The sequence below is a fragment of the Ovis canadensis genome, chromosome 3, assembly GCF_042477335.2.
Source record: "Ovis canadensis isolate MfBH-ARS-UI-01 breed Bighorn chromosome 3, ARS-UI_OviCan_v2, whole genome shotgun sequence".
Classification (NCBI taxonomy): Eukaryota; Metazoa; Chordata; class Mammalia; order Artiodactyla; family Bovidae; genus Ovis; species Ovis canadensis.
In genome coordinates, this window is record NC_091247.1 from 224,090,952 (window position 1) to 224,223,311 (window position 132,360).

The window sequence follows — 132,360 nt, forward strand, 5'->3', positions numbered from 1 at the left end:
TGGCTGTGCTGGGGCCTTAGTTGTGACATGTGAGATCTTTGCTGTGGCATGCAGAATCTGTAGTTGTGGCATCTGGGAATCAAGTTCCCCAACTGGGAATTGAACCTAGGCCTCCTGCATTGAGAGCTTGGAGGCTCAGCCGCTGCACCAGGGGAGTCTCACTTGGCGGTTTAATTTCCTGGCATTCCTCACCAAGCTGCTTGTTTCCTTGTGCCCGTGTGCAAACTTCTGTCAAGTAGACCCTTAGATGTGGAACTTGGGCTCACAGGCTGTGTGCTTTCAGCTTTCTCAGTATCTGCCAGATTACTCTGAAGTGGCCTTCTTTAGCTTGACATCCTTCCAGCAATGTGTAAAACGTGCCAGATTCATTTCTTTCCTGGTGTCACCTCTCAATCATATTCGCCAGCCTGGTCTATAATGGTGTTACTTATAGTTTTACTTCGCATTTCCTTCAACTTGGATGCATGTTCTCAGCACGAATCCTTGTTATCTGTGTTGCAGTGTCTTTTTGTACTCTCACCTTGTCTGTTACCTTGTACGGCATTTCTGGTCACTTGTTTTTCACTTTATTTTTTGAAATTTATTTGGCTGTGTCCAGTCTTAATTGCGGCGCATGGGCCCTAGGGTGCAGCCTCAGTAATTGCAGCCTGTGGACTTAGTTGCTCTGCGGCACGTGCTTAGTTCCCTGACCAAGGATCAAACCCACGTCCCCTGCATTGGCAGGCAGATTCTTACCCACTGTACCGCCAGGGAAGTCCCCTCACTTTTAATTTTGATGAAGGCAAATTTCCTTATGGTTTGTGCTTTTTGTGTGTCAAAAATGCTCTCCAGTGTTTAATTTTACCCTTAAAAAAAGACTATGGCTGTTAGGCAGATGGAGTTGGACCACTTTGAAGATTGGTGCATGAAGGCAGCCTGTGCCTCCACCCCGTCCTGACCCCCACCCTCCCCAGGCTAACTCCCATCCTGAAAGCTGGGTTTGTCACACACACATTTATGCTGGCTTTGCCCTGGTGGCTCAGACGGTAAAGCGTCCGTCTACAATGCAGGAGACCCGAGTTCGAGCCCTGGGTTGGGAAGATCCCCTGGAGAAGGAAATGGCAATCCACTCCGGTACTATTGCCTGGAAAAATCCCATGGACAGAGAAGCCTGGTAGGCTACAGTCTGTGGGGTCGAAAAGAGTCGGACACGACTGAGCAACTACACTTCACTTCACTTGGAACCCAGGGTGCCGGGCTGAGATTTCCTTCATTTGAGGCTGCTGTTGATTCATTTGTGGGGGTAACGGTTTGCTTCGAGCCCACACCACGCTCTCACTGTTGTGAGACGTGGCCTTTGCTCCTGGCCCACTTTCCTGACGTGCCTGTGAGCCATTTCTAGGTTCCTGCTGTCGGAACAATGCTGCTCTGGGCGCCCTTGACCACACTGCCTGGGGCTTCCAGATGGAATCCATGGTTTGCAGCTGGTGGGGGGTCACAGCCTGCCCCAGCAGAGGCATCTGTGATCTCGCAAACCCCAATTCAGGGTGTTCAGGGACCTGGAGCCTGTGTAATCCTAGGATTGGCTGTCGTTCTCAAACGTGGGCATTTGAGTCTGGGGAGGAGATTCCGAAGTCTGCGCTCAGTAGGCAGAGGAGAAGGCCCTGGCCCTTTCCTGCATCTGGAGTTGCTCTGAAGGATGGGGCAAGGGTGGGCATCCTTCACAGTGTGTAGGCGAGAAGCCGGGCACTTGTCAGCCACTAAGAGGTGAATTAGATGACATGTGTGCTCCTGCCTGAGCTGTAGCTCGACCCGCATCAGCCTGGGAGGAAGGGCCAGCTCCAGGTGGCCTGGAGGGAGGAACGCCCAGGCCAGAGAGCCCCGGCAGGCTCCTGGAGGGCTCTGGGCTGCAGTTTCTCCATCTCTCACGGATCACCTGTGAGAGGTCCTGCTTGGAGGTCAAGACTCAGCTCTTAAACCCGTAACTCGCGACGTCTTCTCTGACCTCACTGCCCACCATCCCCACACTGGGTATCCTGCACCAGACTGGAGCTCCCCAGAGGCTGTGTGCGCCGCCCAGGAGCTTAAAACGGCCAGACCCCCACTGACCTCCTGCCTGACACCCGGGATGGGGCGGGGGGAGGGCGAGGCCTGGGCATCGCTCTGCCACCCAGCCAAGGAGGATGTTGCCTGAGTGGTCCATGGCCAGTAAAGACACAGCACCCCCTAAGCAACCTGAGGGAGCTCTTCACTGGGGCTCGCTCTAGGGTGGTAAGGAGAGGGGTAGGCTGTTGACACACCACTGCGGCAACGAGAGGACCACCCCAGGGGTAGTGCCCTCCACTCTGGGCCACTTCCCATGCAGGCCCAGGGGCTCCTGCCTCGGCCGCCAGCAGGGACTGTGGCCACATCTGGACTGTGTTCCACTCAGCCAGGTCCGTAAATGGAATAATGAAAGAGCTGGTGGCGCCCAGGTTAGGTAAGGCGGGACGTGGGGCTAGGCAGGTGAACCAGGGCCCAACTCACCTGCCTAGAGCAGGGCCCTCCCACCCTCCCCGAACTCCAGGAGTGGCTGCCCCTCCTGGGTACCACCCACCCAGCTGTGCGAGGCGGGCAGGCAGGCCCACAGCAGAGGGAGGGGGCTACGAGGCTGCCCCCCCGTGATGATACAGACTGGCCTGGGAGCTCTTGGGCAAGGCGGACCGCCCCTTACAGACCTAGATGCGGCAGGGGTTGGGGGGGGGGGCGCATCACCATGGCCCCGTAAGGCAGGACCCCAGGAACCAAGGCCTGAGAACAGCCCGCTTTAGGGGAAATGCTTCTCAGTGTTCACTGCTGCCACACTTTATTTGTGAAGCCCTGGGCACAGCCCAGACACACACAGAGCACATGGGGAAAGCACGGAGTGCTGCAGGGCCCCTTCAGCCCGGCCCAGCCCCAACCTGGCCCCGGCGCCAGGCCCGCAGGCCCCAGCAGGCCCTGTCCCTGCCTGCGCTGCTGGAGAACAGGTGTGGGCCTGCCCAGACCCCCACCTCTCCGCCGGGGCTCCTAGGCCGCGCCCAGACACTTCAGCGGCCCGCACGCGGCGCAGAGCCAGCACTGCCCAGGCGAGTCCAGCTCCCAGACCCTCGTGCGTGCCCCCGGCTTCCCTTCCCACCCACGCAGTGTGGCTGGACCCCCACACCCAGTCTTGCCCTCTGCCAGCCCCACCCCGTGGCCCCAGAGCGGTCCCGGCCCCGCAGGCTGAGGGGCCGCACAGAGCAGGGTGGATGGGAGGGCAGGGTGGCCAGAGGAGCCAGGCCTGGCGACAGGAAGCAGAGCAGCCCTGAGCGAGCAGCCCCAGGCAGGACAGGACACACCTGGGCAGCAGCGCCCCAGGCCTGGTGCGGCCCGCACCGGGGGCAAGGAAGGCAGGCTGGGGGACAGCCGCTGGGGCCTGGCGCCTGCGCAGAGAGCAGAGCGTCCTCAGACGCGGCAGCTTTAATGGCACAGCAACCTGCAGCCCTGGCGCCTGGAGGCCATCAGCTCCGCTCCAGCGGGAACAGGGCGAATCCGGCAAGGAGACATGAGAAACTCATACCCCGACCAGAAGCACACGCCTGCACGTATGCCACACCGACACACACACTCGGGGGACACGACACGCGAGACAAAGCCCGTCCCTGCCGCTGGCCACAGTCCTTCAGCTGAGTCCCTTCCCGAGTCATGGTCCAGGCGAGGGGCGGGCAAGGCCAGCTGGGCATCTAGACCTTGTACAGCGTCTGCAGGAGATTGTGACGGGCGAAGGAGCAGGATTCCAGGGCGCCGTTGGGCCTGCGGGGAGAGAAGGATCAGCGGGCAGGCCCCTTTGGACCCAGGAAGCTCTGGCTGCGCGGCGCCAGCTTCCCAGCTGTGACGCTACCCAGAACACACACCATACTCGGGTTTTCTAACTTTCACGATGACTCTGCAATGGGGACGTCAGCTCCTGCCTTTACAGGTAGGGGTAGGGGAGGCACCCGAGGCCACACAGCCCCGAGCTGGGAACCTGGCCTCCTCTCCGCCAGACAGGCTCTCCCGGGCTTCTCCAGTGGGCACAGGGCCAGGGAGCCTCCCTCAGCCACTGGTCCCTGTGAGCGACTGGACCATGGGAGTCCCAGCTGGGCCCCTGAGAGCCACAGGTAACCAGCGAGATCATCAGTTTACTGCCGAGAAAGAAACTAGTGAGGTGCTCAGGGGGACAGGGAACCTGGGGAGCAGCCAGGACCGAAAGCCACGGACGCCTTGCCTGGTGCAGGCTGGGCCTGGACCCCAGAGCCCTGGGCTGGAGCTGAGGGAAGGGAGCACACATGACCCCCACAGTCACCTGTCAGGCCCGAGCCCCCCTCTTCTGATGTGGATACGTTGAGGCCTGCACTGGAGGGCAGGCAACAAGCCAGGAGGAGGCAGTCTGTCACTGACCAGCGGGCGAGGGTGTCTTCTAGGGGTTCGGGGTCCATGCCCAGCCCAAGGGCCAGAACAGAGGCAACAGTCCCAACCAAGGCCTGGAAGGACACGGGCAGCCGGGGGTGGCGGCTGGGGACACTCTGGACAGCCTGCGGCAGCGGCTCCTGCAGCGGGGACAGGTGCGGGGAGCGCACACCTTGGGCTGGTGGGGGGCCGGCTGTGGTCCGCATGAGACCACGCCTGGGGCTCGGAGTTGCCCTGGGCTTCGGCAGAGGAGCAGCTGCAGCGCAAGGGGAGGTCTGGGGTGAGGCAGGGGGTAGAGGGGCGGTTTGTGGTGGCAGGGGCAGGCAGACATAGCGAGGGCGTCAGGCCAGACCACGGAGGTAGCCGAGATGCCAAGCGGCAGGGGCCAAGGCACCAACTGGGTCCTGGGGGCTGGTGGGTGCTCCTCGCCCCACCCACGCAGGCCACCCCACATACTCCCTCACAAGCTCTAAGCGCCCGACTGATGCCGGGGGCCCACTGATGTCACGTGTCCCCTAAGGCGGGGGCCCCTCCTTTCTCCTTGGACCCTCCCACGTTCCCCCAAGGTCCTGGCTTCACCAGAAGTGTGGTGGTCAGAGCCTCGGAGACAGCCTCACCCATGCCTCAGTTTGGCAGATGGGGAGACTGAGGCCTGGGGAAGCAGGGGCTCGGCTACGGGCCACACGGGGCCTCAGTGAGGGCAGGGACAGACCTCCCACCCCACCATACCCCTGCTGGGCCCTGAGGTCTGGAGGCTACTTGTTCCTCGACTGTGACCAGCACCCTACCAGGCCCAGGACCTCCAGGACAAGGCCCCCTTGGCCTGGGCTGCTGAGGGAACAGACACAGGACTGCTCCCCGGATGCTGCCGGGCACGGAGCCCGGGTTGGCAGCAAGACGTGGGCAGAGCCCCTCTGACCCGGTGTTCACTGCCTTGTCTGCAAGACGGGGCCACTACCGTGTTCCCACTCTCAGGGAAGATACTGTGCCTGAGCCGTGTCCTCAGCTGGCCAGGTCTAGTGAGATTCAAACACAGATGCCGAGAGCCTGGGAGGCCTGCGTGGCCAGGCCGGGGACATGGACACTGGCCGCGAGGGCCGGCGGGGGCACACTCACTTGGTCATGAACGCCAGCAGCAGGGGGGCGAGGGCCTTGGGGAAGTAGTCCTGCTGCACCACGTGGGTCAGCGCCATCAGGGGGCCGTACAGGTTGGCGACGGCCTTGATCTTGTCTTCACTCTGCGAGACAGATGCACAGCAGAAGGCTGGGTGCGTGTCAAGGTCACCTGGGGCACGCCAGGTCTCCCCGACCCAGCCCCTGCTGAGAGAGCCCCACGGCCAAGGTCAAGCTGAATCCCACATCCCATCACAAAGGCCGAGCCTGCTTAAGCAGACCCAGGCCTGGGGACTGGCCGAGCGGCCCCAGCAGGACTCGAGGTGCCGGATGTTAGGCTGCAACCCCCCCGCCTGGGCCACGTTCCTTCTGGCGCACCTTGAGCAGCCCCATGTGGATAAGCAGCCGGGTGAGGAACGCATTGGAGTTGAAGGCAGACGAGCTGAAGGCCTTCTTCATCAAAGCATCTGCAAGGCAGAAGCAGTCGAAAGGACTCAGGTCATGTGGCCCCCGGGCACAGAGGCTGGCCCTGCCTCCTGTCACGTCAGGAGGTGGACGTGGGGTGGGCATGGCCGCAGCAGCCGGAGGGCGGGCACAGCCAGCACCAGGGGAAGGGCTCAGCCCCCTCCCGCCCCCACAGGGACGCCTGGGCCTGGCCTGGCCTCAGGTGGAACGCGTGTGGGCAGAGATGAGGTGAGGCAGGTCACCCTGGGGCGGTTTCAGCTGGTCTCTGGAGGTGGGGGGTTGGGGAATGGATGGCGGAGCAGGAGGAGGTGTGGCCAAGGCCCTGCAGGGACCCCATGAGCCTCTGCTTCTGTGCTGGGAAACACAGAATTCTGGCAACTTGTCCCCACAAATGCCCCAGGAGGGGCGGGGCTGGGCCCTCAGGGAGCAGACACAAGAGACCCCTGCCTGGCCCCTCCCAGCCTCCCCTCCCCCAGCCCACCAAGCGTCACCCAGTTCTCCAATCGCTTCCAGCCTGTCCTCCCCTCCCTGCCTGGCCCAACCTGGCAGCTCAAACACTGGCAAGGTGGAAGGTGAGAGGTGCTGTGAGGAAAGGAACTGAGAGGCTGGGGTGGCAAGCGAGGGTCTCAACAGAACCAGAGACCCTCGGAAGCCTGGGGAAGGCCTGGGGACCTGCGGGTGGAGGGGACGGTGTGTGCAGCAGCTCGGAGGCGGGCACAGGGTTCAGCTCTCATCACCCCTCCTTGGAGAGGTCTGACCTTCCTGCAGAGGGCGCCACCTGGCCCGAGTTCTCACCGTATAGAACTGTATGGCTTTGGGAAGGGCCTCAGGCTCCCCATCTGCAAAAAACAGAGAGGCGAGCACCCGGCCCGAACTACGGCGAGAACCCGACGGAGAACAGATGGGAGGGCAGCGCTCTGAGCCAAGCCTGGGGCAGCGAAGAGGCCGCAGCTGTCCGGGCCGCCCCGCACGCACCTACTGCGTCCTGCACAGCCGTCCGCACCGAGGCTTCGTCCTTGAACACGGAGGACACTTTCAGGAAGGCAGAGACCACCTTCTCCGGGTCAGACGTGTCAGTCTGAGGACACAGGAGACAACGGCTGGTCACCAGGGACCTTGGCAGACGCGGGCACCTGCCTATGGCTAGAGGAGGCCTTGGCAGGACACGGGCCTTTGCTCGGCAGGGACGCGCTGTCCCCCCAGAGCCGGCAAGGGCCCGGCCACCACAGGTGTGCAGCACCCACGGAGAGTGTACACGCTAAAAACCACTGTCTCCAGGGACCCCCTCTTGCAGTCTAACCCAACGAAATAATCCAGCATGCAAACGATGTTCATACGAAAGGAAACCTGCCTCAGCTTAACCGACAACAGAGGAAAAGCGGAAATACTGGCAATCCACAGAAACTGTGGATGGTTTAAGTGCTACATCTGTTCACTGACATAAAGGGCGTGAGAAGAGTCGTACTGACACAGAAAACAATGAATGGTGTTCAGTGAGAGTCTGGCCGCATGAAGGTCTGCATCACATAAATCTCATTTACCATGGGGGAAAAACAGATTACAGGAAAAAAAATGACAGAAGAACATAAGAGGCAATAAAAAGCCAAAATATCCAGCCAACTCTGCGAGTGGCCCCTTTTATTTCTTCTAGACACACCTCAGAGATACTGTGGGCTTGGTTCCAGACCACAGCAATAAAGCAGATACTGCAGTAAAGCCAGTCACGTGAACTTTGGGTCTCCCTGTGTGTTCATCTATGAAGTGTGCAGTAGCATCACGTCTAAAAAAGCACGTACATTAACTCAAAAACACGTTCTTACTAGAATATGCTGTTATCTGAGCCTTCAGAAAGTCATGATCTTTTGTCAGTGGAAGGTATGAAACACTGTGAGAAATACCAAAATGGGACAGAGACACCGAGCGAGCAAACGCGGCTGCAACCACAGCATCAACAGACTTGCTCACCACAGCTGCCACGGACTTCCATTTGTGTAAAAAAAACACAAACATGCAGCCTCAGCTTTCTCATCTGTCAAATGACAGTAGAAGGGTCTACATTCCGAGGTGCCAAGAAGGTTGAATAAAATCATGTCAAGTGCTCAGAACGGGGGGGCAGACAGGCACTGTGCGCTGCTGAGCTCAGGGGGCTCGGTAATCATCTCAGCAAGAACGAGTCACACCCCAACAACGAACAAGTGAGTAGCCTGGGACCTGCTCGGGGGCCCGGGGCAGGAGAGCCGTTCTAGAAGCAGCTGGTCCTACCGGACGTGCAGAGGGAAGCCTAACCGTGTGCTCCCATGACAGTCCTGCGAAAATTCCCAAACCCCAGTTATCCCTGAGACGCCCCAGGCCTACCCTTCCTCGCGGCCCAAATTGTGTCCACAGCGTGCGCAGACCTGTGCCAGCGCTGGTCACGCTCATTACACGAGTGTGCATTAGATATGGCACTTGGCAGCCCCGCCCCCGCCCAAACCCCGAGCTGCGCCGGAACCTCTGCTCTGGCAGCTCTAGCAGCCGAGGCTCGAGCGGGCTGGCTTCAGTGGTGCTATTACCTGCTGGGCTATCAGCACGGAGCTCTTGGGCCCGAGGCGCAGCAGCTTCTCCGGGGAGGGGAAGGCCAGGAAGGTGGAGACGTCTGCGGGAGGCGGGGAGGACAGGACAGGAGCTGGTTCCTGGGGGGCAGGCAGCACAGGTGGCTCTGGAGAGGTCCACGTCCAGACTCTTCGCCCCGAAGGATGCCCCTCACTCGGGCCGCTCAAGGCTCAGAGTCCAGAATTTCCCCCAATTCCCCAAGGGTGAGGGGCCTGCAGAGGCTGCCCCTGGTCAGCTCTTCACACAGGAGCCTCTGGGGTGTGGGCAAGCACTTCCTTCAGACTCCAAGAGCCTGGTGCGGCCAAGGGGATCCTTGGGATGACATGAGATACTGCAGAAATGACTCCAGGGCTCAAGGGGCCCCGCCAGGAGCTACTGTCTTAGCTGGGATGACCATTGCCGGCGGGCACCAGAGGTGCCTGGCCATCACAATGGACAGTAGGCCACACTCAACATAGCACGGCCCTCTGTGCCCAGCCCAAAGTCCCCTAGAAGCTTTACCTGGGAAGCTGAGAGAACAGACATGCCTCCTGGCCGGGAAAGGGACACCAAGTATCCAAGCTGGGTCACAACCCGGCCACCATCTCCAGAATGGGGACCATCCCTAGTGGTCACCAAGATGGGGAGGAAAACGAATTTCCATTTTTGCCTGTTTTTTACCTTACTCTTTTAGAAACACTTATATGCCTCCAGCACAACTGAAAACCCAGGTATGACTTTACAGTTGGCCTCTGTGTCTGAGGTTCTACACCCACAGATTCAACCAACGGCAGATCACAGAGCCGTGCTGCAGTTCAGTTACTGCAGACATCCACACAGAAGTGGGCTCGTGCAGGGCACACCCATGCTGTTCAGCAGTCTACTGCACGCCACGCAGCAGCACCGTACGTGTGGATAACTTATAAATGAACAGACACGTCCGTACTGGGGTTAAGGACAGACAAATGCAGCTGCACTGGGGTGATTTCCTCTTTTCCACATGGAAGCGCACAGGCAGAACGAGTCTGCAGTCCTGTGACCAAGACACCCCCACCCCCACCTCCCGGGGGAGCGGTCTCAGGACCCCAGGGCCCGGGCGGGGCTCTGGCCTGCAGGACTCACCCCGCTGCTCGGGCCCTGGCCCTTCCTTGAAGGCGTGTTCGACTCCTCGCCCTGCTCTTCCTGCTGTGGCTCCTCTTCCTCCTCCTCCTCATCCTCCTCCTCCTCCTCTTCTCCTTCCTCCTCCTCCTCCTCCTCCTCCTCCTCGTCATCCTCATCCTCGTCATCCTCACCCTCATCATCACTGCAAAGGGAGGTCTGGCTGAAGCAGACCCCTCCCTGCCCAGTGGCCCACGTTGGCCCCAAGAACCCACAGACCCCAGCCGGGCAGGAGCTGGGCAGGGAGGGCCGGGGAGCAGCTGTCCCAGACTGGGGACCTGAGAGTCACCTGGAGGCCCATCCCACAGGGACACCTGCACTGCATCTTGTCCTTGTCCCAAAGAACCCGCAGTCTCACGGGGGAGACGGAGGACAGGAAGCACTCTGTCACAGCTGGGGCCCAGGGCCAGGTGGGAACACTGCCCAGGCTGAGATGCCCAGGACGGTGCCACCCATGTCTTGCTGACCATGGAAACTATGGTCAAGGCGGAGCGAGGGGGCCGCCCTGCCTCTGATGAAGCCTGTTCCACTTCGCCCGGACTGGGGGGCCCCTCGTGGCCTAGGGCTTCTAGATCACTCGATTATCACTGTCTCATGCCTTGGTCCCTCGCCCACGGCAACAAGGCCTCATGAGTCAGAAACCTTGACTGTCTCGCTGTCGAGCCCCTAATGCCCAGCACGGTGCCCGGCACACCACAGGGACTCCCCCCATGTTTTCTGAATGAATAAAGGGAGGAACCAAGAGTCCGGGGCCCCTCAGGGCCCACCCTTCCTGGCCTAGGTCCTGCAGCAGCGCGGGGCCTGGTCCTGGTGGGATGCGACGGAGGGCCTGGCACAGGAATGATGCCGTCTAGAGATCAGAGAGGCAGGCGGAGGCGGGTGCTGACTGCCGAGCCAGCTCCCGTCCAGACGGAGGAGGCAGCCCCCCGCCCCTCGAACCCAGAAGACCCCCGCTCCTGCATCAACCTCTGCCTTCTCCAGTCGACCTCCAAGCCTGGTCTCAGGAACAACCTGGGCCCATCCCACGGCCACTGCACCCCACATCACTGCTGCCCCGCGCAGCATCACCTCAGATCGAAGCACGTCCCTTGAGAGGCCTCCCCGACCCTCCTGCTCAATAAGGTGACTACTCTCAGCCTCTCTATGTCCCTGTGATATTTACACGCGATCACTCAATTATCATTGTCTCATTCCTTGATCCCTCGCCCACGGCAACAAGGCCTCAAGAGTCAGAAACCTTGACTGTCTCGCTGTCGATCCCCTAATGCCCAGCACGGTGCCTGGCACACCACAGGGACTCCACCCATGTTTTCTGAATGAATAAAGGGAGGAACGAAGAGTCCGGGGCCCCAGACCCCCCACCTGAGGGACGCCAGCACCGCGGCCATGTTGAAGCCTTCCAGCACTTCCTGCAGCTGCTCACAGCCTTCTTCTCCCAGCATGTTGCCTGCTCGCGGGGAGGGGCCGGGGGTCAGCACGGGGTGGGGCCCACCGAGCAGGCTGGGGCCGAGGCCACCCCCCTCCTACCATTGAGGTCCAGTTTCTCCAGTTCCGTCTTGTCTGCCACGGCCTCAGCAACGGACAGAGCAGCCTCTCTCTTGATCTCACCGAATGACAAGTTCAGCTCCTAAAAGATAAGGGGAAGGGGTAGAGGCAGGCAGACACAGGAGCCAGGAGACAGGGGGACCAGGAGACACGGGGGTCAGGAGCCTCCACTTCCCCAGGTGAGGGTTTGAGGCAGACTCTGTCCGGCCAGATAGAACATCGCCACAACAAAAGGAATGCTATTCACCCAACGACTCCCACTAAACCGAAACGACCCGAGTCACTCTTCTCTTTGAAAAGTCAGAAACCCTACCTCGGAGGGGTGAAGAGACTTGCAGAGCCACCGGGGGAGGAGGAGGGGGAAGGGCCGGGCTATGAAGCCAGGCCCACCTGCCTTGACAGGCCTGAACCCTGCTCCCCGCACAGCTGTCACCCTGAGCACAGGGGAGCCTGGACCCCGGAGGGAGGAGGCAGGGGGTCGGACAGCACCTTCAGCTTCGGCAGGCCCCCGCGGATGGCATCTGCGATGGCGACGGCGCCCTTGGAACGCACCAGGCAGTCCCCGAAGTTGATCACCTCCACCTGCCGCAAGGTCTTCAGCGTCTGGAGGAGGAGGTGGGGGCCCAGGGTGAGGCCCTCGAGCCGGCGTCACACCCCATCGCAGCCTGTCGCTCTGCACCCAGTCCAGCTGCCTCATCAGCTCTTCCCGTGTCCCCCGGGAGGCCTCCCGGCCTCTGGCTAAGCCCCCTCCAGGGCTCCCTATCGCTCACGGGAAGTCTCAAGGAGTCAGCAAGGCCCCCTCCACCGCCAGCCCTCAGACACACCTTGACCCCTGGCCTGTCACACCAGGCCTAATGGAGCAAGGGTCACTCCCGTCTCTGGCCTGCCCACGGGCTGCTGACCCCTTTGCCCAAAACACCCCTCCTGCCCTCCCTATCCATACAAAGTTCACTTGTCCTGGAGAACTTGGCCACAAGGTGGCCTCTTTCAGGAAGCCTGCCCTGCGTCTGGCTGGAACTCCCTGTGTGCTCCCCAACACTTGTGAGCGTCTTTAAGATCCCACAGCAGGCCTGCCAGACTCCTTTGGGGTCGTGCAGGCCTCTGAGGTTGACGGGAGCAGCGGCGTTCCCACCCAGTGGCCCCGACGCCTAGCAGCCACTGCTCGCGGCTGAGTGGCTCCTTCCTTCCCTCCTCGCCCTTGGGGCTCCTTGAAGGCAGAGTCTCGGACTCATCTCTGTGTGGCCTGCACTTGGCCTGCACTAGACAGGGGCTCAATAAACAGCTGAGGAAAGAATAGACAAGAAGCAGCCTCTATGTGGCCTCTGAGAACAAAATCAGCACCAACAGCTGCGGCCGCATGGAGGCCGCTCAGGATGGGGCAGCGCAGACACACAGAGCTGCCCCCAGAGCCCAGGCCCCCTGGTGACAGTTGCCCCGTCCAGGACATGCGCATGTGGCCGAAGCCACAGGATACACATGAGGTGGGCGGGCCGGGGGGAGAGCAGCCATCGGCCGACGGGTGCACAGAAAAGACAGCCACCAGTCCTGGTTCCCGTGGCCCACTTCGGCCCTGCTGCACCTCTCTCACCTTGGCCATGGCCACGGCGCCCTTCTCGGTGAAGGTGTTGTCGTTCAGGTTGATGACTCGCAGCAAGGGGTTGATGGCGAAGGCTTGGGCCAGGGCAGTGACGCCGGGGTGGTTGATGCCGTTCTGGGGCATGTGGACCTCCTCCAGAGTCCCGATGATCTGCCGGGGGCAGGAAGGAGAGCAGTGGGCCCCGAGGTGTGGGGCGGGGCCAGGGGATACCCCGCGGGCAAGAGGGCAGTACCACCCACCAGGCATGGGAGGGGCTTGTCTGTCGGGGAACAACCACACCTGATCCTCTCGTCTCACGAGGGAGACCTACCTGGGATTAGGACCATCACCAGACAGATGACTGAGATCAGAGGGGCTAAGTCACTGGCCCAGGGCCACAGCTCTGAGCACTGGCGTCTCTGTCTGGCACCTCTGCACTGCAGGGACCCTGGGCTCTGGCCTGCAGTCAGCCCAGGCCCTGCTCTGTATAATGCAGAGCCGCTTGGCCTTTCTTCATGGGGATCCTGCTGCCTTATTTACAGAGTACGAGTGGCAGCCCACGTTCTGCATCCTTTTCTGGGAGTGAGGGGGCTTCCTGAACCTAGCGAACCCCCTCATTCCAGTCTTCCCTACCTCCTTTTCTCTGCCTGGAACACTCTGTCTCCTCCTTTTGCTGGCATTTTCTTGACAGGCTGATCCTCATGTGTTCAACAGCTCTCATTTTGGATGCCTCCTCCCCCAGGAAGAGTTCCTGGATTACCCTACCCCAACCCCCACCCCCAGCACAACCCAGCACTCTTCCTCTCTGCCCCCAGAGTGCCTCATCCTTGCCCTCTCACAGTGTTCATCCCTCTGAAGTGTCAAAGCCACCTTTCTGTCTGCATCCCAACGGCCCCCAAGATCTCAAGGAGAGGCCCACGACCCAGTCTCCAACACCACCCTGGAGGGGCTGAGGACAGGCCTGGCCTAACTCTGTACCCAGGCACCTTGTCGGCTCTGGGTGCCCAGCACAGCATGGGGATTCACAAATGAACACAGGCAGCCCAACTGAGGCACATTCCAAGTCAGGGCTCTTAATATTTTCTGTGCCACGGACCATCGGGCAACCTGGTAAAGCCCCAGGGCTCCCCTTCTGGATGTTTTTAAATTTTAAGCTAACTTATACAGACTAACAAATCAATTCAACTGGAAGACAAGTATCAAAACATTTAGAAAACTGCCTAAATGTCTGCTGTAGTCATACACATACCTCTTAATAAGACCTTGGTGTACCATTAACCTTAATGTATGAGAAACAAATAACTCTGTCTATCCACAACTGCTATCATTTGACATGAAGATACCTGTGATTTCTCCTGGTAACAAAGCCACAAGAATTTCTGAAGCTGAAGTTTACTGTCCACATTCACCATGGAAGGTAAATGCTGCATTTTATTAGCTCTGGTAGTGAAACAATCATGCAATATCCCCCTGGCCGCGTTCAAAGCCTTCCTGAGCTCTATTCACAGACCAGTGGGGTCCCACAGCGTGCATGCTTGGTCATGTCCAACTCTATGCAACACCACGGACCATAGCCCACCAGGCTCCTCTGTCCGTGGGATTTTCCAGGCAAGAATATTGGCGCGGGTTGCCATTTCCTACTCGAGGGGATCTTCCTGACCCAGGGATCGAACCCAGTCTCCTGTGTCTCCTGCATTAGAAGGCAGACTCTCTACCACTGAGCCGCCGGGGAAGTCCACGGAGCTGACCTAGACGCCCTGCCCTGAAGGACGCCTGAGAGCGCCCGCTCCAGCTGCTGCTCCTGCCCTCCTCCCGGGCTCATGGGCCAGCTTCACGGGCTCCATCCCAGCACCCTCCTCACTGGAGCCAGAGACTGCGACCCCACAGGCCGGGGCCAGCACTCAGGCTGCTCTGGCACTGCCGCTCGTTCCCCAGCCTGGCAGGTCACAAACAGCACTGATGACTCACCCCAGAAGGCGGATCACGCCACCTTTCAGACCTGAGTGATGAGGATCCTGTCCCGAGAGGGTGAGCTAGCAGCCTCGGAGGGGGAGGCGAGCCGCCCGAGGTCTCTTGGCCAAGTTCTAGCGTCCGCCGGCCATGCTCAGCCTGCCCCAGGGCAGGGAGGGCAGAAACCACTCACCCCGAAAGCTTCTGCCAAGGCGGTGGCTCCGTCATTCTCCAGACGGTTTCTGCCGGCCACGAAGACCTTCAGTGCCAGCGGCTTGCCTTGGGCACTGGACTTCCGATGGCACTCGGTCAGAGCTGCTGCCAGGATCTGGGGAAGGCAGGAGGCCCTGGTTTCCAACGTGCCGCACCAGCCACATCCCGGGTGGATGCGGGACGACAAACGGCCCAGCAGCAAGCCCCTCAGCTGGGCCCAGCAATTTGCAGGAACACGGGCTGTGACATCCACCTCTGTGTCCGCCTGTCCCGTCAGCCTGTGGGGCTTAGCCCCATGGTAGGGACGGGGAGAGGGAGACATCAACACCGAGTCATGTGGGCAAGGGGCTTCATGGTCGGCCCACTTTAGCGCCACGACCCTCTGTCAGGTGGGCACCATAACTCCCACACTCTGGCTGAAGGAACTTCGGCTCAGAAAGAGACAGAAACTTTCCCGCAGATACCACACAAGCAGCACACCCTGGACGGAACCCGAACCTTCTGGCATCTCCTCCACGCTCCGCAAGGCCTCAGGGGAGCCAGCCAAGAGGGCAGGGCTCACCCCACCATGACCCAGCTGACACCCGCCCAGGCTCCGACCAGCCATGCAGCGGGGGCTCAGCTGCTGGGAGTAAAAACCTAAAACCGGGTTTGCCCTGACCCTGGGGTGGTGCCAGGAGGCGGCCTCTATCTAGTGACACCAACAGAGCGAGAGGTCACAAATACCAGTCGGCTGGTGGGTTGGAAGTGGAGAGACCGCAGTATAGAGAATAGAAATGGCTCTCGGGCAGCGCAGCAGCAGAGACGCTCACACACACCTGCCAGGCCCTGAGCGCTCCCGGCCAAGATGCTTTCACACCTCATTCAACCTCAAAACCAGCCGGGAGACAGAAGGTATTAGCCTTGCTCTACAATGAGGCACGGGGTCAGTGTGGCTGCACACAGCTCTACTCTGGGGCACATACAGGACCCGGGACACCGCCAGCTTGACCCCGCGACGGCGGGGGTCGGGCGTGTGCTCAGGTCAGAGCCCGGCGACTCTTGCTACAGGCCAGCCTGAGGGATCTGCAGAGGCGGCTCTACTCCGGGTGGGGCTGGACTGGTCTCCTGTGGTGAGGCAAACACTGTTGCCTTAACACACAGCTTACTGCCCCTAGACCAGAGGCGTGCGGGCTGAGACGGTCCAGCATGAGCTGCCCACCCTCCCGTGGGGCAGGAGGCGATAGGCCATGTGCAGGGCAGGCCACCTCAAGCACACACAGGCGTCTCCAGCTGCTCTGACTGGCCACGGGGATGCTGGTTCAAATCCCACATCTGGCCCATGCTAGCTACATCATCTGAGGCACTCAACCCAAGAGCTCTAAGCTCAAGTGCCGTTACCTGAAAAGGCAGGGACAGTGTCACCCACCTCTCAGTAAGCGGGGAGAATTATGGTGGCACACCTTCAAAGAGAAGACGTCCCTGTTTGCTGTCAGTTCCTAAGTCCTGGCCCCCTGTTCTTTTTGGTCAGACGGTGAGGGAAGGAGAATGGGAATGCAGACCGGCACTTGGCCCTTCTAGAAGCTGGGCCAGAAGCAGCCAGAATGGGCCAAGAAGAGAATAATCAAGACTGGCCTCCCCGGCCCATCTGCCCTGGCCAGCCTCGTTGCTGGCAGGACAGGGGAGGCACCCTGGGCAAGGCTCTGACCAGGGACAGAGGTGAGCTGTGCCCGGACCTCCCTGAGTGGCCCCTCGCTCTGGGTCCCTCCGCCACTGCACACGCCAGGCCTCACGTGGCTCTGGCAGCTGTTCCGAGGGCACAGCTGGTCTGGTGATGCCCAAACCCTGTGCTCTGCAGAGCCAGCAGGTTGGAGCACGTCTGCAGTACTGCCTGTGGGTTGCCAAGGCAACACAGAACTGAGGATGGTTGCTTGGCAACCCCACCCTCACAGATCCATCTCCTCTCCCCACTGGCCATAGGCTGCTGCCTTTGAGGCCTCTGTCCTTTGAAGAGAAAAACAAGAGGCGAACCATCCCAGACGGTGGGTGGCCAAGGGCACATACTCCAGGCGGATGCAGACGTAGCAGGGGACCAGGCAGGGAGGAAGGCGGAAGACACAGGGATGTGGGGGAGGGAGTGGCCGCACCCACCTTGCCACCACCGATGCCCATGCCGCAGTTGTTGAGCTTGAGTTCGTGCAGCGTGAAGCAGGCGGAGCTCTTGAGCAGGGCCTCGAAGCCTCGCACACCGTCAGGCCCGAAGGCGTTGTCACTCAGGTCCAGCTCCACCAGCTGGGCCCCGGCCGTGATGAGTCCCTCCCCGAGAGAGATCTGGGCACAGAAGAGCTCGTGTTAGTTTCACAGACAGGGACCAGGTGCTACTTCTGTGCCAGGCCCTTCCTGCCCTCGGGGGGCATCTGGCAGGTGGGGACCTGGCAGAGACACAGACCGTTTCAGTACAGAGCTGACCATGTTACATCGGACTGAAAACCCTGCGGTCATTCGGGAAAGCTTCCTGCAGGAGGCCACATCTGAGCTCAGTCTGGATGAGCAGCAGCCAATCACGGAATATGAGGAAGTTCCAGCCAGCAGTAAACCCAGGAGCAGAGGGACACAGCACGAAGCAGCAAGCTGTGTGTCTGGGGACAAGCCTCGACGAGAGGTGGGGGTCAACTTAGGCAGGCGCCAGGCCAAGAACTGTGAACTGGGGCCTGAGCGCAGTGGGCTTGGAGGCACGTGAAGGGTACAGAAGACAGGGCCCCAGACCTGGGGAGGGCAGACGGACAGGCGGAGGGAGGCTGGAGGCTGAGTCCCACCCGGGGTGTGAGACAGGGATCCAGGCAACAGGAGCGGCTGCGGGGGCCAGTGTGATGACAGGTGGTAGAGGGGAAACTGAGACTCGGCAGGGTTCTCACAGAGGGAGGGGGGACCTGCAGAGACGGGTTCACTGGACAGGGAGGGGAGGAAGAACCACCAATGCCCCAGGGTTTCCAGTGGTGACTGAGCACCCGGGGTGGGTGCCCCTTTCCCTGCCTCAGCTCAGGACCAGATGTGGCCAGAAGGCACTGAGCTCTCCCGGAACCTGCCAGGCTGGGACACCAAAGTTCCCCAGGACAAGCGGGTGGGGCGAGGTGGCTCTGCCAGGGCTGGGCATGGAGGGGGCAGGGGTTCAAGGTGGCAGGCATGGGGAATACACTGCCCTTGATCCAGCGATGGACAGGGCAGCTGAGGCAGTTTCCACGGCCCCCAACCCCAGATCGACAACGAAGGGCCATTCTCTGGCTCCCCCATTACCCCGCTGAAGAAAGCCCAGCCCCAGTGATCGGGCTGCAACTGACCTCAGCCCTTAGGCAGTCAGAGGCTCAAGCCCTCCCTCTACACCACTCCACCCTTCCTGCATTTCACGCCATTCCCTGACCCCAAATTCGTATTCCTGTTTCTGAGACTTGCTCTCACCGTAAGTTTAATATGGAAATCATGCCTTCTGCAGAACTTGAGAAGATTAAAGGCTAAAATGTAGGTAAGACAACAGCGCAGAGGCGCCCAGCCAGGATCTAGCCAGTCAGTCTCCTTCAACTTTTCTAACTCAAAATCCTCCTGCACACACTCACATCAATTCATTTAACCTGCGCTCTGAATCCTCGCCGCCCCTGGTTCCTGTCCACCCTTGGGGGCTAGCATCCAGCTTGAGCAACTCTGCTGGGGCTCCATCAACCTCCCACCCAGGGAGCCCGCCCTCCAGCTTCCCCGTGGGGACAGCTGTCCCATCCTGGATGGCCCTTAACTGTCTGTTGGACAGAAGTACTTTAGAGATGAAGCTAGTGCTGGCATCTTAGGAGGCCCGGTGCTGGCTGATCGGAGGCCTGAGAAGATAGGACCGGAACCTTGCCGAGAGCACCATGCTGGGAGGCCTCACTGGGAGGCTGCCAGCCCCGCCCCCTCCCCTTGAGCCCCAGGAAAGCCACGTTGGGTCCTGTGACCCTCCAGTGCCTCCCACACATGCACACAGGCTGGGAGCGCCACCCAAGCCAAGCTGAGCCCCAGGAATGGGGAAATGGAAAACAGGCAGAGAGAAGGCACCCATGATGAGAACCAAAGCAGAAAGAGTGGCATTGGAGAAAGGGAGGGGCCGGAGGAAGACAGGGCGGCCTATGTGCAGAGTCAAGTCGAGAGGGACCTCAGGATGCAGAGAAGGAGGGGCTGGGATGAGGGGATAATCATCTGGGGAGGAGACCCACGCTGCTTGTAGGCGAAATCTCTGAGCTCAGGTCTCTGCTGCACTTCCTGTCACTGGGCCGCCCAGTCTCCCAGGGACCCTGAGTCCTCACTTTGGCTCCCCATCACCGCGTGCACTGCCACCTGCTTGTCAGGACACAGACAGCGACTGTGCTCGCCCGCTGCCTGGGCACAATCTCGGCCACCCCCAGGGCACTCTCAGCCTCCACAAAGAGGAGGCTGTGAGGGAAAGCCCTGGGAGGCGCTAAAGGGGTCCCTGCGGCCCAGGTCGCAGGCAGAGGTCGCCTTCACTCACCAGGGCGGGGGGGATCTCCGACCGCAGCCTCCCCGTGAACATGTCGCTCCAGTGGCATCGCTTTGGAAGAAAAAAGAAAGTTAGCCAAAACCCCTGGAGGTGGCCTTCAGACAGCTCCTCACCCCCATGGACTTGGGACCAGCTGTGATGGACACTGACAGGACCTGGAAGCCCCAGACGAAAGGACCATGGGGATCAGCAGCAGTGTCAGGAAAACCCTCCATCTGTCCAACCCTCTGGTTTTCAGAGAAAAAAGTAATCAGGCTGAGAGGGAGGGGACTGGCCCCTGGCCCCCCAGCAAGGCAAGCGGAAGGACCAGGACCAAGACCCCAGACTCCTGGCCCAGTGCTCCTTCCCAGTCCAATTTTCCCCCATGGTGTGGGCCATAGCAACACGGGACGTGATCTTGGAGAGTGGAGGAATGGAAACGAGATAATATAGAACCCAGCAGTGAAGAAATTACTCTTTTCAACCCTCCTTACCACCTCCAGAAGACAGGTTTGGTTTGGGGTTGGTGAGTCTCACCCATGCCCCCACTTCCAGCTCATCTGCCTTTTTAACAAAGGGAGAGAAGGCTTCAGGTTCAGACCCTTTACACGGCAGCGACCTCGAACTAGAATTTAATGACACTGATTTCCTTTGCAGTAAGGGATGTGATTTTCCAGTTACAGAAGAAATAGCGTTTGCTTTTAAATTACTTCCAAGTGAGCTGATTTAAAGGCCATACCAGTTAAATATCACAAAAGCAGTGGCCACGTGGCTGGGTCACATACCATGCTGGGGAGCAGAGTTGAGGCTCCCAGCACACAGCCCTAACTCTAACGCTAGCTCTGTGTCCACTTAAAATATCACCTCTGGCAGCTCTCACCTTTCCTGGCCAACCCTCAGAAAAATGGACACAGGAGAAGCAACTCTCCCCTGAAACCCAGGCCTTAACACGTGTGAACCAGACCCAGCATTAAGTACTAAAGAAGCTGATGCTGGCAAAACTCTCGCATCCTCCACTAAAGCAAATCACTGACACCCCTGCAGACATTCTACACCTGTACGCAGGTGTGTGGGGTCAGAACCGGCAGCTCCAGACTAAGCACCTCCCTACAGACAGTGTTCTCATCCAGAGGCTTCCCCAACCCAGCTCTGACGGGCTGAGGCCAGGGGCTCTAGGGCACGCGGCTGCCTTCGAGTCCTGGCTCAGCTGACCCAGGCCTGCCACTCCCTGACTGAGCTCCAGCATCTTATCTCTGAAACAGGCTTCAGGCCTCACTCATCTCCACGCGGGCAGTGCAGCAGTTGAGAGGCTGGGGTACTGTCTGGGCTGGGTAAGCCTGGGTCACCCTTCGCTCACCTGGCAAGACCTAACGTCTGAGGCGCTACCAGAGTGGAGCTACCATCTTATCTCGCCTCAGCGCTATGCCCAGAAGGGCACCGGGCTCACGGGCACCTCTGCCCCGGCCGCTGCTCCAACACCCTCAGCTTCTTCCTGCAGAGGCAAGCTTGCAACTCTGCGGCGAGGTGAGTCAAGGCCCTGGGTCTGCACAGGGGGATGCAGAACAGGCCCTGCTCCCACAGCGCAAGCGCTCTCGCTCCAGCCGGCCTGTGGTCACCATGGCAACCACCCACGGAGGAAAAACTCCTCTGCATCAAGGAGCCCAGATGCCATGCAAGGCCAGGCAGTGTAGCCTGCAGCCAACGGATGCCTAGGCTCAGCTGCAAGCACGTCTCCTCTGTTCCTGTCCTTCAGGGATCACCCGGGAGAGCAGAGTTCTTCACAGAAAAACGTCCCAGCTCATGCACAGGCAAAGGACAGGCCCTGGGCAGGAGAGCAGAAGCAGCCCTGCCTTGGCTGTCTATTAAACCTAACCGTGATCCTCCTGAGGACACGAACATCAGGGGCCACGCCGTTGACCAGCTCGGGGCCCTCCGCTTCCTCTCTCGGCCCTGGCCTTGTCTGCCTTCCCATTCAGAAAGCCCTCGGGGCCACGGAACGTGTGCTGGACTTGAAAATGTGAGCACAGCTCAGCCTCTGACCAGCAGCAGGTTCTGGGGAGGCTGATTCAGCCGCTCTGAGGCCTCAGTTCCCTTGACTCACAAGATGGAGACACAGCTTTATGATGGCACTTCTCTCTCAGAGCATGCTGAAGGACCAGCATTCAGAGGAACTCGCTGACAAACACCAAAACAGAAGAATCTCTGGGTTGGCTAAGGAAGGGCACTGCTTGCGTCTAACCTTCGAGAAAGGACCAGCCATTCGGCTGTGAGAAGGGCAGCTAGAAGGCCCCCAGTGAGCAGCCTTCCAACCGCCAGAACCTGAGCTGAAGGGTGGGCCATTTCTGCCCCAAACCTGCCTCCTCCGAGGGGCAGTCTTTGCTGAGGAGTCTTTGCCGAGGCTGGACTGAGCATCTGTCAGAACAGCTCCCAGACCTGCGACACCAGCTGCAGGCTCTCTCCAGCTCTGCTCTTTCCTTTTTCCCTTTCTCACGTGACCCGGTAAACCTCTTATCCTCCTGACACCTTCTCCGGGTCTGTGACCGCTGGGCTCTAGCAGACACATCACACGGGCAGAGGGGCCCCGGCCAGCGCTGTGCCCTGAGGTGACCACCCCAGGGCCCAGGAGGGACTGGACACAGGCACCTGCCCGGGGGGTGGTGTGTGAGCAGAGGCCTGTCCCCAACCAGGATGGGCCTGCTCGCCCCCGACCTCACCTTCAGCTCCGACTTCTTCTCCAAGGCCTTGGCGATAACCCTGGCTGCCTCCACGCCCACCGTGTTGCCCTCCAGGCGCAGGGCCTCTAAGCCGTCAAAGTCTTCAATCTCCTTAATCACGTCTTTGGCTGCCCGGGGACCAAAAAAATCAGAATCTCAGACTTCTGGAGTCCTGGGCCACAGATGCAGGAGCTGAGGCCCAGCAACCACCTCGTCCCTCACGACTGCCAGGGCTACGGTGTGCCTCCTGGGTGCCAGGCCCGGCTCACCAGGGGCTCAGACAGGCTCACAGCACAGCAGGCACGTGGCTATGCGGGCAGTTCCTCTGTAGTTGTTAGCAGTTAGTCGCTCAGTCGTGTCTGACTCTTTGAGACCCCATGGACTGTGCCCCGCCAGGCTCCCCTGTCCATAGGATTCTCCAGGCAAAAATACTTGAGTGGGCAGCCATTCCCTTCTCCAGAGGATCTTCCCAACACAGGAATCAAACCCGGGTCTCCTGCACTGTAGGCAGATTCTTTACCATCTGAGTTACAATTCCTCTGTAATGAGTGTTAAAACAAGTCATGTATGCAAGGCTTGGGAACCAAGGGAAAAGAGGAACTGACCGGTGTGGGTGAAGAAGGTGCTCAGGGCACCCTGCTGGCGGTGTGGGTGGAGCCTGCCAAGAAGGGGAGAACCCCAGCAGGGCAGGGAGGCAGCACACAGGCATCTAGGGTGAGGGACTCGGGCTGGCGTGTGCATCAGAGCGCTGCTTTATTGTGATGAAAAATCCCATACACTCTAAATGCCAATCAACAAAGGGCAGGTTAACTCACTGGGGCATGTGATATAAATAGTCACACTGATGTCACTATGAATGGCAACAGAGGTGTTTACCTGACTTGAAAAATAATCATCTTACAGTGATAAGTGGAAAATGAGGTTATCCAATGCTGTTTGGTCTTATAAAACGTATGAAAACACACACACACAGACACACACACACAGACACACACACACACAGAGACAAACACACACAGACACACACACATAGACACACGCACATGCACACACGCGCACACGCACACACACACGTTAAAGCAGTTATCTCCAGGTGGTGGGATTCTGGTTCAATCTGTGTTTTTCCAGCATCTGTTCAATGTACTCTCAATGTGTCTGGTTAGAAAGCAGCTTTTTAAGTATCTGTAATTATGACCCCAATTACTTAAAAAAAAAAGAGGAACTCAACTATATGTAAAATGCATCAAAATTAACAGTAGTTACGCCCCTGGGCTGTGTTACAATGAAGATAGCTTCCCCCCTTCTCTCAGTGCTTCTGTATGCTACAATGAGCACGTATTAATTTCACAATCTGAAAAAACCACGCAGGTTACATGAAAGACAAACCTAGTCTGGCTGGCACAGGATGGATTGGGGTAACATGGTGGGGAAGAGACGGAGAGGAATGTGAGAAAGAGGGGAACACGACCTTCTAGGCTACAACAACCACAGAAGGGTTGTCAGAAAGTCTGTGATATGCTGGGACTTCCCTGGTGGTCCAGTGGTTAAGAAATTCCCAATGCAGGGGGCCTGGGTTCGATCCCTGGTCGGGGAACTAGATCCCACAGGCTACAGCTACAACGAAGACCCGGTGCAGCCCAACAAACAGTTTTAAAAGAGGAAGTTCGTGACCTGCAGCCTCTAAGGGGCTCCCTGAGAAGCTGTCAGAATCGGGGGAGAGATGCGCCTGTCTTCCTCCTCTTCCCCCTCCCGCCCCCCGCCAACAGTAGCACCTCCTCAGAAACCCTTGCTACCTCCAGCCAGGTCAGTTTTTCCTTCGGCCCTGTCGTGCAGTATGCTGGATCTTAGCTGGGATGGACTGTGTGGAGTCCTATCCACTGGACTGCCAGGGAGGTCCCTGAATGGATACTTGATCATTATACAGAGATTTTATTAATACCAGCTTCCTCACTGGGTCATCGGTTTGTGAAAAAAGGGCCTTTCCTCTTCTCACTTTGCCTCTGCTCACTGCCACCACATCTCCTAAGGTTGTCACTGACAGGTCTGGTCTCGTTGAGTGACCTGAAGTAAGTGCGTGCCTACGAAGGTCACACAGCTTGAGAGTAGTGACCAGCATTCATTTTATGACGAGAAAGGCTAGACAGGTACGAGCCTCCCATTTCCTAGGAAGGTACGCTGGGGCTTCAAAGAATGAAGCCACTCTGCCCAGGAGTTCAGGGGAAATGGCAAAACTGAGCTGCAGACTGGTTTTCCCAAAATGAACGTATGTGCTGCTCCCCAAAGCCTTGCTTCTGTGCACAAGCATAGACTTCACACAGGGGGACCTCGGCAGAGAAACCCCCGAAGCCCTTTCCCCCTTTGGAGCTGCGACTCCAGAGCGCCAGGTGTCCAGGCCACTTCTGCAGCTGGCACTCAGGGGCAGGGCTGGCGTGGCCTCTCAGCCCTTTGGAAGACCTGCTCCAACAGGGCATCCCCCTAACATCCAGGGAACGGCCGGCTCACCAGGAGGGAAGATGGCTGCTCACGGGAATGCTTACACTGTCCTCAGCGAGGCGAGAGATGCCAGGGCCCCAGGGGGAGCCGAGTATGTGACACAGGTACGGAAACCGGAAAGCACTGTGCTTGCCGTGAGCTTAGCCAGGGAGCCACAGAGTGAGCATGCAAGGGCGAGCGCCCAAATGGAAAGGGCAGGGACGGGAGAGGGTGGGCTCGCAGCAGGGTCGCCTCTCACTTGACCGGCAACCCAGAGTTACTTTACACAGAACTCAAAAACAGGCCAGGGGTGGGCCCCAGCTGGCCCTGACTAACCACCAACTGTCACCAGGCTGTATGGAAGGGGTTTCTCTTTTCAGCCTCGACTGCCTCACAAAGGAACAAGTCCCAGGGCTCTGCTACATAAGGCAGCAAGGCCTTACTTTGGTCCTTACATGACTCAGTGAGGAGAGACAAGGACCTAGTTCTTTGTTTTCCAATTTTGGGGGCCTAGTTCTAATCAATGGCCTCATGGCCTTCCCTGGACCTCACCTGCTCACTCCCAGCCAAGACAGAGGCCCTTTCTGGGCTCACGATCAGGCCACCAGGGCCCTTGATACAGCACTCAAGGGCCTCTGCCCAGGGCTCCTTCTGGGATTCTGACTTCTTTTCTCTCAAGCCCACCTGCGTGTCCCAGCTCCTGACCCAATCACATGGTTCTCCTGCCTGCGGTGCCCACTCTCATTCAAGTGTCTGCTCATCCTCGGGGACTTTCAGAGCCCTCCTAAGCCTCTCCCTAAGTGGAAAACAAGTGATCCCTTCCCCAACCTTACTTCCCAGAGCTCTTCCATGTCTCTGAGAGTGTGTTTCATCCCTCTCCTGTTGGCTGTCTGAGGACCTCACTCCTACTCCAGGTCAGGAGCTCCTCAGAGGCTCGGGCTCTAAGCTGCCCATCCCTGGTGACCACCAAAGCGGGAGGCGGCACGTCCAGCCTGAGCCAATGAAGTGGTTATGTGCATCGATTTACCTGAATTTTCTTCCCAGCTCCACTGCTTAGAGCTGGGCCTTAGGAAAGTCCTATCACGACCCTTCCTAGGCCTCAACTTCCCAATTTTCAAAATGGGGTGAAACCTACCTCCAGACCTTTTCGGGGGGGATAAATGGAGACACTCTTTGTACAGCACTGAAGACTACCTGACCCAGTGTTAACGACCAGCATTTAATAGCAAATTCACGTTTACTGAGCTGGGCTGAATGTACACTGAGACACGTCAGACCAGGGACTCTGCTGTACCTCTGACGGAATCCTGGCTCTGCTATTCAGGGCTACAGCAGCTTCAGTAAGTTACTGAAGACTCCCGAGTTCTTTACTCTTTACTCATTAAATGGCAACATGTTTACCTCCCTTCCCCAGGGATGATGTAAGGATCAAAAGTGATAAAGCACAGGGAGGAACTCTAAAGGTTAAGGCCCTACAGAGATGTTAGGAATGTGCAAGGACTCAAGCGGTCTCTGACCTGGAGGATGGGAGCCAGCCTGCCTATACACCAGGACAACCAGGCAAGTCCAGACCAGTTTCTCTGGTTGGGCCGGAACCTCAAGAGGCCCCAACACAGGCGCCTTCACTTCCAGACGCCTGGGATTCGGGGTGGATCCGTGCCAGCCATACTCAGGCCACGGAAGCAGACAGGGTCTGCATTCTGCTTCTAGGTCTGTCCGGTCCGGATGCCTGTTCACAGAGAGGCACATCCATCCCTCCCCCAGGGGCATTCACTGCATGGACTAGACTCCCAAGAAGGCCCAGTGTCTCTCTTTTTTTTGGCCTGCACTGCACAGCATGTGGGATCTTAGTTCCCTGACCAGGGATTGAACCTATGGCCCCTGCAGTGGAAGTGCAGAGTCTTAACCACTGGACTGTCAGGGAAACCCCTGGATTGTCCTTTCATGCAGCCTCACTGCTCTCGGGGGTGCAGTGCTCAGAACCTTCCCGCTCTCAGGAAGGCAACGACTATTCCCAGACCAGCTCTGGATCATGTGGTGAATGTAGGGGTGATCTAAAGTAAGAAATCAGGGCTGGATCCTGAGACTGCAGCTCACCATGGTCCCTCACTGCCGACCATTCCCCCAAAAAGGCCCTTCCCATCTGCCGGCCTAAAGCCACCGGCAGGGATGCCCACCACGTGCTCGTGGACAAAACATCTTCAAGCCTCACTGGGCTAGGACGAGTGTGATCATGAAGCTAACCGGGCCTGACAAGTGGGACGAGGAGGCGCTCTCTCGCTTGTTCCCTGTCCCTCCAGAGCCAGTCCACACGGAGACTCACCATCATCCGCAGTGTTGAGTTTGAGGCTCTTGCCCTTGAAACTCAGCTGTCCCCCGGCCACCTGGGTCTTGGCAAGCGTCTCTGCTAGCTTGGCAATATCTTCAGAGGCCATGGTGGCTGCGTTGGTGGGCTCCCCTGGAAATCTGCAGACTGAAGAGGTCAAAGTGCATTAAGAGAGAGGATCTCTGGGCATCTCCAGGTTGGGGAGGGCCGGGGAGGACCATTTCAGCTGCCTGATCCCACCCCCCAGGATAAGGAAATCCCAAGCGCTAAACCACTGGGAGAAATAAAAACAACACTGAGCAAGAAAGAGTTCTAAAAGGGCAAAGGTTTCAACCTCTGCAGAGTTACTGTCCCACTACAGGCCCTCCTCTGCCCAACTGCCCCAGGCAGGGTGCCAAGCAGAGCCATGTGAGTTGACCACTGGGTCCCCAGGGAACGGCAGTCAAGTCCCAGTCTGACGGCTATGAAGAGTCTCCCCAGAGCACACACCTGCCTGATCATGTTGGGCGCTCTCTGTTTGAGGGTCCCATTCCTCAAACAGGACATGGATGGCTATGGGATCCAGGTTATCCATCCCAAAGAATGCCCCACTGCCCTCACTGGCATGACTCTGGGGATGGGGCACAGGGCACAGCCTACTGCACAGCTGGTTTCAACCGTGGCCAGGAGACTGGGCAGCCCATGGCGGCCAGACCTCAGGGGTTCCTAGGCGACCAGAGGTCTCTACATCACAATAGCCACCATCACAATAGACTGAGGACAGAGTTGTTGAGAAAAAGGAGCTTCCAGCCTGCAGTTCAGCAGACTGGCAGAAAGGATCACTACATTTCCCCAAAGAGGAATGGGTGATCAGGAAGAACAAGGTTATTTAGTGTCTCAGGCAGTGATAAGAAAAAAAAAAAAAAAACACACACAGGAAAAGGGGTAAGAAACTTTGCTGTTTTCCTTTTTTTCTTGGGGGGGGGGAATGGATTTAATCTAAAATAAGAGTGGTGGTTGTTGTTCAGTCGTTTAGTCGTGTCCAACTGTTTGCAACCCCATGGACTGGAGCACACCAGGGTTCCCTGTCCTTCACCGTCTCCTGCAGCTTACTCAAACTCATGTCCATTGAGTCGGTGACGCCATCCAACCATCTTGTCCTCTGTCGTTCCCTTCTCCTGCCTTCAATATTTCCCAGCATCGGGGTCTTTTCCAAGGAGTCAGTTCTTCACATCAGGTGGCCAAAGTACTGGGGCTTCAGCTTCAGCCCTTCCAATGAATATTCAGGACTGATTTCCTTTAGGATTGACTAGTTTGATCTCCTTGCAATCCAAGAGGACTCTCAAGAGTCTTAAAGAAGGTATTATCAAGAAAGAAACAAAGACTTGAAGGATATTGGGGACTGACCCATGCAGATATCTGGGGGAAGAACATTCTTGCAAAGGCTCTTGTGGGTGAAGTGGGGGTCAGAGGAAGTGCAAGGAGGCCAGTGGGGCTGGAACACAGAGAGGGAAGGAGAAAAGAGGTAAGAGATAAAGAGAATTAACAAGAGGCCCCAGTCACAAAGGCCAGTTTAAGAACTAAAGCTTTTACTCTGAATGACAAAGGGAGCCACTGGAGGGTTTCTAGCAGAAGAGGGACTGTGATGTGAGTTATGTTCTGACAGGATCACTCTATCTGCTGCGTGAGGCTGGGAATCTCAAAGCTGCTTCAAGAATGAACGAGGGGATGAAACTGAACATAAAATAGCCTGACAACACCACCACCCCACTCCTTGTAATTCTGGTTTGGGACAATTTAAGGCTAGAAAAACGGTGGTGAGGCGTCCAGATGAAATAGGAACACAGAACTTCTCAGCTGGAAGAGAAGTCCAGTACGAACGTACAGACGTAAACACACACACACACACACACCCATAGAGAAGTCCAGTACCTACGTGTACACACACACACACACCCCCATAGAGAAGTCCAGTACCTACGTGTACACACACACACACACACACACACACCCATCCTATCCACTATAAAGACTAGGCAACACACACACCACTCACTATAAAGTCTAGGCAACTGGACCACAGAGAGATGAACTGACTGGTCCAAGGTCTGCAAAGGGCCAGCGGCGAAGTAAACGCAAAAATCTCCTCTCCCTCCCGAGCAGGAGCCTGGCACATTTGCCTCCGTGCACATCCACCACTCCTGCCCAGCGTCGGCAGTGACTCACGCGGGTCCCCGGGGCTGCGGCGGCACCAGCCCAGGTCCTCGGCGGGTGTGGGCCTCTTGCGAGGCGGCGGCGGGAGAGCGATGCGCGAGTTCGGGACGCCAATGACAGGCGGGGCCGCACCAGAGCCCCATCCGGGATCCCAGGCGGACGTTCACCGCCCTTGGATTGACACCGACGCGAACAGGGGACGCCGCTGCCGGCTGGGCGAGCCGGGTGGGCCTGACGCCCTCTCTTAAGCTTCAGCCTCGCCGCTTGGGAAAAGGGACAGCGCCCCAACTCCCACCCGGCTCGGCGCTCGGCGGTCGAGGGCACAGGGGATGAAAACGGAGGGGGGCACGCAGAAAGCGCCACACCTTCCTCGCCCGGTTCCAGCGCCGCGCCACCCCCGCCTGCATCCCCGGGCAGGTGACAAGGAAAGGAAAGGGATCCCCGACCCTACCGTACACAGGCTGCGCCGCCGCGTGGGGCGACCGGAGTGCGCGCGTGCGTCCGGCGGGCGCGGACGGATTTAGGGTCCGGGTCAGGTCAGGTCGGGTCAGATCGGGGTCGCCGCCTCCGGTCCGGCGCTCCCGATGCTCAGCCCCACCGGTAGACGTCCGTCAGCTTTGTCCAACCGCTTCTCTCCGCTCGCACCTCCGACACCACCTGCTCCCCGCACGGCGGCGGATGATGGCGGAGGGAGGTGGATTTTGAAAGCCGGCAGTTTCTTTCCTTCGATTTGATTTGTCGGAGGCCCGGCCCGGCTTCCCCTACCCCCGCGCGCGCGGCCTGTCGGGTATGGTAGTCCGCTTCTCCTGCGCGGGGAGCGGCTAGACGCCGCAGAGTCGCGCCCGCGAACTACCATTTCCATAATACCCGCGCGGCGTCCCGGCGCCTCCGCTAGGTCCCTCTGTGCCCTCCCTTTTGCGGCTTCTGGCTCTTTCTCCCGGAGGCCGCTGGGAGGCGTTGAACCGCGAACTCCCAGGAAGACTACAATTCCCTAAATGCCTTGAGGCCGGGCCGGCTCCGCCCTTCCGGAAATGTTCACGTTCACGTAACTTTATTGACAAAGGCTGGTGCTGACGGAGACTCGAAGCTCAATCTGTTCCGCAAGCTAAGAGGTGTCCATTTCCTAAAGGGAAAACCTCGCTTTTTTTTTGTCCCATGAAATTGGAAGGACATTCGAGGACTTTCCCAAAAATAGCCACAAATTCCTTGATAATTAAAAGGACGGGGGGGAAATAGTAACTCTGTAGCAAAGAAACTGCCACACCACCCTTAACCACATTAACGTTCACGTTAACGCTACACTGACGCTGACATCCATCGCACACCTCCCGCAGTGCTGTGCTGAGAAGGACACAGCGTCACCGTCCAGTCCCCGCAACGCATAAAATTACTCTAATCGTGAGGAACCATCGGACCTACCCAACTGAGGAACACGTTACGGAATAATGTGTCTGTACTCTTCCAAAAATGTCTGTGTCGTGAGACAGAAAAGCTAAGGAGCTGCTGCAGATTAAACATGACTAAAAAGACACGATAATTAAATGCAACACGTGGTCCTGGACTGGATCTTGGGGCCGGGGTACAGAGAATCACAATAAAGGGCAATATTGAGACAGAAAAATTTGTATGTTAGATAATAACGTTGTAAAAAAAAGATAATAGCATTGTTTCCATGTTAAACCTGTTGTTCCTTTTAAATTCTACCTGATTATGTAAGAGACTGCCCTTGTTCTTGGGAAATACATGCTGAAATAATTACAGGCATGATGTTTGCAACCTACTCTGCTAAGTCGCTTCAGTCGTGTCCGACTCTGTGCGACCCCATAGACGGCAGCCCACTGGGGTTACCCCCGTCCCTAGGATTCTCCAGGCAAGAACACTAGAGTGGGTTGCCATTTCCTTCTCCAATGCATGGAAGTGAAAAGTGAAAATGAAGTCGCTCAGTTGTGTCCGACTCTTAGCGATCCCATGAATTGCAGCTTACCAGGCTCCTCCATCCACGGGATTTTCCAGGCAAGAGTACTGGAGTGGGTTGCCATTGCCTTCACCGAACCTACTTTGGAATGGCTTAAAAAATGTATGCATTCATATGTAACGCTAGAGAGTGCAAGTATAGCAAAATGTTAACAAGTGAATCTGGGTGAAGGGTCTGTGGGAGTTCTTTGAACATTTTTGCTACTTTTCTCTAGGTTCGAATTTTTAAGTAACAGAATACAAGTAGCTTTTTTTCCACAAAGAACTTTTTAACCATTATATAAATAAGGTTTTCATTATAAACACTTCAACCAACATAGAACAGGATAGTAACAGAAAAGTAAATGTTACCCAAGAAACTCTAGTTCCCAGAGATCAGCACGGTCAACACAGGCAGACTTCTCTTCCAAAGTTACCTCTCACAACTTGGCCCACACACCCACTTATGCTTTTGCTTTACCTGCAATGACAAGGCAATGACACCCCACTCCAGTACTCTTGCCTGGAAAATCCCGTGGACGGAGGAGCCTGGTAGGCTGCAGTCCACAGGGTCGCTAAGAGTTGGACACGACTGAGCGACTTCACTTTCATTTTTCACTTTCATGCATTGGAGAAGGAAATGGCAACCCACTCCAGTGTTCTTGCCTGGAGAACCCCAGGGACGGGGGAGCCTCGAGGGACACGACTGAAACGACTTAGCAGCGGCAGCAGAGCAGAGTTAAATGTAGTATGTGCCAGATTCTTCCTCATACAACTAAATTAATCTTTACCACAACAAAGGAAAAGGGCATCATTGCTACCCTTCCCAGCAGAGATGAGAAAACAGAAGCTCCAGACTCTAGTCCACACTACTACTGAGTTGTGGATCCTATATTCTCCCTTTCCTTTTCTGCCTGCAAAGTGAAGTGAAGTGAAGTTGCTCAGTCGTGTCTAACTCTTTGCGATCCCATGGACTGTAGTCTACCAGGCCTCTCTGTCCATGGGATTTCCCAGGCAAGAGTACTGGAGTGGGTTGCCATTTCCTTCTCCATGGGATCTTCCTGACCCAGGGATCGAACCCAGGCCTCCTGCATGGCAGGCAGACGCTTTACCCTCTGAGCCGCCAAGGAAGCCAAAGCCCATATTAAATGCCACCTCCTCCAGGAGGCTTTCCTTGCCCTGGTGACTCCAGCCTGAATGAATCTGCTTCCTGTGGGCCCCCCAGCAAGCTTCAGACCCCACAGCAGTGGGTCTGAGAGCTTCTTCACAGAGTTAACATTCTACTTGGCAGCTTCCTCCTTCACCTGAAGAGCCTCTAGGCAGGTACTCTTTCTATCTGGGCAACATTCTCTGGGGTCCTGGCCTGTCATAGGTACCTCAGTTCTGTTCAGTTCAGTTGCTCAGTTGTGTCCGACTCTTTGCTACCCCCATGAACCACAGCACACCAGTCCTCCCTGTCCATCACCAACTCCTGAAGTTTACCCAAACTCATGTCCATTGAGTCGGTGATGCCATCCAACCATCTCATCCTCTGTCGTCCCCTTCTCCTCCTGCCCTCAATCTTTCCCAGCATCAGGGTCTTTTCCAACGAGTCAGTTCTTCGCATCAGGTGGCCAAAGTATTGGAGTTTCAGCTTCAACATCAGTCCTTCCAATGAACACCCAGGATTCATCTCCTTTAGGATGGACTGGTTGGATCTCCTTGCAGTCCAAGGGACTCTCAAGAGTCTTCTCTAACACCACAGTTCAAAAGCATCGATTCTTCAGTGCTCAGCTTTCTTTGTAGTCCAACCCTCACGTCCATACATGACCACTGGAAAAACCATAGCCTTGACTAGATGGACCTTTGTTGGCAAAGTAATGTCTCTGCTTTTTAATATGCTGTCGTGGTTGGTCATAACTTTTCTTCCAAGGAGCAAGGGTCTTTTAATTTCATGGCTGCAATCACCATCTGCAGTGATTTTAGAGCCCCCCAAAATAAAGTCAGCCACTGTTTCCCCATCTATTTGCTGTGAAGTGATGGGACCAGATGCCATGATCTTAGTTTTCTGAATGTTGAGCTTTAAGTCAACTTTTTCACTCTCCTCTTTCACTTTCATCAAGAGGCTCTTTAGTTTTTCTTCACTTTCTGCCATAAGGGTGGTGTCATCTACATATCTGAGGTTATTGATATTTCTCCCAGCAATCTTGATTCCAGCTTGTGCTTCTTCCAGCCCACAGGTTTCCTCATTTGAACTGGATTTCAGTCAGGGTCACAGGATGTTTCCTTAAAATGGATCATCATCTGAAAAGGCTGAGAAGCTTCCAACTAGGCCTGATGTTATTCCTGAGCTGATTCTGGCTAGGACTGACCAAATCAGTCTGAATTTTCCTTAGGGTGACCCTAAGCCTCCCTCTTCTAGTTTTACTTTCTGAGATTTTCTTCTGATGGGGACCTCCCAGAGAAAAGAGGAAAGTGGATGGCAGAACATCCCTGCCTCCTTGTCTGGGTGACGGATCACAGGGTTTTTACAACTGCAAGTTTCTTAGCAGAAACTCAATGGCCTTCAAAGCTCAGGGTAGTAACGGGGTCCCACGGCGTCTGTTGGAGAACCAATGGGTAGGTGTTCTGCTTGAAGGTGTTCACGTTCAAAGCTAAAAATCACAAATCCAGGCCCTTAGCAACACAGATTCTGTTTGTTACTCCTGAATCTAGATCCTATCTCAAACCCCTTTAAAATGCGGAGACTACAGTTTAAAAGGGAGGAGGGGGGTTGCACACTGAGTCCAAATGTTAGGGAAAGCACGCAGACTGAAATCGCCCACCCTGGCCAAGTACCTGAGTAACCATTTGCATGAGTTGTTTTAAGACAGGAGTTCCCGGTAAGGAACACGGAACTAATAGGCCACCACCAATGGGAAGAGTTAGGGAAAGGTCAAAAGGAGACACCACGTGTTCGACCACCTCCCAGAATCCTTCTTGCTGGCATCCATCTTGGCTGAGCGATGTGATGAGTGTACCATCAGGAAGGACTCTGAGTCAGAATCATTGGCTAAAGACAACCCAGAAACTAATCCCATCACCATAAAACCCAAGACTGCAAGCCACGTGGCAGAACAGCCCTCCTAAGTGACCTTACCCTATTGCTCTCTGCCTGGGCGCCCCTTCCCAATAAAATCTCTTGCTTTGTCAGCGCGTGTGTCTCCTTGGACAATTCATTTCTGAGTGTTAAACAAGAGCCCATCCTCGGGCCCTGGAAGGGGTCCCACTTCCTGCAACACAGAGTCCTGAAACGTCAGTGTTTCCAAGCATCTTCTTTCTCTCTTCCCCTCACTTTCTCCAACTCGCTCTTTCAGAGAGACTAGTCTGTTTGCCTGACCCTGAGAAAAGAATGGAATGGACAGATGGAACCATCTTAGGCCATCCCTTGCCTCTTTCCTTTTGTTCTTCTTCTTCTTCTTCTTCTTTTTTTAATATTTATTTGGCTGCACCAGGTCGTAATTGCAGCATGCAAGATCTTTAGTTGTGGCAATGCGAACGTTTAGTTTCCACATGCAAATTCTCAGTTCATTGACCAAGGCTGAACCTGGGCCCCCTGAATTGGGAGTACCGAGTCTTAGCAACTGGACAACCAGGGAAGCCCCTGTTCTCTTTTCAGCAAATGGAGAGCTAAGCCCAGAGGTCAAATAACCTAAATTACACAGTAATTTAGACAAGAAATAGTGGAAGCCAGATCTCTGGGGTTCTTTTCATTACACATACAAAACAAGTCACCTTTTGAGTGTGAGGTGGGACTGAGAGGAGAGTGGCTGTTCCAGGCCCCTTTGTCTGCTTTCTTTCTTTTTTTAATGTTTTGAAGAGAAAAGCAGACTGCCTCTGATTAGTTTGGTTTATTTGCACTGAATGTTTTAAATTCCATTCTGGTGCCTGAAAACAAACTTCATTGCCAATTTTGAATGGAATAAATAACAATATTTATTCTGGTTTCCTGAAGAGCTACCAAGGCTGCAGACTTGCCATTTAGTCAGATCAAACACAAATGCCTGAACTATGTCAGACACGTGAGGAATGCGGAGAGAATGTCCCAAGAACCAGCTGGGTGCTGGCCTTGGGTTCCTCCTGGAGAGAGGCGAGGGGGCCTGGTTTACCCACATTGCTGGAGAGTCTGCCCCCTCCCCCAGTGGGAGGGCACTGCTACATAATTTGTTAAAGATAACTCAAACCAGGTTCCCCCCAGGTTCAAGCCCAGACTCCCTTAATGATTTCTTTTTAACCTCAATAAAAAACAATACTCAAAAGAACTCATTCACTCCACAAATAGTTATCTACTATGTGCAAGGCATTATTCCAGAATCCAGTGTTGAGTAACATGGAAAACTGCCTGGGGAGGAGCTTAAATTTGGGTCTAATGTGTATGAAGGGTTTCCTGGTATCAAATCCTTTTAGTAGGTTATATCCCCTTTTAATAGTTCTTTTGTTTCAAAATGGAAATGATTTCATTTTTAAAATGAAAACTGACAGCAATTTTAAAAATTAGTATAAATGTAAAACAGCACAGAGAAGAAAGTTAAAAATTACCCATCTTGTTTTTAACAAAAATATTACATAGACTGATGAGTGGATGGAGGGATGAATATATGATAAAGCAAATACAGAAAAAGTTTAACAGTCATAGCATAATATGGGCTTCCCTGGTCTCAGCAGTAAAGAATCTGCCTGCAATGCAGGAGATGCGGGTTGTATCCCTGAGTTGGGAAGATTCCCTGGAGGAGAGCATGGAAACCCACTCCAGTATTCTTGCTGGGAAAATCCCACGGACAGAGGGGCCTGGAAGGTTACAGCCTAGGGGGGTGCCGAGCCCAAAACAGCCGAGCAACTGAAGCAACTGCGCACGAATAGCTTAACATAGGGCTATATAGTTCTTCCAGTTTTCCATATGCTTGACCATTTTCAAGCACCCTGGGGACAAATGTGAGCATGTTTCATCACCTGAATTCCATCCACTGTGTTATAACCTATCTCAGCTTCTAGGTCCATCTTCACTTCTGATAATTGGAATTCTACGGACTGTTTCCCAGAAGAATGTGTTATTTATTTAATCACACAGTAGTTTGCATACAGGAACTCAATCTTCATAGTAACCCTATGGGGAATATACTCATTACCCTCAGCCTAAGTCTAAAATTGTGCACTTTATCTTCAAGGTCTTTCCCTAAACCCCAAGTTAAGATCCAAGTTAAGGGCTGGGACCGGGGACTGTGCTAGAGTTGTGGGGAAAGGGGTTTATTTACAGTCCCAGGAGTGAGGCCTGGCAAGGAAGGTTTTTGAGTGAGTAAATGAACAGTGTATACATGGTTGCAATTAAGGCTGCCCTGTAGGAACTTCTCTGGTAATCTAGTGGTTAAGAATCTGCCTTCCATTGCAGGGGATGTGGGCTTAATCCCTGATTGGAGAACTCAGATCCCACATGCCACAGGGCAACTAAGCCCATGTGCCACAACTAGAGAAGCCAGTGGTGGTGGTGGTTTAGCCGCTAAGTCATGTCTGACTCTTGCGACCCCATGGACAGAGGAGCCTGGCAGGCTACAGTTCATGGGATTCTCCAGGCAAGAATATTGGAGTGGGTTGCCATTTCCTTTTCCAGTGGATCTTCCTGACCCAGGTATCGAACCCGGGTCTCCTGAATTGTAGGCGGATTCTTTACCAACTGAGCTACAAGAGAAGCCCTCAGAGAAGCCAGTGGGTGACTGCAAAGATCCAGCACAGTGTGGAAAAACAGAAAAAGACTGCCATGCACTCAGGCTCTTCCCAGGTGATAAGAAGGCATCCCTGAGGTCCAGCCCATGGCATGCCTAAGCTTGGAGCAGAAGGTGCTCACTGGAGAAGGGACAACTGAGTGATGTACCTGTCACTTCCTCAAAGGTCAAGTGTCCACTTCCTGTTCTCCAGCTTCCCACTCCCATGACAGGCCCTTGGAGGTAATCAGGGATATGCATTCAGATTTAAGATAGTCACATCACGATATTCACATTCACATCTTACAGGTAGACAGGCCTGGCGTTGAATTCTGTCTCTACCTCTTTCTTAGCTGTGTGACCTTAGTGAAGTGAAAGTGAAAGTCGTTCAGTCGTGTCCAGCTCTTTGTGACCCCATCGACTATACACTCCAGGGAATTCTCCAGGCCAGGATACTGGAGTGGGTAGCCTTTCTCTTCTGCAGGGGATCTTCCCAACCCGGGGATCAAACTCACGTCTCCCACGTGAATTGCAGGCAGATTCTTTACTAGCTGAACCTCAAGGGAAGCCTGTGTGACCTTAACCAAGACAATTAACTGCTTTGTGTCCATTTCTTTACTGTGAAACAGGCAAAAACTGCTTGATACCAAATTCTAGAGATGGCAGCAGCTGAGAGGAGGTCTGATGTCCAGTTGAATTGCACCTTGAATGATGAATAGTCCTCTTTTAAGGATATGTGTTTTTCCACTGGCAGCCTGGGATGGTGGAATCACCACATCATTTACCAGCTGGTCCATTTGAGGCGAGATACAGTAGTCCAGCTGACCTCAACAGCTCCAGTCATAAATGGACTGGAACAGTGGAACATAATCCGATAAATCTGTCAAGAGTGTTTCACCATACATTGTACAGGAGACATGGGAACTAACGTGGGTTCACCCCCGTGGGCTAGGCACTGTTCTATATATTTTACATGTATTATTTAAATATAGTGCTTGATACAAACTTTATGTTGATTGGGTTTTCTTATCTTTATATTACCACTGAGGAGCCTGATGCTTCAAGATTGCCTGGGGTCACATAACTAGCAAGCAGTGGAGCTCGGACTCCAACTGACCTTTGCCTACCTAAGGTTGCCTCGGTCACAGCTCCACTCTACCGCTCAGCCTCCCTGAATTGCCAGGCTCGGCCTATGGGCGCCTTTAACCCATGATCTTGGGTTTCTTACAGGTGACCCAGCAGTGCTTGTCAGAAATATTAAATCAAAATCTCTGAGAGCTCCCTGGTAGCCTAGTGTTTAGGATTCTGGGCTTTCACTAACTGTGGCCTGGGTTGGGGAACTGAGATCCTGTAAGCCATCTAGCATGACCCCCCTCCTCCAAAAAAAGAATCTCTGAGATAGCGGTGAGGTGGGAGTGATTAGAGGTCTCCATTTTATTTCATTTCATTTTTTATTTTTGGCCATGAAGCTTGTGGGAATACACTCGAGCCTCCTGCAGTGAAAGTGTGGAGTCCCAACCACTGGACGGCCAGGGAATTCCCTAGAAGTCTTCATTTTAAACAAGCCACAACCCTCCTCTACCCCACCACAGTGAGCCTGCGTGCACTTGGCTTTTCCTTCCTGGACGTCCCCCTCATGCCAGAGACTGCCTTTCTATTGTTGTTGTTAATCTCAGAGGAGTGAGGGGAGCAATGGCACCCACAGAAGGAAGAGCTCGAGAGATTCTGATGGTGCAGGTATACTTCCCCCACCCCTTTCCAAGGCTTCCTGAAGGCAGGCAGTGAAAAGCACAGGAGGCCATCTAGGCATACAGACTCTGCAGTCATACTTGCCGCCTTGGACAAGTCACTTAATCCTTAAGGGCCTAGATCTGATAGACAGGGGCCTGATGAACTATGGATGGAGGTTCGTGACATTGTACAGGGGACAGGGATCAAGACCATCCCCAAGAAAAAGAAATGCAAAAAAGTAAAATGGCTGTCTGAGGAGGCCTTACAAATAGCTGTGAAAAGAAGAGAAGCGAAAAGCAAAGGAGAAAAGGAAAGATACACCCATTTGAATGCAGAGTTCCAAAGAATAGCAAGGAAAGATAAGAAAACTTTCCTCAGCGATCAATGCAAGGAAATAGAGGAAAACAATAGAATGGGAAAGACTAGAGATCTCTTCAAGAAAATTAGAGATACCAAGGGAGCAATTTCATGCAAAGATGGGCTCAATAAAGGACAGAAATGGTAGGGACCTAACAGAAGCAGAAGATATTAAAAATAAGTGGCAAGAATACACAGAAGAACTGTACAAAAAAAATCTTCACGAACCCAATAATCATCATGGTGTGATCACTTACCTAGAGCCAGACATCCTGGAATGTGAAGTCAAGTGGGCCTTAGGAAGCATCACTACGAACAAAGCTGGTGGAGGTGATGGAATTCCAGTGGAGCTATTTCAAACCTTGAAAGATGATGCTGAGAAAGTGCTGCACTCAATATGTCAGCAAATTTGGAAAACTCAGCAGTGGCCATGGGACTGGAAAAGGTCAGTTTTCATTCCAATCCCAAAGAAAGGCAATGCCAAAGAATGCTCAAACTATCGGACAATTGCACTCATCTCACACACTAGTAAAGTAATGCTCCAAATTCTTCAAGCCAGGCTTCAGCAATACATGAACCATGAACTTCCAGATGTTCCAGCTGGTTTTAGAAAAGGCAGAGGAACCAGAGGTCAAATTGACAACATCCACTGGATCATTGAAAAACCAAGAGAGTTCCAGAAAAACATCTATTTCTTCTTTATTGACTATGCCAAAGCCTTTGACTGTGTGGATTACAATAAACTGTGGAAAATTCAGAAAGAGATGCAAATACCAGACCACCTGACCTGCCTCTCGAGAAACCTATATGCAGGTCAAGAAGCAACAGTTAGAACTGGACATGGAACAACAGACTGGTTCCAAATATGAAAAGGAGTACATCAAGGCTGTATATTGTCACCCTGCTTATTTAACTTCTATGCAGAGTACATCATGAGAAACCCTGGGCTGGATGAAGCACAAGCTGGAATCAAGATTGCAGGGAGAAATATCAATAACCTCAGATATGCAGATGACACCACCCTTATGGCAGAAAGTGAAGAAAAACTAAGAGCCTCTTGATGAAAGTAAAAGAGGAGAGTGAAAAAGTTGGCTTAAAGCTCAACATTCAGAAAACGAAGATCATGGCATCTGATCCCATCACTTCATGGCAAATAGATGGGGAAACAGTGGAAACAGTGGCTGACTTTATTTTTGGGGCTCCAAAATCACTGCAGATGGTGATTGCAGCCATGAAATTAAAAGACCCTTGCTCCTTGGAAGGAAAGTTATGACCAACCTAGACAGCATATTCAAAAGCAGAGACATTACTTTGCCAACAAAGGTCCGTCAAGGCTATGGTTTTTCCAGTAGTCATGTATGGATGTGAGAGTTGGACTATAAAGAAAGCTGAGTGCCGAAGAATTGATGCTTTTGAACTGTGGTGTTAGAGAAGACTCTTGAGAGTCCCTTGGACTGCAAGGAGATCCAACCAGTCCATCCTAAAGGAGATGAGTCCTGGGTGTTCATTGGAAGGACTGATGTTGAAGCTGAAACTCCAATACTTTGGCCACCTGATGCGAAGAGCTGACTCATTGGAAAAGACCCTGATGCTGGGAAAGATTGAGGGCAGGAGGAGAAGGGGACGACAGAGGATGAGATGGTTGGATGGCATCACCAACTCAAAGGACATGAGTTTGGGTAAACTTCAGGAGTTGGTAATGGACAGGGAGGCCTGGTGTGCTGCGGTTCATGGGGTCTCAAAGAGTCAGACACGACTGAGCGACTGAACTGACTCAGTTTTCTATTTGTGAAATGAGCATGATAAACCCAATCTTCCAGGATTATGGTGAAAATTAGGTAAACTGCTTAAGTTTCTTGTGCCTCCCAACATTTGCCACATGTTTCAAATTCATCTCAGCGATGTACCTCCAGTTCGTAAGACTGTATGGCACAAATGTGGAAACGATAACATTTACAAAGATAAAATCTTTACAAATCTCACAGTTGATCCTCACTAAATAATTTTCTTTTTTTGACCACACTGCATAGCGTGTGAGACCTTAGTTTCCTGCGTGCCTGGATCTCAGTGGCCTCTGACTCTCTGAGACCCCATCGACTGCAGCCCACCAGGCTCGTCTGTGCATGGGATTTTCCACAGGAATACTGGAGTGGGTTGCCATTTCCTTCTCTAGGGGATCTTCCCGACTAAGAGACAGTACCCCCGTCTCCTGTGTCTCCTGAACTGCAGGCGGATTTTTTACCACTGATCTGTTGGGACAAGTGCTCCATCGTGTCCGACTCTTTGTGACCCAGAAGACTGTAGCCCGCTAGGCTCCTCTGCCTGTGGGATTTTCCAGGCAAGAACTGGAGTGGGGTGCCATTTCCTCCTCCAGGACATCTTCCTGCCCCTGGGATTGAATGCACATCTCCTGCACTCCAGGTGGGTTCTTTACCTCTGAGTCACAGAGGAAGCCCCTTGGTTCCCTAATCGAGGGTCAAACCTGCCCTCCCTGCATTGGAAGTGCAGAGTCTTAACCACTGGGTCGCCAAGGAAGGCCCCCCTCAACAAAGAAATTCACGTGCATATATATACGTGTGTGTAAAGTGAGGAGGGAGAGAACTCTAGGAATCAATGGCAGGGTGGGATGGATGACACGGTGTTTGGATCTGAAGCTCTGGATTCGAATCCAGCCTGGACCTGGCCAGCTCTGAGGCAGTGCCAGGGCCTCTGACAAGCTGGTTTCTCCTTCCCGTGATCTCCCGTTAACTTTCGCATCTTCTTTGTTCAGTGGTCAAGTCGTGTCCCACTCTTTGCCACCCCATTCACTGGGTCTTCTAAGCGGCCTCACATCCTTTAGGGAAAGATCCTAGACAAACAACAACCTTGGGTCCCCACTCTTGAAAAGGGCACAAGGCTCCTAGGGTTTTGGGGGAGCCTACACTGAAAGCAGCTGGAAACTCAGGGGCGGGGGCGGGGGGGGGGGGGTTGCTCTTTACACGCATGAGGAAGGGCGGAGGCGCTCGGGGAGACCAGCACCCTCCCAGAAATGCAGAATCGCCAAGAGAAAAGCCCTAAGAGGGCAGGACACTTGCAAAGAAGATAAAGATGAATTCCAGGCATGAGCAGCCGGCGAGGAAGGGGGGCTTCCCCGCCCCCTGCGCCCCCAGGTGCGCGGCCCGCGCCGCCCACCCCCGGCGCCCGGCGAGCGAAGCCGCGCTCTAGGACCCGAGGAGGAGGGACTGCAGGGAGACCGAGCCTCCAGCGGGTGCTGCCGTGAGCGGCCGGCCGGGGGGGCTGGAAATGAAAGTAAAGCGCTCCGGAGCCACATGGACGGAGCTGCCGGGGCGGCGGCGCCGGGAGCAGGATGCGGCTGCCCGTAATTAAATAGCATTTACTCTTATTATTACTAATAATAATAACGTAATCATACCTCTAGTCATAGCATACCATTTATCGGGCTCGGCGCAGGCCCGCGGGGAGCGCAGCCCGGCCGAGGTGAGTGCAGCGCGCGGCCCGAGCCCCGCGGGGCAGAGGCCGGGGGCCCGACCGCGGACCGGCGGCCGGTGCGGGAAGGGCTAGGGGAACCCGGGGGCCGCGCCGGGCCGGGCGGAGGCGCCGGGACCCCTGGCCTGGACGGAGCTGCGCTGGGGACGCCCGGAGAGTGCATGTTGCAAAAATAAAGACACAGCCTCCTCCCCCTCCGCAATCCCCCTTTCCTTCTTTTTGGGGCTCCCCCTCCCGGCCCCCGCGCCCAGCCCCAAAGTTTCAAAGTTATTGTGCGGCTGGGGGCACCTGCCGCTGGGTGATTTGGCCGCCTCTGCAAGCCCCCGGGAGGTGTCTCGGAATTTCTTGCGTGGGGGGCTCTCTCTTGGGAGTCCGGAGCTTTGGGGTGCACGGAGGCTTTGCGGGTCCCCGCGATGGGGTTCGAGGGGATTGGCGATTGGCGGGGGCGTCGCTGGCAGCGCGCCCCTTCCTTTTGTGTGCGCCTTGGCCCCGCAGCGCCGGGAGTTGGAGGGACCGCAGCGCGGGCGGAGGACAGCGGCCGCCAACGGGCCGCCCCTGCGGGCTGCGGCGGCCACGCGAGCCCGGGGATCCGGGGCCTGCGGCCCGGCCCGGGGGAGAGGGCGGCAGGAAAGGGGGGCGCGGTCTGGGTAGGGGGCCATTTCCGGTCGCGGGTTCGGTCCCAGGACTCCTAGGCCTACGAGGATTCCGTCGTCTGACCAGGTGCGCGCAGGGGCTTCGGGGGACAGCTCTAGCGCCTGCGGGGCGCCCCCTGAATGTGGGTCCCCGAGGGCCACCCACCACGGCGGCCTCGGACCCCTCTACTACCCTCCGCGGGCCTCAGGGCCCTTCCCGGCCTGCCCCTTTCTTTCCCTGATTTCCTCTTAAAATCTGACCGGCTAGGACGTTTATAGGTGCCTGATTTGGGGGTCTTTCACAGAGACAAAGCAGTATTCCCAGGAGAAAAAAAAAATCAGCATTCACTCTGATGGACTCTGATGGGTGTAATGCCTACATGCCATCAGTGGGGAAAAGTAGGGTCTGGAGAAGGGGGCTGAGCCCAGAGTGGGGGACTGGGGGCCCCCAGCAGCTTTGTCAGGGATTTCATCTCCCTGGGGCTGCTTACTGGGACTTTGGTCCTGGATACAAGACTTTGAACCCCAACTTCTTAGCATTTTCCCTCAGAGCTTGCAATTCATCAAGTTCCATGAAAATAGCAGAATGCAGATCCTTGAATCCTCACACAAATGGGATAATTATAGTATGTTTAGCAACTGTTGGACACAAAATTCCAGCAGAATCTTTCATTCTGTTACCAAGTCTTCCTCTTCCCCTCTCCGCAAATACAACCATACCCACCTTGGTTGTCTTTCCCCATTTTTACTTCCCTTGGAAATTGGACTGCAAGCTAGAAATGATGCTCAGCAGATCACAATTAGAGCAGGTTTGAGGTGTGGGCTTCCTTAAGCTGGGGAGAAACCTGTTCCAGAAAGGTTGAGATCTGAGGATGGGGAGAGAACTTTTGTGATCCTTGAGCTGGGATGAGGGCTTCCCCAATGTCTCAGCAGTAAAGAATCTGCCTGCAATGCAGGAGTCTTGGGTTCAATCCCTGGATCAGAAAGATTTCCTGGAGAAGCCCATGGACAGAGGAGCCTGGCGGGCTGCAATCCACAGGGTCACGAAGGGTCGGACACGACTGAGCATGCATGCACATTTGTTCTGGGATGAAGTTCCATGGATACTGTGAATGACTGCTGGCTTTTTGTTTAGGATGAACAATTAAGAATGTGGTTTTTGGTGGATTATTTGGGGCTAAGAAGCTCTGTGGGATGATCTGGGCTCTTGAATCTTAAGTATAGGTCAGTTGAGGCATCAGTAGGTTTGGATTTGAGAATCCAAACATAATAATCCTTTAAATAGCACTTTTTAGTTTATAACAAAAGGGCTTCCACATATGTTCTCTCATCTGTCCTCCATAGCAACCATGTCAGCTCGACATTTTTCAATCTTAATTTTCCAGATGAGAGATCTGAAGCTTAGAGAGTTGAAGGTCTTCCTGGAAAGTCACACAACAGAGTTAGGATTCCTGCCTCATTTTCTGCCTCCAAATCTTCACCCTCTCCCAGACCCCTGCCTACCTTAGCAAATTAGTCTTCAAGAGCCTCTTATGATGTATAGTGTGATGCTGTGGAGTAGGCTTGGGTTGAGTTTGCCACTTAAAGGCTGGCTGGAAAGAGAAAAGTTAACTCTAGTGAACCAATGAGCGAACAAGATGATCTATACTGGGGTCCAGGCGGTGAGAGCAGAGAGAAGAGAGAGCTCTTAGGGTAACCTGGAAAAGTTAAGGAAGGTTTCCTCCAGCAGGTGGATCTGGAGCTTGAAAGAATGAGGAGGTGTGGCTGGGGTGGAGAAAAAGTAGGGCTCCTCACCACTGCTTCTGCGCCGGGACGTTGATGTACATTTTCTCTGATTCTTCCAGCAGCTCCGTGAGGGGTAGGCATTATTATCTCCATTTCACAGATGAAGAAACTGAGGAACACAGGATTTATGTGGCTGGTCACCCAAAGCCACCTGGCTGGATTTGAAGCCAGTCCTGTATGACAGTTGAGTGGGCTACATGGTGTCAGAATTGGACCACCTCCATCCCAAATACGGAGAGCAACAACAGGGACCCAGACAGTCTGAACTGGCAAATACTCTAGGGGTGGGGTCCCAGGCTAAAGGTTGACAGGCTCCCCAGGGCCAGAGAGTTTCACTGAACCAGCCTTGTGTCCCATGGTCTTATGGGGCTGGCCCAGTGCAAGTCCTCTCAGGCGGCTTCTGGTAGCCTGATTTTAGAAGGCAGACTGGTAATGGAAAGAGACTGGGTCCCGAGCATGGAGATCCGAGCTCAGTTCCCGGTGCCTGCCAGCGCCTGATTTGATACTGCCGAGGAGCTTGTAGCTTGGAAAGGAGAAGGATACAGATGATTAACCCGAGTCTCCCAAGGACAGAAACTGGTTCTGATTCACCCTCTGTGTCCCAGGCCCCCGTGGAAGTGCCAGGAAGACACGATCAACTATTGTCTTGTCAAATTGAATAATGTCCCAGTGTAGAGGAAGAAGATTTATTTTGCCCTGAGGGTTGGAAGGTCTTCCAAGAAGAAGTGCCATTTAAAACATCGGAAAGGAAAAAAAAAGAATAACGTGTTGGAAAGATGGGTTGAGAAAGGGCATTCTAAGGAGAGGCGCTGAGCTGGACAAAGGCAGGGCTGTGTAAAGTCAGAATGGGCAGGTTGTCTGGAACACCCCACAGTGCAGGTGGCAGGTGTGAGTTCAGGTTCAAGTCAGGCTCTGCCACGTGGTCCCTTGGGTTCTCCGGCCCCAAGTTTCCTTTTCTGAAAAGGAACTCTGAGAGTTGATGATGTTTTATGGTAACCTCTGGGAGAAGCCCGGTGCCTGGGGATTGGGACAGGAGACTCATATGAGAGGAACTTTGTTGTTCAGTGGCCCAGTTGTGTCTGACTCTTTGGGACCCCATGGACTGCAGCACGCCAGGCTTCCCCATCCTTCACTGTCTCCTGGAGTTTGCTCAAATTCATGTCCATTGAGTCAGTGAAGCCATCCAACCATCTCGTCCTCTGTCGCCCCCTTCTCCCCCTGCCCTCTGTCTTTCCCAGCATCAGGGTCTTCTCCAGTGAATTGAGTCTTCGCATTAGGTGGCCAAAGTATTGGAGCTTCAGCATCAGTCCTTCCAATGAATATGCAGAATTGATTTCCTTTGGGATGGACTGGGTTGATCTCCTTGCTGTCCAAGGGACTCTCAAGAGTCTTCTCTAGCACCATAGTTCGAAAGCATCATTTCTTCAGTGCTCAGCTCTCTTTATGAGAGGAACTAGGGGAGTTTAAACATTTTTAGTAACTTCACAAACACCAATCCAGCGATTAGCTAGTGGCTAGCTGTTGTGAGTGCTTTCTCCTGGATGAGCTTATTGAATCTTTATGATAGCTGTATATAGGTGGGTGCTATAATTTATCCCCATTTTGCAGATGGAGAAATTGCGGCACAGGAAGGTTAAATGTCATCCTGTAAGTGGCAGAGCTGGAGGGCAAACCAGGGCAGTCTGGCTGTTGAGTTGGCCCACTGGGGACCACATGAGGCTAGGCAGGAGGAAGGCAGGAGACTCGTGGGGCCGGTGGTGGTACAGTTGAGACAGCAGAGGGTGGAGTTGTCCTCTGAGGGAGTCTGACTGCAGCTTCAGCTGGGGTTGATGAAGTGACGGCTATGTGTCAGCTCCCTGGAGCCTCCACGGAAGCCAGCTCCTTTCATCACATTTAATGGTCCATAGAAAACGGGCTCGTTTTCCTTTTCTCTGTCAGCACCAGCTATGGGGCTCCTTCCCACCTTATTTATTTCTCCTAGTAAGTCTGTTTCTTTGCAAGCGCCCTGATGGCTTCTGCAGGTGTGTTAACGCCATTTCACCATCAGGCCTTGGAGGCCCAGAGGGAAGGGGAGGCAACCTTTCTGCATCCAGGAGCTGTCTAGAGGCGACTTCAGTTCAGCAGCAGTTCCCGAGCTCCAGATGGGAGCCTGAGATTCAAGCTGGATGGGCACAGCAGCTACAGCGCCAGCAACCACAGCTGGATGTGGCTGTGTGCCCATCCTGTGCTTGCACTTTCTGTGTGCCTTCTGTTACCAAATCTGCTAGCAGCCCCATTTTGCAGATGAGAAAATTAAGGTTCCCAGATCATACGACTGAAGTAGAGCAGGAGGGTCAGGGGCAGCCCAAGCCCGAGTCTGGGGTCTTAGCTGCCCTGTCAGAGAGATGCTGTCAAGCTGTTTCAGTTTCCAGGGAGCTCTTTGCTTTTTCTTTTTAAAATATTTATTTATCGATATGGCTGCATGGGGTTTTAGTCACAAGATCTTCATTGTGTCATGTGGAATCTTTCCTTGCAGCACGCAGACTCTCTAGTTGTGGCACACAGGCACCTGAGGGTGCAGTCTTGGTTGTCCCGCAGCACGTGGGATTTTAGTTCCCTGACCAGGGATCGAACCTGTGTCCCTTGCATTGCACAGTGGATTCTCAACCACTGGACCCCCAGTAAAGTCTCTTGAGCTCTTTTCTTACCTGCCTGGAAACCTTAGTTATTTAACATTTGTGTCTAGTCTCTCATTCACCCTCATGATAATCCTTCATGATAAGAGAAATCTCTGTTAGTCAAAAGAAACCAAGGGGTGACCCACCCACCCTCAAATTCTTCCTGCTCTGTCCGCAGCGTGACTCAGAGAGGGGACCAACCGAGTGTCAGATTCCCTGAGACCAAGAGCTGGGGTCAGCCAGCGAGTGTCTATCAAGCACATCCCTGAGGGCTGCAGGCAAAGGCTGAGACTGTGACTCTTTTCAGAGGCTCCTCTAAGCTCTGGAACATTCCGTGTCAAACCCTGTCCCTCTGCAGGCAGAGGGGTCCAAAGTCCTGGCTTTCCTTCCCCGCTCCAGCACACACTAGCTGCATGAGGAGGGCACTAGCATCTCCTCAGTCTTGGCCTCAGTCTTCTGGTCTGTGAAATGGCCTTGCTGATTCAGTCCCATCTGCCTCAGGTTTGCTCTGAAACTTAAATGAAGGAACTTTGAAAGTTATAAAGACCACCCAGTGTGATGGCCATGAATACTGAATAACCTTCAGAATGTTCCTGAATCTTCTCCACTGCCCGCCTTGATCTGGGCCTTGACCCCCACAGCAGGCAGCCTCCTAACTAACCTTCTACCTTCGCCTCTTAGGACCCACCCCCAAGGCAGAAGCTAAGGGGTCTTCTCAAGATTTAAAGGAGACCCTGTCAGGACTCCCCTGGTGGCCCAATAGTTAAGACTTGCCCTCCCACTGCAGGGGCCATGGGTTCGATCCCTGGTCAGGGAACTAGATCCTGCCACACAGCCAATATATAAAATAATAATAATAATAGATATTTTAAAAATAGATGCGATTGTCAGTCCTCTGCTGAAAACCTTCCAGTGGTTCCCCAGCACACGTGGAGCACAGAGCTGGCTCTCACACAGAGTGAGCTGCGTGTAGCTCTCTGACCAGGCCCAGCCTGTCCCCGGCCCCTTTTGCTTCCTGCTTGGCCTGCTCTCATTCCAGTCCTGCAGCCTCAACTGGCCTTCTGTCTCTTCCTTGAACATTCTAAGCTTGTTCCCACCTCAGGGCCATTCACCGAGCGGCACTTGGTGCCAGGTGCGCCCTTACCCACCTCCCGGGTCCCCGTGACTGGCTCCTTGTCTCTTAAACGCCACCTCCCAGGACAGGCCTTCCCTAAGCTCCCAGCCACCCCCACCCCCATCATTCCCTGCCACGATCCCTGTTTTAGTTTCTGTGTAACTCTTATCTGTATCTCTGCTTGTCTTGTGCATTTAACACTGACCTTTTTATTTGTTTTTCCACGCCTGAACCACAAGCTCCCCAAGGCCAGGGACTTCATTAATCTCATTCCCTCGGCTCCGGCAGAGCCCAACTGCACACAAAGGTGTTCTGTGGTTATTTGTTGAGTAAATGAACAATAGTAGCAGAGTGGTCCAGAACAGCCCTTGCCCAAAAAGAGTGGCCTAGACAGAAAGTAGGGCTTCCCTGGGGGCTCCGTGGTAAAGAACCCGCCTGCCAATGCAGGAGACACGAGTTCGATCTGTGGGTTGGGAAGATCCCCTGGAGGAGGAAATGGCAACCCACTCCAGTATTCTTGCCTGGAGAATCCCACGGACAGAGAAGCCTGGCGGGCTCAGTCCATAGGCTCTAGGAATCGGACACGACTGAACACACAGGTGTCGTCATTAGTCTTGCAAGGTGGATATCATTAGCTCCATCCTGTAAAGGACAAAACAGAGGCTCAGACTGATTCCGTGAAAGCTAGCATGGGTCAGGGCTATGATGGGAACCCAGCTCGTGGCCCTTTGCACTGCTCTGGCCTCTCTTCAGCCCATGATTCAGGCAGAGCAGCTCATGAAACTCTTGGTGCTCAGGTGTTAGGACCACAGGATTTCTCCTGCTATGAACAGGAGCAGTGACTTCAAATTGCTCAAAAAAATAAAAAAAGAGAATAGTAAGCAGTCAGTCGGAGCTCTGGGACCCTGGGTGAGTTCTGTTTTGTTTTGTTTTTTTTTAATGTGTACATGCCCATAACTCCCAAGTGTAAGCTTCTGTTACTTTTCTATTAAAAAAAAAAAAAAAGAGTTATTGTTCAAATGTCTCACTTTAGCGGCATAGCAGGTGGGTCTTGATGGAGAAGCAGGAGTAGAGCGTTGGCCCCCTGGAGAGAGATGTAGGTGTGAACCCTTCTGTGCAATTGGGCCCTTAGGTTGCTGGGAAGGAGAAAGACAAGGTGAAGAAAGTATTGAGTCAAAGCCCTTTGGAGCCAGGGTGCTGCGGGAGGGCGGGGATTAGGCCTTGCTGCTGATGCTTGCTTTTACTTTGGCTTATGGTGGGGTGCCGGGGGAGGCCTGGGGCAAGTTTCTTGAACCTTGGTTTCTGTTCAAGGTGGCCAATTAAAAGAAACAAATTACAGGTTGCTGAGGCCTGTGGGTATCCATTGCATGTCCATTCCCGAACATACCTGCAGCCTGCTTCCCTGGTAGCAGTGTGGCCTTGGATAAGCCACGGAGCCCTCCAAGCCTCATTTTTTGTTTTTTGGCCACTTCACGCTGCATGTGGGATCTTAGTTCCCCGGCCAAGGATCGAACCTGCACCCCCTGCTTTGGAAGTACAGAGTCTTAACCAGTGGACCACCAGGGAAGTCCCCAAGTCTCTTTATTTTTTTAATAAAAAGACTTCACATTTGTAGGCCTCACTTTTGGGTGGAAAGTGGGGATAAGAGCACCTATTTTTGAGATTACTGTAGGGATAAGTAACCTGATCCTGAGAGCAGGGCTTCTCAAGCCCCCTGTACCACAGACCTGTCAGGCAGCCTGGGGACACCCATGAATGCCTTCTCAGAATACTCTTTCTAGATTCATGCAGTGAAAACACACAGGATTACCAAGGAGATCAATGCTCTTGAACTACAGTTTGGCTGTTTTTTAAATCAATGCACTAACAAATAAGAACCAGCAGTGAGTCTATGTAACTACCATAATTTTGAAGTTGGGGTGAGCGCGAACCAAGATTTCGTTGTGTCTGCAGCAGCTGATACGTGACACGGAGAAAGCTGTGATTTCTGTGCCTGGCGCTCTTGGGGTGTTTTGCCTGTGTTCCTAGCTTGGGGGGGGGATGGTTAGTATGAGGTAGAAGTTTGTGAAAAAAGTTGTGTTTTCCCAGACCCCTGGAAACCGGTTACAGACCCCTGAGTTCTCTCCTTGGGACCCGTGTTCAAAACTCCTGCCATAGAAGTGGCTGGGCACCCAGCAGGGGACCCCCAGAAAAGACTTCCCTGGAGCAGAGGGCAGTCCAGTGGACAGATGGGGACGGATGAGGATGAGGATGAGGGGAAGGGGTAGATGCAGACCCGGAGAGCTGACGAGTGAGGTCAGAGACCATGGAATTAAAGGCTTCCTGGGCTCTCTGGGTAGCCGTCGAGGGCCTGGTGAGTCGGGAGAAGTGCCAGGCGTGGAGATGACGTAAGCTCAGATAGTGTTCGTGCAGTGTGTAACCTGTCCGCACGCTGCAGTGGGGCAGGTGAGTGCCGGGGGTGCGGGGGGTGGGGAGGTGGAGTGCAGGTCCAGGCTAAAGGCAGCCTGCGGGGGTGGGGGAGCACTTTTGAGTTGGGACGTGACACTCTCTGAGCCCCAGAACCCAAGTGCCAGAGTTCAAAGCCCAGTTTCGTCACTTAGTAACTAACCCCGGCAGGTCACTTCATCTCTTTGTGCCTTGGTTTCCTCATCTGTAAAATGAGGGTGATAGTGGTACTTTCCTAAGGAGTGTTATAAGGATTAAGCATAATACTTAATGTTATATATAGTATCTTGTTATATATAGTATCTTATAGTATGTTATATATAGTATCTTATATAGTATCTTACTCTACTGGTATATAGTATCTTTTTAAAATTAACTTATTTTAATTGGATAGTATCTTAGTATAGCATTATAGTTGAAGCTCACCAGGGCTTCCCTGGTGGCTGAGTGGTAAAGAATCCCCCTGCCAATACAGGAGACGCAGGTTCGATCCCTGGGTCGGGAAGATTCCATGGAGAAGGAAATGGCAACCCACTCCACTATTCTTGCCTGGGAAATCCCATGGACAGAGGAGCCTGGCTGGCTACAGCCCATGGGGTTTCCGAAGAGTCAGACAAGACTTAAACGGAACAAACAACTCAGAATAATATCTGGTAAGAGAAAGTGCTCAATAAATGATGACTGAACTCTGCATCTTCACTTTTATTCCAGGTTTCATGAGACTGTACTTACTCAGAGTGTATTTTTTTTTCTGTGCTGCTGAGAGATAAAGCAGATACAGCTTCTTCCTTCAAGGAGCACCTAGTTTAGGGAGAGAATGGGGATATGAACACATACTTTCAGTTAACTAGGATCACTGCCGTGCTTGTGAGCTTGAGGGGCTGAGCTTGGGTGGACTTTGGGGCAGACAGCCTTCCTGGTAGAAAAGCCACCTCAGCTGAGCTTTAAGAAACAGGCATTAATCAGGGTTGTTCTAGAAAGAGCGGGCAGCTTGAACAGGAAGCTGCGTGGTCCAAAGTTGCTGGAATGTCACATTCCAGACCGGGCCACGGGCACTGTGTGCCCTGGATGAACAGCCTGGCCTTTGTCCTCCTGGTAGTGGGTGTCATGGAAGGTTTTGTTTGTTTTTAACTTTTTATTCACAGGAAGTTGCGAAAATGGTAACAAAGGGTTCCCTTTACTCTGCTTCCCTTGATGGTGATATCCAGCCAATATCAGAACCAGAAAAATGACATTGGTACATTACTGGACCACAGAGCTTATTCACTTTTCACCTTTTTAAAAAAATTGATTTCTTATTTGTTTGGCTGCGCTGGGTCTTAGTTGTACCGTGCTCAGTGCTCAGGAACTTCACTGTGACAGGCAAACTCTTAGCTGTGTCGTGTGGGATCTAGTTCCCTGACCAGGGGTTGAACCTGGGTCCCCTGCATTGAGAGAGTCGAATCCTAGCCGCTGGGTCACCAGGGAGGTCCTCACATTTCTTTAGACCTACATTCATGTGGGTGTGCGCATGCATCTCGGAGGGTTCTGAGCAAGGGAGTGATGCTGACATGTGAATTGGACAGAGATCCCTGACCAGCAATTGGCAGCAGATTGCAGGGAGCCCAATGGTCAGAGGTGATGGAGGGCCTGCTTGTGGAGGTGATGGGAGAAGTGTGGACAAGTGTTTCAGAGGTAAAGCTAGAACTGGAGATTGACTGAGAGAAGGATGATGGTTGGATCTATGACTAGAGTTGGAGAATGACGGAGGAGGAGCAGGATTAGGGGAGAAGCTGCTGAGTTAAGTCTGGAATGTATTGAGTCAGAACACTCAGCTCAACTGGAATGGGCACCAAGGAGGACTTTCTGAACACGGAGGCATCCATGCTGGGTCTTAAAGGATGAGTAGGAGTTGGCTGGGGGTGCAGGTGGGGAAGGGGAGGCCATTCCAGGTAGAGGGTTCGGGATTAGGAAAGGCACAGAGGTCATAAGCAGCCTGGGTATTGGGCATCTGGGTAGCATTTCCTACAAGGTAAAAGACGCAAATCTGAAATATTGGGGAGGGGGTGAGCCGGGTGGGAGGAATAGATTTGTGAGTCATCGACCTGACTCATGAGATCATGAGATGCAAGAGCTCATCTAGGGGGAGCAGGTGGAGTGAGGAGACCAAGAGCACTGTCCCTGAAGCCGAAGACCTGGGTGGACGAGGACAAGGACCCACAGATGCAGCCAGCAGTCCCAGCAAAGGCCAATAAAACACTGGCCCCTCCTGGGCTCAGCAGGTAGGAGGTCCCTGGGACGGGGAGGACCCTCGGCAGGCACCCTCAGTGGAGTGAGCGTGGGCTTGTCGTGAGTTGGGGAGTGGAGTGGGAGGTGTGGAGGTGGAGACAGCATAGACAACTCTTTCACAGAATGTGATCGAGAGAGGGAGTCAAGGTTGTGCTCGCCGGAAGGGGATTCGGGATCTGAGGAGGGAATTATTTTGAGGGGTGGGGAAGACTTGAATGTGATAACAGATGGAGGTTCCTGGGGCTAGGCCTCTTTGCTTAATGGGCAACACTAAATTCGTGGGCCCCCATGTGCGTGGGCTCGGGGGCCAGGCTGCTAGGGTTTGAATCCCAGCTCTGCCTAGTTCCAGCTGTGTGACCTTGGGTAAGTCACTTAACTTCTCTGTGCCCTCTGCTCCTCCACAAATTGGGAATGATAGTAGTCCCGATGTCATAGGATTATGCAAGTCTTAAGAAAGGTGTTATGTGGGTTGGGAGGTGGGCAAGTAAGTAAGTGTTAGTCGCTCAGTCGTGCCCGACTCTTTGCGACTCCATGGACTGCAGCCCACCAGGCTCTTCTGTCCATGAGATTTTCCAGGCAAGGATACTGGAGTGGGTTGCCATTTCCTTCTCCAGGGGATCTTCCCAACCCAGGGATCGAACCCAGGTCTCCTGCACTGCAGGCAGATTCTTTACCGACTGAGTTACAAGGGAGGATGGGAGGGAGGCTCAAAATGGACGGGACATATGTATACCTATGACTGATTCATGCTGATGGACGGCAGAAACCAACACAATTGCCCTCTAATTAAAAATAAATATTAAAAAAAAGAAAGGTATTATGTGTATAGGGATCATGACAGTCCCTGGAACATCATAATCACTGAGGAAATATTATTACCTGATTGTGAATGTATCTTGGTATCAGTTTTTTCATTCATTTATTCAACACTCATTCATTCTTATCTATGTCATGCTTGGGTTGAATGAACTGATACTCATTCATCCATTTCTTTTTCATCCAAACCACCATTTCCTGAACACTTGCTCTATGTCAAACATAGGCCAGACGTTGAGATTTTGGAGGACCTGGCATAGTCCCTGCCTGGTCTGATGAAGATCTGAGTCTCTAGATTCTGTCATCTTCAAACCTTTCTCCAAAGTGGGAAAAACATCATGTTTCCTTCCTGGTTCCTAGGTCAATGGTTTGGTCTTTTTCTTAGGAAGGACAGTCCATGGACACTTGGCAGTCCCAGAGCACTGGATTTAAAATCAGGCTACTGGTTCCCATTTGGCCCCTGTCCTACTGTTGGCCTCAAGTCAGTCATCTCATTTTGTATTTTAGATTGCAAGGCAAATACTTTCTTCCTGCAAAATGTCCAAACCCTGCTGAGGCATTTAAAGCAGAAGGGAACGTGGTCTGTGTGCTCTTGCCTCTTGGCAGATCCTAATTCCCAGAAAGAACCAGTGAAACTGGAGAATATTCTCTCAAACGCCTTCTTTATATAAACACACATTACACACAGATGTAATCATACAAACCCAAATGTTCTGAAATCTGTTTCTTTTTCTCCTTTCTCAACCATGTACAGAGGCATCTCCATGACAGTACCTATAGATTAAATAGCTGCTTGTATTCCATAATGTAGTAGTTTGATGAAGCCAGTTCTTTACTGATGGACATTTAGGTTGCTTCTAGTTTTTTACTCTTTAAAAAAGTATGTCCCTGTACAAATATAATTTGCGGGCTTTTACAAGGATTTTGGTAGGTTAAATTCTTGGAAGAGAAATTTCTGGGTAGAAAGGAAAGGACATTTTATCATTTGAAAGGGGTTTGGCTGCAAGTAACAATTCTTTGCTCAAAATGGAGTTTATTATTATCTCAAATGACAAATGAGTTGGAGCAGTTCCAGGGTCAGTTAATTTATTATCAGACATGTCATCAAACACCTTCAGTCTGTCTTTCTGGTCAGTCATCTTTGTAACTACACTCTGGTACACAGTACCAGAAAAGGGGATTATCACTGCAGTCCCATTTTATTTATTATTTTTAAGTTTTTTTTAAATTGAAGGTTAATTGCTTTACAGAATTTTGTTGTTTTCTGTCAAACCTCAACATTGAATCAGCCATAGATACACATATATCCCCTCCTTTTTGAACCCCCCCTCCCATTTCCCTCCGACCCCTCTAGTTTCAGTCCCATTTTAAGTGTGAAGGAAATCTTGCCCAGAAGCCCCCTGGCTGATTTCCCCTCCTTCCTATTGGCTGGGATGATGTCACATGCCCTTGCCCAAGCCAATCACTGGTAAGGAAAAGAACCATTATGATTGGTTTAGCCCAGTGCAGGTTCACCTGTCCTGCTGTGTGCAGACAGAGGAAGTGATGCTGGCTGCTGGGTAGGCAGCTTGCTCATTTTGGTAGGTGTTGCTTCACAGAGACCTCACCAGTTCACAGGCTGAGTGCGTTGACAGTGTTGGAGAGTGCTCTTTCCTTCACCTCATTGACCAGGCTCTCTCCTTTCATTAGCCTCATAGGTGACAAGAGTTGTCTTGTTGTTTTAATGTGTTTTTTTTTTCTTTAAATTATATTTATTTCTTTTGGCTGTGCTGAGTCTTCACTGCAGTGCATGGGCTTTCTCTAGTTGCCGAGAACAGGCTTCTCATTGCAGTGACTTCTCTTGTTGTGGAGCGCAGGGCTCTAGGGCTCAATAATTACGGTGCATGGGCTTAGCTGCCCCGGGGCATGTGGGATTTTCTCAGACCAGGGATAGAACCTGCGTCCTTTGCATTGGCAGGTGGATTCTTAACCACTGAAGCACTGGGGAAGTCCTCTGAGTATCTTTTCTTAATGAGTTATGTTCCTGTGAATTTCCTGTTTATATTATTTGTGCATCTTATTTTTTTTAATTATCTTTTAATAATCGTATTTATTTATTTATTTTTGATTGTGCTGGGTCTCTGTTGCTGCGAGGGCTTTTCTCTAGTCGTGACTCTGTAGCTGCAGTGTGCAGGCTTCTCATTGTGGTGGCTTCTCTTGTTGCTGAGCACCAGCGTTAGGGTGCACGGGTTTCAGTAGTTGTGGTTCCCTGACTCTAGAGCGCAGGCTCAATAGTTGTGGCACATGGGCTTAGCTGCCCCAAGGAATGTGGGACTTGGCCAGATCAGGGATCAAACCTGTGTCCCCTGAATTGGCCGATGGATTCTTAACCACTGGACCACCAGGAAAGTCCCCTGAGTATCTTTCCTTAATGAATTGTGTTTCCTGTGAATTTCCTGTTTTATGTCCTTTGCTCCTCCTTTTAAGTAATCATAGTGATTATAGAATAAAAATAGTTGATAGTAAATGCGTATCTTGTGTCAAACATGTCATTGAACTTTCACAACAACCCCTGACAGTAGCTACTGCTTCTGTTTTAGAGGCGAGGGAAGTGAGACACTGAGAAATTAAGCAGCTCATATACAGTTAATAGGGAGCCAAATCTTGGATTTGAACCAGCATGCCCCTGGGTGTGAGGTCACATACCATGCTGACATATTGATGGAATCATTTTCTGTTGGTTCTTTTAATTCACAGCGGTATTTCTGAGACGAGCTTATTTGAGTCAGGTCCCACTTAGAATTCCTAAATTATAAGAAACTGGACCCAGAGCTGGGGGGAGGGGACCGCCCAGTCTGGTGATGGGATTCTGGGGAGACTGGGGCCTTGGTTTTCTCCTTGGACTTTTTTCTTTAGAAAGAAACAAGATTTATTTGGCTTACGTGCTCCTTGCCCTTCCACCAAGTGCCCTCTCCGAGTCATGCCTGACCCTCACCCTGGAGGAACTCACCCCCCTCTTTGGCTGAGAACCAGTGATCTTTTAACCACTGTCTTGGTCTGCTCTGACTGCTATAACAAAATATTATAGACTGGGTGGCTTAAACAACAGACACTTATTTTCTCACAGTTCTGGAGCGTAGATGACCCAGATCAAGGTGCTGACAGATTTGGTTTCTACTGAGAGCTCTCTTCCTTCTCACAGATGGCTAGCTGCCTTCTCACTGGCCTCATCTGGCCTTTTCTTGGTGATGTCTGCCTGTAGGGAGAGGGAGGGAGAACTCTGTGTTGTCTCTTCTAATAAAGAAATCAATCCTATCAGACCAGGACCCTACCCTTATAGCCTCATTGAACCTTAATCACCTCCTTCGAGGCCCTATTTCCTAACAGTCACATTGGTGGTTAGGACTGCCAACATGTGGTTTGCGGGGGACACAAACATTCAGTCTCTAGATTCTACTCTTCCCACCTCCCCAAAATTCATGGTCTCATCACATGCAAAATGGATTCATTCCATCGCATTAACCCCCAAATTATCAACTCGTTCCTGCATCAACTCTCAAGTCCAGAGTCTCGTCTGAATCAGATATGGTTGAGACAAGAGGGATGATTCCTTCTGAAGCAGAATTCCTCTCCAGCTGTGAACCTGTGAAACCAGGCAAGTCACAAGCTTTCAAAGCGCAGTGGTGGGACGGGCATGGGACACACGTTCTCCTTCTCAAAGGGATTCATGGGAAAGAAGAAAGAGGTCACAGGTTCCGAGTGTGTGCAAAGCCCAGTGGGGTGAATTCCATTCAATTTTAAGGCTTGAGAAGCATCTTCTTTGGTTTGATATTCCTCCTTCCTGGGCCCCTGGGGCGCAGCATCACCCCCACAGCTTTGCCAGCATTTTGCACCCCAAGACTCTGGGCTTGTAGAAAAGGAAGCAGTGGCCCCACCCTTTGAAATGGAGCAGGCGGCCCTGATGATCCCTGAATCAACTTAGGGTTATATTTCCTTTTTCTTAAAGAATAGAGCATGTTTTTAGCCACATAGCTTTGTTGTCCTGTCCCGTAGAATTTCGGCAGTCCTACAGCCTTCTCTTTACTCTTTTTTTTTTCTTTTAAGCTCAAGAAGAAAAATGATCTCTTTTTTCCTCCCAAACTTTAAGCTTTTTATTTTGTATTGGGGTATAGCCCGTGGACAATGTTGTGGTAGTTTCAGGTGAACGGTGAAGGCACTCAGCCACACGCGCACGCATCCTTTCTCCCCCAACCCCCCTCCCATCCAGGCTGGCACATAACATCGAGCAGAGTTCCATGTGCTCTACAGTAGGTCCTTGTTGGTGATCCATTTTAAATATAGCAGTGTGTACATGACCTTCCTGAAGTCCCTAACTATCTGACAGCCATAGGTTGTTTTCTAAGTCCATGAGTCTCTCTCTGTTTTGTAAGTTCATTTTGTATCATTTCTATTTCTATTTATTTATTTATTTATTTTGGGGTATCATTTCTTTTTAGATTGCACATATAAGGGATATCATGCAATGTCTCTCCTTCTCTGTCTGACTCACTCCACTCAGTATGACAGTCTCTGGGTCCATCCATGTTGCTGAGATGGGATGATTTCATTCTGTTTAATGATAGCCTTCCTTCATTCTGTCATTCAGTTTCCTCTGTCCCCTTCAGTTCAGACTGGCATTATTTCTGCTTCTATAATCCCATCTCTGTTTCTGATTTCTACTGATGGCTGGTTTGATCTGTACTAATCTCCTTACCAAACAGTTGTTCAGCCACACACCAAACAGTTGTTCTGGTGTGCTTCTCAGAACACTCCTCATTTTTTTTTGCAATATGAATACATTATGGCTATAGATATGGATCGTTCTGGTTCCTTTTGTTAAACAATCCCTTCTTCAATTCATCTCTCTTCTCTGCATTTTAGCATAAGCAATAAGGAGAACCCGTGCCAACACTTCTATACTTGGCTTAGACTTGGCTTAGACCCGTGCCACTGCTTCTGTGCTCCTCTGCTAAATACCCAGTTTCATCACATGCAAAGTCTACCCTCCACCAAACACAAGAACACAGTTCAGTGAAGTACTTTGTCACTTTTTAACAAGCATCACCTTTCTTTCAGTTTCAGGTAACCTATCCTTCATTTTCATCTGAGTTCTTACCAGAATTGCCTTTCGTGTCCATGTCTTTACCAACGGAGAGGCAGGAGACTACAGTTCGGTCGCTGGGTCGGGAAGATCCCCTGGAGGAGGGCATGGCAACCCACTCCAGTATTCTTGCATGGAGAATCCCATGGACAGAGGAGCCTGGCGGGCTGCAGTCCACGGGGTTGTAAAGGGTCGGACACGCCTGAGCACACACACCTTTTGCCAGCAGCCCTTCCATGGCACTCTAGGGGTTTGGTAGCATGCACCTCAAAGCCTTTTCAGTCTCTACTCAGCATCCGGCTCCAGAGCCGCTTCCATATGCTTAGTGTTTGTTATAGCAACACTCCACTTCTCCGTACCAAAATCTATATTCGTCTAGACAGTCTGCCAGAACAAAACACTGGATCAGAACCCTCTGCTCGTGACTACATGAAACCTGAATTCCATCCTCAGAGGCTGTGTCTGCAAGTACAGCCGGTCACACTTAGGGCTTCAACACATGCATTTGGCCGGGGACACAAACATTTAATTCGTAACGACCACCTGTAAAAAAAATGTTCTTCCCAGGGGAGGGAAACTGAGGAAAGGGGAGGCATGTGGGGCGTTCGGTGCCTTCTGGGGCTGTGGAGGGCATGTCTTTGCTCACGTGGGATTTGTCAAGGTGGCTATCTGAGGCTCATCTCTCCAGGCCTTTTGACCCAGGCCCCACCATCCCTACATGCTCATGAGCAACTTCCCTAGCCTCTTGGAAGCACTATTTTCCTGCCTGATGGGGTCGTAGTGAAATTTAAGTAAATCTCATTTGTTTAATGACAACACGTTTTCGTGTATGGCAGAGTCTTCCTACTCACCATGCTCCCAAGTACCCACCCTGGTCCATCCACACTGGCCTCCCTGTTCCTCCTCAAATACGCCAACCAATTTCTACCTCAGAACCTTTGCACCCACTGTTCCTTTTGCCTCAATACTTTCCCCCAAACATTCACAATGACTTGTACCCTCTGGTCACTGAGGTCTCTGTTCCCGAGTCCTGTATATAATTATAGCACCCTGTCACTCTATCTTCTTATCTTCTCCTTTATTATTACAATTTAAATCTATTTGTTCCTTTGATTTTTAAAAAATATTTATTTATTAATTTATTGGGGTGCACCAAGTCTTTCATTGCATATAGCACTCAGGATCTTTGATCTTCACTGAGGCATGTGGGATCTAGTTCCCTGACCAGAGATTGAACCAGGCCCCCTGCGTTGGAAGTCTTAGCCACTGGACCACCAAAGTCCCCTAAATCTAAATGTGGTGTCCCTCCTCCCCCAGAACATGTGCTCTATAAACAGGGGGAGACCTTGTCACCTTTGTTCATTGCTGAATTCTCAGCAGGCCCACAACGGGGCGGCTTTTCTTTAGCTGATCGCAGGCGGCTGGTGGCTCTTCTAAAGCTCCTCTTCTCATCTGCATGTAATGGACATACTGTGAGTGTTGACTGGAATATTCAGCATAGGAATTCTGATCTAACGGCAGTCATTTATTGTCTGCTGTGTACCAGGCCCTGAAATGAGGGCCTTCTATGTATTAATCCTGTTGGTGGGCACTAGTTGTAATCTCCGATTTACGCAGCAGGAGACTGCCGCTCAGAGGGGATCGGAACCCCTCTGCATAGCCCACGTGTGTGTCTGCACTGCTGCTTTGGGATTTTGGTGGTCAGAGAAACGCATTCACGCCCACCAGCTGCGGAGCCTTCATACTGCCTGGGGCAGAGAATAAAGAGAATGTTTATTCCCTGGTGTGAGGTTCAGATTTGTCAGGAATTACCACTAGGATGGTTACAGGCAGCATTTGTTTGTTAAGTCTGTTCAGACCTCAGGGCCTAGAGAACTGACGCAGAGACGTATCTGTGACCCCCAAGGTTTTCTGAGAAGACTGTGGGCTGAATGGGGCCCAGGGGGGTTGGAGTAGGGGAGCAACAGGGCACGTGTTCCCATGAGGTGTGTGCTGGTGTGGGGAAGTTGACCAGCAAAAGTCAAGAGAGGCTCTCGGCTGGGGAGTACGGGGTCTGATCTGTGGTTTGAAAGACCCCTGTGATGGCATTGAGGAAGTGGGGGCAGGCACCACCCCAGGTGGTGGGGAGGGACGGATGGGGAGACCATGGGTGTGGTGGCCATGGGCATGACTGCTTCGGGGGAAGTCACTCTGGCCACGCCCTGGGCTGCTGCTGGTCCAGGCCTGCATGGTCCTTCTTCCCTCCCACCCCCCACTCTCCCCCAGCTTCCTGGCCAGTGCTGGGCTGCGCTGTTGTCTTTCCACCCAATGAGCCTCTCTTCCAGGGCAAGGGTTGGGTCTGACACCAGGTTCCCAGGAAATGGGGTAACTGAGTGTGCGATGGTGCTGTTGGAGAGAGTAGGAGCAGCTCCATGGAGGAACCGGGCTTGAAAGGATGTATGGAGTTTCATTAACAAGGATGCATGGAGGAGCATGGCAGCATAGGCAGAAGGAACGGCAAAGGCAAAAGCCTGGAGGTGGGAAACCCCCCAGGCCGTCTGGCTGGAGCCCTGATGTGGGGCGTGGGTGTAAGGATGATGAGCGCTTGTATCACAGACAGGGACACCGAGGGCTAGGAGACCGACCAAGAGGCCGGCTCGGGGAGACGCGGGCAGCCTGGGGCCACTGCTGCCCGCCTCCTGCAGGAGAACAGGGTCTCAGCGGTTAGGTCCATCGCAGGAAACACTTGCAGCATCTTTGGCAAGAGGGAGTGGATGACACACACGCGCACGGTTGTTGGACTGTCGCTCCGAGCCAGGACTTCCGCACGTGTCATCTTCTGAACCCATGACAGCCAGCGCGTCGGGAACGCCATCAGCCCCATTTTCCCCATCCGTCAGGCACATGACCACGATCCAGAGTCACGTGGTGTGCAAATGCTGGCCCTCACACCTGGGTCTGAGTCCAAGGCCCTGGCAGGGCCGGCAGACACATAGTGAGTGCTTGCCAGTGGCCCCGGTCCTGCCTGGAGAGGGGAACGGGTGTGAGCAGTGCTGCTCTGGGAGCCTGAAGACGCAGCATGGCTTCAGCCCTCCTCGCGCGAACCGGCGGGGGGAGCAAGGTTCCCGTGGCCTGAGCCCCTCGCTCTTAATGCTCTCATCCGTCTCCTTGGAGCCTCAGGGCCACCCTGCCTGACCTGGGCCACATGCCATCTCACGGCTTGGAGTGTTGGTAGGGCTGTGGCCTCTTGATGAGCTGGGTTCCAGCCACGGGTTAAGTGACCTTGGGAAAGAGACTTCATTTCTTTGTGTCTTACTCTTCTCATCTGGAAAATGGGGGTAGTGACCCCCTGCCCGCTTACCTTATGTGAGGACAAGGTGGTCGAACCCAGGGTGGGGAATAAAGAACAAGGAAGCAGAGAATTTTTAGAAAGTGTCAATTTGGTATACTTGCTGCCTCTCCAAAGTAGTTAGGTGTTTTTTATACTTTTTTAGACCTCTTTGCCAGTGAGGCAGTGAGGTTCCTCTGCCTGTGTCTGCATATCAGCCCTCTGAAGATGTTGTGCGGGGCAGAGATATGAAGCTGGAGGGGTCCTGCAGTCCCCGGCTATCCCATCCCCCAGCCTTGCCTGAATCCTCTCACAGTAATGGTTTGATGGGCAGAGCCTGGAAAGGGCCTGGAAGTGGCTGGGATAAAAAGTACTGGCCAGTGGGGCAGTGAGTGCCCCGGACTCAGTTTCTCCCCTGGGGTAGGCCTAGCCCCCTCGGGGCTGTCACTGGGTGGGATCAGCTGAGCTCCATGGTGGCATGGAGGAGGAGCCCAGCAGGCTGTTTGGATCTGGCCAGGAACTTCCAGCTCCCGGGGGTGAGGGGGCCCCTCGCCCTGGGGGTACCAGACCCCTAGCTGCTCTGCCTGCGCCTCCTTTCTCCTGAAGCACCCCCGCCTTCCGTTTTGACTCTCTTCATCTCTGGAGCAGATCCCTGCACAAGTTCAGCGCCATTCATTTGCTATGCTGCCTTGGGCCACCCTTCAGCCTCCCTGAGCCTCGGTCTTTCCTTATCCATAACATGGGGAATTCACACCACCTCACCGGAATGGTGTGGGTACCAGGCCACCGCGGCCTGGTGTGGAGGCCAGCCAGCTTATGACGGGGGCTCCCTGAGCTTCAGTGTACTGGTAAAATGGGGACAAAGTGACACCCACCTCGAGACTTCCCTAGTGGTCCGGTGGTTAAGACTCTGTACTTCCAGTGCAGGGGGCATGAGTTCAGTCCCTGGTCAGGGAACTAAGATCCCATATGCCACATGATACCACACACACACACAAAATAGATACCCACCTCCTGGCAGATTCAGTGAGCCTGATACACAGTGTCTGGCCCACGTGTTATGCTACATTGTAGCTATAATCATGGCCACGGTGGCATTTTCTGTGTTTCTTCTCTCTAAACTGTGCTTGCTGGTAAAGCAAGACTTTCCCCTTGAACTTGAGGGTGTCCTGTGCAGTTTGGCAGCCCCAGCCATGTGTGGGGAAGGGCGGGTGGCCTTCATGAACCCCCCTGTCTATTGAAAGTGCTGTACAAACTCAGGGTCCGGTGGGGGTGCAGGTGTGGATGGAGAGCTGTGTGCTGGAGGTCTGTGTGGTCCCCGAGATGGGTCACCGCCCTCAGGGACACTGCGACACCCTGTGAGATGGGATGAGCAGGGAGTGAGGGGACACGTGGTGGGGAGGTGGGGGTGGACGGTGACCAGCCCCACTGACTTCCTGATGGACGGCGTTCTCTCCGCAGAGACTGATGGAGAGGCAGAGGCGGAAGGCGGACATCGAGAAGGGGCTGCAGTTCATTCAGTGAGTGTGTGTTTGGGGCGGGGGGGTGTGGCGGCCAGGGGGTGGCAGGGCGCGGTCCTCTGGGACATCCCAGAGCAATCTTCTCCAGGGCTCCCTTTTCTTGCTTGCTGAGCTTTTGCTGTTCAGACTGCCCTGTGTGTTGGGGAGTGAGGAGGTGGGACAGGTTGGGAAGGGGCTGGCGGGGCAGGGGCCGGGGGTGCTCCTAACCCTGAGTCATGATCTCGACATACACACACGCTTCCTGACCCGACCCTGGCCACCCTGTGGTCTTGTCCAGCATATCATTTTACCTTCCCTGTCCACGCATGCTCCTACGCTCCCTGTTAATTCTCTTGCTTGTCTGTGCACATCCCGTAGTCTTTGCTGAGCACGTCTTTCCATTCCATGCTGGGCCCTTCACATCCGTCGTCTCTCTTATCTTCACAACAGCTCAGTTCAGCAGGTGCTTTTATCTCCATTTTGCAGATGAGAAAGCTGAGGCTCAGAGAGGTTAAGAAACTGGTTTACAGTCACACAACTACTAAGCGATGGAATTCTAACCTGGGTCTTGTGGACTCCAAAGCCCAAATTTCTTTCCATTATTTGCCCCTGGTACCCATATGCTGTGTTGGTTTTTTTCATCTTTTTCTTTACACACAAAATATTTTTATTAACTCTTTCCTCTCTCTTAAATGGACCCTCAGAGGCACGTTTATTGTGACTCTGATGAAGTGTAAGCTCCCAGCCCCTCATTTGTAAGAGTTCTTTCCAAAGCCCTGAAAGACTGCCTAGAAATTCTTTGTTTCTCATTTTGTGTTCTTTATCTTAAATATGACTCCCTACAAAACTGGAGTTTGCACATATGAACCCTCGTTGTTGTTTAGTAGCTCAGTTGTGTCCAACTCTTTCAACCCCATGGACTGTTAGCCTGCCAGGTTCCTCTGTCCATGGAATTTTCCAGGCAAGAATACTGGAATGGGTTGCCATTTCCTCTTCCAGAGGGTCTTCCTGACCCAGGGATCAAACCTGCATCTCCTGTGTCTTCTGCACTGAAGGCAGATTCTTTACCACTGAGCCACTGGAAAAGTCCCACAAAACCTCATATGCTCCCTGATTTTGTGCTCACGCAGACTTGCAAAATGCAACCTGCCTTTTCAGCACAAGCTGTGTCCTTTTCCACACACAGACACACACACACACACACACACACACACGATCTGCTGTGTGTTTATATTCTCACAACACGCTCTCCTTCCTCAACTTGCAAAACAGCCAGTTTTCCTGGCTTTTGCCAGCTCAGAGCTGTGGCCTCACCCTTCTTCACAGGGGGCTCGTCTTCCATCTGGGAGAGAGTGTTGATCTTGGTCAAATGCCCGAGTTTTGCCCAGAGGCCATTCTGGAGAACAAGGCAGGCCTTGGGAATCGTGTTTGTCATAAGAATTCTATCTTCAAGTCACTGATTTCTGCGTAACTGGACCTCCAAGCCCCGGACTTCAGCCCTCATCCTGGTGCCCCTGCTTCCTGTGGTCTCAGCATCTCCGAAACAGAGAGAGTGTCCCTTCCTTCTCCAGATTGTTGCGCTTGGGGTCTATGTTAGCTCCGTGTCCTCCTTCCTCTTCCCAAAGGGGAATTCTGAGGGGGTATAGCAGTGGGACACCCTCCCAGGAACCCACGCGTTGGTCTCCTGAGGGGCTACAGGCTATACAGTCAGGCCTGCTCCTTTAGAAATGGCTGCTTCCTCGCATGCTGACCTCATGTGCTTAGCTGGGCACCGAGCACCGTAGGAGCCATGAAGTGATGCGGGCAGGTGGGTGAAGGGCTCGTGTAGAGCCTTAAACACCAGAATAAGGTGACCTTAAGGACACAGTGTGACCTACTGAAGATGAAGCTGAGGCTGGAGGAAGAGAGGCTGGAAGTGGAAGATGAGTTAGGAGGAGAGCGGCGGGCGGCCACGGCTGAGCGAAGAGGGCCAGGCCCTGGTTTCTGATGGTGGGCGGCCCCACTCTCACAGTCAGGGACATCTCCCTCTCCCCACAGGGGACCTCCGGGGTCTCCGCTCACCACTTGTCACTCACCAGCTTAGGCTGCCTTTAAAAAATTTTTTTGACTGCTCCATGACATATGAGATCTTACCTGCCCAACCAGGAATTGAACCCATGCCCCCTGCGTTGGAAACAGAGTCTGAGCCACTGGACCACCAGGCAAGTCCCGTGTTAGTCGCTCAGTCGTGTCTTACTCTTTGCGACCCCATGGGCTGTAGACTGCCAGGCTTCTCTGTCCATGGATTTCTCTAGGCAAGAGTACTGGAGTGGGTTGCCATTTCCTTCTCCAGGGGATCTTCCCAACCCAGGGTTCGAACATACATCTCCTGCATTGGCAGGCGAATTCCTTACCGTCTGAGCCACCAGGGAAGTCCCTAAGCTGTTCTTTTTTGCCCAGGCATTCGCAGCGGCTCCAAGCAGTAGAAGGAGCCCCAGCCCTGCTCTCTGGCCCTGGCTTGGACCTGCTGTGTGACCCTGGGCCTGTCACTGCCCCTCTCTGAAAGTCTGATTTCCCCTCTGACGTGAGAGACCAGAAGACAAACCCCAGCTTCCCTTCCAGTGCTGCCTTGTAGCCTCACAAATGTGCCTTGGGCTCATGCTTTCCTTCTCCTTTCTCCCTGAAGGCCCTTCCCCTCCCTTCCTTTCTTTCACACTTTCTCCTGGGCTCAGCTGTTCTGAGCTGGCATTGTTTTGGCAGCTCACAGACAGGAGAGGGTGCCTAGGGACCACCTACTTTGCTGAGTCTGGCAGGAAGGGTTAGGTTCTGTGTGCTGGGCATTGGCTGGGGTTGTGTGTGTCTTGTAGGCAGGGACAGAAAAAGTGCAGAGACTCCTAAATGAATGATCCCCGAGGTAGGTTTTTGGTGCTGCCTGCGAATCTGAAGTTGCAAGTTTGGTTTGGGGGGGGACATGGTCGTTCCCAGGGATTGGTTTCTTAGGCAGAGGACAGCCAGCCAGAGCTCCTTCTCAGCAATGTGCACCTGGAAAGGTCTATACAGTCAAAGCAATGGTTATTCCAGTGGTCATGTATGGATGTGAGAATTGGACCATAAAGAAGGCTGAGTGCCAAAGAACTGATGTTTTCGAATTGTGGTGTTGGAGAAGACTCTTGCGAGTCCCTTGGACTGCAAGGAGGTCAAATCAGTCAATCATAAAGGAAATCAACCCTGAATATTCATTGGAAGGATGGATCCTGAAGCTGAAGCTCCAATACTTTGGCCACCTGATGTGAAGAGCCAACTCATTGGAAAAGACCCTGATCCTGAGAAAGACTGAAGGCAACAGGAGAAGGGGGTGTCAGAGGATGAGATGGTTAGATAGCATCATCGACTCAATGGACATGAATTTGAGCGAATGCTGGGAGATAGTGGAGGACAGAGGAGCCTGGCGTGCTACAGTCCATGGGGTCACCAGAGAGTCGGACATGACTTAGCAACTGAACAGCAGCAGCACCTGGGAAAGCCTGGCTGCCAGGCCCTGGGGCAGAAGCAGGACCTTCCACCATCCTTTTGTAGGAAAGAGAGGGCCAGCATGGTATTGATTTAGGAGAAAAAAAAACAAACTGCTGTCCCCTCATCTCAATCCACAAGGTGATGTCTGAGGTCTGAGCTGGGGGAACCAGCTCCCAGGCACGGTCTCTAACCTGTGGCTCTGGCTCCTGGGTCTCTGGGAGGCTAAGAACCCTGGGCCCCTGGGAGGCTGAGAACCCTGGGCCCATCCAGACCTTGTGTCCTTTTTCCATAGGTCGACCCTACCCTTAAAGCAAGAAGAATATGAGGTGAGCATCAGGGGCTGGGCTGGGGGAAGGCAACGGGCAGGGTGTCCCTGGTGGGGGACATGGGGCTTGGGTGCAGAGGACCCCTGAATACCCCCATCCCCACACCCTGCCCCGGCAGGCCTTTCTGCTCAAGCTGGTGCAGAACCTGTTCGCTGAGGGCAATGACCTGTTCCGGGAGAAGGACTACAAGCAAGCACTGGTGCAGTACATGGAGGGGCTGAACGTGGCCGACTACGCCGCCTCCGACCAGGTGGCCCTGCCCCGGGAGCTGCTGTGTAAGCTCCATGTCAACCGGGCCGCCTGCTACTTCACCATGGTGAGCCCCCCCACGCCCCGGGTCCCACCCCGACGCCCCTAAGGCTGCTCCGCCCCATGCCCCTCTCCCCCGCCCTCTGCTCCCAGGGCTCTCAGCCCCAGCACACCATCGACTCACCTGGAGGGCTTTTAAAGGACTAATATATAATACAAAGTGTTGGTATGATATGGAGCCCAAGCCCTGCCCCAGATGAGTTAAGTTAGGTTCTCGGGACGGCCTGGGCCCTGGCAGGAGTCTGTGGGCCATCAGAGCTGAGGACTGCCTTTCCCTTGTTCTGGCAGCTCCAGCCTTCTCCTCTTCTCTGTCCTCGCTCAGGGCCTCAGTCATTCCCCAGATCCTACGGGGCTCTGCAGTGGGCTCTGCCGAGGGTTAGGGTTAGGGGAGTCAGGGCTGGGTGAACGGGTCTACCAGATGCCCGTTCACGTGGTGTTCTGTGTACTGAGCCACCTTCCTGATGTTGCCTCCTCTGGAGATGCCTATGTTACTCGCAGTCTTTGATCTGAGTGGCCGGGCTTATGACTGTAGAATTTGAAGGCCCGTCCCCTTCATGTCCTGCCAGTGCTCCCTGGCTGGACAACAAACACCCTTGATTGGGTCTGAACACCGGAGCCATCTCCTGGAGCCCTCGCCCCGACCCCGTCTGCGAGGAAGGGAGGAGGTTGGTCCTCTGTCCTGGTGGAGGCAGGAGGCTGGGGCTGGGAGGGTAACAGGCTGACGGATGGCCCCCTGCTCCTCTCTGGCAGGGCCTATACGAGAAGGCGCTGGAGGACAGCGAGAAGGCGCTAGGCTTGGACAGCGAGAACATCCGGGCGCTGTTCCGCAAGGCGCGGGCCCTGACCGAGCTGGGGCGCCACAAGGAGGCCTACGCATGCAGCAGCCGCTGCTCCCTGGCCCTGCCCCACGTGAGTGCCGCCTTGCTTGCGGAGGCCAGGCTCCCCGTCCTCTCTGGGCCCAGGCACCTCACCCCTCTGAGCCTTGCTTTCCTCCGCTGAGATGCTGATATTAACACCAGGCACTGCTAAACATATACTTGTGTATTAACTTGCTTAATATTCAGGTTCTATATTAACTTACTTAACCCTTGAGAGAGTCCTGTGAGATAGACACTCTCATTATCCCCATTTTAAAGATGAGACAGAGGCATGGAGAGGAGGGAACTTACTGAAGATCCCAGTGAGGGGTGGCAGGGTCGAGACTTGAGCCCAGTAGTCTGACTCCCTTTATATATGTACATTATATATATATAATTTGAGGGGGCTTCTCTCATGGCTCAGCTGGTAAAGAATCTGCCTGCAATGTCGGAGACCTAGGTTCAATCCCTGGGTTGGGAAGATCCCCTGGAGAAGGGCACGGCTACCCACTCCAGTATTCTGGCCCGGAGAATTCCAAGGACTGTAGAGTCCGTGGAGTCGCGAAGAGTTGGACACGGCTGAGCGACTTTCACTTTTGTTTGTGTTTGCCTGCGCTGGGTCTTCGTTGCTGTGTAGGCTTTCTCTAGTTGTGGCGAGTGGGGGCTACTCAAGTTGGGAGCATGGACTCTAGAACACAGACTCAGTAGTCGTGGCTCACGGGCTCAGCAGCCCCGGGGCACGTGGGATCTTCCCAAATCAGGGACTGAGCCCACACCTCCTGCATTGGCATTGAGCCACCAGGGAAGCCTGAGCAATCTGACTGTTTAATCTCCACCCCTCTCCGAGAGTCCAGGGTTGCAGTGAGCACCTAATGGGGTGTTGTGTGTGTGGGATCCTGACGTTCAGGGTGTCATTAGGTGGGGAAGGTCAATGGGAAAATCCAGTCAAAGGTCTTGCTTGCCCCAGTTCACACACAGCTGGGCACATGTCCCCTCCCCATTTATCCATCAACTTAACAAATGTTTACAAAGTACCCACGGAGTGTCCAGATCTGTGCCTTCCAGGGACCCACAATCTGGAGGGAGACACGTGGAAACAGCCCTGAGGTCTAGGCCTGGCTGCACGGAGCCTGGCCCCTCCTACTCCATGTCTATAAAGTGCCCTTCCCACTTTGTCCCTGGAATTGTGGGTGTGAAAGGGCTTGAAGAAGGCTAAATGCTGCCCAGGAAGGACTAAGAGAGCTCTCACAAGTGGTCAGGATCCTGGAGGGTTCCCAGGAGGAGGCAGGGCTTGAGTGGGGCTGGAAGAAGCAAGAAAGATTTGAGTGGGCAGAGCAGAGACGAGGCTGGAGGCAGGGTGATCAGGAATGTCAGTGCCAGAGGACTGGTCTGGATTTGGGTTCTAATCTTGGGCCTGCTATCTACGAGCTCTGTGCCCTTGGACACGAGGCTTAGCCCCTCTGAGTCCTGGTTGGCACCCCTTTGAAGTAGGGGTGATGACATGAAGCGGGGGTGATGGTATGCCGTGCACCGTAGGGCCGTGCTGAGGACTGAATCAGAAAGTCACACAGGGCAGCGGACACAGTGGCTGGACGCAGTAAGAGTCCAGCACACTCACTGTTGTTATACTTTCTGTTTATTGCTTCTCCACTTCCGTTTACTCTACCGTTGAGAAGCTCTCTTATGACCTAGTCCCCGACCTCCACCGAGTCCTTCAGCATCTGCAGCAGGTCCGCATCTGGGTCCTGGGCCTGCCTTCTCATAGGAGGAGAGGGTGGCTCTCACCTCGCTGTACAGGCCAGGGAGCCAGACCTGTGAGGGCTGGTAACTCCCCAGAGGGACGTAGCCACACAAGGACTTCTGCCTTGGAGTCAGAGAATTCCCCTGTTTTCCCGGGCAAATGTTGACCAGGCCCTGCTCTGTGCTGGGCATCAGGACCAGAGGTGACCCAGACCCTGGGCTCCAGGAGTTGTCAGTGAGGTGGGGAGGTGGATGAACGAACAGCGTCCCCAGTGCCCGTCTGAAGCCAGGACTGCAGCCGCCATTTCTCTGTTAACTGACTGGTCTCCCCGCTGGACTGGAGCCTCGGGGAGGCCTGGGCCCCGCCTGCCCTGTGACTGCGATGTCCCTGGCCTCCAGCTTGTGCCTGGGACACAGATGGTGGTACAGACTTGGAGGGTGGAAGAGGTGCTGGGTGCCATTACTGAGCACAGCCGTGGGCCAGGTGCCTTCTAGACCTCACCTGGCCTCGTTCCTTGGCGCCTGTGCTCCATCTGCTCGTCCTCACTGCAGAGAGCTCCAAGACGTTATTTGATAAAAGACGCCCATTGTAGAACAAGCAACAGGTATAATATAATCTCACTTACGTACAAAAAGAAAGAGAAAATCCCCACAAAGCAAAACTAAACATCCTTTGTCATCCACGTGCATGTGAGTCCCTAGCTGAGATCTGTAGGGACACACAGCACCCTTGTTGGCTAAGCTCCCCCTTTGCGGGTGGGAGTCTAGGGTGAGGGTCCAGGGGAGTCCTTGCTCCCTGTCTGACATTACTGCCTTCTGCAGTGACTGTAACTTGAATTGTGGAAACAAAAAGATAATATTGAAATGAAACCACAAACGTATTCCTTTCTACTTCCCATAATAAAGGGAACAGGAGAAGCATGGGTTCCTGGCCCCAGCCCCCCACGCACCGGCTGTGTGACCTGGGCAGCTAGTGTCCCCTCCCAAGATCTCGCTTCCGTATCCATGACCTGGGGTAATGGGGACCCTGTCCCCGCTTGCTGGGCTGCACAAGCGTTTGGAGCACAGCTTCACAGTCGGAGCAAACTAACCCACCTTACCCTGTGTCTTGCCTTCTCAGGATGAAAGTGTAACGCAGCTTGGTCAGGAGCTGGCTCAGAAGCTTGGGCTTCGAGTTCGGAAGGCATATAAGAGGCCCCAGGTAGGTGGGCCCTGGGAGCTGGGGCTTGGGTGGGGCTGGGGGTGGGGAGACGTGTAGAGGGGGGCCAGGTGCCTTTGAGAGACATAGGTGAGGGGGGCCAGGGCCAGGCCAGGACAGAGTGGGTGACAGCAGGTAATCTTCCCTGTCTGTTGGCTGAAAGCCCTGGAATGACTTTCAGAGCCTCTCGGAAGAAGAAAGAACAGCCAGAGCTCCCAGCTCACCTTAGACACCAGCTGTTAAAGCCTGCTCAGTCCCCTGTCCTGGCCGACCTTAACATCCCAGAGATGGCCTCAGTTGACACTGGCGTCCTTAAGCCTCCTGTTCTCAAATAACCCCTGTGTGGTGCATGTTTGAATTGGTGTCTGTTTGGCTCATTCACATCCACATGTATTCATTTGTCTCCGACTTTGGGCCAGGAAGCCACATGCAGGAGAAGGTATGGCTCTAGTCTCTGCTGTGACCTGCAGCAAGGTAGTTCCTCTCTCTCCCCCTTCTTTTCCACATCTGGGATGTGGGGATAATCGTGTCCCTTCTCAGAGGGCTCAGTGAATTGCTGAAGCTGAAGTTCCAGTACTTCGGCCACCTGATGTGAAGTGCCAACTCCTTGGGAAAGACCCTGATGCTGGGAAAGATTGGGGGCAGGAGGAGAAGAGGGCAACAGAGGATGAGATGGTTGGATGGCATCACCAGCTCAGTGGACTCAAGTTTGAGCAAACTCCAGGAGACAGTGAAGGACAGGGAAGCCTGGTGTACCGCAGTCCATGGGGTCACAAAGAGTCGGACACACTTAGCAAGTAAACAGCAACAATAGAGGGCTCGTGGGAGGATCACAGGGAGAGAGTGTCTGAGACTGCCAGGCACACACAGGAAGTGTGTACCGAGAAGTCCTCTGCCCTGGTCGTGATTGTAGGAAGGAAACACCCAAATGGAACTCAGAGAGACAGGGCAGGTGACTCCCTGCAAGCCTAGGGGCAGGAAGTCTGGGGGGCACCGCAGACCCCCCCGCCTGGTTGGGGCTCCCTTGCAGCCCCAGCTGGTGGGAGCAGCTGAGCACCTTTGCAGAATCGCCATCTCTTCCTGTCTCTCTCCAATCTCTGGCAGGAATTGGAAACCTTTTCTCTGCTCAGTAACGGCACTGCGGCTGGTGTGGCAGATCAGGTAGGACGCGGCAGGACCCCGAGCCGGTCCCCCCAGTCTGTACCACCGCCCTGCACCCCACCCCCTTGCCCGGGACCAGCCTATCTTGGTTCATCCATCATGAGAGCTTTGGGTTTGTTCTTGGATGTAAACAACCTCAAGCAGCAGAGCCAGGGGCAGCACACTGAAGGGCTGGGCTCAATCTGTCCCCATTCTCACCACTGCAGCCAGTCCCCTGCCTGGAGAAGAGGCGTGATGATAGCTTGGGCCTGCACCAGGCTCTTGAGGGCAGCCCTGGGACCCAGAGCACCGCCCCCCTCCCAGGAGGGGCCTCCTGGGACCACAGGGGCAGAGTGGGGGTATGGAGCGCATCTGCCATGCTGGGAGTGGTCCCTACACATTAGAGTCAGGGTTAGGTCACTTCAGGGGGACCGTTGGGGGTACCCTCACTCGTGGACCCTGAGAAAGAAGCCAATGGCAACAGGAAGAGTGGGAGTAGGACTGAGAAAGAAAGGCGGTTGAGATCGGACCCCCAGGCCTTGTCTAGGGGGCATGGTAGGGCCCTGCACATGTCAGGCCCCCACCACCCACCACACAGGAACTGCTCAGGAGGACTTGGGGAGGGGGACAGGCTGTAGGAGCTGACCGTGGCTCGTGTCCCGCCTCCTTGTTGTACACAGGGGGAAACTGAGCTCAAGAGTGACAAGGGGACTTGGCCAGCGTCACACAGTAGGGCAGCTCATTCACTCGTTCACTCCACAGACTCCCAGGGACCCCTTCTTGGCTCTGGACTGCCGCTGGGCCAGAGCTGAGACAGGCGTGTCCTTGCCCTTGGAGGCCTGCCAGGCTGCAAGGGAGGCACATGCGGGCCTGCCTGTGTCGCGTTCAGGATGGTTTGTAACCAGAATTGCCAGGCCTGCTGCATACTGGGTCCTCAAAAAAAAAACTAAATTAAGGGAAGGTCGTAGTCTGTTCTGGCCACTGTAACCAAATGCAAGGAATTTCCTGGTGGTCCGCTGGCTAGGACTTGGCAGTCATTACTGGGGCCCCAGGTTCCATCCCTGGTCAGGGAACTAAGATCTTGGCCACGTGGTATGGCCAAGAAAAAAAAAAAGCAGTCATGTGCTGGGTGACTTACGAATAAGAAATTCATTCCTCATAGCTCTGCAGACTGGAGGGTTTCCTGCTGTCACTGGTGGTATGACCTAAAGGAAATGACGTCATGTCCTGGCCTTAGGTTGCCTCTGTAAAATGGAAACAACGCTGGCGCCCGGGTCCCTGGGTGGGTGTGTGGCTGGCATAAGGGAGTGCGGTGCCCGAGGCAGGGCTGGGCCTTTCGGGTCTTTCCAGGGCAGTGCAGGGGAGCCCCTGCAGGTCCTTGGGGCCCATGAGGGGTGTGTCTGCTCATTACAGCGGGCAGAGTGGCTGCTGAGAAGACATCTGTTGAATGACTGAATGATCATGGCCAAAGGGCCACAGCACATATGGGTGGGATGCTCAGCTCCACAGAGGCCAACCCTCGGGGTCCACTGAGTCTGCAGCCAGGGGTGCCGTGCATGGCAGTGGGCGTGCTGCCAAGACAGCCACCCATCCCTGCAACCTTATGGATCCCCCACTACATGTTGGTCACAGGGATGGGAGTCTTTAAGAAGCCCAGGCAGAGAGGACTCCACGGTGGAGAGGACCGGGTCAGACCCTGCCTCCCTGTGCTAGCATGGTGCCATGTGTGCGTACACACGTGCACACGTGCACACACACCCCCACATCCACCACACACTCCCACACCCACATTCCACCCCCTACACAGAGTGGCCTGCGGACACACGTGGGACGGAAGGACGGGAGGGGCCCAGCCGGATCCCCTGACCTTCCAGAGGTCTCACTCAGATGCTGCATGTGAGCCTGGCTGCTGGGCTCCCCACCAGATTCTCCAGCGTGGAGGTGCCAGCCAGGCAGTCATTCCCTGCGAGCCCACAGGACGCTCCCTGTGGTCTGGAGACAGCGAGGCCCCGGGGCACTCTTGGCAGCGTGGGGAGCCAGATGCAAGGAGGGCTGTGAGATCCAGGACCAGAAAGAGCCTGAGGCAGCCTTGGCCTCCTGCTCACCTTGGACTTCACTGAGCAGCCAGGCTGCGGGCAGGTGCAGAGGAGGGAGCTGCTCACTTGAGGGCCTGGAGGCAGGTGGGGAAATGCAGGCCACAGCCCAGTGCTGGACACAAGCCAGGCGAGTCTGCTTGGGCCAGGCGTGGAGGCCGGTGGACGAGAACGCCAGCTTCCCCAGGCCAACCTCCTGGTGGCCTGGATTTAAAAGTTGATGTTTCACATTCGACTGACACACATAGAACTCCCTGTGTGTCAGGCACTGTTCTAAGCTCTGTACAAATGTCAAGTGATCTCATCCTTTTAGCAGCCTGGGGAGGAGGGTGACTGTGCTGTCTTCATTTTACAGATGAGGAAGGGGGCCCAGAGAGGATGGGGGACTTGGCCAGGCCCACAGGGCAGGCTTGGGCTCAGCTTTTCCTCCAGTGGGAGGTGGCAGGGGAGTCCCACCTGGGCCGGTTGGGCCTGGGGCTATAACTGGGTGAGGGGACACTGGTCAATCAGGAGACTGGTGTTTTAGGCTTTGAGCTGTGACCTGTCCACGCCTGGCATGTACCTGTAGGGCTCAGTAAAACACCCCCTGGTGATAGGCAAGGAACCAGCTCAGAGGTTGCATCGCCTCCCTCCAAGGACACTCTAGTGAGAGGCAGACACAAGGCCCCTGCCCAGCCGGCCTGGTGGTTAACACAGCGGGTCACTCAGGGAGGGGGCCCTCCCAGCCGTGTCTGTCTGTCTGACCCGCCCTGTCCCCCTTCTTTACAGGGAACTTCCAATGGATTGGGGTCCATAGATGACATTGAAACAGGTAGTGTCCCTGACTCCAGATGACGGGGTGGAGATGCGCCCTGAGGAGAACTCAGCCCCTCCCCCACCACGACCCCAGGGGGTCAGCTGGGTCAAGCCCCTGCAGATCCCTGGCCCTGCAGACAGGGCTCCTGGGGGCTCTCTGCCCTGGGGACTGCCTGAAGCATGAAAGAAAAGAGTGGGTGCAGGAAAACAGACTCCCCTGCAGGGCGAGTCTCCAGCCTGGGAGGTACGGGGCCACCTCCATGGGACCCAGCTGGGGGTCCACCTCTCTTGAAGTCCCCCTCTCCTTTTATCTTCCTCACTGGCTTCCAGGAGGGGTCACAGTTACAAAGTGTCCTTGAGAGGGGGCATTGCGTACCCCAGAGATGGGCACTGACCTGGCCCATCTGGGAGATGCTGCAGGACTGAAGGCCCCTCCACCAGCTGAGCCTCCCCGTGGGGTCAGGCCACAGGGAAGGCAGGGCTCCAGGCTCCGGGGAGGCAGGGGAGGAGGGCAGGCGGTGGCTGAGGAGCCCAGGGCCCCAGGCCAGCTCCCCCATTCCCACCAGATGGGACCCCCTGCAGCTACTGAGCCCACCCCCATCCACAGACTGCTACGTGGACCTGCGAGGCTCCCCAGCCCCCCTCCCCTCCACCCCCACGATGCCCCTCTTCCCTCACGTTCTGGACCTGCTGGCCCCCCTGGACAGCAGCAGCAGGGCCCTCCCTGGCACTGAGAGCCTGGACGACTTCTCCGACGGGGACGTCTTCGGTCCGGAGCTGGATACCCTCCTGGACTCACTGGTGAGTGGGGCTGTCCCTTCCTGTTCCCGGAACCCCTCTCCCCCCTCCCCGCTGGGACCCCATCACAGCCTCATATCCCAGGTGAGGTGGAGGGAAGGCCCCGCATTCGTGTCGCAGTGGGAAGACTGAGGCCTAGGGGAAGGCGGCTCGCGCTGGACGAAACACGAAAAGCACAGAACATGCATCCAGGAGGGACTGAAGGTCCACCCTGCAGAACAGGCCCGGGCACTCACATCTCACTGGTGTTCTCCTCCAACCCCTCCCTCTGTTCCCATCTCGCAGTCCCTGGTGCAGGGTGGCCTGCCTGGCGGCGGTGTGCCCAGCGAGCTGCCCCAGCTGATCCCCGTGTTCCCCGGTGGGACCCCGCTGCTGCCCCCTGTGGTGGGGGGCTCCATCCCCGTGTCCAGCCCGCTGCCCCCTGCCTCCTTCGGGCTCGTCGTGGACCCCGCCAAGAAGCTGGCGGCCTCCGTGCTCGATGCCCTGGAGCCCCCGGGCTCAGGGCTAGACTCCCTGGACCTGCTGCCATATTCGGAGACCCGACTGGACGCCCTCGACAGCTTCGGGTCATCCCGTGGTTCCCTGGACAAGCCCAGCTCCTTCCTGGGTGAGGCCTTCTGCCACCACCTGAAAGTTGGCAAAATGCCATCTGTCTCTAGTCTCTGGAGAGTGCAGCTGGGATGACAACTCTTTCCTGGTCTGGGGCCCCGGGCTTTGCGTCTCCTGTGATGCCCACCACAGCGTGGGCCGAGACCTCAGGGACTGGGTGACTTGCTTAAGATCAAGAGCAGGGCTGGGATATAGTCTGGTGCTCTCTGCCCAGCCTCCCAGGACCCTGGGATCGCCAGACCTAGGTGGGAGGATGATCCTGGGGCTGGGGGCAGGATGCAAGGCCATGGGCTCCTCCAGCACCACTCTGACCTGGGACCCTGCAAGGAAGCAGACCTTCCTGGGCCTCTGTGGGACCAGTTTTCCGACAGACCTAGCCTAGAGTGCTCGCTGTTGATGGGAATTCCCAGGGGGCACAGATGGGCTTCACGGAGACTTCCTGGAGGAGGTGACAGCTAGCAGGATCGCCTGCCAGCCGACGGAGCGATGCTACACAGGCCTGGTGTTCGAGGGTCTGGTGGATGAGCAGAGGCATTCCCCACAGGGTGGGTGGGCTGGGGGGCCTTGAAGGCCTGAGGCTGGTCTCGGAGGACCGGGAGCCAAGCTGAGGACCTCAGGCTTTCTACCAGGGGCTGTCAGGGCATAGAAGATGTAAGCGTGGGGTGGACGAGCCCGAGCTGGGAGGCTTCTCTGTCCCCGGGCCCACATAGGAGAGCATGTGTGGCCTGGATGGCTTCTCCAAGTTGGAAATACAGAAGAGAAATACAGAAACACTGAGGGCCCCTTACACCCTTCAGGGCAGGTGACCCCTCTGTCTTCTCGCCCAGAGGACGCCAACTCACAGGACCATCGTCCCCCGAGCGGTACTCAGAAACCAGCCCCCTCGGTGAGTGACTTGGCGAGGATGGATGCCCAGGTACCTCGTGCTCTCCAGGGGGTGGAGGCAAGGCGCTGTGGGCTCCAGAGTGGGGGTGAGCCCTCAGCTTGGGATGAGGTCCAGCATCCCTCAAGAGCAGGCGGGCCAGAGACAGTCTCTTCCCGGCCCTTCCAGACCCTTCCTGGCCTGGTGGCATGCTGGAGCAAGCAGAGGGCTTGGCCCTCGCTTTTCTGACCAGAGAGGACACTGAGGCTCAGAGGGCTGAGTGATCTCTCCAGGGTCATTAACATCCCTGATCTCAGGATTCAGCCAGGTTTGAGTTGAGGAGAGCATCTGTCCAGGACTCAAGTGACCTAGACTCTGGCCTCAGCCAAGACAGTAGCTGTGTGGCCCTGGGAAAGCCACCAAACCTCTCTGAGTTTTGCCTCCTTCCCATCTAATGAGGCCGTGGGGGCTTGGGAGAGAGGATGGGTTGGGGGGTGGGGGCGGGCTGTGCTTAGGCCCCAGTCAGGGCCACTCCTGTCTCACTCCTTTTACATTAGACTTTGACTCAAGGAACGGTTCTCAGGCACCTCGACTAGGCTGAAGTAGCCCTGTTGGATTCTTGGATCATGTTACAAGAACCTCCCTGTCTGGGAGGCTGGGGGAAGAAGGAGGGTCCGGGCTGCGGTTCGGCTCTTGGTTGGGATTGTGGGGGAGTGTCACACTTCTGGTGCCCAGGCTGGCCCTGGTGGCTCCAGCCACTGTCCAGCACCTAAAGCCAGCCTCCTCCTGTTACAGCCAGAGCCTTCCATGCCCAACACCGCCTTGCTCATCAAGAACCCCTTGGCTGCCACCCACGAGTTTAAGCAGGCCTGTCAGCTCTGCTACCCCAAAACAGGTAAGGCCACACCTCCGTGCTCCACCCCTCTGCCCAGAGATGGCAGGGGTCTCAGGAGCATAGCATCCCAGAATGACAGAAGCCCAGTGCACCCATCAGAGATAAGTCTGGGAAGACAGAAGCCCTGCTGCCTGTTTAGAGCAGCTGGGGATGTCGGGGGGTGGGGGAGCGGGGGCAGGGACTTTCAAAACTGCCAGAAAGGCTGGAGGAGTGGAAGCCAGGAGACACCATCGGGCCTGTAGGCTACTTCTCCACAAGCTGAGGCCCAGAAGTGGGGTACGCTGCTCACACAGAGCTCAGGGGGCTGCTGGCCAGTATCACGGCTATCCCACAGCCCAGAGGCTGGTTCCTGGCTGTGGAAGGCAGGGTGTAGCTAGCTGCCACAAACATATCTGCTGAGAAAGTGCAGCCTGCATCTCTGTCCACAGTCACCTCTCCATCCACCTCTCACTGGGTGAATTCAAACCTTGCCTAGAGTCCAGCGGACAGAGGAGTCTGAGAAAGGTTATTTCCTGGGCTCCCTGTCCCCAAACCCAAAGGAGACTGTAGGAGCAATTCTGGCTAGGTGCCCGGTGTTGGTAAACAATTTTCAACACACCTAGAATTTCAGATATCTAGACTCACATCATTTCATCTGCCAGAATTCCACAGTCCTGATGTTTCAGAATAATATTCTCTGGGTATCTCAGGGTTACAAATCTTCCCAGTCTGGAATTCTCCATCTCAGAGGGGCTGGAGTTGACAGGACCTCAGAGGTCATCTATTGCTGTCATCCAACCCCTCCCCGTCACATGCATGTCGCACCTGCCAGAGTTGTCCTACGAAGCCCATGGCCCTGCAGGGCCAGGGGGCAGAACGCCATCTAGCTGGGTGTCTGTGCCCACGAGGAGGTCTTTTTCCTTGTACGGAGTGCATCTACTCCCTGATCCGCAGCCCCCTGCTAGGGAAGCAGAGCTTTTGCCCACCAGGTGCTGGCCAGTCACGTCGCGTGGGTCCCCGTGAGGGACCTTGGTCCTCCTGGTCTCTTTGGGGAGACTCACCCCACTCCATTGTTGGAGGAGAAGAGTCCCTTGGTCAGAAGACTGGGGAGGACCAATGGAAAGAAGAAAAGGAGCATGGAAGGGAGGTTAAGGAAAGCCGGCCGCACCTCCCTGGGCAGGAAAAGGAGGAGATGGAGCCTGCTCTCTGCCAGGCTGTCTTCACCATTTGTTCCAAGGAGACGCTGACATGGTCAGGCTTTCTGACTGCAGAGTCAGGGCGGTGGTGGAAAGGGGGTGGGTGCTGAGAAGGGGCTCCTCGGAAGGAATCTCCGGCCAGCCCCGACACCCTGTCCGCAGGGAGCACAGGCAAGGAACTGGCGGGAGGCCCAGAGGAAGGAGGTGGGTTTCTAGGTGGCAGGGGCGTGGCCAGTCCCCGTCCCCCTTCAGTACTGCCTCGGGAACCATAGTCCCAGACCTCCCTTCCCCCACAGGCCCCCGGGCGGGCGACTACACCTACCGCGAGGGCCTCGAGCACAAATGCAAGAGGGACACGCTGCTCGGCCGGCTCCGGAGCGCCGAGGACCAGACGTGGAAGCGGATCCGGCCCCGGCCCACCAAGACCAGCTTCGTGGGCTCCTACTACCTGTGCAAAGGTGGGTGGGCCGCCGCAGGGGCAGGCGGCACGGCCAAGGGCCCAGCGGCCCACAGCCGGCCAGGGCTCTGCACCTCACCGCAGGCAGACAGGCAGACAGGGGTGGTCTGGAGAGGATGGAGTCCATGTAGGAACAAGCAGCTCTGGCCCTGACCAGCTCTGCAGACCGACGAGAGCCTCCGGGTGTTACACTCGAGCTGGGGCCTCAGCAGCTCCTGGGTGGGAGGGTCAGACAGTTCTGATACGCTGCTGGGCCCCAGAGGGCTGTATGGGAAGGATGCGGAGAGAATCTGTGTAAAGCACTGGAGACTGGACCGTAGTAAAGGCTTGACAGACACTAGCTTTTAAAAATTCATGTGTTGTCATCATCCTCCCTCCTGGCTCCTGTCGGGTTGACAGGTCGTGGATATTCGGCAGGTACCTCATTTGCTTTCTTCTTCCCAGCCAAGCGTCTGGGTGCCGTCTGGGTGCAAGACCTGAACAGTCTTGATAGTGTTCAGAGCTTTAGAGTGTCACCCTTTTGTTCCCACTGTCACACGTCCTCATGACAACTCTGAGTGAGGAAACTGAGGCTTTGGGAGCCCGCCCCAGGCTCCGCCTTTGTCTCCCAACCCAGCCCGTGGCAGTAGCCCACCCAGGCTTTCTGAATCAGCTCGTTGTCTTCCCGGCTGGCTCTCTTAAGAGCTAGCTTCATTTTTTAAATATTTGCTTGCTTAGCTTTGGCTGTGTCGGGTCTCGGTTGCGGGATCTTCCTTTGCAGCATGTGGGCTTTCCTCTCAAGTTGTAGCACATGGTTCAGTTGCTCCACCACGTGTGGGATCTTAAGTTCTCTGACCAGGGATTGAACCTGTGCCTCCTGCATTGGAAGGTGGATTCTTAACCACTGGGCCACCAGGGACGTCCCTCAGCTGGATCTTAAGGGCTCGTCATTTCTGAGCTTGAAGGTCTCCTCTGGTCACGCCCCAGCCAGTGTGGATGAAGTCCCGATTCCACAAGGCCTACGAGTCCCCCATCGGCCCTGAGCAGTTGCCACATACCCTGAGCCCTGACTCTTGCACACGTTGTGCCCTGGGGACCTGGTCTTCCTCTGCTCCTCCTTCAAGCAGTGCCCCGATCTTGGGAGCCCCCCCAGGGCTCCCCGATAAATGCAGAGTTGGTCACAGTGCAGAGCCCACTGACTGTGGGGTCTCTTGGCCACCGGCCTGCTCATCCCTGTGTGCCAGCAAGCCTGGCCAAGGGCCAGGGGTGACTTAGAGTGTGAGGGAGGGGGATGAAGAAAGAAAAGAAGTTCCCACTGCCAGGAAATGGCTGGTCTCCAGGTTATAAACCTGCTGCCTTCCCAGCTCCCTGGCGTCCAAGAGTTTTATTATTATTTTATTTACTATCATTACTTTTTATTTTATATATTATTTCACTTAATTCCTATAACAACCATGTTCTCGTTTCACGGACAGCTGAGGCTCAGGAATAACAGGGAATCCCCAGCCCACGTCTGCCAGACCCCAAGGCCCATGCTTTCCGTCACCAGTGCTATTTTCCTAGTGACTAATGGTAATAATAGTAAAACCTCCCATGTTTATTTAGAGGCTTATATATGTCTGGGCTTCCCTGGTGGCTCAGACGGTAAAGAATCTGCCCACAATTTGAGAGACCCCGATCCCTGGGGTGGGAAGATCCCTTGGAGGAAGGGCATGGTAACCCACTCCAGTGTTCTTGCCTGGAGAATTACAAGGACAGAGGAGCCTGGTGGGCTACAGTCCATGGGGTTACAAAGAGTAGGACACAACTGAGCGATTAACACTTTCACTTTCTATATGTCTACAAAGCCCATTTGTGCCTGCCATCTTGCCTGGTCCATACACAGCAGCTCTGTGCAGGGAAGGAGTGGGGGGAATAATCCCCCAAGCCCCACTGGGTGGCTGCCTGTCCGGCCGGCCGCGGTAGTGGCCGCGAGGGTGCTGCGGTGCCGTCCGCCTGGCGGAACGTGTGTCCTGTTGCCTCTTTGCAGACATGATTAACAAGCAGGACTGTAAGTACGGGGATAACTGCACCTTCGCCTACCATCAGGAGGAGATTGACGTGTGGACGGAGGAGCGGAAGGGCACCCTTAACCGCGACCTGCTCTTCGACCCGCTGGGGGGCGTCAAGCGCGGCAGCCTCACCATCGCCAAGCTCCTCAAGGAGCACCAGGGCATCTTCACTTTCCTCTGTGAGGTACCAGCCCCTCCCCAGTCCATGCACAGACCGGGGTGGGCTCCACGGTGGGCGATGAGCCTGGGGACCCGAGGGTTTTGGAGGCCTGCCCTTACAATGAATATGTTCCTGGGACTATCAGAAAGTTAGGCCCATAGGACCCTATGGCACTAGAACCCAGACCCTATCCAGTCTCCTCATTTTGCGAAGGTGGAAACTGAGGCCACAAAGAGAAGGAACCACACCTGGCTCTTGACTTCTGGCTACCAGAGGCCAGACTCAGGTGCCCTAGGAACTCATGCTAAGCCCCCTGCACTTCCTCATTCAGCTATGCTGGCTTCAATGCCCATGGCGCCTTCCAGCCCACTTCCCTGCCCATGTCCAGGCCAGGCCCTCTCCCCAGGGTGCCCTCCCCATGTTTCTGCGTCTTGGACCCTCTGAGTCTCAAGGGTGATGCCAGCAGCCCCACCAAGCTGTTCATTTCCTCCCCAGAGCTGTCACAGGAGACCCTGCTGGCCCCTGCCTCCCCACCAGGCATCACGTGATACGGGCAGGGACAGGCTCCATCTATGGGAAGTGAGGGGTGCTGGGTCTGGGTTGCCAGCAGGGTTTGGTGCTGCTCGGCCAGCCTCCATCCTTCACACAACCAAGCCTTTCCTCTGACTCTTAGAGCAGGTGGGCCTCCCGCTCCCTTCAAGGGACCACAGTCTGCAGCCTAGAGGTTGCGTAGACTTCACAAAGCACCTGCAGTTCTGTTAGATCCTTCTTCGGTTTCACAGTGAATCTGTGGGACAGAGCAGGTGTGGTTTTTCCCTGGGTTACAGCTGAGGAAAGGAAGGCTCAGAGATAAGGAGTAACCCCTGCCCCAGGCATTTGGAGTGGTGGGATCAGAGAGGTGGAGGCCACAGACCCTGGGGTTCCCTTCCTCACCCCCCGACACAGGGCAGGCTTGCAGGGACCCAGTCTGTCCCTCTGGGGTGGCCATGCTGGGTCCCAGCCCACCCCCTCCCCGGGCAGATCTGCTTTGACAGTAAACCCCGGATCATCAGCAAAGGCACCAAGGACTCTCCGTCTGTCTGCTCCAACCTGGCTGCCAAGCACAGCTTCTACAACAACAAGTGAGTGAGGCCCACAGCCAGACCCATGGCCTGGATCAGAGAGTGGGCAGGTGAAGAGGCCCCCGGGGCAGCTTAGATGCCTAGGGAGCAGCTGTGGCCATAGGGTGGGCCTAAGGTGGCAAGGCAAGGGGCAGGATTTGAGACTCAGATCCAGCATCCCCCTGGAAAGGACAGAACCACATGTGCTGAGCATCTACTATAGTCCAAGCATTTTCTTGCATATTTTAATGATCTCTGCAGTCATTAAAGTCCTCCTATGTGGAGGAGTGAGTGTCTCTGATACATAGTTAACAAAGCTGAGTCTCAGAAGCCACTTACTTTACTCACACAGCTGGTGAGGGCCACATCCCTGACTCCCATCCAGCGCCCTCCACTGTCCTGACACAGGCATCAGACAGTGAGTGTGAGAGGCTGGTGGGGTCCAGCACCCACCTATGCTCCCTCTGATTCCTCTTGGCTGTGCCCCAGCCTGTGTTGATGAAATCAGAGTTGGGTCCAAACCCCAGCTCAGACACTGGTCTGTTTTATATCCTCTGACCTCTGTGACCCTTGGTTTCCTCTTCTATAAAGTGGATGTTAATCCCCATCTCCCAGGGTTACTGGGAAGGTAGTTAAAATTCCTAGTCTAGAGGAGATGCTCAGGCGTCATCCCTCCGGGTACAAGACCAACTCTGGGGCATCAAGCTGGGGAATCCAAGGGAGATGCCCTTTCTGGGGGTCTGGTGCAGCTCCTTCCTAAGCCGATTCCAGGGTGAGGCTGGGAGAGGGGCACACTGCTGGGGTTTGCAGCAGACCTGCCTGAGCATAGGACCCCCGCCCCTTCCCTCCTGTGCCAGTGGTGAATAGGGGGAGGCAGCCGGGTAGGAGACCCTCATCAAGTGTCTGGCACAGATACCAGGGAAGGGGCCTCGGCCAGGGATGGGGGGCTGCAGACTGCATCATGCCCACCCCCGCCCGCCAGGTGCCTGGTGCACATCGTCCGCTCCACCTCCCTCAAGTACTCCAAGGTTCGCCAGTTCCAGGAGCACTTCCAGTTCGACGTGTGCCGCCACGAGGTGCGATACGGCTGCCTGCGCGAGGACAGCTGCCACTTTGCCCACAGCTTCATCGAGCTCAAGGTCTGGCTCCTGCAGCAATACTCAGGTGAGGGCTCAGGTTGGGGCTCAGGTGAGGATTCAGGTGGGGGCTCAGGTGAAGATTGAGGTGAGGGCTCAGGTGGGGGCTCAGATGAGGATTTAGGTGAGGGCTCAGGTAAGGGCTCAGGTTGGGGCTCAGGTGAGGACTCAGGTGAGGATTTAGGTGAGGGCTCAGGTGGGGATTTAGGTGGGGGCTCAGGTGAGGGCTCAGGTGGGGATTTAGGTGGGGGCTCAGGTGAGGACTCAGGTGAGGATTTGGGTGAGGGCTCAGGTGAGGATTTAGGTGGGGACTCAGGTGAGGATTTAGGTGAGGGCTCAGGTGGGGATTTAGGTGGGGGCTCAGGTGAGGATTTAGGTGAGGGTTCAGGTGGGGATTTAGGTGGGGGCTCAGGTGAGGATTTAGGTGGGGCTTAGGTGGGGCTTAGGTGAGGGTGAGAGGACTGTGGGGTTCAGAGGAGGGCAGTGATGTTGTGATGGGGGCTGTAGAGAAGCCAGGACTTCCTGGACATCCTAGGACTCAAAGGAGAGTCCGGGGCTCCCAGGCCCAGAAGACCCTGGGTTTACCCCTGTGTGGGCACTGCCAAGAGGAGCCAGGAGGCAGGGCTCCACGGGCCACCTGGGTGTTCTGGTCACCAGCGGCCCCTCACCGAGCCCCACTGCTCCTCTGTGAGGCGGTGATGCCAGCTCCGCCTCAGCAATGAGGAGGTTAAGGGCCATTCACTTGTTTGCGGGCTCACCTGACGGGATTCCTTGAGCACCGACTCCGTCAGGGTCCTGGGTGAGCATGTGGAGGCCCCTGGCCTCGGGGCCCTGGGATGTACACGAGAGCAAGGCAGTCAGTCAGACGGGGAGGTGAGGGACCCTCCATCCTTCTGCTCCAGGAGGCACACTGTCCCCTGCTGCCTGTCATCGTTCACTTAGCGGCATGTTTGTTGTGTGTGTGGATCATAAAATAACAGTGCATCTAACAAGCCTTGTCTTCTGAGAGTTGATGGAATAGGGTGATAGAATTTCAGATGTACATCAGTAACATGAGGAAAGGAAAGCAGAGCAGGAGGACGGAGAGGGACTTGGGATGGGGCATTTGGGATTAGGAAGTCTGGGAGGTGGCATTTGAGCAAGGAAGGGCAGAGAGAGCGTTCCAGGCAGAGGAACAGCAAGGCTGGCAGGCCTGAAGTAGGAGCAAGGTTGATACAGAAGGAAGGACGTCTGTGAGGGCAGAGCAGCTTCGTGCTGGGGGGAGGGCAGTGCCAGAGATGAGGCCTAAGAGGTGAAAAAGTCTCGAGATCATATACAGAAATAGAAATAGTCGCATGCATGTGTGCGTGCTAAGTCGCTCCAGTCATTTCTGTAGCCGTGGACTGTAGCCCTCCAGGCTCCTCTGTCCGTGGGATTCTCCCAGGCATGAATATTGGAGTGGTTGTCATGCCTTCCTCCTGCGGATCTTTCCCGACAGGGATTAAACACTGGTCTCTTATGTCTCCTGCACTGGCAGACGGGTTCTTTACCACTAGCACCAGCTGAGATTGTTCTAAATACAGTGTGCAGGGCTCGGGGGTCGGGGGTTGAGCAGGTAGAGTTGTATGACCTGATCAGTGTTTTTAAGAATTTGCTCTAGCTACTGGGTGAACAGAGGGGCCAAGGGCAGATGGAGGGGGGCCCGGGGGTGTGGCTGAGGCCCGGGTGGCAGCGGTGGAGGTTGTAGAAGTGATCAGATTCTGGGTGTTTTGATGGTGGAGCCAGTGGAAACTGATGAACCAGACATGATGTATGAGACAAAGAAAGGGCATCAGGTTGACCCCAGTGGGGACTCTGTGCTAAGACGGGGAGGAGCAGGTCAGGGAATCACATCTAGGCTTGTGTGGGATGTGGGGCAGTCTGAGCTGCCTGTTGGACTTCAGGTGGAAAGGTCGAGCAGGCAAGCCAGATGTGGGGGTCTGAAAGGTCCCAGAAGAGCTCTGGGCTGGAGATGCATCCATCAGCAAGAAGGTGGGTGCCAAGCAGATGCCTGGCCAAGTAAGCCCCTACTGGCGAGCCGCCGTGGGGGAGCGGTATCCACAGGGCCAGACTGCAAATGAAGTGGGTCTGCAGAAGGAACTAGAAGACCAGAGCGGGGTTGGGAGGAGGGCAGCCTCGTGGAAGAGGTTGTGAGCTGCCCCTCGGAGGTGCGCTCAGTGTCCACAGTCAGATTGGAAGGGTCTGGGCCACCAGGCTTGGGTGTCTGCCCTTTGCCAACTGGCAGCGAAGTCCTGGCCCCTTGGTGAGCGGGGCAGCCGGGCTGGGCCAGACATGAAGCTCTAAGAACCTGCGGGCTGGAGGCCACTGAGAAGGGGTCAGACTTGAGGTCCCTTCTGAGGGAGGCAGGGGACAGGGGAGGGACAGAGACACTGGCGTGGGTACGGGGAGGCCCCTGTCATCCTGCAGAGCCCGCGTCTTACTCCTGCATCTTATTCTCTGTGGGGCCTGGAATCAGGCCTCTGTCTCCAGCGGCAGATGAACCAACGGGCCTAAAGAGCGTGCAGGGTGTCCCTGCTCCCCTTGTCTTTCCCCGGCCTAACTGGGAAGTGGGGCTCCTCCCTGGGCCTGGGGTGGCACCAACACCTCTTGGACCCCCCACCTTTCTCCTCACTGAGCTCCAGGGACGCCATGTCTTTCCCCCCTTCCCTTCCCAGGCATGACCCACGAAGACATCGTCCAGGAATCCAAGAAATACTGGCAGCAGATGGAGGCTCACACAGGGAAGGCCAGCAGCAGCTTGGTAAGACCCTGGGCTGGCATAGGGGGTGGGGTCAGCCCCCACGAGGGGCATCCCCCTTTCCCCATCCCTTTGGTTTATCTCTGTGTAATGGAGAGTCCGACTGTTTGTAATCTCATGGACTGTAGCCCGCCAGGCTCCTCTCTCCATGGAATTCTCCAGGCAAGAATACTGGAGTGGGTTGCCCTTCTCTTCTCCAGGGGATCTTCCTGACCAAGGGATCAAATCCGGGTCTCCTGCATTGCAGGCAGATTCTTTACCATCTGAGCCACCAGGGAAGCCCCCATCTCTTTACCTAGTCATCATTTATCTAACAGAAAATTTTAAGAAAAGCACAAAGAATTTGTGTATAGCTTTTTCTAGATTCCCTGATGTTAACATTTTACACCTGTCCACACTCACTTTGTGCTGTGTGTGTGTGTTCATACACACATATACATTTATTTACAGAAACACACACTTTTCTGATCCATGAGAGAGTAAGTTGGAAACATGATGCCCCGTTACCCTAAAATACTTCAGTGTAAAAATAAGGACACTCTCTTCCATAATAGCCACAGGACAGTTACCAACATCGCCAAATTCACGTTGGGGTGATTATCCGATTGCGCTGTTCTGTACACATGTGCTTAGTCGCTCAGTTGTGTCCGACTGTGACCCCATGGATTGTAGTCTGCCAGGCTCCTCTGTCCATGGGATTCTCCAGGCAGGAATACTGGAGTGGCTTGCTGTTTCCTCCTCCAGTGATGTACTGTTATTCAAATTTTTGTGACTCCTCCCCAGATCCCAGCAACACATTGTGTTCCTGTATTGTCTTGTGTGTGTGTGTGTGTGTGTGTGTCTGTCTGTCTGTCTGTCTGTCTGTCTGTGTGTCTGTGTGTGTCTTTGATCGCCTTTAATCTAGAGCAGTTCCTCAGTCTTTGTCTTTTATGACGTTGACTTTTTAATATTTATTCTTTATCTATTTGGCTATGCTGGGACTTAGTTGTGGCACCTGGGGCATTAGTTATAGGATCTAGTTCCCTGACCAGGGATCCAGGCCCCTGCATTGGGAGCACAGGGTCTTTAGCCACTGGACCACCAAGAAGTCCTGACATTGACATTTTTTAAGAACCAGATGCTTTGTAAAAGGCCCACCTGTTTGGGATTGTCTGATTGGAGACATGTCACCTCCATTTGTCCCTTCCCTGGTAACTTGATTAAAGGTGCCTCCACTGGAAAGCTTTCTCTGTTGTGAAGTTAACCTCTCCTCCTTTGTCTTCCTGGAGGGCCTCTGAGACAATGTAAACGTCTTGGTGTCCCTCAACCTTTCCCCCCACTGCTCATATCACTTCCTATCCCTCTGGATCCTCACCTGGGTCCCCTGCCGTGAGCTGGGGCGTGGTGGTGTTTTTGGGAGGGGAGGCTGAGGCTCAGGACCTGCTAGAGACTTGCCCGGGGCACTCGAGCAGAGCAGCAGAGGTGGTCTCGGGTTCTCTGACAGCTCCTCTAGAGTCCACTCTGCTCCCGCCCCAGCCGCTCCATCCTCATCAGCCTGAGGGCGCCTCATTCATAAACTGCCGATCAGAATCCTGCCTGCCATCTCCAGGGCCAGAGTGAGGCTCACAGGAGTCCCTGCTCCACGCAGGGACCCCATCACCCCTGAAGCTCACACCCTCCCCAAGAGGCAGGGGTCATTGTAACTATCTGATAGAAGGGAGAGAGGGGTAGTCACAGGGCCCAGGAGACAGTCACGTGGGGGATGACTCCCTCACCATGCCCGGACCACCCGCTGGTCACCTAGGGAGGACCATGGGCCTCAGGCCCCTCTTAAGGCCCACCTGGGTATGGCTGGGAGCCAGGGAGCAGGGCAGGCTGGCCAGTAGGGTATGCCTGGGCCAGGTTGGCTGACCTTCTCGGCCTTCAGCCTCCTGGCCTACCCGCTCCTTCCTGGTCCTTTTTCTTTCTCTCCTCTTACTAGTGGCTCCTGTCCTCCACCCCTCTCCCATTCAGTCCTCTTCCCCACCCGCCATGCGGTTTATTTTTGCTCCTGGCCAGGAGCCCGGCTGGGAAGCAGTGCAGGACTCAGGCTGGACCTGCAACGTCGTCTGATAGAGAGAGGACACCGACTCTGCACCACCGCCATTCCCCTGACCTCTCTGCATCCTACCCCCCCGAGATGCCACTCGGGCCTGGCTCAGGAACAGGCCTTCTGTGCCAGGCCTGGCTATGGCCCAGGCATGAGGAGTCTTGCTTGCCATCAGAGGGTGGGGCCGATGGCAGCTTGAGGTCAAGGACAGGATGCCAGGGTAGAAGCTGCTCAGGCCTGGTGCCCCCGGTGCAGCTGTGCCACCATACAGGGGAGCGGGAGCACCTGCCTCACATCAGATCTCTGTCCTCAGGCCACTAACCCGCAGCAGGGTTAGTGACCGCTCTGAGCCTCTGCTTCCGCTCAGTCCAGTGGGAATGACCCCAACCCCCAGGTCTGCTGCAAGAAGATGCTGAGTCTGCAGTTCTGAAAAGGAAACTCTGTAGGCCAGCGTGACTGTTCCTTAGAGCAGTGGCTAAGCCATGGGACTCCCTGGACTCCACTTATCTCACCTGTGAAATGGGCCCTCTCACACTTCTGTGAGGAATCAATGGGACGTCTTAAAATCACTGGTGACATGTAAACCTCCTGCCAGCTTTAGCCAGGCCGTGGGATCTGAACCACCTCATGTTGACTGACTTATCTAGTTATGAGGGCCAGGCCCGATGGAGAGCAGGGCCTAGAGGGTGGGGATAGAGGGGCCTGCCAGGTAGCTTTAGCCAGGTTACAAAGGTGGGATTTTACCTTGCTGTTGGGATGTGTGTTAACCTGGGGCTGAGCCAGGCTGCATGTCTCCCAGCAAGAGGGTCATTCAACACCCAGGAGGGACTTTCCTGGCAATCTAGCACTTAAGACTCTGAGCTTCTGACATAGGAGACACGGGTTCAATCCCTGATCAGAGAACTAGGCTCCCAAATGCTGGGTGGCAAGGCCAAAAAAAAACATCCAACGAAGTGAGAGCCCCCTCCTGCTCAGGGGAGGCCCTGGTCTAGGCAGTGCCAGGGACAGAGGATCCTCCCATGGCAGGAGAGGAAGAGGAGAGGGCTGCCTGGAGGGGTGACCCCACATCTGAGGCCCCAGGGAGCTTGGGGAGGTCTAGCTGACAGGAGGGCCAGCAGGGTGGCCAGCACAGCTGGGCGAGGGGTTGCAAGTGGTAGGAGACAAGGCTGGTGGGCATTCCTTCCATCTCTCGCCCGCCCCCCAACCCTGCCCCAGGCAGGAGTGCAGAAGAGCAGGCCCTTCTGCCTGCAAAGGAAAGGCTGAGACAGAGAATGGAAAGGAACCTGGTGGGGCTTCAGAGAGGCTGGGACTTCCCTAGTGCTCCAGTGGCTAAGACGCCATGCTCCCAATTCAGGGGGTATGCTGAGCTAAAAGATCTCGCAGGCCATAATGAAGATTGATGATCCTGCATGCTGCAACTGAAACCTGACACAAATAAAAAATTTAAAAAAAAAAAGAGTCCAGGGCTGCTCAGAAGTCTGTCCCACAGACAGGCTAGCAGGCTTCTCCAGCCCCACCCTCTAGGCCCTGCTCTCCACCAGGCCTGGCCCTCATAACTAGATGAGGCAGTCAGTCAATGTGAGGTGGTTTAGGTACTATGGAAGCCCATAGGATGGCCAGCTGCCACCTAGGAGAACTTCAGGGAAAGCTTCCTGAAGGAGGTGGTGCTTAAGCTGAATTTCAAAAGTTTCCAGAACAAGTCTGATAGACAGGGGCATTCCAGGCATGTGCAAAAGCAGGGAGCTGAGAGGTCACAAGCCATGCCCAGGGACACTCCAGCAGCTCCACAGAGCAGGCCCTTGGGGACTAGCCAGATAAGGTGACAAGCAGTCCTTCAGGAGACCAGAGCCCTGTCCCAGGCCTGGCCCACACGCTGAGAGGCTGTGGGGCCCAGAGTTAGGGGGTCAGTTCAGTCCAGTCACTCAGTCATGTTTGACTCTTGGCGACCCCATGGACTGCAGCATGCCAGACCTCCCAGTCCATCACCAACTCCTGGAGTTTGCTCAAACTCAGGTCCATCGTGTCATTGATGCCATCCAGCCATCTCATCCTCTGTTGTCCCCTTCTCCTCCTGACCTCAATCTTTCCCAGCATCAGGTCTTTTTCAATGAGTTAGTTCTTCACATCAGGTGACCAAAGTATTGGAGCTTCAGTTTTGGCATCAGTCCTTCCAACGAATATTCAGGACTGAATTCCTTTAGGATTGATTGGTTTGATCTCCTTGCAGTCCAAAGGACTCTCAAGAATCTTCTCCAACGCCACAATTCAAAAGCATCAATTCTTCGGCACTCAGCTTTCCTTACGGTCCAACTCTCACACCGTACATGACTACTGGAAAAACTGTAGCTTTCAATAGCTGGACTTTTGTCGGCAAAGTAATGTTTTTGCTTTTTAATATGCTATCTAGGTTGGTCGCAGCTTTTCTTCCAAGGAGCAAGTGTCTTTTAATTTCATGGCTGCAGTCACCATCTGCAGTGATTTTGGAGCCCAAAAAAATAAAATCTGTCACTGTTTCCATTCTTTCTCCATCTATTTGCCTTGAAGTGATGAGACTGGATGCCATGATCTTAGTTTTTTGAATGTTTTAAGCCAGCTTTTTCACTCTCCTCTTTCACTTCCCACCAGTAAGTGGGAATGGACCTGCTGACTCCAAGGCTCCAGGCAGCTTGTATGTCAGACCCCGGGGCCTCAGCCTGGTCCTGTGGCTTCACCAGCCCCTCTCACCAGCAGGGTGCCCCGCGGACCCATGGGCCCAGCACCTTTGACCTGCAGATGAAGTTTGTGTGTGGCCAGTGCTGGAGGAACGGGCAGGTGGTGGAGCCCGACAAGGACCTCAAGTACTGCAGCGCCAAGGCACGGCACTGGTGAGCCAGGCTCCATGCAGGGGCATGGGCGGTCGGGGAACGAGCGCCATGGGTGAGAAAGCTGAGCTCTCTGTGGAGGTCACACAGCCCGCTGTGTCCTGCAGCTGGACCAAGGAGCGGCGGGTCCTCCTGGTGATGTCCAAAGCCAAGAGGAAGTGGGTGTCGGTGCGGCCGCTGCCGTCCATTCGCAACTTCCCACAGCAATACGATGTGAGCACCAGGGCGGGGTGCAGGGTGGCATCGGGGCTTCGGATGTGAGGCCTTGGGGCCCAGGAGGGCTTGGCTGCTGGCTGGGGCCGTGACACCATCCAGCAGGACTCAGCAGACTCTCCCCACGCCCCCCTTGTAGCTCTGCATCCACGCGCAGAACGGCCGTAAGTGCCAGTACGTGGGGAACTGCTCCTTCGCACACAGCCCAGAGGAGAGAGACATGTGGACGTTCATGAAGGAGAACAAGAGTGAGTGGGCGGGCGGGGTGGGGCGGGGAGGGGCTGACCCCCACCCGGCAGGCCCCAGGGCACCCGCTGAACCTCACTTTGCTGCCAGGGCCCTTCCCCGGGCCATGCCCTCTCTGGGTCTCCAGTGGACCAGGCAGCCCTGCAGCTGGGGTCCCACAGGGGTCGTGGGACAGAGTGGAGGGAGGATCCATGCTCACCAGGCCCTCCGTCCCTTCTTGCCCACCAGTCCTGGACATGCAGCAGACCTATGACATGTGGCTGAAGAAACACAACCCTGGGAAGCCAGGGGAAGGGACGCCTGTCGGTTCACGGGAAGGAGAGAAGCAGATCCAGATGCCCACGGACTACGCCGACATCATGGTAACGCCCACCCACAGGCTGGTCCCAGCTTGACCCGGCGGGGCCGAGGGGAGGGCCTCAGTCTCCCGGGGGAGGCGGTGTGGGCAGAGGGGCAGGGAGTGGGCACCCACGGTGGCCATGTCCCCAGATGGGGTACCACTGCTGGCTCTGTGGCAAGAATAGCAACAGCAAGAAGCAATGGCAGCAGCACATCCAGTCTGAGAAGCATAAGGAGAAGGTGTTCACGTCCGACAGCGACGCCAGCGGCTGGGCCTACCGCTTCCCCATGGGCGAGTTCCGGCTCTGTGACAGGTGCCCCCCGGGGAGGGCCGGGCCGGGGGGCCAGGGTGGCAGGGCCTGGAGGGCTGTGGGGTGGCTGGCTCTGGTTCTGCTTGGCCGGGAGGTGGCAGACGGGGGTGGGGTGTCCAGAAACAGTCGCTCCTGGCGTGAGGACCACGGGGGCATTGGAGGCAGGGACCGCTCCTCCCGGTGTGAGATCCTCGGGGAAGGCTAGGCCAGGCTCACTGTCCTGGGGCTGACGCTGCTTGGGAGAGGCTTGTTGTTGGGGGGAATGGGGACTTGCAGCCCCAGGCCGGGCAGCCTGTGGAGGCCAGGGCACGGGGCTTGGGCAGTGAGCCTCCTGCTGCCCACAGGCTCCAGAAGGGCAAGGCCTGCCCAGATGGGGACAAGTGCCGCTGCGCTCACGGGCAGGAGGAACTCAACGAGTGGCTGGACCGGCGTGAGGTTCTGAAGCAGAAGCTGGCCAAGGCCCGCAAGGACATGCTCCTGTGCCCGCGGGACGACGACTTTGGCAAATACAACTTCCTGCTGCAGGAGGATGGGAACGCCCCTGGTGCCGCCCCGGAGGCCCCTGCCACTGCCGCTGGCACCGGGGACTAGGCCAGCTCTCGGCCACAAGTGAAGTCCTAGGATCAGGGGCCGGGGTGGGAACAGGGCGCTGTTAGGAGGACTGGGGCCAGCCAGGGCTGGGGGCGGGGGGCATTGGGCAGCCCCCCACCCCGGGGCCCCATCCATCCTCTCTGCCCCCACCCCCACCACCGCCCCCGTGCATACCCAGGTACACGAGCTGCAGCCCGCCCCCATACCCCTTGGTCCCAGGGTTCTTATCCTACCGAAGCCCTGGGCAGTGCCTCCCCTCTCCGACTCCAGCTCTCCTGGTTGTGGAGGGAGGGGTCTGGCTGACCCCTCCAGCTTCAGCCTACAGCTTTAACTTCTGTCTGCTCCTCAAGGGGGCCCAATGCTCAGGTCTGGGGAGCCTGGGGTCCCCCACTTGAATCTGCAGCAGGAGGGTCCTTCTCCCTGCCCCACTCCCACCCCACCCTCCCCGCCCCTGGGGGCAGATCAGGACACAACAAGGGCAGAAGGCCCCCAACTAGCTTTAAAAAACAGCCCCAGGACAGAACTGGAGACACTGCACAGGTCACTTAACCCTCTGAGGCCTCAGTTTCCCCTCTGGTTGGAAGAATGGGAGCTGCTGGACTTCATGGTCTCTGCAGCCTGACTGGGAAGCCTGGCTCTCTGCTGAGGCCATCTGCCCAGGCCTTCTTCTCTGTGGGCCACTGATTGTAGATTGTAAATCATCGGAGCCTTCAGAGATAATACATCCCCAACCCCCATTTTGCGGATAGGAAAACTGAGGCCTAGGAGAGGGGAGTGATCTGCCCAGCATCCCCAGCATACGGCATGGCACAACTGGGACGCACATATGGTCACAAGACTCAGGGCCAGTTACCAGCTGGAGCCTCCAGGCTCTCAGCAGGGATGTGACAGTCTCTGAATCAGCAGCTGGCATCCCAGGCAGCCCCACCCAGGGGTGGGTTATGTCCACACCCTGTAGAGGGACGGTTCCCTCTGAGGATGGTCGGAAGGAGTGTAGCAGTGAAGATCACTTTCCTATGGCCTGCTCCCGAGAGGAGGAAGCTGGTAGGGCGCTCGTGAGCTCAGGTTCTGCACAAGGTCCTAGGGGGAAGGGACTGGGAGGGTGGGCAGTCATGGGACGTGGGGAGAAGGGATTCTTGACCGTGGGCACCATGGGCTGCTCCAGGATCGGACACAGCCCCTCTTTCTTAGGGACTCAGCAGAGTCCTTCCACCTTCTCCCCTCAACCCAGACATACAGTTAGGACTGTCCATCCCAGCCCCTCCCTGATCCGGCCCTACCAGCTGCCTGGGACCCCAGCTGAGCCCCAGCTCCCACCCGCCCCCCCAGCCAAGCCCTCTCCTGTCCCTCCTGTCTGATGTGTCTGCGTGCACCCCCTCCTCTCCATCCCACACGCTGTGGGCAGACCCAGCCTCCCCCGGTTCCCTAGACATTCCAGAACGCCCCACACCATTGGCACAAGAGGTGGGGTCCCCCGAAGGAGCCAAGGACCAAGGCTGGAGTCAGTGGTGGGGGTTGGGGGGTGAGACAGAGAGAATGGAATACCCTTTATTTCTCCTCAAACAAGAATTTCGAGTGTGCGATGATATGATGACGGGCACCCTGGGCCACAGAGAACCCCGTTCTCGCCGCCGCTGCCCGACCTCTCCCTGATAATTGTGGCATGCATCTTTCTTCTCCCCACCCCTCTGCCCGGCAGGCCAGCACTGAGGAGTCTGGGTGCTGGTGGCGCGGCTGGAGGGGGAGGGGAGACCCGCGGTGGGGGCCGTGGCCGTGAATGCTGATGACACTTGTTTTCCCTGATCCGTGCCGTCGCAGTCTGTCGTCACCAGCCTTGTTTTTAGTGTGTATATATGTCGCCCCCGTGATGCATATATACACAGGTATTAAATATATCGCTCTATATAATATTATATATGTGTGTGGTATCTGAGGAATCACTTCTAATGATAAAGAATGAGGGCTAAAGATAAAGCATTTGGCCAGAAAACGCAGCCATCCTGGCATAATGAGGAGGACTTTTTGGGGTCAGCAAGACTTTTGCAAGGATTGAGGGACTGAAGCGGGGTGCGGGGGGCAGGTAATTTGGGCAGCAGGGGCAGAAGTGGTCCCTGCCTGGGCTCAGCTCTGCCTCAGAGCTTCCAGACCACCCCAGCTGAGTGGGGAGGGAGCACGTGTGCTCAGGGAAAGAAAAGGATTTGGTGTCTGTCTACCACCTGAAGGAATAGGGTGAGAATCCAGATTTTTCTTCTTCTCCAACCTGTTATCCATGCAGAGGCCCCTGGGATGTTGGGGGCACCCTGGGCTGGCCAGAGCTGTATCCCCCCATGGGGTTGGAAGCGAGCTAGAGGCAAGCAGGGAGCAGGAGGTGGGGTGGGAGACAGGCGTGTACTCTGAATGATGAGTGTGTTTATTTCCATTGTGAACCTGACCGAGAGGCTCAGAGAGTTGGAGTGGGCCTGTGTTCCCCCTGCCGGCAGGCAGGATCTAGACATCATGGCAGATACGGCAAAGGGGGAACAGGCACCCCTGATGTGAGGGTCCCTTAGGCATGGGGCCGGGAAGGAGGCTGCGTTTCTCAGGTGGGCAGTAATCAACTTAATGGTCCTTTAAAAATGTCTGTGTATTAAAAATTTAAGAATACCACACTTTAATATTAAATATTCATAAGGTCTAGTATCTTGATAATAATGTAGATGTTTTAATAACAATTTTTGTCCTTCTTAAAATAAAATGAAAGAAACTTGCTTCTTTTAGCCTTTGTTCTAGAAAATAAACACATGCACTTTGACCTTTGTCCCCGAGGTGTTACTCCTGTTCCTCCCTTCCTAGCTCTTGTGCCAGGGGGCCATGTGGGGTGGAGCTGGCCGGCTGGCTGGCACAGGGCATGCCCCAAGGCAGAAATTCCGAGGGGTGAGGGGCAGAAGATCTGTGTCCTCGTGCAAACAAGGCAGCCCGGCTGACCCTGGCTCACACAGAGCCTCGCTGGCGGGGACAAACTATGCTCGGCTTAAGTGGCCCCATGGGCCTCCCTTTGCTGGCTCTTCTGCAGCCTGTCTGCTTGCGGCCTCTGTGTGGGGACTCCAGCGGTATCCACACTTTCCTGCTTTTACCCTGTGCTATCTCTGTGCCCTTTCTGAGGGTGGCTTATTCCAGAAAGGTAAGGGGCTCTGATGCGCTTTGGAACGTGAGCCTGTGTGCAGCCTGGACTCCTCAGTGCCTGAGGGAGGTCTGAGTCACACGGGACCAGCTTCCTTATCTTTAAGAGACAGCAAACTGGATCAAGGATTCTCAGTTGGGGACCCCTGTATCTGCCGGAGGCCCTTTTGCAAATCTCCTGGATTGTGTGTGGCTACAGGTGACGGAAGGGGTCCTGACGGGAGCAGCTGTAATTGAGAGTAAGCTCTCTCCAGACAGTTTCAAAGTACAGGGTGCAGTGGCTGCAGGGACAGAGGTCGAAGGTCTGTGAATCCTCTGAGGACAGGGAATCATCTGGGCTGGGTACTCAGTAGGGGCTCAGATGCTTGATATATGACCAGATGAATAACAGGAGCAGCTGACTTGATGGAGCACCTTCTGCACGCCAGGCACTGTGGATATAGCAAGTCTGTCTCTATTAGCAACCTGAACATTTGGAGTCCACATCTCAGCTCACAGAGGTTCCGTGAAGGGTTCTAAGGACCCTCAGAAAAGAGAAAAAAAGATGGAGGACCAGTGGCAACTGGGTAATCAGCAAGGTCCCTTCAGCACTGGTGTTCTGGGGTTCTCAGCACCCCTGGCTGCACTGTGAAAAACCAGAGGGGTATGGAAAGGTCCAGCTCCCAGGAGAAAATGCAGACCCATCCTCAGGCTGAAGAGATCGTTAATGTGTATCAGAACCTCCGTTAAACTTAGAAAGTCAAAGATAAGCAGTACTTCAGTGAACCAAGCGGACTATATTCTCAAAAATTCCTCTAAATTCTCATCCAGTTTTCTCTTAGCTCAGGTTGGTAGGCATTAGCTGAACACTCATCCCATCTCAGATCTTACAGATACAAGACGATAGACAGAACGTGGCCTTCCGGGAATCCAGTCTGTGGGGTGGAGATGGGCCTATAGGGAAGAGTGTAGGATGATGTGATAGACACAGTGGTGGGAGACACGGAGGGTCCCACACCCACGCTGGGGAGCTGGGGAGGGCTTCCTGGGGGGAGGTGAGCCTGGACTTGAGCCTTAAAAAGATTGGATCATCGTACTCAATGTGTACTTATTACTCTGCATCTTCCCTTTTCTTGGTTGCATTTCACACATGCATCTCCACGTGTGACATGTAACCTAAAAATGACCAATGTAACCTAGATATTTACGGTCAGTGGCTTCATCCATCAAGGTGCCCAAGCTGGCTTGAGCTAACTAACCCAGATATTGAATGTAGGCCCATTTCTGGCCTTTGGTCCTGTGATTAGGGGCCGCCGTGCGTACCGCCATCACCATGGTTCCCCAGCTCCTCCTTCCTGCCTCCGGGGAAGCTGCTTGTGAGAGGCTCCCTGGGGCACCTAGGGGACTCTGCCCAAACTGCATGCACATAGAGCCCCCACTGGCACAGCCACCAGACCTCTGAGCCAGGAGACCCAAGGCGTGCGGACAACCCCAGCACGCCTGCCATGTGGGCCCCTCTGGGCGTGTCCAGGTTTCCCTGGGCCGCCCCTCCCCTGCCTCTGCCCCCTACCCCAGCCGCCTGACCCAGCGTCCTGCTGATGTGGCCCCTGTGTGAGCTGTGGGTGATGCTGCCAGCTGGACACACTGACTGTGAGTGGGGGTGCCACGTAGACTGACCTTCCATGGCATGAAAATTCCCTAATGGCAGGGCCTTGCCTGGCCCGGTCTGTTATTTAGCTTTGAAATCCTTACAAGGTCTAGGCTGGTGCCAGGTATGCAGTGAGCAATCATTCACAGTGTTAGAGGCTTCGTATATTCGTGCACTGGAAGGGGTCTGACAGGAGTGAACTTCCGAGAATGAAATATCACGCGGCAGGCAGGCACATCTGAGACACGTAGGGACTTCCTGCTGCCTCCCAAATCACACTCTGTGGGCACCTGCCCATTCACCGTTGGGGTAAAGCCAGTCTGGCACATGAAAGTGGGCCAAGAGATGGTTAATGCACCGACTTAGCCCCAGCCCCAGCCTGCGAGTCACAGGTCAAACTGAGGCAACCTGCACACCAGGTCCTCCACACTCTTCACCCCCACCCCTCCAGGGTCACAGAGGCAAAGGGAACTGGGAGGATAAACAAATTAAATCTGTTCCAAGGAAAGGGAACAGATTCCTGAAGTGCACCTTTATCAAAAGCTTTGAGCTTTGAGCCACATACTGTCTTTTGTATTCAATAATGGAAATTAATTTTTAATTTGGGGAAAGAACAAATGGGTTGGGGAGGGCTATTAGGGTGGAAAGGGCTTCCCAGGTGGCTCAACGGTAAAGAATCTGCCAGCACAGGAGATGTGGGTTCAATCTCTGGATCAGGAAGATCCCCTGGCGGAGGAAATGGCAACCCAATCCAGTTTTCTTGCCTGGGAAATCCCATGGACAGAGGAGCCTGGCGGACTACAGTCCATGGAGTCACGTGAGTTGAACACAACTGAGTACCAGGCATGCACACACATGTTGGGGTGGAAAAGAGGATAACTGGGGAACAAGCTGGGGACTGTTGGGAAACGGAGAAGCTCAAAGGCATCCTGACTATCTGCTGTTTGGGCAAAACGGGATTTTGGAAAGTGGGGAAGGATGACATAGAAATCAGCTACAAGTGCAGGGAACCAAAGGCTTATTGCACCCAAACCAGAGTGTCAGAGACAGAACCAGAGCTGAAAGGAGCCATGAAGGTCGCCACATTTGGTGGTTTTGGAGCTGAGACTCCAAAGAGCAGCACAGCTTGTTCAAGATGCTACATCAGCGTGCGGAGGGGAGGAGCCCGATGACCCCACCCACCAACCTCCCCTACTCGGGCAAGGCTGGTGTCGGTCTTTGTGGAGACTGCCATATGGAATCATGGCTTCAACCTCACGTTCAAGTAAGTGGCCCAGGGACCACAGAGGCCAGTGTCCTGGTGAGAGGGCCAGGGAGGGGACTGTTGCAAACAGCCAATTGCTGCCCAGGCCCCCAGGCTGGGGCAGAGGCTGAGAAGAAGGACGGTGTTCCAGAAAGAGTCTCAGCCAATCTGCGGGGCCGCTCCCCTTCAGTGGCGCCTACTCTGCCTGCCTGCCAGTACCTGTGCGCTGGGCACCTGCCTCATCTCCCCCTCCCCTACGTCCCTGAAGGCCAAAGGGATCTCAGGCTGCAGGTTTGTCTCTCCCCTTAGAAGAGCAGGCTTCAGGCTCTGCAGATAGCGTAAAGCCCCAATTACCCATGCCACACGCACACCGTGTGCCTTGCAGGGCACGTGTGCATGTACACAGCCTATAGACCAGCATCAAAACACACCAACACACCCTCGAGACTCACAAACTCGCAGGAAAGTGCGTGACGCCCATTTGTGGGCCTGTGCTCGCCAACACAGTACATCCTCTGTGCCCAGCTGCCTGCGGCCAGGGTCGCGGGTCCCCGTGGGGCCTGGCCTCTGGAGCTTCTCTGCCGAGTGGGCCTGAGTGTGCGGTGCACGCTCGCTGTGGGCGGGCAGCCAGCTCACTGTTCTTACCTGGCAGGCCCGGCTCTGGCTCCCAGCCTGGGGGAGAACTTCCCTTTGCAAAGTTAGATAACACCAGGCTCTCTGTCAGAGGATTGGCGCTGTGGCTCCACGTGCTGATGCTGGCGCCGGGCCAGGCCCGCCCTGCCAGGCAGCGGGAAGGGAAGGCCTGGCTGCAGCCAGAGCTGGCAGGTGGCCGAGCCGGGGGTGGACGGGCGGGCCGGGGCCCGTGCTGCCCATTGGCTGCCTCGGGCTTCCGCCCCGCCTGCCTCCAGAGCCTGCGGCTCTCCCTGGGCCAGAGCCTGCCTCTCCAGCTGCTTCTAAACTCCCCCAGCGAGCACCTCCCGCCGGGCCATGTCGAGCTGTGACCGGATCGGAGTAGCCCCTGCCATGGACATGCCGGAGGTCCTCAAGTCCCTGCTCGAGCATTCTTTGCCTTGGCCAGAGAAGAGGACAGGTAGGAGCGGAGGTGGTCTGCAATGGCCGGCCACCCAGGTGCCCGAGGGGTGGGGGCTGCCGCGGGCACCGTGGCCAGACAGGCATCTCCAGGCTAGGGAGGGTCCTCAGCAGGGGTCTGCCCTTGGCTTCTTCCCCGGGCGAGGAAGGGCCGGGGTGTAGAGAGGGTCACGGTGGGAGGGCCTCTGCCTCTCTGGGGCTGCCCCCCCAGGCCTGCTGGCCCTGGGAAGCTGCGGCCAGCATGCGGCCACTGACAGGTGCGGGGCTCACGTGGGACCAAGACAGGACCAGAGGGCCCTGCTGAAGGAACACACCGGATGCTGACGGCTTATTACGTTCCCCCCTCTGCGTGTTGGGGTGCAGGGGACCAGCAGAAGCTGTGGCTTCGGGCGGCCAGCCGCCTGTGTCCCGCAGGAGAGGCTGGCCTCTGGGCGCCTTCTTCAGCTCCCGCTCGCCAGAGGTGCTGGACCCAGCAATGGGATGGAGGCTGTTATGTAACAGGACCACAGGCTGGAAGCCCTGGTTCCTAGGATACCACAGGCAAACACGGGGCGAGGGAGCCTGTGGAGGAGGGTGTGGACGAGGGGCAGAGCCGGCAGCTGGCACCAGGTGTCTCCCGAGTCCCGAGTCCCGCCTGAGAAACCCCGGAGCCACGAGAACTCTGGGGGCCAGCCTGCTCGGGGCGCTCCCTCCCGACAAATATTTCCCCTCATCTCTTCTGTTCTGAGACGTCCGGTCCTCATCGCTCAAACCCCCGGGGTGCCTTTAATGGAGCCCAGCTCCCCCTGGCTGCCAGAGCCTGACCTGAGTGCCAGGTGGCCCCGCAGGGGACCTTTCTCAGGCCTCTCCCTCCCCTGCTCACACCTCACTTCCTCTGTGGGCACCCCATCACCAGGCAGCCCTGGCTGGGCCGCAGGCCCCCCTTCCGCGGGACCCTTAGCCCACTCCAAAATTCCGGGGCCCAAGGATGCACATCACAGCCCCTGCCTGGACATGCCTCTCAGGGAGCCAGGCTCAGGAAAGGAGGGTGGCAGGCTCAGAGCATGGAGACGCCGCCTGAGGGAGGAAGGCAGTGCCTAAAGCCGGTGGCAGGGTCCCCTGTGGGCGCTCTCCCATGGAGCTCTGGGCCCCTTGGACCTCACCTTCCTGGCACTTAGGGTCCTGGCTGCTCGCTGGAAAGCCCATCCCCTCCAGAAACTCACGGCTTGGCCTGAAAAAGAACCATGGCTGACTTGTTCTTGCCATCCCTGAATGTCCCGCGTGGGGAGGTGAGGCGGGACGTCTGGATGTGAAGGGCTCCCTTCTTGGTCTGAGCGCTAGAGAAGGCAGAGTGGGCCTGTGGCCCAGGGCGGGCACAGGGGGGAGCTGGCTGCTGGTGGGTCTGTGGGGACAGCTCCCACCTGGGCAGGGAAGGGTTCTTGGGGGCGACTCAGGGTGCAGCTCCTCAGACCAGGGCAACAAGGCTTATGAAGTGTGGCAGCAGCTGCTGGTTGCTGGATCCCACCGGGTCCCCAGAGCCCTGGGGAATGTCCCTATCAGTCACTGTGGATGGCAAAGTCCAGGCCCAGAAACCCGTCCCCCCTAGCCAGGGTCTCAGGCAGAGCTTTGTCAAGAGCTGGCAAACTGACGGAGGACGGTGGGTCTGGTACAGCTGGGCTGGTCCATGGGAGACGGATCAGTCTCAGACCACCTCCTGTCTCTTCTCTACGTGGCCTCTCACTGAGGGTCCGAGGCATGAGACCCTGACAGATTGAGAGATGCTGACGGGTGGATAAAACGACGGAGTGAGGGTTGGAGACTCAGGGGAGCCAGTACATCCCACAAAGACCCCACTCTTAATACTGCCCTCCATCTGCTGTCACCACTTTCCAAAGCTCCCAGACTCCCCAAATCTTTTATGAAAGTATCCACCTGAAGACAGTGTACCTTGGTGAAGACAGGGCACAGGTCATCAAAGCTGGAATTCCCAGCCAGCATGGAAAAAGTGTACTCGACCCTGACACAACTCGGGGGTTAGGGCCCAAGTTGAAAACCTGCTTGTAACTTTATGGTCACCCCCAGATCCATGGTTCCACATCCTCATATTCAACCAACCGCAGATTGGGTAGTACTGTATATATTTAGTGAAAAAAATTCACATATAAGTGGAACCCGTGTAGTTCAAACCCGAGTTGTTTGAGGAACAACCTGTGCTTTAAAAGTTCTTGATGAAGCGGCTTCTCTCCCCGTGTGCGTCCTCATGCTGACTTCAATCCCCCGGGGAGGAGGATGACAGAGGTCTGGTTGCCTCCTGTTCTTCAGCTCACATGGGGGTCATGGGTCACGTGCAGAGCACACCTGGGGTCCAGAGGGAGGAGACATCTGAGGAGAGTCCTGGGGATGGTGAGACCATGCCCTCATAAGACCCTGTTTGCCCTGCAGACTGTGTTCAACGATGCTCCTTGAACCCCGGCCGTGGGGCTTCTGGCTATTGCTGTCCCTGGGCCTCCCTTCCCTCTCCCCAACTTCCTGGGGGAGCAGACTTTCTCCAACAGAGCTGACCAGGCTCCAGACTCCTTGTCTTCAGGCTATAACCACCACCCCATGGCCTGTCACTCTGGGCCACCCAGGCAACCAGCCTTCTTGTGGGCAGAGAAATCTCTGCCCAGCAAGAGAGTAGATCTGTGCCCCAAGCCTTGACTCACTTTCCCCTCTGTCTGTGGGCCCTGATCCCTAAGGACCGTTCTTCCTGCTCCCCTGCTTGCCTTTTCTCCTGTGGATCCTCTCCCAGGAGGCATTCCATTCCAGACTGCTCACCCTCCACTTTCTTCTCCAGTTTACAGAAAGACACAGCTTCTCAAACCGCATGGTTAGCGCTTTTACTCCCCAACTCCTTGGCTGTGCTCAGAGGCCGGCACTTCATCTTTCTGCCAGCTTTGGTCACTCAGGCCTCCTTCTCAGGAAACCACGGAGCATGAAAGCACACCAGAGGTGGAACAAGGCCTTCACTTTGAGCTGGGAAGGCGGGGTCCCCAGGTCAGGAGCTCCTAACTGGAATCACTGTGGGCTACCTAGCAGTTATCCCTGACATGCCTCTCTCCATCCCCAATCTGTGAAAAGAATACCTGCTTCACAGGCTTGTGGCCAGGATTAAATGACATATCCCAGATGAAAGCGTTTGCAAACTGTGAAGTGCTGCTCTATTTTCTCTGCAAAAGACAAACAGCAGCTGGGCCTGGTTGGGCTCCTTCCACGGACGTCACATCTGCCGTCTGACCCTCACTCCCTCCTTTCCGTGGATATTCTCCTGGAAAGAAGTGGATGTGGCAAGGCTGTGGGCACACAGGCAGGGCTGTCTCCATGGCAACACGTGCTGAGGTTCCTAGGGTCACGGTGCCATCAGCCCTGTGCCAAGCAGGACAGCCCAGCTGAGCTGGCTCAGTGGGAGCTGCTGGGGCAGAAGCAGGGGTCTGGGTAACCTCCCTTTGGGGAATTGAGGTGAGCAGGAGAGAGGGTGGACTCAGAGCAGCCTGGGCTGTCCTGGGCTTGGCCTCAGTGATAGTCTATGTGGTCGCCTCCACTCCCAGCCTGGGGGAACCAGAGCAAGAAATTGTGAAATGTGCTTCCATGGAAAAGGAGCCTGGAGAAGTGGCCTTACATGTGCTGCACGTGTTATCTCTAATCCTGGTTGTGCTGTGCTGTGCTGTCCTCAGTTGCTCAGGGTGTCTGACTCTTGGCGACCCAATGGACTGTGGCCCAACAGGCTCCTCTGTCCATGGAATTTTCCAGGCAAGAATGCCGGAATGGGATGCCGTTTCTTTCCCCAGGGGATCTTCCCAACCCAGGGATCAAACCCGTGTCCCTTGTATCTTCCACATTGGCAGGCAGATTCTTTACCACCACGCCACTTGGGAAGCCCCTAACCCTCGCTACCATCTCCTAATGGTAAGGAAACACACTCAGAGGACTGGCTACCCTCGGGGCCAGTACGCAGGCCAGCTTTTTCTCCACCTCCCGTGTCAGGGGCTTACCTTTCTTCTCTACCTGTCCCCCTACCCAGCACCCAACACCAATCAGAGAAATGTGAGAAACTCATTCTCACCTAGTGCCAGACACTGACAGCAGTGTCGAGCAATCCAGATGACTTTTGCATCCTAATGGGCCTGTCCCAAGGCTAGGTTGTTAAGGGAATGAATCCTGGTTCTAACGGCCCCTGTTTCCCAGGTGTGGCTGGGAATTATACTCAGTGCTTTTATACTACCATCTGTGAGACGGCTTTGCAAGAGACCAGGAGACTGACGCTCAGAGACGGGAAGGCCGCACAGTTGTCGAGGGGCTCCAACCCAGCTTGGCCTGCTTCCAGGCTCCTCCCTACCCGCAGGCTTCCCTGGGGTCTCCGGAACCACGTCTCAGGGCAGCACCTCCCCAGTCATCCAAACATTCATTATGCTGAGCGCTTGCTAACGTGTGGCATGGGAGTGAGTGAGACAAACACTGCCCTGCTCGCCGCTATTTGCATTCCAGTGGGGAGAGAGACAGCAATCAGGAGGGTCAGGGCCAACCTCTCTGAGAGGGGGACATTCGAGCCAAGGCCTGGAGGGTGAGGAAGGGCCAGTCACACCAAGAACTTTCAGGCTGGGGGAACAGCACCTGCAAAGGCCCTGTTTGGGTCAAGAACGACATGTGTCTGAGGAATAAGAGGCCACTGTGGCTGCAGAAGGTGAATCAGTGGGAGAGAACAAAGAGTGAGGTTAGAGAGACCCGCAAGGGGAAAGACTGCAGGGCCTTGAAGGTCATAAAGAAGAGTGAGACCATCTTCTCCCCGACTACAAGGTCCCACCCTCCCCCCAACTATTCTTGGGGAAGTGGCTGGTTGGGGGGAATGGGGTGTTGCCAGGACAACCCAACATGGGATTGTAGTCAGAGATAAACTTCAGGTGAGTGCGTGTTATGCTCCCAAGTGCTATTCTCAGCAGTGTGCCTGAACTGCTCCTTTCCATCTCAGGCTCAGAGAGGTTAAGTAACTTGCCCAAGGTCACACAGGAAGTAGTCCAAGCAGGAATCAGACCTACACATTCCAGCTCCAGAGTCTACTCCCTACCAACACCGCCTCCACTGGAGAACCTTAACTGTCAGAAAGTAGCTGTTGGGATGTGGCAAAGCCTGGAGGTAAGGGCTTCTCTTTGAAAATAGTACTCTTAGGGTGGATATCATTCTATATTTCTAAGCTGGGCAGTGGATAAAATGCAAGCCAAACAGGAAATTAAGTACTCTTGAGAGTACTGAGAGATGGGCAAGAGTTGGTGAAGGGCCTCCACCCACCACCTCTCCCCTAAAACACACTGAGACCACGGTACAAACCGCAGCCCAGAACTATGCAGCCACAGGTATGTGGGCTGAACAGGAGGCAGTCATTGGCAAGGCCAGTGGTGAAGGACTCGCCGTAAGGGTGGGTTTTATTTACTATTCTAGGTTTGATTGTGAATTAAACACAACGAGTGTTATTTAGTGTTAATAATGTTCCAAATGTGTATGACCTAGCTCTGGAAAGATTTGTTAGCCCTCTTACTGGCACCAACAGCAAAGTGAGCCAACAAATATTTACTGGGTGACTACCCTGAACAAAGCTTTGTGCTCTCCTGCATTTGGGATCGCAAAGCACACAGATAACTGGCCTTTGTTAGTGCTCAGTGGAAGCCTTCTCATCGTCCTGCTCTTGCAGACACCAGGCTGTCACATTTTGCAGTAAGTCAGGAGAGAGGGTCATACTGTCCTGCAAGATGCTGACTATGAGGCCAAAGAGGTCATTATGGGGTATCTGGCCAAAGGCTCTCATGCTGGAGTTTTAGCTCCTCTGAGCTTCAAGTTTAACCCAAATTGGCATAATGGTTTCATGTGAGGCCCTTGTTCTACATATGTTCAATTGAATTAAATTTTTAACTTGGGTTGGTTAGCAAGTTTCTGGAACACTAAAGAGTAGAATTTAAAGCCAGACCAGCTCTGGAAAATGGACATTTCACATCCCTTCTCGACTCTAGAACCCACCTTGTCCCCCAGCTCAAAGAATCCTGCTCCTCACCCAACACAACCTGAATGAAGCGGAAGGGTGGAGGCCCACACAATCCATGCCATACACCATTCAGGCTGGCACTTGACATTGCTTCCCACACGTAATCCTCATAGCCACCCTGTGAGGTAGGCAGATTCATTTCTGTTTCCAAGAGAAAAATACGTGAGACTTAGGCAGCAGAAGTCACTTATTCGGACAAGAGGTCAGGCAGCCACTGAGGAGGGTCTCTACCCAGGCCTGCATCTCATCCCCACAAAGTCAGCGCTGCCCCAGGACCCCCACCTTCCTCAAGAAGCTGCTGCATTGAAACTCTAATACTTTAGAATGCAAAGGTGCTACTTCACAGTTTTAACATAATCATGTAACAACATGTTCTTTTCATAGAGTTTATTTCTTTGTCAGGGCTCTCTATGGAAATTACACTATGGAACACTATGAAACACTGTGGAAATTAGCTAACTGCTTCTCACACGTTTTCCTCCCCTAAGAGGAGGGGCTGCAGTGTTACTCCCACTTTACTGATAAGAGACAAAGGCAGAGAGAGGACGCTGTGGGTCTTCTTGGATCCGCTGGAGAATGAAGACATGAACATAATGGCGCCCGCCTCCTGGATGGTGCTGTTGAACGCTGCCAGTCGCAGCGTGGCTAACCCCCCAGCCTGCAAGTAAGCACGAGAGAGAACATGTTTATGACGTTCCTGCGGTGTTTGTGACACACCATTTACCCTGTGGTTATCCAGGGGAAAAAACCTCTTTGGGGAGTGTCAGTAAATGAACAGAGGACTAAATCAGAACAAAGTTTTAATGCCCTAACCTGTTTACCCAGCTTCTTAACCTGCTTACCAGTGCCACTTGCCTGTTAGATCAGTTGCTCCAGGCTGGGTGGTAAATGAAGTGGGTATTATCCCTTTTGAATAACTGAAGATTTTAAAAAATGTTTTAAACTTTTTTTAATCTTAAAAAAAAACTAAATCTAAAATCTCATACTACATACCACCTTTGTCATAAACAAATGTTACAACTTTCTACTGTTTTGTTACTATAAATCCTCCTCTAATACCTTTAGAATTTTTTCCCCTTCAGTAGTGTCATATTAGCTATGAAAATACACATTTAACAGTAATCCAGTAAGTCTCTCCCTGGCCAAACTAGCCATTGTCTTTTTTAAACTCATACTTTTTTCCCCATACTTTAATTGATTTCCCTAGACTGTCCTTTGAAATTTGTTTCTAAAAACCTCTAGGTCAGTTTATCCTAAAGATATCTTAGTTTAGCCACAAAGAGAATTCCCACTAATAACAACTCTGCAACACAACAGATGTTCTGTACATAATTTAGTACTTTCACTAAACAGAGAGTGACATGAGCACTGTACCTGCCTCTAGGATAATGGACACATCAAGCAGTGGATTTGTACCCATCAAGGGTAGCAAAGCTATGAAAACGACTTGTTTACTGCATGTTTGCAATTGTGCATTTTAGGGTTTCCCTAGTGGCTCAGTGGTAAAGAATCCACCTGCCAATGTAGGAGACATGGGTTCAATCCCCGGGTCGGGAAGGTCCCCTGGAGAAGCATTCTTGCCTGGGAAACCCCCATGGACAGAGGAGCCTGGCTTGCTACAGTCCATGGGGTCACAAAAGTCGGACTCTACTTAGCCACTAAACAACAAAACAAATACAATTGTGTATTTTACATGAACTGGCTTACACTAGCCTCACAAGGTCAGTCCTTCCCCATCTCTCTCAGACAAAGAATAGGAAAGGTGGCCTGGAGAGATGGAGCAACAGGCTGGAGCTATCAGACTCAGAAAGTGATTATAGTCTAAGTAGTGAGGCTATGAGAACTTGAATTTTGGAGTCAGGCTCCATCACCTGTCCTCCACGACCATCAGGAGTTCCTTCAAATCTTTTGCTTTCCAGGCTTGCTCAGGCACCCAGCCTTTTTCCTCAACTCCCAGTACTGATTATATCAGGCTGACAACTTTCAGCTAGCTGGTTGTCGCGGTCACATACCTACTCTATGAATCAAGAACTGTGCCCCGCATCTCACAGCCTCGCTCCTGGAAGGCAAGAGTCACTGGTCTCACAGGAACAAATAAAGTCACTGGTCTCATAGGGACAAATTAGCCAAAGTCCCTGCCCTCTCAGGCAGGGAGTACCTAGTATTGTTTGGGTTCAAAGCAGGGTATGATTCCTGCTATCAAGAGGTACAAAGTTTGGGTGGCCTGTAGGAGCAGATTCCTAGAAGGACTCAGCATGTGTCCGCCATCCAACCTCACGTTTGACATTTGTACGCGTTTCCTGATGAACTCCTAGGAAGCATTTGCATATATTTTGAAAGGGAGGAATTTTGTGGGATTTTTTTTCCCCCCTAGGAAAAAGAGAGGAATGTTCTAGAGAGGAACAGAATTTCAGAGCTGTTTAGGACTTGAGATTTATCCAGCCCAACCCCTACATTTTACGGACGAGGAAACAGGCTCGGGTGAAGCAACTGGATTTTCCCAAGGTCACAGGCTAGTTAAGCGCGAGGACGGAAGCGCGTACTCCCGCCCTGGCTCAGGGCCCAGGGTCCTCTCTCTCCACCCGCGGCCTCAAGAATGCGCCCTCCACGCTAGTGTTTATCTGGCCGCCACGCCCGCACCAGAAACCCGGGATCAGGGGGTAGAATCTGATACCATCTTCAGCGGCAGCCAAGCCTGCTACGTCCGTCCCTACGTCCCTACGGGCGGGCAGGTCGCCGTCCCCGGCCCTGCCCTCGGCCAACCTCTAGGTCGCGGGCTGGGGGAGAGGCGGGGTAAACGCTGCGCTGCCCCGGTACCACGACCCTGGGCAGAGTCCCCAGAACAGAAAGGCCCGCCCCTTCCCTCCCCGCCGCAGCCCCGCACGTGCTGCGCCTCGTGCACCGCCCCGGGCCCCGCCCCTCGCCCTCCATTGGCTGCTCCGCGCCTTCCTCCTCTTCCTCGCGCTCCCCACGCCGCGGGACTCGGCTGCAGCTCCACGTGACCCGCGGAGGGGAGGGGGGCGAGGAGGGGGGAAACGGCCGCGGGGACCCCAGGGGTCTCTCTGATAGGCTACCCCCCACCAGCATGGCCGCTGCCAGCCCCGCCTCCTCTGGGTCGTGCGTCCGGAAGGTGGCGAGACTGGGATGCAAGGGAAGCGGGAGCGGTTACAGTGGTCCGAGAGAAGGGCAGGGGTTACGGCGAAGGCGAAAGCACAGGTTGAGGGGCAGTGCCTGTCGCCGGAAAGGGCCCCCTAGACCCAGACTTCGGCAGGCGCCAATCAGGTGACAGCGAGGAGGACGGGGCGGGGCCTGCGGCCCTGCTTCTCACCTGGCCCCGCACGTGTGGCGTTTACCCTAGGGGCGGCCTAGCCAATCACGATCTGGAAGGCCGCGCCTGCTCCCGCCCCCTCTCGCGGGATGGGCCAATCCAAGGCCGCCATCCGGGGAAGCTGGCCTGGCCTTATGAATAATTAATAAGCCAGAGCCTGTCCGCCTGCGGTGTAGGGATGGATGGGGAGGTGGGGGGGGGGCCTCTGCGCGCCTGCGCAGTAGCTGCCTGTGTCGGCAGCTGCGGCGGGTCGCACGGCCCCGTCCCATCTTGGGGGGCGGGCAGGCGGGCGGGGGAGGCGAGGCGAGGCGAGGCGCGCGCGAGCCGAGCGCGGGGCACGATGTCCGACGCGGGCGGTGGAAAGAAGCCGCCTGTAGAGCCGCAGGCGGGGCCGGGCCCGGGGCCGGGGCGCGCAGCCGGGGAAAGGGGCCTGCCAGGCTCCTTCCCTCTGGTCCTCAAGAAGCTGATGGAGAACCCCCCACGCGAGACGCGCCTCGGTGAGGGGAGGCGGCGGTGGGTGAGGTGGGGTGGGGGTCCGCGCGCTTCTAGGGGCGGGGTTTCTGCAAGGGCGGGGCCTTGTGAGGGCGGGGCCGGTGAGGTCGGAGGTCCGGGTGAAGTGGTCCAGCCTGGGGGATGGGGCCAGGAAGGATTTGTGGACGGGAGGGCGAGGCGAAAGGGGGTCGGAAGGGGTCGCGGATGAGCTGAGAGAGGAGGAGTCACATGGGGGTTAGTGGGGAAGGGTTGGGGAGGGAGGCAGTCGGGTGGGGTCGTGGGGAGGAGGTTCATTGGGGAGGGTCCGGAGCACGCGCGACGTGAAGGGGTTACCGAGGAGGTTGATGGGGGTCGCAGCAGCTACTTCAGTGACCCTCCAGGGCGCCTGCCCTGGGGACCCCTGCATCAGAATCACTTGGGATGCTTGTTTAAAATGTCCATTTCTGGGCCCCACCCTTCACCCTTCACTGGATCTGCGGCTTCATAGACAGGACTCTGCATTTTAAGGGGCACCACCCCACTTCCGTGATTCCTCAGTCCGCTAAAGTTTGAGATGCCCTGATATACCGTAGCGAACTGCTTTCGTTTATGGCCGTCCTCCTCCCCGCTGGGAGAAGGACCTGCCTTCTTCCCTGCGTGTGAGTATCCCCAGGTTCTGGGTCCTCACTGGAATTTCTTGGAAATGAGTTTCAGGGCTGCTGCCGAGGTGGAGGGTGGTGTCGGGAGAAGAGACGGGAGGTACCTTCTGAGGGGCAGATTGGGATGAAGGGAGAGGGATGAGGGTCAGAAAAAGGCCACTGAGGCCCTTTCCCTGGTTGTTTGGGACTGACCCTGGACTTGGAGGCCGCAGGGCTGGTCTTTGTCCTGTTTGCTGCTCTGTGTGCTCAGTCAAGCCCCCACTCTTTGGAACCACATGGACTGTAGCCCACGAGGCTTCTCTGTCCATGGGATTTTCCAGGCAAGAATACTGGAATGGGTTGCCATTTCCTCCTCCAGAGTATCTTCCCGACCCAGGGATCGAACTGGGTCTCCAGTGTCTCCTGCAGTGGCAGGCAGATTCTTACCACTGGGCCACCTGGGAAGCCCTTGTCTTGTTTCCTAGGCCACAGAGGTCCCTGGGGCTTTTGTGGAAAGCAAGTTTGGCCTTGTTTTTGGTCTGAGAGCATGGGGTTCAGGGAGCAGCAGGAATAGCACCTATAGTGGAGGTTCGTGTGCACTGAGGTATGCTTTCAATCTTCTGAGATTTGAATTTCCGAGAACCATTGGTGTCGTTCAGGGATTTGGGAAGGAATGGGCCTTCTGTGAATTACCGGTCTTGGGGAATTCATTTTCTTTTTAAAAATGCCATTTCTCTTCCTTTCTTGGGTGTGTTCTGAGACTCCCATCCCTATGGCTATCACGGTCGGGTTATAAATAGCTTCAGCACATTAGGTGAGGCCAGGCTCTCTCCTTCTGCTTCAGGACCTCATATGCACAGACCCTTCTGTTTATTTTTAAGGCAATGCTTTGTTCCAAATCTGGGGCTGAGGCAAGCTGCCCCGGGACAGGTGTGCAAATCTGTCAGGTTCTGTCAGATTACCGAATAATAACCATCCATAATAATAACTACATTTGCAGAATTCTTCCAGGGCCCCTTGACGTAATCTTATTTAGTCTTCTGCAGCCGTCATATATGGTATTACCCCATTTCTCAGATGAAGAAAGCAGAGGCTCAGAGCAGTAAGGATGTTTCCTTAAGGTCACATCACCAGTCCTTATGTTGTATCACTGGTAACCACTGCTGAACATCTCCTACAATTAAAATTCCATCTTATAGAAACACTGTTTAACAGTGTGCTTAATTGCTTAGGCCAGACAAACCTTGGAGCTTGGTACTAGTCTTCCAGTATGACTGTCTTTCTGTCTCCTCCCTTCTGCCTCTTTTAATCCCCACGACCCCCACCCAACAGGAATCTCAGTCATTTCTGAACAGAATGTCGAGTCAGTGTCTCAGGGAAGGAGAACAGGGAGGCCATCTGGCCCACCCAGCCCACCAAAGCTTGGCTTTCTTACTTCCCGTTTGGTTTTAAACCGAAGCCTGGTACAGAAGGCAGTTGCAAGAATTCAAGTTACTTTGTATTAGTAGCCATGACCAAATTCTGTTTGTCAAAACCTCCACCTTTTCACTGGGTGTGTCCTTTTTTATTGAACCAACAAGCTGCTTTTTGGCTGTCTGAGGTCTAGGAGTCCATGCATGACTGGTTTACTTCCAACATAATCGTATTTGATTTCTGTTTCATTTCAGAAACCAGAGTTCAAAGTTGTCGCCCTCAATTTGAAAATCTATTATGAGCTTGTCATGATCTTATCTCCCACTTCTCTCATTTGCGTCCCTGTCACTCTGATTTTCCTCCAACCTTGTCACATTTTTCTCTTTTTTTCTCAATTTGCCCTTTCTTGGATATCCATCCACAGGTATGACTTTTGGGCTGAGACAGTTAGGTGGGTTCACGTCCCCACTGATTGATTAGTTTTGCTTTGAATGGGAGCATGCTTTCTTCTACAGCTCCATGCGTTTCTTTCTTCACAAAAAACCTGGCTTAAGTCTTTGCTCATTCAGGGATAAGCAAATGGTCTCTGGAAATGGTTGCTTTGAAAAAGGTCCTGAAAGACAGCTCCAGGCCCTCTCTATTTACAAACCCAGCCTTCTTCATTCAGTATACTCATCTTCCTGGGGTCTGCTGTCTTGCCTGCTCCTGTATTGGTCCCCACCATCTAGAAATGAATCAAACACAATCCCTTCCCTGAGCAAGCTCACTGCAATAATGAATGCCTGGGGTGTGCCAGAAGCTCTACAAGACACTTTCAAATGTTACCTCTAGTCTTCACCAAAGAGGGAGCTTTATCCTTACTTACAGTGGAGGACACTGAAGCTGAGAGGGGTTAAATAACATGGCTAAGGTCACACATCACTGCAGTGGGTGGCAGGCAGGGTGGGGACAGGACAGAAGAACAAGCAAGTTCTTGGCTTGAGGAGTCATCCCTTTCCTAAGATAGCAGGAAGGGTCAGAAACCCCATTCCTGACCCCCGCCGGTGGCCTCTCTCCAGCAGATGCTAATCCCACAGCCCATTCTGAATTAACGCTGGGACTACATCAGGCCTCAGAGCTGATGCAAGCATCCTAGGAAGCCCAGGCATGGATGTGCAGCACATGAGGGTTTGCTGCCATCTCTAAAGGAGACCAGTGGTCCTGGTTCAAGGACCAGGTTATAACTGGGGAATAGTGTGGGCTCTTGAAATGCATGCATAGATGGATCAGGACTCCGAGAGAGGTGGCTCTGCCCTGTGAGGCTCACCACGTGCCTCCTGGGGTTGAGTTACTCTCTCAAGAGATGTCTCATCACAGATTTTGTGTCTGCAGATAAGGAAAAGGGGAAGGAAAAGCTGGAGGAAGACGAGGCTGCAGCAGCCAGCACCATGGCCGTCTCAGCCTCCCTCATGCCACCCATCTGGGACAAAACCATCCCGTACGATGGCGAGTCTTTCCACCTGGAGTACATGGACCTGGATGAGTTCCTGCTGGAGAATGGCATCCCCGCCAGCCCCACCCACCTGGTGCAGAACCTGCTGCTGCCGGTGGCTGAGCTAGAAGGGAAGGAGTCAGCCAGCTCCTCCACGGCGTCCCCACCATCCTCCTCCACCGCCGTCTTTCAGCCCTCGGAAACCGTGTCCAGCACAGGTTGGTGATGAGCCTTCGGGCAGGGCCACCTGCCTCATCCAAGGAGATCCACTTCCCAGGGGGCTGCGTGGTCCCATTGGACCAACCGTGAGCAGAAGCCCTCTGTTCCCCCACCCTTCAGCACAGTCCCCCATGGCTGGAGATAAAAATAGCCATCCCCTCAGCGGCAGCCAGAGCCTTCCTGTCTTTGGTTGCTGCAGATGGTCAGCCCAGTGGAGTGAGCAGTCCCAGTCGGAGGCTTCTCAGGTTAGCAGTGCCATCCTGCCTCTCCGCAGTACTGCTCTCTGCTGCTGTGTGCACTTTGCCTCAGATTCTTAGGAAGCTCAGGCAATAATAATGACAACAGCAAACATTTATTTAACATTTATTCTGTGCCAGGCACTAACACATAATCCTCACAAAACCTCCTTATGAGACTGATGCTTTTATCCCCATCTTATTTTATTTATTTAGCTGCACTGGGTCTTGGTTGCGGCACGTGAACTCTTAATTGCAGCATGTGGGATCTAGTTCCTTGACCAGGGATCAAATCCATGCATTGGCAGTGTAGAGTCTTAGCCACTGGACCACCAGGGAAGTTCCCTGTTATCCTCATTTTATAGGTGAGGAGACTCAGACATTAGGTCACTTGGCCAGGTAACACAGCTGATGGGAAGTGGAGGCAGCACTTGAACCCAGGATGTCTGACTTTTTAGGAAGGCATTGCCACTGCCAGGACCAATACCATCTTTGGGATTCCTGCTTCATCCTCTTGTCCTTTTTCTGTTTTACCTCCAGTTGGTTGGTTTTCATGCCCCTGGGTCATGAACCCATCAGAGCGGACATGGTCCCTGTTTCAGGGGCTCTGCGAAGCTTTCCACAGGCTCAGTTCAAGGCGTATAGGCTGATGTCTCCTAGGAAAGACCCCAGGAGCTGGTGTGGAACCCAGGAAACCTGCACCCAAGGAATTCTCATGCTCTATTTTTTTCTTTTTATAATGGAAAAATGTTCAAATATGAAAATGAAGGGCTGCTATAATGAACCTCCAGTAACCATCACTCAGCTTCTGTAGTAATTAGCTCATAACCAGTCTTGTTTTCTATAACCTCCTTCATTCCCCTAACTCTGATTATTTTCAATCAAATGTATATGTAAAGTATAAGGATTTTTTTAAGAACAGAAATACCAGTTTTACATCTGAAATTGACAGTAAATCCACCAGCACTCAAATTTCCAAAAAGTTGTCTCATTAATGTTACTGTTTTACAGTTTGCTTGAATCAGGAGCCAAACGAGACCCACACATTTCAGTTAGTTACGTGTCTTAAATCTCTTGTAGTCTGTGGGGTCTCCTTTCCTTTTTATTTCTCTGCGGTTTGTTTGTTGAGAAAGCCGAATTGTTTGTCCTGTAGAGTTTCACACATGCTGGATTTTCTGGTTATATCCCTCTACTGCGTTTTAACATGCTCCTCTGTCCCTTGTTTCTTTGCTATAAACCATTCAGCTTCAGAGGCTTCAGCTGATTCCAGCCGAATTCTTGTTTGAAGGCAGCTCATTTTTGTGCTGGTCAGGTTGTCCTGAAAGGCTGGTTCCGTATGTGGGTAGGGGACAGAGCTGGAAATGAGCCCTCTTACACCTGAGGCCACCTAGGTGGAATTTCCCTCTGATTTTTAGGTGCCCATATCATAAGTGTACTGCTCGGTGAATCTTCAGAGTGAGCCCACCCATGTAACTACCACCCAATCAGAGCAGAGAACACTGTCGGTATTCTGGAAGTTCCTCCTGACCCTACTTAGTCCTCACTCCCCAGAGGTAATCACCATCCTCATTTCCATCACCAGAGATTCATTTTGTTTATAGATGAACGTTCTGTAAATGGAACTGTATATTTCGTTCTCTTCTTTTTAAAGTAATTATAAATTAATTACATTTACATGTTCATGTTTATAGCTTCCTATAGCTAGCTTTATAGTAACATATAAATCATGTGGGCATCAGTGACTAAAAATAGATTTATAGAACATATTTATGGACTACTCCTGTGGCAGAAAAACCGTGATACAAATAAAGTAAGATTTATACTGAAGAGTTATACATGTGGTAGAAATGAAACAGTTCATTTTTCAGTTCCTCTGTAGAAAGGACATAAGTAGTATCTATTCTTTTGTGACTAGCTTCTTTCCTCAACTCCGTTTGTGAAAATCATCCATGTTATTGCCTGTAGCAGAGCTGTGTTCACTTTTTGTTGCTGAATGGTATTCCATGTTTTATTTTGCCTCACTATGCGGCATTTGGGATCTTAGTTCCCACACCAGGGATCAAACGTGTGCCCCCTGCAGTGGAAGCACAGTCTTAACCTCTGGACAGCCAAGGAAGTCCCTCCAAGTTGTATTGCATGACCACACCACAGTTTTTACCTACTCTTTAGTGGATGGACACAAGAGATGTTTCCAGGTCGGGGTTATGTCTAATAGCACTGCCATGAACATTTGTGTGTGAGTCTTGTTTTTTATAATTCTTATTTTGTGAGTCTTTTTATGCATTTTCTGTTGGGCATTTTCCGAGGAGTAGAGCAGCTGAGTCATCGGATACCCAGGGTTCGATGGGAAGGATTCTGACTTGCACCTAGACTCACTCTAGATTGTTTCAGGACCACCTGCCTCTCTGTCTTTCAGAATACTCCCTGGAAGGGAAGCTGAGTTGCACCCAGTCAGCTTTTTGTAGATGTTGCCAAATAGGATACAAAGTGGCTGTTGCCATTTATACTGCCACCAGCAGTACAGGGGAGGTCTAGTTGCCAGGCTTTGGTACCTCGCTGTTGGTTGTTTATTCCTATAGTTACCATGTTGGTCCCTGGCGTTCACTCCTCTGACACTCAGCCCTGTTTGTAATTAACCTGTCTGATAGGATACAAGTAGTTTATATGCACAATCCAGTTAAAACCTATGTCTGATTATGTCACACCTCTGCTCAGAACCCTCCAGTGACTTCTTTCACCTCAGGGGAGAGTCAGAATCAGTGGCACTGTTGACGTCCAGGCCAGATAGCTTTTGCTGGGGTTGGGGAAGGGCTGTCCTTGCATTGCAGCATGTTTAGCAGTATCCATGGCCTCTACCCACCAGATGCCAGTGGAACACACCCCTCCACCCTAACAGGGTCATGTGTCCCCTGCAGAACAAGCTTGTTCCCGACTGAGAACCACTGCTTTACTGGGATTAAAGGTCCTACGCTTTCTGTCCCCGTCCTGTTACTCCTCCCTCTTAGTCACCCCAGCCATAATGGCCTCTGCTCTTCTCAAGCCTCCCAGTACTTGCCTGTGCGCAGACCATGCACTTGCTATTCACTCTTTCTGAAATGTTCTCCCAGACACTCACATGGCATCCAACACTCCTGTATGGATGTTTGTAATTTATCTTATGTGACGTCATCCTTTCCCATAGGATAACATTCCATGAAGGCAAGGATTTTTGTTTTGTTCACTGCTTTGTATTTGCCAGGACAGTCCTTGGCATATAGTAGATGTTTAATAACATATCTATTGGCTGAATAATTATTTTGTGTCATCTTATAAATAGCATTGAGCAAGTAGGCCAAAAGTATAGATTTTTAAAAAATAACTTATCCCTAATAACACGTAAGATTTGAATAGGGTTTTGCTTTTTGGGTTTTTTTTTGGCCAGACTTAAATTTTAGTTTATTTACCATGCATGTGACTGTGGGAAAACCTTGTCATTTCTCCAAGCCTTGGTTTCCTCATCTATAAAGTAAGGTTAACAGCCATCTCCCTTTCAGAGTTGTCAAGAGACTGAAAGAGCACAGCCACTGATTCGTCTCAAGGGATTCAGAAATGGAAGCCATTTCAGTATTCAGTCTGTGTCCCTAAACCATTATAGTTCCTGGTGAGATTCAGCTGTTTCTCATTACTTGAGAACTTGAAACCACAGGAAGTTAAGGGGGTATAATGATTTAATATTTCGCTTAACATTTCTAGGGGGGAAAAACGATTGGAAAATCTTGTCTTTTTCGAAGGCCCCTGTTTCCTTTTGACTTTTTGTTCCTAAAGGGAAGAATTCTTCCGGTGTTTGTGTTGTTGAATTGAATCACATATGCCAGTCTGGCTTTGGGGGCCAGTGCTCTTAGAGTATTTCTTCCTTCCAAGCAGCAGTAGCTTCTGTGACCTTGAGAGTCAAGTAGGTGTCTGGATATGTGACGTGAGCCTTGGCTGTTCAGTGAGTCTAGGCTTTTTCAGGACCACCTGCCTCTCTGTCTTTCAGAATCCTCCCTGGAAAAGGAGAGGGAGACCCCCAGTCCCATCGACCCCAACTGCGTGGAGGTAGATGTGAACTTCAATCCTGACCCTGCCGACCTGGTCCTGTCCAGCGTGCCCGGCGGGGAGCTCTTCAACCCTCGGAAGCACAAGTTTGCCGAGGAGGACCTGAAGCCCCAGCCCATGATCAAAAAGGCCAAGAAGGTCTTTGTCCCTGATGAGCAGAAGGTAACTTGGTACATCTGCAGTAGTGAAGGTGCAGCATGGGCTCAGGGGTCAGGGGCTTTCCCCAATTTCCATTCAGTTTCCCCGGGAGGACCCACCCTCCTTGGGGACACATCGAGAAAGGCGTGCATTCAGAGCTTTGGGCCACATCCTGCACCAGTTGAGAGAAAGGCATTTGGGTGGCGTTTGGCCCCAGCTTGACTCCCTGCAACATCTCTTTCCATTCTGGTTGCCGGCTATGCCCGTGCTCCCACTTCCCTGGCTTCAGCCCAGCCCTTGGGCAAGAGCTCAGTCGGCCACAGAAACCGGGACTGAACAAGCCCTCACTTTGAAGGACAAAAGATAGCTGTACAATGCCATGCCAGGGATGATCCAGCAGCCTTCAAGCTGATGGTTTTATAGGAGCTGGGATGGGAGTTGTTGTTCAGTCACTAAGTCGTGTCCGACTCTTTGCGACCCCATGGACTGCAGTACCCCAGGCTTCCCTGTCCTTCACCAACTCCCGGTGCTTGCTCAAACTCGGGTCCATTGAGTCGATGATGCGATCCAACCATCTCATGCTCTGTTGTCCCCTTCTCCTCTTGCCCTCGACCTTTCCCATCATCAGGGTCTTTTCCATTGAGTCGGCTCTTTGCAACGGGACTGGGAAGAGAGGAGGATTTTGTAGTTTTTTCCCTTCCCCACTGTGAAAAACTCAGAAAAGGGACTTTTCACCTAAGCTTTAGAGTCAGGCAGACCTCAGGTTCCTCACCTGTAAAATGGGAATAACCATACCTGCCTCTTGAGAGGTTTCTGAGGCTTTTACAATAATAACAATGAAAATGGAAAACCTTTATGGGGTCCTTACTATAAGCCAGGCATTGATATAAGCACCTTGTACATACTAACTCTTCTAATTCTCAGCCAACTCTGTGAGATAGTTAACTGTAATTACCCCCCATTGTAAAGAAGTGGTGGGGAGACATCGTGAGGTTAAGGAACTTGCTCGGTTCCACTGCTAGAGAGTGGCAGAGCCAAGATGTGAACTCTGGGAACTGGAGCCAGGGTGCAGACCCTCAGCCAAGCCTGAGGGAGGCAGGAGTACAGACAGCGCTGTGTATCGGAGCAGAGAGAGACCACTGGTGAGAGGAAGGCCCGTCCTTCCACCGGTGGTCCCACTTGGACTCTGTGGGGTCTGTGGGTAACGCTCCCTGGGTGTAAGGGCTGGGCCCCTGGGAGTCCCCAGGTCCCAGCTGCACCATGTGGGTTAAAAGAGGAATCAGTGTAGGTGGGGTGGAGTGCTGGCCAGAGGGGAGGGATGGGTTCTCTCTCGGGAAAGAGGAGAGACCCACCAAAGACCCTTCCCCACAGGACGAGAAGTACTGGACGAGGCGCAAGAAGAACAATGTGGCGGCTAAGCGGTCCCGGGACGCCCGGCGCCTGAAGGAGAATCAGATCACCATCCGGGCGGCCTTCCTGGAGAAGGAGAACACGGCCCTGCGGACGGAGGTGGCCGAGCTGCGCAAGGAGGTGGGCAAGTGCAAGACCATCGTGTCCAAGTATGAGACCAAGTACGGGCCCTTGTAACACGCGCCCCCGCCGGGGCGCTGCCTCACTTCAGACCTCTGCCTGGGGCCCCTGAAACCCACCCCCGCGTGGAGACTTATGACTCGTCGTGGGTGCATGGCGGCGCACCTGCCCCGGAGCCTTCACGTTCAAGCTTCATTATCACACACGACCAGTGCGACGACTTCCCTGGGGGCCGGCCTCCTCCCTGGCGGGACTTGAGAGCATCTGTGAGGCGGTGAATCAGCCTTCGTCTCTGTCCTTGGCTGTCGCAGCTGGCCCAGAAGGGGACCTCGGAGCACGGGCTCTCCTCTCCCAGGGGGCCAGGCTCCCGTGACTCTCCCTCTCCATCCTGGGCCGGACCAGGCCTGTATCTGCAGAGTGAGTGGTGATGGCTGTCGCCCTCACATCTTCTCAGGTAGCTGGGCGTGTTTCCAGGAAGGGCAGGTCTGTCATCCTCCCCAGAAAGTCTTAGAGAGAGAAGCCTCTGTTCCCATCTTCCTCAGAGGTAGAAAGACATGCCAGCTCCTCTGTAGCGCCCGTGTGGGCACCAGGCCATGGGGGCGTGGTCTCTACACAGTGGGGGATGACCTTTGCATCTGGGCCTACAGCAGAAGGTCACCCAGCCGTTCCTGGTTCCCTCACCCCTTTTCTCTGTGGCTCGAGGCCTGGGAGGAGGAGGCCCTGGTGAAGGGCTCCCTGTGTGTTCCATCCACTGCTGGGAGAGACTCCCAGGGTGGTGGTCTCTGCACCCTGGTCACCGTGCTCATCTACTCTTCTCCGGGGCACTCGTGGAGGCTGCCTGAGTCTCCTTTGTCCCACCAGACTGGGCCTCTGGGCCTGCTGTTTTTCTTCACCCAGTGACCAAGCTCAGATCTTGGATTTTAACAGAAAAGTCCCCTCATCTGGGAAGCTTAACTTCCTGGAGCGGGGACACACCTTCTGCATGGTGTTCAGATAACTGGCCTCCACGGCCCCCTCCCACCCTCCCCCAACACCGCGGGTGGAGAGCCGGGCATGTTTCTCTAGAAGCTCCCGTTCTTTCTTGCTCTGCTTTCTCATGCGGGCCATGCCTGAGCCCGCTCTCCCGTAAAAGCAGAAGAGGGCTTCCCGGTTCTCACTTCAGGATCCACCCATGTGTGAGCAGCCTAGAGGGCATCCCTGGGCAGGGCCCCGATCACCGGGTCCCACCCAGCTCATACGGAAGAACAGGCTCCTGGGACTTGGACATAGGCTAGAAACCCCTCCATCCGGGTCCTAGGAGACGGCCAGCTGTGCAGGCCTGGCCAAGACGTGGGTGGAGGGGCCCACCTCGCAGCTGCTCCTTCCTCTCATGTCTGGCCGGACTCATCCTTCGGTTCTGCCCGGAAGACTCGTTACGGACATCCGCGGAACCCTCTGCTCGCTGTGGTCAGCTGGGCACCTGGAGATGGGTGTATTTATTTGCTCAGGGCGGGCAGCCTGTGGTAAGGAGGGGTCAGAGGTGACAGGCACGCTTTTGTCACGTTCACCACTGGTTTTATTTAAAGTGGTGGCTCCGAGTCCTGGGCCTTGACCCCTAAAGACTTTTTATAACAGATGTTAAGAGCAGGGGAAGCCATCCACTGGCCGTGGACCACACGCCAGGTGAACACACGGCCCTCCAGGGACCTGCACCCCCGCCTCTCCGGGGGACTTGACAAGGGTCCCCAAGGCTGAGGGACGTCGGTGCCCCTCCCCCCCCCGACTTTGACTTCGTGGTTCTATGAAAATCATGTTAACACTTTTCACTCTTACAACCACAGCAGGGCAGTTGCGTCCAGCATGTCCGTGTCCTGCCCTGGGCAGCTCGCCCGCCCGGGCACTCTCACTCTGGTCTGGCCACCCACCCAGAGGGCACTTCTCATTTTGTTATTGGGAGAAGAGCCACCAGCTTAAAAGCTCTTCATTTTCTTTGGCCAGAAAGTGTATGGTTTGTGTTTTCTTGGGCTTTTCTCCCCCTCTAAGGGATGGACATTTAGTTTCTGGGTGGCGTCCACTCTCCGACCCCAGCAGGTGGGGTGATGGCCTGCTGTCTCTTCTCTCTGTCCCACCTTCTGCCTGTGTGGGTGCCCTCCCCTTGCACCTCCCCCAACCCCCCTGGCCCCACCCCCACCCCAGGCAGTGGGTGTCTGGTTCCTTCCCAAAGTGCTCACTTGGAAAGAGCGTGGCTGCTGGCCTCTTCTAGAAGAGCCCGTTTGAGTCAGGATTCCAGCGGGGACAGGAAGGAGAGGTCCATGGAGATTGACATGCTGGGGAAAAGGGTGCTCAGGTAAGCGTGTCCTCTTAGTCCTTGGGGGAGAGGTGGTGCCTCCTCAGTTTCCTTCGTGAAGTTGGGAGTCTCCTTGACTCCCTGCCGGGCCCTCTCCATCTTAGGGCTGACGGCCAAGAACCGAGGCTCCTGTCCTCACGTCTTTGACATCCTCTGCAAAGCACCGGAGACAGAGATGCCAGTGCGAGTGGCTTTCCCTGGGCTTGCAGCAAGCTGGGATGGGCCATCCCTTCCTGAGCGCCCCCTTTCGCCTCAGTTGCAACCTCCAAACAGACAAATCATGAATGAGCTGGAATGTTGCAAGAATATGCATATAATAAATGTATATCTAGACATAGAATATATATATATTTAGGAAGAGCTTTCATAGTGGCCAGCAGTCTTATGGAGGACCCGGGTAACTCTTACCCTTGGCCCAAGGCGAAAGGTTTGCCTGTCTGGGGCCTGAGGTTGGGGAAGGCACGTAGCAGTGACCCTTGACTCTGGGTAAGCGTCATCCTGGTCAGGGGGTACCTGCTGTGGCCCTGGCAGGCAGCGTCTGCAGTCCTCCAGGCAGAGGTGGGGTAGCAGGCGAGGGGGCCAGCTGACAAGGGCCGCTCTGTGCTGGGCAGCTGTCCATCCGGGACCCTGGGAGCAAAGGGCTCAAAGCCCCCTGGTTTCCATGGCAAAGCCCCACCACCCCAGAGCTCCTTTAACATCTGTTAATTAAGTGCAATAAATTTTTCTAGAAAATGGCAAAGATGACTTCCAGGTGGATATTGCTGTCTTACAGTGTCGGGGACGCCAGAGCACCACTTGGTTTTATTTTTCTAAGTGCATGTGATGTGACAGTGTGTGGGGCTCTGCGCCCTCCCCCGGGAGCTGGCATTCCAGCAGGCCCCTCTCTCCTTCACCCGTGTCGGGGAAGGAAGCACGGCGCAACCCCTTCTCCCCAGCCGGCGGGGGGGCAGATGCGGAGCGTAGCCCACTGGCGTTATGTGCGTGTGTGCGTGCGAGTGTGCCACTGCTGGTGGGCCTGAGTGACGTGGCGGGAGGGAAGCCGGGAATGTATCCTTTTCAAACAAAATTAAATATTTTGAGACGAGACTCGCGGGGCTGTCTTTTCTGTCCTCCTTCCCACGTCAAGGCCGAGCCGCCCTAGCCAGTCTGTGCCTGTTTCCTCATGTGTCAGGTGGAAGTAATTCCTGCCCGCTTAGCCACACAGTTCACTGAGAAGGGACGAGTACTGGGCCCCAGCATCGTCCTCAGCAGGTGGAACACATGGAAGAGCAGCACAGCTGGTTGGAACGCCAGGGAACGGTCCATGAGAAGAGTCCCAGACGGAATCCTCAACGGCCATGTGCAAACAGTGCTCGTAGCGGGATTCTCGAGGTTTTCCTCATTTCCCTTTGCCAAATTTTCTGTCTACACCATGAGACCGTCACAGTCAAAAGACAAGGTTAAACATGGTGCAGCTGTCTGCTGGGCACCGGAACTGTCAGGCCGAGCCACTCAGCATTGGCGTCCCCAGGTCCCCTGCTCAGGACAGTCCCAGGCTCCTGGGCTGGGGGCAGAATAGGGTGTCCCACCCTTGGCTGTGCTCACTGCCGACTCCACCCCCCTTCCCGCATCTCCGCCCACTCTCGATGCTGCCTCTGCTCTGTCCGTGTGTGCGTGCCTGGAGCTGGTGCTGCCTGTGTGCGGCCGAGGCCGCTCTCCCCTGCTTCCCATGCAGCGTACCGTTGGTGCTCCTGTGGTTTGATGGACCAGTAATCATTTCATTTCTAAGAGGGAAAACCTGCGTTTGGAGTTTGAAGATGGGCCGGCAAGGTGAACTTTTTTTAAATGGCCATTTTACAAGAAACACTGAAGCTCAGAAAAGCAAAGTGATATGCCCCCAAACCAAAGCAGCAGGGCTAAAGTTCAAGCCCAGAGTGGGTCTCAACTTTTCAGATTCAGCTTCCTAGACTGTCCTTGGCCTTGGGCTCAGGGCAGTGTCACTTACTCCCATCTTTCCACCAGCTCCTCAGGTCTTCCCGTTCCTGACGACTTACAGAGCCTTTCAGCTCAGCCTTCCCCTCCTCCCTGCTCCCAGGACTGTGAGCCTGGGCTGGGTGCTTTGAGGCACTATCTTATTTAAACTTCACAGCGGGAATGTTGTTCCCCTACCACAACCCCGCACAGATGTGGAAACCAAAGTTTAGAGAGACGTCATTCAGCAAATATTTATTAAATGTCTATTTTGTGTCAGCCCTGCCTCCGGCCTTCACAATCTGCTTGGAAAGACAAACATTACACAGAAAAAAGAGCATGACGGATTGCAGTAAGTGGTGTGGCTGAGGAGACTGGGGAGTCTGGGAGAGACCATTTATATTGGAGGGTCAGGGAAGATGTCTGTGGGTGGCGTTTAAGCTGAGACCAGAGAATAAAGGGATGTGACCTGCCCCCAAGGCTGCCACACAAGTTGGTCACAGAGCCAAGTCCACGGGCAGCTTCTGACCCCATCCACATACCTCAGTTCCCCGGATAGATGTGACCCAACCAGCTGGCCGAAGAGGTGGACACAGGAAAGCAGTTACAAGAGGGCCCAGGGTGCGTGAAAGCCTGACACCCCAGCCTCCTGTCGCTGAGGTTGGGAATAAGATGCCAAGAGGCCCAGGGAGGCAGATGTAACTCAAACAGATCCTTTGGCCCAGGGGTCATATCTTCAGGCAAAGGCCTTGTGCAGGCCTGCCCCACCCCTGAGCCACCTTGTGGCATCCAGGGGCTGCCCACATGGTTAGCTGACCCAGGTGGTGCTAGTGGTAAAGAATCCACCTGCCAATGCAGGAGACAGACCTAAGACACACGGGTCAGATCTCTGGGTGGAGAAGATTCCCTGGAGGAGAGCATGGCAACCCACTCCAGTATTCTTGCCTGGAGAATCCCATGGACAGAGGAGCCTGGTGGGCTATGGCCCATAGGGTTGCAAAGAGTCAGGCACAACTTAGCAACTTAGTACACATGCAGCCCTGGGCACAGCTGATTGGTCAAGGAATGAACATGGGACCCAGCTGGGCCTATGAGGCCCTTCCCTGAGATTTGTGCCCTTGAGGTCTCTGGAGATCTGTTGTGATCACTGTTTTCTGCTCTGGGTGCAAATGCTCTCACCCAGAGTGGAGATTTTTGTGGTCTCAGGAAGCACGGGGGCTGTGGTCTGGCAAGCATGTGGCAGGTAAGAACACAGGCTTGGAGTTAGTCCCAGGTTCAAGTCCGCCTCCATCACCAATTTGGGGTGTGACCTTGGGCAAGTCACTTTCCCTGTCTGGGCTTCTGGGTTTTTATCTATAGAATGGGCCCCAGCCTCACAGGCAGCTCGCACAGCGTGGGTGCTCCCCACGTGGCAGCTGCCACTGTGGCAATGCTGCAGAGGGTGCTGACCTACAGGGACGTGAGCCTTCGGGGCCTGGCGGCCGTCAGCCATGAGCAGCGGGCAGGGTGGGGGTGAGGGGGTGTCCACCGGGTGATGTGGGATCCAGCCAGGGTTCCCAGGCCCCACCCCATGAGCTAGTTCCCTCTCTGTACAGCAAGGATGTGCCGCATAGATAATGTTCAAGTGCCTAACACAGGACTCCCACCTGCCTCCCTGGAGAACAAATCCCCCAAAGCTGGACACATGCCCCCTTCCTTGATTATACCCAGCGACCAGACAGCTCCACACACCTCCCAGCAGCTGCGCCACAGCGGCCCAGTTGGCAGCTCCTGATGTCAGCACCTAATCCAGGAAAGCTGCCAGCCAGAGGTGGGGCTGAGCAGCAGAGGAAATGAAAGACAGGTTTGAAGGTGGGTGCCCACAGCCCCCCAGCCAGCCCTCTCTGCGCCCTCCTCAGCATCTCGCTTCAGCATAGCGTCCCAGCCAAGCTGGCCGATGCCTGGACCCAGAGGGGCAGGGACTGCTGCGTGGCGCACCAGGCTCAGCCTCCTTCAGCTCCCAGGCTGCAGGGGCCTCCAGGCTGGGGAGGGGCAGCCACTCCTATCTATACTCCAGGCTGAGTCCCAGTCCCAGTGGGGTGGGGGGCTTGGGACTGTGGGGAACAGAATGGGCTGGAAGTCAGCAGGGCCGTGTTGCTTGGGGCTGAAGAGCATGGCTGTTTTCCTGGGGTCTGACCCAGGTCTGTTGAAGGCTAGAGCATGCCCCCGAGTCCAGGTCTCTGAAGAACTGCTAGACCAAGCTCAGATCACCCTAGGAGCCCACCCTAGAGCCTTCCAAGGCCTCTGGGATGTGGCTAGAGCAAGTGGTGATGCCCAAAGCTGGGATCAGAGTTTTGAGCTGGTAGCCAGTGCCAAACCCATCAGACTTGCTAGGCTCCTCCTTGCTCAGGGCCTCAGTTTCCCCATCTGCCCAGAACACCAGATTTGTGGATCTCAGTACTGATTTCCATACTGGGGAACACCACAGGCCTTTGACTGGGGTGTTTGGGCAAGCCAAGCCTTACTTTTCCTCTCTTCTCTGCCTCACAAATTCCTATCCATTCCTCCTGGCCCCAGTCAGCTGTCACCTCCACCAGCAAGGCTTCACCAGCACTTCTGAGAACCAGTTGCTGCTCCTGCATGGTCCCACACCACACCTTCTTTGGCAGGTCCCCTCAGCTAGGCCCAGTCCCTCCCTTAACCTGAGGTGAAGATACTATGAGTTAAAACTTGTGAAATGCTTAAAACAGTGCCTGGCACGGAGCAAGCAGCCATGAAAAGTGAAGTGGAAGTCATTCAGTCGTGTCCAACTCTTTGTGACCCCATGGACTATACAGTGCATGGAATTCTCCAGGCCAGAATACTGGAGTGGGTAGCCTTTCCCTTCTCCAGGAGATCTTCGCAAGCCAGGGAATGAACCCAGGTGTCCCACACTGCAGGCAGATTCTTTACCAGCTGAGCCACCAGGGGAGCAAGCCGCCGTAGGTGCCAGCTATTACTCTCATCAGCATCTGTATTTTACAGGTGAGGAAGCCGAGGTTCAGAGAGCAGAAACTACTTGTTCTAATTCCACTTATTGTCAGTGGTAGAGCCAAGATTAGGACCCAGACAGTCCAACTCCAGGGCCCTCTCTCTCAGCCTCCCTGCCTCCAGTAACCCAATCCCTCCCCGAGGGTACCCATCCTGTCCCCATGCACCTGGGAAATGCCCCTGAGATTCTCTCTCTCCTGGGTCATCGTCCCTCTCCACAAGATCATTCTGTCAGCCCAAAACACACTATAAGATCTTCCATCCTAAAAATTAAATAACTGAGTCCTCATGGCTCCCCAGCTACCACCCTTCATCTGCTCCCTGTCTAGTGAACTTTCACAGGCCCCCTCGGACTTCCACCGTCCACTGAAGCCACCTTCGCAAGGTCACCCTGGAGACTCCCTTGGTGTAGCCACATCAACCTAGGTCAGTCTCAAGCTCATCTTTCTTGACTTCTGAGCAGCGTTCGGCCCAGTTGCCCACTCCGGCCTCCTTGAAACCTTCTCCCCACCAGCTCCAGGTTCGCCTTCCTCTCTGGCTGTTCCTCCTGTCCCCCGGAACTCTAAATATCAGAAGCCCCAGGGTCAGCAGGTGGCAAGGTCCACACCTGGAGCTCCATCCATACCCCAGCAACTTCCTCCGGTGTCTTCGGCCTCACCCTCTGCCGGGAGCTGCAGACTCAGTGCCTCCTCCCGCTCCCTCGCCAGCTCTGCCTTGACCTGCCCAGAGGCTCCTGGTCTCCCTACACCTGTCCCTCTTCAGTCTTCCCTTCAAAAGAAAGGACCCCACCATCCCCCGGGTGCTCATAACAGAGCCCTGGGGTCATCCTAGATCACCTGCTTTATCTTACAGCCCCGTCCAATCTGTCCATGGTTCTTGTCAGTTCTAGAATCCAGCCACGTCTCCCTGCCCCCAAACATACACCATGGTGAATGAACCATCATATGCTCTGCCTGGGTTCCAGCAGCCTCCTCTGGCTTGCCTGTTTTCACCTTGCAGCCTGTCCTCCTCACAGCTGCCTACAACCACGTCATATCCCGTGGTTCCCAGCATGCTCAGAAACAAACTCAAACTTGTTGACACGGCCTAAAAGGCCCTTTGAGACCTGGCCACCTACCCCATGCACTTCCCCTCCCTCTCCACCCCTTTTGACCCTTTTGCTCCTCCTGGGTCACAGCCAAACCCTTCCCATCTCAGAGCTTTTGCACTTTCCATTCCATCTGCGTGGAGTGCTGTCCCCTAGATCTTCTCAGCCCAACCCCATCCTCAGTGCCTGGCCAGCCTGGTGCTTGGTACATAGTTGTTCCAATGCTAAGCCATGTCTGACTCTTCGTGACCCCATGGACTGCAGCACGCCAGGCTTCTCTGTCCTTCACTGTCTCCTGGCGTTTGCTCAGACTCATGCCCATTGAGTTGGTGGTGCCATCCATACATCATAATTACCAGCTCACTAAGTTCGTCCGCTGAACCTAAAGGGAAAGGATGACCTCACCAGGGGCAGTGTAGCAGGAGTGCCTTTGCCACCACAAGGTGGCGCTACAGACACGTCCCTGGGCTGTGACCTCTGGTCCAGCCTCCAGATTCGTCCTCGCAGCAAACCTAGCACAGCCTCCCGTGCCAGGCAGTGCTGAGAGGCACCAGCTGCCCTGGCCCCGCCCAGCCTGCCCCAGCTGCTACTGGCAGACACCGTCTAGGGGTATCCAAAGAGCCTTGGAAGGAAGGGAAAGCTGTCTGCCTCCGAGGGCCTGGATTCTAGGCTCTCTCTGGGGAGGGAGTGGATATGTAAGCCTGAGACAGTGGGGTGGGGAGAATGGGGGCTCAGCAAATGGGAGCAAGGCATCTGGGATGAGGAGTTCTGGGGAGTCTGCCCCTCGGGCCGGGGTTTGCATCCCACCTTCCTCTGTCTTCTGTATGACAAGCCCCAAAGAGGACATCAGCCCTTGCCCAGCCTTCCAGGGCAGCTGTGAGGAGTCAGTTCAGTTCAGTCACTCAGTTGTGTCCAGCTCTGTGACCCCATGGACTGCAGCATGCCAGGCTTCCCTGTCCATCACCACTGGAGACGGGAACGGCAAACCACTTCAGTATTCTTGCCTGCAGAACCCCATGAACAGTGTGAGGAATTAAGGCTGCCATTTTCAAATGGACTTTTCAAGTAGAATCTTGTTTTCAGCCACAGTCTTCTCCAGAAGGCCAGCATATGAAACTGATAAAAGAGGTGTTTCATCAGCATATGTTTCCAAGCTCAGGGTGCTGACAGGTTCTCAGTGTAAAGTCACTTGAGAGGGTAAGTGTGTGGCAGCTGTGACGGACACGCACCCTGCTCAGGGTGAGGGCGAGGGCCGTGGTGCCTCTGGGAGCTGCCCCAGCACCCAGTCTATTTCTGCAGCTTGCCTGAGTTGCACGGCATTCAGAAAGCCTCGAGGCCCACAGGCAACAAGCTGTTTTTAAAAATGAATCCATATCAATCCTCAGTGACAACCCCAAGGCCCAGTCAAGGATTTCAGGTGTCTATAGAACCTGATCGGAGAAGGCAATGGCACCCCACTCCAGTACTCTTGTCTGGAGAATACCATGGATGGAGGAGCCTGGTAGGTTGCAGTCCATGGGGTCACTAAGAGTCGGACACGACTGAGCGACTTCACTTTCACTTTTCACTTTCATGCGTTGGAGAAGGAAATGGCAACCCACTCCAATGTCCTTGCCTGGAGAATCCCAGGGATGGGGGAGCCTGGTGGGCTGCCATCTATGGGGTCACACAGAGTTGGACACGACTGAAGCGACTTAGCAGCAGCAGCAGAGAGCCTGATGACCCTCCAGCCCTGGCAGTGGGACTCTGGCAAGCCCCTTACCTTCTCTGGGCTCCAGGAGGCACAGGGGGCTGTGATCCACCTCCAGGGGCCCATCTGTTTACTCTGGCAGGTCTGGATTTGGTGGTCAGATATATTTGGCCAATGGCCTGGCTCCCTGTGGCCCTCAGAAGCCTGGTGGATGCAGTCAGACAGCAGAACATGTGTGGAGAGAACTTTCAAGGAAGGGCTGGGGACTCAGCAGGGCTGTGCGAGACAGGGTAGGCAGGGTGAGGTGGGGTGGGGTCAGAGGGGGCAGGAGCTGACTAAGCCCTGAGAGTTTAAAAATAAACCCTGAGTGCTGTCAGCCACAGCCGGCCACGGCTCCCAGGCCCTGGTGACATCACCAGGGCACAGGATGTCCCTGGCAGGGCTGGAGAGGGGGACACGGCAGGGTGGAGGGGTTCTCATCTGCCCTTTCTGCAGCTGGGCGCTATTTGCATTTGGAGAGAGCCAGCCTAGGTTGTCACCATCCAGAAGGGCTGCCGGGGGCCCCTACTCCCCCAACACTCAGGAGTATTTCATTTTGCATTTGAGAAAACTGAGGACCAGGGAACTTGTGACTTGCCTGAGGCTCCCTTCTTTGAGGGATTTGGCAGCTCCAGAACTGGAAGCTAGCAGTGCTGGCCCTCAAGTAGTGACTCTTGAAGTCTAGTGGGCATGGGATGGGGAACCATTTGGGGAGAAGGCTCACTTGGACGAGGGCAGAGGGAGGCACCAAATAAGCAAACGCCCAGGACCAGGACCGTGCTCAACACTGTTCAGAACACAGTCTGATCTGGAGGAGGGACTGGCAGGGCTCGGTGCTGCCCCCATTTTCCAGATGAGGAAACTGAAACGCAGGAGCACAGAATCACCTACT

At 54.6% G+C, this 132,360-nt stretch overlaps 3 protein-coding genes, 2 long non-coding RNA genes and 1 other non-coding gene across 16 annotated transcripts; 2 read left to right on the forward strand and 4 right to left on the reverse strand.

Moving 5' to 3' along the window:
* Window positions 1-2,807: 2,807 nt before the first annotated feature.
* On the reverse strand, window positions 2,808-29,975 carry RANGAP1 (Ran GTPase activating protein 1). Its single transcript, XM_069581658.1, has 16 exons — window positions 29,674-29,975; window positions 27,027-27,176; window positions 22,232-22,359; window positions 19,530-19,589; window positions 17,150-17,329; window positions 15,000-15,134; window positions 12,869-13,027; window positions 11,770-11,883; window positions 11,263-11,362; window positions 11,098-11,182; window positions 9,700-9,880; window positions 8,559-8,678; window positions 6,982-7,084; window positions 5,920-6,008; window positions 5,545-5,666; window positions 2,808-3,792 (listed from the first exon to the last, which is right to left on the reverse strand). Exons 2-16 carry the CDS (start codon window positions 27,136-27,138, stop codon window positions 3,723-3,725), a joined length of 1,758 nt encoding a protein of 585 aa, XP_069437759.1. The 5' UTR covers window positions 27,139-27,176; window positions 29,674-29,975; the 3' UTR covers window positions 2,808-3,722.
* TRNAG-UCC (transfer RNA glycine (anticodon UCC)) lies at window positions 26,555-26,627 on the reverse strand. The gene has a single exon. It is a non-coding gene; the product is annotated as a tRNA-Gly (tRNA).
* Window positions 29,976-41,983: 12,008 nt separating the features above from the next.
* On the forward strand, window positions 41,984-97,473 carry ZC3H7B (zinc finger CCCH-type containing 7B). 10 transcript variants are annotated; one of them, XM_069581664.1, is made up of 23 exons: window positions 41,984-42,126; window positions 64,068-64,126; window positions 67,890-67,923; window positions 68,042-68,239; window positions 68,983-69,141; window positions 71,950-72,030; window positions 73,132-73,188; window positions 76,029-76,071; window positions 76,663-76,856; window positions 77,139-77,460; window positions 78,260-78,348; window positions 79,120-79,219; window positions 80,691-80,852; window positions 82,860-83,065; window positions 84,062-84,162; window positions 85,124-85,305; window positions 87,971-88,056; window positions 92,849-92,985; window positions 93,090-93,195; window positions 93,335-93,443; window positions 93,670-93,803; window positions 93,931-94,094; window positions 94,436-97,473. In XM_069581664.1, exons 2-23 carry the CDS (start codon window positions 64,074-64,076, stop codon window positions 94,680-94,682), a joined length of 2,964 nt encoding a protein of 987 aa, XP_069437765.1. In that variant the 5' UTR covers window positions 41,984-42,126; window positions 64,068-64,073; the 3' UTR covers window positions 94,683-97,473. The 10 variants fall into 10 exon arrangements, with proteins under 10 accessions (XP_069437765.1, XP_069437761.1, XP_069437760.1 ...); XM_069581660.1 differs by having other exon boundaries at window positions 42,107-42,126; window positions 80,673-80,852; XM_069581659.1 differs by lacking the exon at window positions 41,984-42,126 and adding an exon at window positions 42,193-42,454 and having other exon boundaries at window positions 80,673-80,852.
* On the reverse strand, window positions 43,451-45,478 carry LOC138436124 (uncharacterized). The gene is made up of 3 exons (XR_011255345.1): window positions 44,890-45,478; window positions 44,599-44,687; window positions 43,451-44,516 (listed from the first exon to the last, which is right to left on the reverse strand). It is a non-coding gene; the product is annotated as an uncharacterized lncRNA (long non-coding RNA).
* Window positions 97,474-100,413: 2,940 nt separating the features above from the next.
* Window positions 100,414-124,779, forward strand: TEF (TEF transcription factor, PAR bZIP family member). 2 transcript variants are annotated; one of them, XM_069581671.1, is made up of 5 exons: window positions 100,414-100,732; window positions 101,679-101,801; window positions 115,071-115,388; window positions 119,641-119,861; window positions 121,209-124,779. In XM_069581671.1, exons 1-5 carry the CDS (start codon window positions 100,711-100,713, stop codon window positions 121,422-121,424), a joined length of 900 nt encoding a protein of 299 aa, XP_069437772.1. In that variant the 5' UTR covers window positions 100,414-100,710; the 3' UTR covers window positions 121,425-124,779. The 2 variants fall into 2 exon arrangements, with proteins under 2 accessions (XP_069437772.1, XP_069437771.1); XM_069581670.1 differs by lacking the exons at window positions 100,414-100,732; window positions 101,679-101,801 and adding an exon at window positions 110,962-111,674.
* Window positions 108,222-110,608, reverse strand: LOC138436126 (uncharacterized). Its single transcript, XR_011255346.1, has 2 exons — window positions 110,524-110,608; window positions 108,222-108,507 (listed from the first exon to the last, which is right to left on the reverse strand). It is a non-coding gene; the product is annotated as an uncharacterized lncRNA (long non-coding RNA).
* Window positions 124,780-132,360: the final 7,581 nt, after the last annotated feature.

What these genes read in the sequence shown, in the direction of transcription:
- RANGAP1 (XM_069581658.1), bottom strand. Translation starts at nt 27,138, where the DNA reads ATGGCCTCTGAAGATATTGCCAAGCTAGCAGAGACGCTTGCCAAGACC. An exon ending in CGGAGATCCCCCCCGCCCTG is followed by an intron (nt 17,330 to 19,529) that starts GTGAGTGAAGGC and finishes TTCTGTGCCCAG; the next exon opens with ATCTCTCTCGGGGAGGGACT. An exon ending in TGGGCATCGGTGGTGGCAAG is followed by an intron (nt 15,135 to 17,149) that starts GTGGGTGCGGCC and finishes TGCCTTCCCCAG; the next exon opens with ATCCTGGCAGCAGCTCTGAC.
- ZC3H7B (XM_069581660.1), top strand. Translation starts at nt 64,074, where the DNA reads ATGGAGAGGCAGAGGCGGAAGGCGGACATCGAGAAGGGGCTGCAGTTC. An exon ending in CCGCCTGCTACTTCACCATG is followed by an intron (nt 68,240 to 68,982) that starts GTGAGCCCCCCC and finishes CCTCTCTGGCAG; the next exon opens with GGCCTATACGAGAAGGCGCT. An exon ending in CACAGCTTCTACAACAACAA is followed by an intron (nt 84,163 to 85,123) that starts GTGAGTGAGGCC and finishes CCCGCCCGCCAG; the next exon opens with GTGCCTGGTGCACATCGTCC.
- TEF (XM_069581670.1), top strand. Translation starts at nt 111,356, where the DNA reads ATGGATGGGGAGGTGGGGGGGGGGCCTCTGCGCGCCTGCGCAGTAGCT. An exon ending in GGAAACCGTGTCCAGCACAG is followed by an intron (nt 115,389 to 119,640) that starts GTTGGTGATGAG and finishes TCTGTCTTTCAG; the next exon opens with AATCCTCCCTGGAAAAGGAG. An exon ending in TTGTCCCTGATGAGCAGAAG is followed by an intron (nt 119,862 to 121,208) that starts GTAACTTGGTAC and finishes CCTTCCCCACAG; the next exon opens with GACGAGAAGTACTGGACGAG.